The 144,179-nt window shown below is 38.6% G+C and overlaps 3 protein-coding genes and 2 pseudogenes across 11 annotated transcripts; 1 reads left to right on the top strand and 4 right to left on the bottom strand.

Moving 5' to 3' along the window:
- Nucleotides 1-2,169: 2,169 nt before the first annotated feature.
- On the bottom strand, nt 2,170-66,506 carry STX7 (syntaxin 7). 6 transcript variants are annotated; one of them, XR_005985974.1, is made up of 13 exons: nt 66,357-66,506; nt 63,447-63,605; nt 53,965-54,030; nt 39,181-39,250; nt 30,574-30,667; nt 29,756-29,893; nt 28,663-28,715; nt 28,004-28,100; nt 26,883-26,955; nt 23,966-24,048; nt 7,696-7,760; nt 5,378-5,627; nt 2,170-3,267 (listed from the first exon to the last, which is right to left on the bottom strand). XR_005985974.1 is itself a non-coding variant. In XM_041743254.1 (12 exons), the coding sequence occupies exons 2-12, from the start codon at nt 63,529-63,531 to the stop codon at nt 5,519-5,521; spliced, it is 933 nt and encodes a 310-aa protein (XP_041599188.1). In that variant the 5' UTR covers nt 63,532-63,605; nt 65,471-65,671; the 3' UTR covers nt 5,384-5,518. The 6 variants fall into 6 exon arrangements, 5 of the variants coding, with proteins under 5 accessions (XP_041599188.1, XP_041599189.1, XP_041599190.1 ...); XM_041743254.1 differs by lacking the exons at nt 2,170-3,267; nt 66,357-66,506 and adding an exon at nt 65,471-65,671 and having other exon boundaries at nt 5,384-5,627; XM_041743255.1 differs by lacking the exon at nt 2,170-3,267 and having other exon boundaries at nt 5,388-5,577.
- Nucleotides 65,462-94,334, top strand: LOC121477717 (annotated as a pseudogene).
- A 4,087-nt stretch (nt 94,335-98,421) lies between these two features.
- Nucleotides 98,422-99,435, bottom strand: TAAR5 (trace amine associated receptor 5). Its single transcript, XM_041742562.1, has one exon. The coding sequence runs from the start codon at nt 99,433-99,435 to the stop codon at nt 98,422-98,424; it is 1,014 nt and encodes a 337-aa protein (XP_041598496.1).
- A 6,996-nt stretch (nt 99,436-106,431) lies between these two features.
- LOC121485813 (trace amine-associated receptor 4) lies at nt 106,432-118,292 on the bottom strand. 4 transcript variants are annotated; one of them, XM_041746619.1, is made up of 5 exons: nt 118,122-118,292; nt 113,232-113,323; nt 110,197-110,269; nt 108,492-108,548; nt 106,432-107,533 (listed from the first exon to the last, which is right to left on the bottom strand). In XM_041746619.1, exon 5 carries the CDS (start codon nt 107,476-107,478, stop codon nt 106,432-106,434), a length of 1,047 nt encoding a protein of 348 aa, XP_041602553.1. In that variant the 5' UTR covers nt 107,479-107,533; nt 108,492-108,548; nt 110,197-110,269; nt 113,232-113,323; nt 118,122-118,292. The 4 variants fall into 4 exon arrangements, with proteins under 4 accessions (XP_041602553.1, XP_041602551.1, XP_041602554.1 ...); XM_041746617.1 differs by having other exon boundaries at nt 108,492-108,608; XM_041746620.1 differs by lacking the exons at nt 113,232-113,323; nt 118,122-118,292 and adding an exon at nt 110,620-110,744.
- A 5,858-nt stretch (nt 118,293-124,150) lies between these two features.
- Nucleotides 124,151-125,157, bottom strand: LOC121477155 (annotated as a pseudogene).
- Between the last annotated feature and the right edge of the window lie 19,022 nt (nt 125,158-144,179).

Raw genomic sequence — 144,179 nt, forward strand, 5'->3', positions numbered from 1 at the left:
TTTTGAATTCAAGTATAATGTAAAAGAATTGTGATCACTGCCCACTCTGGAAATATGGCTTCATTTAGAGTGTTTATAGTTATTAAACTGTAAGAAAAATATAATTGACAGGAGGTAACGTGAACAGAGAATAAATTTTACTTGTTTATAAATCACTTTAAGTTCGCTAAACACAACCTATGGGTGAATTTTCTCAAATGTAAACAATGTTGATTTTCAAATGTCAAAGCTTCTCATTCAATCATGTTCTTTCTTCCAATGGAGCCAACTGATGTAGTAATCATCAACTGTGAAATATTATTTTCAACAAAATCTGAGACTACAAACAATGTCTTATTACTTTTATTCCCTTTAAAAATTAACCACTAAAAGTTTAGAAAACAAATTTGATATTTTCTAATATTTTATCCTTTGTGCTGTTATTCTAGATATTTGATATTTCTGTTATTTATGGTTTATAATATGCTTTTCAACACTTAGGCTATTGCCTGGAATAGTTAATTGAATTGATTTTTTTTCTGTGAAATCTCTTCTTTATTTGAAACCCAAAAAATGTATTAATTATGTGTCAGGCTTATTCCATTCATCTTGCATAAGCTTGATTCTTTAAACATAGATAGACTGAAGGACTATAATACCACAAAAATATCCTCAAAACTATAAACCAGTTAAAACAAATTTTCTGATCTTTCAATGCTAAGACTATAAATGAATCTCTGTAAGCATGGCCAAATGTATCCACAGTCATGTACCTCTACAGAAGCCAAAAAGCATACCTTGAAGGGATTCAGATATAAGGGTGCCAACATGACATACAAGCTTGATTGAACTGAGATCATCAGGCAGGTCTTTGGATGGAAAGGAGAGTTACTTTGCTCACTGAAGCTTTTCATTGAACCAAGATTCTGTTTAATCCCTTGGAGAACTCTGTTGAAGCTGAGAAGAGAAAGTGACCCTTTCTCTGCTGGATTTATCGCTGAACTCGGCTCAATTCATATTCCATAAAAGAAAGTCCTGTTTTAAGGTCTTGGAGCCCAGTTCATTCAAGTCAAAGTGTTTGATTTTCTTTAAGCTATTATTCTTTAAGTTATTATCACTATTATTATTTTTATTTGAGAGGTGATGGATTCACGAACCCCATGAAGATTCAAACACAATCAAGCACCAACAAACAAGGAGGGCATCGTAAAACAGCACACATCTGGACTTCAACATTCACAAAATGTGTAGCAGAGAGGGGTCCCTGGCTGGCTTAGTTGGTAGGGTATGCAACGCTTGATCTTGGGATCATGAATTCGAGCCCCATGTTGGGCATTGAGTGTACTTAAAAAAAAAAAAATGTGTAGTGGGAGGAATGCTCAGAGAGAATCACCTCCCTTTCTGGGGCCAGAGAAGACTAGCAGCTGCATATTCTGAGGCACTGGGACCACAAAGAAACCCCAGGAATACATGCAGGGGGAACAATCTCAATTCATCCAGGCTTGTTATCATGTCAATTTTCTAAATGTATGAATAGAGATAAGAGAACCTAATCTTTAATTAGTCACTTATTTCTTGGGGTCAGGACTACCTTTTGGTGAAGTGAATAAAAGGCTACACTTGGATTTGGAAGTAGTGTGCATTAGAATATGCCTGTTAACTAATATGTATTTCCTTGTCCAAGTATATAGTGTTATCTTGGTTTTCATGCTATTATTTTTATTTTCTGAAAATGTGGAAGATAAAATGTAGAAAAATCAAAATGAAGGTTTTCTCTCTTTTTATATAGAAAAGATAATTGATGGGTTTTTGTTTGTCTTTTGTTCTTTTTTAGGGAGACTTTAAAAGCAAGGCCAATTTGGAATTTGTAAAACATTATTGGCATTCTCTTTTAAATAAATACTATTGTTGGATGGGTGATTCAATAGAGAATCAGGAAAGACTTTCTTTTTGAGGGTTATATGATTCTTCCTAACACTTTTGGTAAACTAAAATTTTTAAAAAGATAACATTAACATTATTGTCTTATTTGTGTGTTTGTTTTTGCTTTTCTATACCTGGAAGGGTGGGAGGCACCTGGGTGGCTCAGCTGGCTAAGCATCTGCCTTCGGCTCAGATAGGTGATCCTGGGATAGAGCCCCCATGTGGGGCTCCCTGCTTAGTGGGGAATATGCTTCTCCCTCATCCTCTGCCCCTCACCCTGCTCATACTTTCCCTCTCTCCCAAATAAATAAATAAAATCTTCTATACCTGAAAGGGGTTGGGGAGAGATGACATACTTCATGAGAGGAATATGACATAGATAATGGTGATTTTTGGCAAGGAAAGAATTGGTGAATGCTAATGATCCTCTCCAATTCCTTCTGCCTCTTTCAGTGGCAGGTGAGCTGAGGACAAGAGTGAGAGTATTAGAGGGAGAAGGAGCATGGGGTCTAGTAGCTGCACCACATAGCTGTAGAGCTATGGCAGGATGCTTCCTCCAGAAATGCCTCTTCCCCCAAAAGCTCAAGTGGTGATAGAAAGCACGCAGCAGAGCAGAAGTATAAAAAAAGGAAGGCCAAGGTCTCCTAAGGATAATGGGCTTCAGATAGCAAAGCTGAGGTGCAGAACCAGGCAAACCAGGGCCAGGGGGCAGAGGTTGCCAGAGTGCCAGTAAGCAGGAGTCATAGAGGAGGTGAAGGAACAGTGATGGGAGATGATGGCGTAAGGCAGTGCAGTCCTGTGGAATTTCATGAGGAGTTTCTTAAAATGTAGATTGACAGGTCCCACAGGGATTTCTAGTGAGGTAGGTTTTTCATAGGCTCAGAAATCTGTATTTTAACCAGAGAGCTTATTCCAATCCAGGGCTTATCAACTACACTTCGTGAAGCCCTGGTGCAAGGGATCAGAGGTACAGTGTCTTGTCTTTTTGGCAACAAGGCACAGACTGGAATTTTTTCAGCTTTCAGAATGGGAATACGTTTCTGTCCTAGTTCTACTGTATGGTCAATCTCTGTATCTTTTGAGAATTGTACAGGTCCACATATTCCAGAAGTTATGCAGGTGACGCCTTGGACATTTAATGGTGGCTTTAAGCATTCGTTACTATTTGAGGTAAAAACCCCTGACTCAGGGCAGCAGGGCAAGGCAGGAAGAGTAGGAGTCAGAGAAGGTATATTCCTTCTTCCAGAACATATAACTGTGGAATTTAAACTGTTGTGGGCAAAAGAAACATACAATTTTGTACCCTATTTTTTACTTACATCATATCTTTAGCATCATTTCATACTTCTATAAAATCTTCATGTTCTGCAAAACATAAAATCAAGCAGCCTTTCAATAATTCAAACAACTGCTCTGCTATGTAGGGTATAATATATCTCTTCAAAGTTTTTCCTATTACATGGCAATTAACATCTCGGATGATAGAGTGTCTTTTCTTGTTTCCTAGGCTAAATTCCTACAAGTCCCAGGATACAGGTTGGGATCCTGCTCAAATGGCACATGCCTTTTTGTTCAGCTTTGATACATACTGCTAAATTGTGAGAATTGTTTAATGTGGAATAACCCTTGTTTTCAAGGAGATGCTTCCATTTGTAGTCAAAAAGAAGTGTCATAAAATCCTCTTTGGAAGGTATTGGTTCCTAAGTCTCAAAATCCAGTTTCACAGCATCTGTGACATTACAATAGATTTCTCAAGATATTCAAGTATCCGGGATAATATGGAGGAAAGCTAATATCATTCAATCTGGACCCACATTTATATTAATTCGTCTGAAATTAGAAATGCTTCTTATGTCCTGTGAAAGAGGAAAAACCAAATAAGATTTGTCAGATCAGCTACAGGCATCTATCGCACTGGATAATTGCAGCTCTACTAACACTTTATGATAAATGTGCATTTGTGAAAACAAATACCCTGCAACAAAGCTCTAAAGCATTCATGTCCAGATTCTACACTAAGCCAGCTCATTGCACAGACACAGCTCATTGTCAGTAACATTGCCAAAGATGCCTCACACAACAATGAAGTCTTCCGTGTGATATTTCTGTGGCTTCTGGGGTTTTCTCATGCTTTGTATAGATACTAATTTCTAGAGTCCTACTTTTCAGTCTAGAAAACATGAAAAAAGAGGCAACAGAGCTGAGAAAATTGAATATAGACATTGATTTGTCCTCATGCCAAAGTGAGTCTTAAAGTAAAACGAAGGTTCATTCAAGCTCATTCAAGATTAGTTAAGACTAGAATAGCCATTGAAGAAAAGAGGAATTGTTCTGGAGGGAGATTGTAAGAGTAAAACAAAACAAAACCAAAAAAAAAGTTTTGAAAGGTGAAGATAAAGATGTTGGCCACAGGAAAGGCCAGAGCTTCCTGGTAGCTTCCATGCAATCTCAATGAAATGGATTTTTGTGAGAAACAGTAGTAATTACGAGGATGGGCAACATCTTTTATCACTGTGAAGGCGTGGGACCAGAATGGCACAGTAGTTGAGAACGGTTGGCCTAGGTTCAAAACTTCTCCATATGTTAGTTAGCTGTGTGACTGGATAAGCTACCTCCCTAAACCTCAGTTTTCTCTCTGTCAATAATGATGGTGTTAATACCCACCTCCCAGGGTTGCTGTGAAGATAAAAAAGTAATGCATAAATGGTTCTTAGCACAAGAACCATTGTGGGGTCCCCTTTAGGCACTCTGTGAATTTAGCCATTAAAGATGCTGTGGGTCCTAATGACAATTACTAATAACTGCCCATAAATAGCACAGGACCATGAACTATAACCGAGTAGAAGTTAAATGTAAAAGCATATTATGAGCACAAGGTAATTTCTGTATTTTCTCCCAAACTCCAATCCTTCAGTAAAATTTAATGTCACACAAATGTATCTATGTAACCAGGGCCTTGGAAAGTGAGGTGAGACCATGTTCAAGGTTTGAAGAAAAGAAAACCAGAGAAAAGCTGGAGCAGCCGGTAGCAGTAAAGAGGAGCCAATAGAAACCAATAAGCAGTCGATTTCAGAACAAGATCTAGAGGTAACAACCACCCATATATTAGTATCCTCTTCAGGAATGGCTGAAACAACTGAAGAAAATGCCAGATCCCAAAGCTACTTAAGATGGGGACTGAAGTTATCTTATTTGATTATTCATGTAAAAGGTGACCCCAATATCCTGGAAAACTTAGAAAGATTTGAGTTATATACATATAAATGTAGAATATCTATCTACATCTTAAAAATTCTGGAAGGATATAAATGTTTAAACAATATTTCCTGGGAAGGGAGATAACTGGAAGCCTTTGGTTTTCTACTTTCTATATTTTTACATTGTTTAAAAATAAACATGAACTATCTTTATAAACATGAAGATCAGTAAAGATCTTTTCACGACCATTATTTTTATGTACCCAGTGATAACTTACCTGATGGTGTTGTTTAGAAGGTCTGAGCTTTATTATTCCCACACTCTCTGCAGACTAGCCAACAGGACCACCAAGGCATCCTTCAGCCCTGCCATATGTCTGGGAGACTTTTGTGGGAAACAGAACACTAGCATCTCCTCATCAGTCACGAGAGGCTGTTGATTGCAGAAGTAGGGCTATATTGCTGGTCATTTCTTGCTCTGAAAGCAACCAGGTGACTCTCAGTGGATGTGGCTCTTCCTGGAGAATTCTTAATGCGAAGGCGATTCAAAATAGGTCATCTGATGTTCCTCTAAGTCCCACCCACCGTAGTTTCTCATAGCTACTTCTAATCTTACATTTGATAGATGGATAGACAAATAGCTTCAGTTTATCAAGTAACAAAATCCCAGTCCTTTGCCTCTTGGGTTTGTCTAGAATTTTCTAGGAAAGAGAAAGAGTGTGTTGCATGCAGTTGGAGTCGGCTCATTGGTTGCTTCGCACCAGCTGGTGTTCTGCGTTCAGGAAAGCATCTGCCCCTGGACTCCAGCACCTTAAACATATGCCCACAGGCATGCTAAGAGACTCAGCAATTATGGCTTCAGTGTGATCTCCTGGGTGCCCACTTTCTCCCCTCTCCCATCACTGCCAGAGCTCTTCCTTCCTGCCACTAGGTCCTTGGACTCTAAATGATGCTACCTCAGCTAAGGTATGTCCATGGATGTGCTGATCAGGACCTGGCCTGTGTAACCCTGGGAACCTGTTCATGCTCTCATGTCTGCTATCTCTTGTCCAAGACTCTCTCTGTCTGCAGTATGACTCCTGATCTCCAGTACTGACTGTCCTCTCTGCCAGACAGGAAGCATTGTTCTCTCCCTGTGTCCAGCTCTTTCAAAAAAAAGTCCTCATAGCAAAGAAGTAGCTTCTTAGCAATCTGCTCTATTCCCTTTCCTTTATAGTACAGCTTTATGTGGTAAAATAGACCACTTGAGCAATGGTTTATGAACCTAACTGCTAGACAATTTTATTGCTACTAAGGATTGCTACTATCCCTCCTGTCTTCCTTTGCTTCCACACTCACCATTACTCTCACCCTACTCAATCTGTCTACTGGCCTATCTCCATTCAACTAAACCCAAAGTGTGAACCAATTCAATGCCTTTTGTGAGGATGTATGCTAACAAGGGTGAATTGTTTCTAATTGCCTTCTAATATTCTGTTACAGAAAAGCTTTGAAGTCTGTTTGGCCATGTACACAGATACCCTTCAGAGAGATGTTAGCTGCGGTCAGAAGTGGATTTATAGATTTACCATGTTGTTAGCAAAGCTTAATATTTAGAGTCTCTCAATTGCACCTGCTCTAAAGCTTGCGGTATTCTCTGGGTAACAAAGAACGAAGTAGCCCTAGCCATGTGCAGGAGGCAGGAAGTGCCGCCCAGCTTGGTGGTCACCCTCTACATGCTGGAAGTGGTACTAAGACTGTAGTGGGACTTGTAGGCTGCCAGGAATACTTCCATGTCATCCTGGGCCTCCACTTATAACCCCAGGCCCTATTTTTGACTCCAAGGAGAAGGGCCAAGGAGATATTTCCCTATCTGCAGGGCACTAAGACTTTTCTGTCCGCCATCTCAGATACTTCCCCGTGGGAAGAAGGGCAGCAAAGACCTAATCAAAGTGGACTGTCTTCTGTGCCAGGGGTCATCAGCATCCATGCTCAGTGAAAAAACATACTGGAATTTTGCCATGATTTTCCTGATCACTGCCTGAGCAAGAAATCCAGATGTGGTATCACCAGTAATGAATGATGAGCCAAGCAAACTTTCTCCTCTATGTTTCCACCAATCACAATAGAGGAAAGATTGAATTATATTTTTAGTTTCTAGAGGAAATATTACAATTTTTCCTATGAAGAGATAATCAAAGTGTACGTTGCCCCAAAACATGAAGAAAATTGTTATAGAGGTGTTGGGCAGGTCATAGTCAACATTACTACTATTGCCAATAGAAAATTTTATTTTTCTAAATGTTGTGTTTGTACTATTTTTCAGATTTTTTTTTAAATATAAGGTTTAGTGATTCATTTTCTCATTCTACTCACTTTTATAATTTTTATTTTATTTTATTTTCTTAAATTTTTATTTATTTATGATAGTCACACAGAGAGAGAGAGAGACGCGGAGACATAGGCAGAGGGAGAAGCAGGCTCCATGCACCGGGAGCCCGACATGGGATTCGATCCCAGGTCTCCAGGATAGCGCCCTGGGCCAAAGGCAGGCGCTAACACTTTTATAATTTTTATATTCATAATTTTGTGGGTTTCTTAAAAAAGGTCGGCCCACCTGGTATGTCCAACACTAGCTGTTGTCTGGTTCCCATTCAGGCTGTTACTTAGCAAAAGCTGACCCTGCAGGGACAGATGCAGAAGGTACAAAAGTTTAATGTTGATGAACTTCAAAATAATTAAATCAATTTACCACAGCGTAAGGACTTATATATGGTCTCTCAAATCTTTTTAAAAAAATTTTTTTTATTATTCATTTATGAATGATCACACACAGAGAGAGAGGCAGAGACACAGGCAGAGGGAGAAGCAGGCTCCACGCACTGGGAGCCCGACATGGGATTCGATCCCGGGTCTCCAGGATCGAGCCCTGGGCCAAAGGCAGGCGCTAAACTGCTGCGCCACCCAGGGATCCCTCTCAAATCTCTTCTATTGATCTGTGTGCCTATTCTTGTGCCAAACCACATCATCTTGACTACTGTGCCTTTACAATATGTTCTGAAATCAAGTAATATAAATCTACCAATATTATTTTCCTTTTTCAAAATTGTTTGGCAATTCTATAACTTTTGTATTTCCATGTAAATTTTAAGATTGGCTTGCCAATTTCTATAAAAATTCCTATTGGGATTTTGATAGAGATTACACTGAATTTAGAGATCAATTTAAAGATAATTGTCATCTTGCATATTAAGATTTCTATCAATCAACAAAGTACATCACTATTTATTAGATACCTATTTTTCTCAGCAATATTTTCTGGTTTTCAATGTATGAGTCTTGTTCTTCTTTGTTAAATTGTTAAACCTATTCCTAAGTATTTTACTCTTTTTTTATTTTACTCTTTTTGATGCTAATGTGAATAAAATCATACCTTAATTTCATTTGTAGAATGTTCACTGTTACTAAATAGAAATACAATTATTGATTTTTTATATTATCTTGCATCCTCCAACTTTGCATAACTCATTTATTAGTTCTAGGAGCTTTTTTGTAGATTCCATCTGATTTTTTATATAAATGGTCATGTTATCTGTAAGCAATGACAGTTTTACTTCTTAAATTCCCATCTAGATGCTTTTTTTTTCATTATTGCTATGACTATAAACACTAGTACAATGTGATATAGAAGTGATAAGAATGGGCATCTTTGTCTTATTCTCATTCAGAGGCAAAGCATTTAGTCTTTCATCACTGTGGATGGTGTTAGCTTTGTTCTTTTAAAGATGTTTTTATCAGGTTGAAGGAGTTTTATCATGAGGCGTATTGGATTTTGTCAAGCGAATTTTCTGCATCTACTAGGTTGATCATGGGTTTTTTGCTTTGTTCTATTTATATGGTATGTTACACTAATTGCTTTTAGATGTTAAATCCACCTTGCACTCCATTTTTGATGTTTATCTTGTTAAATGTAATCTTTCGTCATCTCCTAATAAGGAGTACTCTTTCTGAGCTAATCAATAGAACAATTGGAGTTTCTCCAAAACTTGAAACTAAGAAGCATATGTTATGGCATTTATAGGCACACCGCAGGGTCCAGATAGGTAAATACTGTGTCGCTATAGTGATAAATGGCAGTGATTCTTCCCAGGATGACTTAACAGTAAATATTTTATTTATTTATTTATTTATTTATTTATTTATTTATTTATTTATTTTCTTACTTACTTATTTGAGAGAGAGAGAGAGCACCTGTACAGTTGGGAAAAGGGCAGAGGGAGAGAGAGAGCAAGAGAATCTCAAGCAGACTCTATGCTGAGCAGGGAGCCTAATGTGGGGCTCAATCTCACAACCCTGAGATCATAACCTGAGCAGAAATCAAGAGTTGGGTGGACACTTAACCAACTGATCTACCCAGGTGCCCCACAAACAGCTCCTCTAGAAGTATTTATCAATGATCTTAGAGTCCCCTACCCTGAAGATTTAATAAAAATACAGATAAAGTCTCTAGTGAAGTACAGAGTTTAGTCTAAACTTTCTGTAGTATGTTTGCCTGTGTATGTCTCTCTCTGTTTGTATCTCCCCAATAATTAGTTGTGTATGTTTCAATAAAAAAAAAAGTCTTCTAAGTAGTAGTGTCATTTTGTAAAAGATTAAACACTATTAAATTTACATAATTTGGAAACACTCAAGCAGAGAAACAAAAATTAAATGAAAGTATTGAAACAAAAGGTAGGTATAAATAAGTATTAGGTAAGTATTGAAAGATTTTTTCATTTCCTTCAATAAGGGTAATATTTACCTTTGCCTTAAGATCTTGATATGACAAATATTTTCCAGTTAATGATTTGTCCAAGAAAAAGAGTCAATTTCTCTTTGCTCTGTTCCATAAAGCTCAAGGAAGTTTTTATATTAAAAACAATGAAGAAGAATACAAATGCCCTATTGGAACCAATAAGTGGGAGCTGTTGGCCTTTTAATTTGTTCTTAATACAATGATTAAATTCCTCTCAGATGACATTCCTCCTCTCCATCTGTATTTTAGAAATACAGAAAAATTAATAGATTTATAATGTAATCAATGTTGAATTAAGACCCATCAAGCTAATTAAGTGCTTCAGATACCAGCAAAGCAGACAAACCATAAATGACTAAGAAAAGTTTAACTGTGGTAAATTTATACAGCACTTCAAAGTAAGAAAATCTACAAGAAAGTAATCTTAATTTCAATATTTTCATGAGTTTATGACCTTATGAAAAAATTAATTCTTTTCAATTACATGTGGGGTTATCATAATCCCTTCTGTATTTGGAGCTTCTAAAATTCTCTATCCGGTTCTGGATACAAAAACTCTCAACACAGAGGGTTAAGGCATCAAAGCTGAAAGCTAGTACACTTACAACTATTTATATTGCAAAACCTTTGCCCTTCTGGGAGAACATGCAGTTTCCCAAACACTAACCTCTCTTTACAAGGTTATGCTTATTAGCTGGGATTTGTAGCTCAATGGCAACACTGTTCATCCTTGGTTCAATTCAGATTGTAATTTCTTTTTAAACTACCTGACCCTTATAATCATATGGTGAGTAGGTCTGATCATTCATCTTCCCGAAGCCAAGTTTTTGGTCTGAACACAGAGTCACTTGTGTTTCTGAAGCCTCTCAGCATTATGATGATTGGGGTAAAAACTGTCAATTGAGAAAAGTTTGAAAGAAACCTTTCATACAATGTTTTCATTGTCTTGTTCTTTTTCTGGAACTAAAGTTCCTGATTGAAAAAACCAAAGTCTTTCTCATTTATATTTTCTCTCTCCTTGTCTGTCTTTGATACAATATGCGTTATTTCCTCAATTTACTAATGATTTCTTCAGCTGTAACTAATGCTCCTAAACTATTCATTGAGTTATATATTTCAATAATAATATTTCACAGTTCTTTAAGGTCTGTTTGGCTTTTTTTATTATCTGCCTTATCTTTTTACATATTGCTTATAATATCTCTTAAATTCAGTTATTTTTTAAAGAATTTCATAGCATTCCATTCCTGCTAATTCTAATATCTGAATTCCTTGAATATAAAATCAGTTTCCCAGTCAAAATGGCTTATTTCTCCATGTGTTTGATTAATTAATCTAGAAGCATTAATTAGGAAGGCCTTCTTTCTGAGAGGATTTTTATTCACTTCTTAGAGAAACCATCAGAGTTTATTGACCTGGGACTACTTTCATGCATTAAAGATTCCTGGTTGTATGCAGGAGTCTTACGTTCAGCTTCTTTATTTACCTGTAATCCTTAACTTATCTCAGAATCACAGCCTTTTTCTCTTTCCCAACTACTTTCGGTTTAACTCACTTTGATTTGTAAGATGATTATCTTGCTTTTTAATGAGCCAAAAAATGTTTTACTTTATCCAATAACTTACTTTATTTTAGTGGAAGGATAATTGAGCATATCTAGCCAACCATACTGCCAAAAGCAGAAATCATCTACTCCTTTCTTAGTCGATTTTGGCAATTTGCACTTTTCATATAACTTACTTATTTTATCTGTTTTGTAATGTGTTTGTATAAAGTTGTTTAAAGTGCCTTCTTATTTTTTAAATCTCTCCTGTGTTTTTCTTGATCTCCATCTTCATTCCTAATAATTTTGTCTCTTCTGTTTTTCCTTAATCAATTTCACCAAAGAAATATATATATATGTATATATGTATATATACATATATATATATACACACAAATATATATACACACACACATTTTTTTTAAAGACCAATTTCTGACTTAGTTTAAGTGGACGCTCTCTACTGTATCAGTTTTATACTCCAGAGGTCAGCAAATTTTTTTCTGTAAAGGGCCAGAAATTTTAAAACTGAAAAATACAGTAATCAGAATAAAACACTTAATTGATGGGATCAATAATAGGATAGAAGAGACAGAGGAATAAGATGGAAGAAACAGAGGAAAGAATCAATAACCTTAAAAATAAAACAATAGAAATTAATCGATCTGAAAAACTGAAAGAAAATTATTTAATATTTGTGTCTTCAGAGTCCTAGAGGAAAGAACAAAAGCAAGATGGAAAAGAACTTGAAGAAATAATGGCTGAAAACTTCCTGTATTTGGCAAAAGATATAAATACATCGATTTAAGAAGCTGACCAAAACTTAAACAAGTTAATCTCCAAAAATCTACACTAAGACCCATCAGAGTCAAAGTTCTAAGACTAAAGGAAGGAAGGGAGGAAGGGAGGGAGGGAGAAGGGAGGAAGGAAGAAAGAAAGGAAGTAGGAGAGAGAGGGGAAAGAAATAGAGAAATGACACTTACCTATAATGGAAAAACAATTTTAAAAAACTGAGTTTCCCATCAGAAACCACAGAGTTCAGAAGGAACTTTTGGGGAAAAAAATCTCAAAAGTTCACCAGTTTGTTAGTGTTGAAATGAAAAAGTAGAATCCTGTATTTAGTGGAAACATCCCTCCAAAATGAAGGAAAAATCAAGAGAATTTCAGGTGAAGGAAAACTAAGAGACTTTAATGCCAATAGACATATAATAAGAACAATAAAAGGCTAACAAAATTTCCCTAAACAGAAAGGAAATGCTACTAAAGGAATTTTAGAAGATCAAGAAGGAGGAATGTACATAGTAAGTAAAAATCTGGGTAAGAACGATGTACTTTCCTTCTCCTCTTGAGTTTTCAAAATTATATTAGATGGTTGAAGCAGAAATTACAACAAATATGGTTCTAAATATATGTAGAGGTACTATTTAAGATGATGACCAATATAGAAGAGTAAAGAGACATGAAGGGAAGTAAGATTTCTACATTTGACTACAACTGGTAAAGGGATGACACCATACATGTTGTGAGCTATGTATTTATAATGTAATGCTTACAGCAAACATTGTTTATAGTTTATAAATGGTTTATAAAAAGATGTGCTAAATACATCATTGAAAAATTAAAATGGAATTCTAAAATCTATTCAACTTATTCCCAGGAAAGCAAGGGAACAAATTAATGAAGATGGCAGAAACCAATAAAATTGAAAACATTAAAACAATATAGCATATTAATGATGCAAAAAGCAGGTTTTTTTAAAAAAAAAGTCAATAAAATTGACAAACTTCTAGCAAGATTTACAAAGAATAAAAGAGATAAGACATGAGTTAACAAAATCTGGAATGAAATAGTGGATATCACTGCAGACACTATAGACATTAAAAGTATAACAAAGGAATATGACAAATAACTTTACGAACATAAACTTGACAAATTGAGGTGAAATAGTCCAATTCTTTGAAAAAACACAAACTACCACAACTCAGTATGAAATAGGTAACTTAAATAGCTGCAGAAATATTATGGAGATTTAATTTATAACTAAAAACCCCCTCTCCAAAATTCCAATGTCTAGATGCTTTCATTGGACAATTCTACCAAGTGTAAAAATAATTAGTATCAATTCTAAACAATCTCTTAGAAAATAGAAGAGGAAGGAACATTTCCCAATTCATTTTGAAGCTATTACCTGATAGTAAAACCAGACAAAACACTACGAAGAAAAGAAAGCAACGATAAGTGCCTCTCATGAATACAATTGCAAACATCCTTAACAAAACATTAGCCAATATAATTCAGTAACATATAAAGAAAATTATACACCATGACCAAGTGGGGTTTATTTCAAGGATGCAAGGCTGGTTTAATATTTAAAACTCAAAACCATATTAACAGGCTAAAGAAAAAAAATCACATGATCATATCATTGGTGTAGAAAAAACACTGGACAAAATTGAACACCAATTCATGAGAAGAAAAACTCTCAGAAGAATAGGAATAAAGGGGAAGTTCTCCAACTTGATGAAGAGCATCTACAAGAGACCTACAGCTAACAATATATTTAATGATGAAACACTAAATCCTTTCCTGAGATTGGGAATAGGGCAAGGATATCTTTCTCCACTCTTGTTCTGAAAGTTCTAGGCACTGTATTAGTGGGGGGAAAAAAAGGAAATAAAAGGCATACAGATCAGAAAGAAAGAAAATATTGCTATTTTCAAATGTCATGATCATCTATGTAAAATATCCCAAGAAATCTACACAAAGCTCCTAGAACTGGGATCCCTGGGTGGCGCAGTGGTTTGGCGCCTGCCTTTGGCCCAGGGCGTGATCCTGGAGACCCGGGATCGAATCCCACGTCGGGCTCCCCGTGCATGGAGCCTGCTTCTCCCTCTGCCTATGTCTCTGCCTCTCTCTCTCTCTCTCTGTGTGTGTGACTATCATAAATAAAAAATAAAAAATAAATAAATAAATAATAAATAAAAATTAAAAAGCTCCTAGAACTAATAAGTGAATTAAGCATGGTATTGGCATACCAGAAAAACATACAAAAAAACAATTGTATATATACTTGCAATAAACACATGAATATGGGAATTAAAAACACAGTATCAGGGATCCCTGGGTGGCGCAGCGGTTTGGCGCCTGCCTTTGGCCCAGGGCGCGATCCTGGAGACCCGGGATCGAATCCCACATCGGGCTCCCGGTGCATGGAGCCTGCTTCTCCCTCCGCCTGTGTCTCTGCCTCTCTCTCTCTCTGTGACTATCATAAAAAAAAAAAAAAAAAAAAAAAAAAAAAAAAAAAAACCACAGTATCATTTACAATCTCTCAAAAAAATGAAATGCTTAGGTGTAAATCTAATAAAAGCATATGTAGAACTTAATATGCTGAAAACTACACAATACTGACTAAAGAAATCAAAGAAGACCTAAATAAATGAAGAGACATCTTGTGATAATGGATTAGAAGACTAACATAGTAAAATGTCAAATTTCCCAAATTGGTATGTAGGTTTAACACAACTTTTATAAAAAAATCTCAGTAAGATATTTCTGTACACATGGGTAAGAGTATTCTAAAATTTATATGGAAAGATAATGGACTAAAGTACCTGAACTGATTTTGAAAAAGGAGAATAAAGTAGAAACAAGCAGTCTATATGATTTCAAGCCTTAGTAAATAGAAAAATCAATATTGTCTAGTATTGGTGGAATTACAGACACATAGATCAATGGAATATAACAGACAATCCAGATACAGACCCACACAAATACACCCAACTGATTTTTGTCCAGCTTGTTTTTGACAGAGGAGCAAAAACCATTCAATAGAGAAAAGAGCCTTTACAACAAAAATGATATTGGAACAACTGAACATCCATAGGAAAGAAAAAAAGAAAGAACCTATATATAGGTCTCACATTTTATGCAAAATTAACTCTAAATGGATCATTGACTTAAAAGTAAAATGTAAGACCACAGAACTTTTAGAAAAGAATGCAAGATAAAAGTGAAAATCTTTGTATCTAAGGATAGGCAAAGAGTCTGTGACACCAAAAAAAGGAAAAATTGACAAACTGGACTTCATCATCAAAATTAAAAACTTTTGCTCTGTGAAAGACCCCACTATGAGGAAGACAAGCTACAGAGTGGAAGGAAATACCCGGAAATCAGTTTAGATGTTGGACAAAGGACTAGTATCTAGAATACATTAAAAAAAAAAAAAAAAAAAAAGCACTCAGAACTCAACAATAAAAAAATAAAAAATAAAAAAACAACTCAATTAGAAAAGGAGGGAAAGACATGAAGAAATACATCACTGAAGAAATACAGGTGCCAAATAAGCACTTGGAAAGGTGTTCAACATCATTAACCACTGAGGTATAAAATAAAACCTTTCACAACAGCTAAAACTAAAATTTGTGATATCACCAAATGCCGATAGGGAAGTGAAGAAACTGGATCATTCAAACTTTGCTGGTGGAAATGCAAACTGGTATAGCCACTCTGGAAAATGATTTGGCAATTTCTAAAAAACTAAACATTCAACTACCCTATGACTCTGCAATTTCACCACTGGGCATTTATTCCAAAGAAGTGAAGACTATGAAAACACAAAAACCTGTACACAAAGGAATATAGCTTTATTCATAATAGCGCAAACTGATCAGACATCCTTCAGCTGGTAAATGTTTAATTGTGATACAGCCAACACTGTGGAACACTACTCAGCCCTAAAAAAGGAAAGAACAACCAGGTACACTTGATACATGCAACAGGTGGTATGACTCTCCAGAGAATTATGCTGAATGCAAATAGCTAATCCCAAAAGAGTACATTCTGTATGATTCTGATGATATAAAATTATTGAAATAATAATTATAAAAATGGAGAACAGATTATGGTTGGAAGGAGGCTGGAGCAAAGGAATTGGAGAGGTTTCTGTGCTTGAATGCGTATATGGAAAGTTCTGCATATTGACTTTGTCAATGTCCTTATCCTAATGGTGATATCGTTGTTGTTTTGGGATATGTTACCATTGGGATAAATTGGGTGAAAAGTACATGAAAGGGTGTTCTGTATTGGTTTTTACAATTGAATGTGAATGTCCTGTTATCTCAAAATGAAAGTTTAATTTAAAATTTTAGCATTAAACACATTTCACATTTTATAAAATGGGCTTTTTATTTGAAGTGCCTGTGCCTTTCCAAAGGTAAGTATTGGTCATTTACCTCCATTTCAGGTTTGAGAAGTTTCATGTAACATAGACAACTTCTAAATTACTAAGAAAAATGAGCGTAGATAAGAAAAGACACAAGGGAAGTCTGAATTCAGAACAAATAATATCCTTTTGCATCCAAAATAGAACTAATTAAAAAAAAAAAAAAGAACTAATTTAAATGATATATGATGGTTACCTTACTGAGTTGGGGTATAAACCCCGCCCCAAAGTAATAATTAAATGTTAAAATATGGTAACCGTTAGGAAGATTAAAACATGAAGCCTGGCATTAGATATAGGTTAGATATGGTCACGTACACTGAAAACACCTTTAAATGAACTTAAAATGACTATAGTACCTGGGTTTAGAAGAATGAAATAAAATACAATATTCTCCACTAAATTATAATCTTTTTTTAATTTCTAGAATCATCACTGACATTAGAATCTGCTTTGATCTGAAAGCTTTTTATGGTTAGGTCTTTAGTATACAGGTTACTAAAAGCTTATATCTCTGTCTTGGGTCTGTCTAGTTTCTAGAGCTATAAACTGGTTGTCTTTATCTGGTCTGACTTCAGTATTTCAGATCTGTCCTTAAATAGTGGTATGAAACTTTCAGAAGGCACTAGAAACTGAAATTAGTGTCGGGAAATCTTCATCGAGGCTAATAACTGCATTTCTAAGTTTTCCACCAAGGCTAATAGGTTTTGGAGTTAGCAACTACTGTCTAACAGTACTTACAGTAAACACTTAAAAATCTGTACTTTGGGTTTGCCAAAGTGGGAATTAGTGTCCTTTCAAGTTTATTTAAAGACACAGTGCAGTTCTAGCAGACTCCCTCTAAAACAGGTAGGGGTGTTATACATGTAACGACTGCACAGGAAATCTGGTTTTGGATTCCACCACTTACGTTTTAAGCAGAAATGCCATCACTACACAAAACCTACAGGAATCCCACTCTGAGTAATTAAGTGACCAACCTCTTAAAAACCTGCCAGGAGCAACAGTGTCTATAAAAATCTATTTAGTGTGTGTGCCAGTTATTTAGTTCTATTTCTGCACTTAAAATTACGATTATTTGGAGAAAAATAAATTATCACATAATTTTCACGCTAACCAAATAGTTGCCAAAACAAAGGATTAAGATGGGCATTCTGACACCTCCGTGTGTCCATTACGAGCACATGAGTTAACAAGAGCTGCTGTCACGCATTGTCAGAGGAGTGGTACAGTGTAGCCCTTTCAGGCTCCTGCTGGTGAAATTTCCCTGCTTGAGACATCGAGCTGTTCAAATATTAGGGTGGATTGAAGAGGCCTGGGATCCACAGGGCACTGCTTCATTTTCTTAAGTCAATCATGAAAATACACAAACTGACTCCCCCGCCCCTACCCCGGGGAAAGCAGGAAGCCTGATGATGTTCTTTACCACTAATGAGAAATTTTCATCATATTTAAATGAACCAAAAACACCATTTAATTCAGAACTTGCCCGAACTCTATCTCCCTCTGAAATTTACTTTGATTGCAGTAATCTGGTCATGTGTAAACAGTCAATTCTGACTTTAAAAACACAAATGCTGAGTATGTTACCCTTGTAAACTGTTCTTTACTATGAAGGTGGACAAGGACTTTTTTCTTTATACAGGTTTTATCTTTCATTGTGTTTTTTTTTTTTCTACACGAAGAAACAAAAATTACACCAATTAGAAACACGATTCTGTACTTTCCTTGCTAAATCAGACTAATTTAGTGGGACAAAAAGTCTTCAAAAATCATTTTTCATAATAAATTCATTGAAAAACATTGATATTCAAAACACTTTTTCTGTACAAAATGTCACCATTTCCTAAAAAAAAAAAAGAAAAAAAAAAGAGCAGTGAGGATGGTGAAGGACCCAGTGGCAACCTCTTCAAGGTTCAGTGTCAGACAACGCTGCCCAATCTGCTGCTGGTGCACTGGGTGCACAGGGTACTCGGAGCCTGACTCCAGATGCTGCCTTCATGCTTTGCTGGCCTGGATCAAGCTCCATTTGTGCTCACATGTATATTATTCTAGAACTGATTCCATGCCTACTAGAAAACAAGCTGAATTATGTTGCAATGGCACCTTTTACCATCAATTGTTGTGCAAAACCAAAATATTTCCATATTTAACGACCAGTACAAGTGTCAAACACATCCTGCCACACTACCACTCAACCTCAGCAGAGGCTGGTTAATTCCAACGTGCGCTATTCTAGAATGTCTTTGGAGCACACTAAAACGAACAGGTGTCATGTGATGAGGAAACTTCTTCAGTCTGAGACTCAGTTGGACCCAAACAGATTCAAATATACTGACTGCCATAAAAACAGCCTCAACTTTATTTTCTATAGTGTAAGCTTCACCTTTCTAAGCGATTCTAAAATTAACTAAAGGAAAACTTTGAGAACTTGAAAACTTCGGCTATTGCGCTGTTTTTCATTTTATTTTTTCAAATCAAGGCTATTCTTTTTGCTCCAAATATTTTGGGGTAAAACTTTCCCTAAAAATCAATGCAAGCTACTAAATTTCTTGTTTTTAATCAGTGATCTGTGTCCCAAGTAAAATAACTGATAAAATATTACACTTTAAAATGAAGATCCTAAAATCATGCAAAAAAAAAAAAAATTAAGTGCTTTTGCTATTACAGGGAACTCATGAAGTGAATAGAATAAATGCATTTACCTATATGAGAATAAACATTTTATCAAGTACAACTGTGGCAAAAATATTGAACTGACTTGTGGGAGCCATTGGGAGCTATGTGCAGCCATAAGATACTGGTTTATCACATGGAACAACACACTTCTTTGTGCTCTTACAGAGAAAGAACATGTTCAAGCAGGCCTAATGGGCTTGCACTGACCTCAGAATTCCACTCCCTGTCTGGCCCATTCTGTTTCACTAAAGCAAACTGATCTGGTAAACACAGTCTCCAAGTTCCCAATCACTCCCAAGAAAATTTTCTACAGTCTCTTGTGGAAAAAAAAAAAAAAAAAACCCAAAAAACCAGAGTTTTGCTGACACGCAGCTTCTACTAGTAGCAGCACTTAAGACTGCCAAAATAAAACACCAAATACACCAGTACTCCAGAAAGACAGAGAGCTGCTGTGTGATCATGTCAAGTGTTGGTCCCACAGAAGCAGAATCCTCATGAAACAGAAATATCCAGACACTTTTAAAGTCATCTTTATTTTGGTTGCGAAGATACAGTTTACTTAATATTTTATTTGTTCCCATTTGAAGTCTCAATAGCTTTGCCATGTAAAACACTGACTTCACTATCAAACTGCTATATAAGAACATTATAAAATACAAACTATAAACTAAGATAATCCCCTTTACAGTATTCAGATTAGTGCATTAAAACAACATTGATTTTAAAAAAGCAAGTGAGTTAATTGGCAAACATCCAAATTGTTTTCTAATGAAGGATGGTACAAAATGGTAGGCAAGGCAAACATTAAATTTTTAAGTGTTGGTGCTCAAAAACAGTGATTCTGGGAAAGTTGCTCACCCAAAGTAATTCTGACCCAAGGATACACATGTAGCCATCATTTTAAAGGACTTAAGGGAAGGAAATTAATTTTCCACAGTGATAGCTGTGGAAGTACACAGCAAAATAACAAGTTGGGATTTTTAGATTTCTAACAATAGGTACTGATTTTTCATACTCTTCCTTCAAATTACATTAAACATTTCTAGTGACTACACATATCCCAGCAAACATCAGACTTTAGCAGGGTCTATGTAAAAACAATCTACCCTTAGTATTTTAAGAGGCAATCTACAGCAAATGCTTAACAGATACACATCAGGAGTATGAGATACTCTAGGAAATTATTCATTGATTTCATTTAGAGTAAACAAGAGTTTTAAGAGAAAACCAATAATAAAAGTTAAATCGGTAATGTGTGCTGCTATGCACCAGAAAAACAAAACAAAACAAAAAACACCACAAACAGGTCTGTTAATTTTTTTTAAGTTATTAAGAATATTTCCTCTGCTGGCCCAAATTGAAATTAAATTTGAGATTTTTTTATTGAAGTAACACAAATCTGGGTGCATGTCACTCTGTGACAGAGGCAGATGCACATGGAAAGCACACACACCTTTACATTTACTCATTCCAAGAGCTAAGTCAACAGGGTAAATAAATTATAAATGAAAGGCATATACAATGTGAACAAAACCTCACAGTTGCCAGATCGAAAAGCATGGAAGTAATGCCAGAGGTCATATGAGAAAAACTTTCAGTGTTAGAAAATATCAGATTGAATCTAAAGGAAACTCCCCTCTCCAATGAAAGTAACAAAGTTTTGGGAGCCATCCTTTACGAAGTACTTTTAAAATAATAATAATAATAATAATAAAAACCATCATTACAGGAATCCTCCTACATAATTTAGAGAATGTAGTGCAATAGTGTGCTCCTTTATAATTTAGCTTTTCACTTTCCATATGATGAGACCAAGAATTACAACTCCGATGACAATGATAAAAATGATGATGCACAGGGTTTTTCTGGATTTGCGCTGCAGATGCAAAAACAAAAAACATGTTTACAGATGTAACAGAGCATCTCTCTAGCAACTGAAAATCACTTGGTTCACTTCTGGAGTAAAATCAACAGTAATTAACCATCCTCAAATTTTTGGCTGTATTTTTTTGCTTTACAAAAATCTCTTCAAATACAAGTGGCACTATTCTTTCAAAGAATAGTCTTCTTGAATTAATGATATAATTCAGGGGCCAGTTATTCAACTTTTGTCGGTAATTTTTCTGGGTGTGGTTAGGCTTAAAAAAGACACAAAAAAATGCAAGTTACTGACTTAGGTGACAGACTGAGCAAACCTACGTGTAATAACTAAGAACAGCTTAAAAGCTTATAGATTTTTAAACTTTCATCAAAGAGTTGCTCTGCAAAATGAGTTCTCTGAAAATATCAGCAAGTACAAATAAATGCTTGGCAATTTTTCCTGAAGTAAGTTATTAGTTTCCAAAATTCCCATTTTTTAATATTAATGGAAATTGCATTTAAAATCTCAGCATACAAATAAAAAACCAAAAAGCTAAAAAATTATAAAGTAGCAATTTAAAATAGAGAGTTAAGAGTTTTGTTCTATTCTTCATTCCTGGTCCAGCTGCAGATTTCTGTATTTCTTTAACAGCCTGCATATCTCACAGCAACATGCAAAAATCCTTTTTTAAAGATTTTATTTATTATACTGACAGAGAGAGAGAGTGCACAAAAGAGAGCACGGGGAATGGGACAGAGGGAGAAGCAAACTCCCCATGAGCAAGGAACCCGATGCTCAATCCCAAGACCCTGGGACCATGATCTGAGCCCAAGGCAGAGGCTCAACCGATTGAGTCAGCCAGGTGCCCCCGAAATCCTTTTTCTTACAAAGTTGAAAAGTTCGTAAATTTTCTTTGTCAACTAGTAGTACCATAAAATTTATGGAAAGATAGGTTTCCAACTCTGAAATTCTCCTGAAAAACTATGATGCCTTTCAGTATACCACATATTCAGTAATTTTTTTTTCAATTGAATACTCCTCCTTATACGAAGCACAACTTCTCTAGAGTTTCAGTCATCTTGCCTACAGATTTTCCCCAGCTCCACTTGAGCATCACAGACACATGTGTGATATACCTGTAAGAACCATCACAGGCTTCCCCCTATGGGGTATCTGTGGCCCAGGGACCCTCCATGGTGTCGTGTGGTGAGGTCCCAAGGTACTGCAACGAGAAAAGTACTAAGCAGCTTCCCTTCCACTCATGGTTCACCCAAACTATTTAGAAGCGCCATATTTTGCAGAGGCAAGAGTCTAATGTCAAGGCTTCCAAGAAGAACTACAGGGAAGTTGCTTTTTTCCTAGCACTTGTGTTGCATGGTTCTTTCCTCATCCTTTCAGGGCCTGTGGGATTCAGTATGGGGCAGCTCCAGACATGGAGGTTTGGCTTGGGAAGATGTATTTCTTTCCCCCAGGGTGGCTGTAGAGTTTTGCCCTTCCCTAAGGAAGGGGAAAAGTAAAACTTAGGAGATATATCTATATCCTTCCAAATACCAAAAGCAAAACAAAATTAACACGTAAACCTAGTTACTAATAAATCCTGTTAAACACTGTATTTGAGCAGTTGGGACTATTAGCATTTACGGATTTTTGTGTGTGTGTTTTTGACATTCATGAATGATACCTACAGTCTATGACATTAATTCTACTGAGCTGCATACCTGAATCACATGCACATAGAAGGTCAAGGTGAGTTAGAGCTACGCCATCATTGAATACAGTTGGCTGTAACTCAGCAATCTCTATAAAGCTTCACTATTCCCTATGTATCACTACGTATGCAGTGATTTGTCTGGTGTAAAATGGCACTGAAATGAAAGGGGACTTCTGAGGTTAGTGAGCAAAGTGAAAAGCAATTGGAAAATATCTAAGACTGTGACAACATCTTAGATATTTTATAAGGTGGCAACATGGTCTAAGAAAAATAATTATGAACGACAACATGAAGTGGAGTTTCAAAAAGGAAATCAAATGCTACGGTGGTATTTAGGGCTTCCCAAAGGGCCTGGCGTCATTTTATATTGTATGATATATTCATAGTTCACAGTCCTAATAGTTGTGTAGTAGTGTCATGTCTTTTGTATTGGTCACATATATGGACTCCTTAATTAATTAATTAATATATGGTCACATATATTAATCTGATCCATCTAAGAAATCAGTTCATTCCTGGTGAAGGATCTGCTGAATGCTGATTATACCTAGTGATCAAGGACACGCCAAGAGAATATAATTTCCATAGGACTTGAAGAGAACTCTCTAGAGCAAAGATCGTTGCCTTTTCTGTGCAGAGTGTCACAGACAAAAAAGAAAGAAAAGGTGGAAAGAAACAGTGAGAGAAACAGAAGAAGGTTATCAAGGAGATTTCTGGGTTGGAAGGTCACAATGGCATCAGAGACCGCCAGCTGTCAGAAACGCCTGGAGGTGTCCATCTATGGCTCCTCTCAGGACTCTATAAACACTGAACTTCCCATCCCTGGGGGCCACAATTCTGGTCTGACCCTGAGAATAAACAGGCCAACATCAGTTTCAAACTAACTGGCAGATTTCTGATCTGTCTTCCATGGGGCTTTTACAATTTAACATCTCCTTTATACCTGATCAGTCTCTCTCTCTCTCTCTCTCTCTCTCTCTCTCTCTCTCTCACACACACACACACACACACACACACACACACACACACATGGTGGAAAACCTAAATTACGAGAGAATTTACTGCAGTTAATATTACCTGATATTCTGCTGCCCTTGACAGCTGCTGGTTTGCTTGCTGAACATGCACGTCTGCACTTTCCACATTGGCTTCTATGCTGTCTTTAAAACAAAACACACACGCGCGTGCGCGCGCGCACACACACACACAGCTGTTAGATGCTCCAATAAGAGAGGTGCATAAATCACAAGATTTCATTCAACATAACACCAAACATGTTCACTATTCAAATGTTACCATCAGTTTACTATAGGGGGAAAGCTGAATTTTTTAAATGGCTCTTAGTCTTCCTTATGCTATTTGTCAAATGATCCAGACAACACACAAATATTTGGAAAGAAACTGGATCATCCTCGTTATAACACAATTCCAGTTCTACCTGGCAACTCCTGAAAAGTACTATTTTGTTTGTGGGCTCTGATGGCCAATGCAACTCTAAACATCTAACAAGTGTTCCTGAGGAAACAGAGTACTGAAAACCATCATCTGCTCCGCGGTCATCACCAACCTACTTCTGTGCTAAAACCTAGTCCTCCCTGAGGGCTCATGCAGCCTCCTGAAGTGGCGCCAGCTTTCCTCTGGCCTAGACATAGAACAAGCGGCACCCTGCAGCCTGAGACCTCTGTGTCTCGCTTCTCCCTGCCAACTCTCACTTATTCCCTGTAGCTGGACCCTTCGATGCTTCTATTACCCAAAACTGGCAATTTCTCAAGCCAACTGCTGACCGAATACCTTGCCTTTTCAAAGCCTCGACCATACTTTTTCAATGACTTTGCCTGTTTCCCTCTCCCAGCCACCCACTTCCAAGACCATATGCCAGCCCTTGTCATTACACTATTGCAACCTCTCTGTAAACTCATTCAAACCTCACTCCCCGAGTATCACCTGCTACCTACAGAGCACACTCCTTCCAACACCCGACTTCACTGACCCTACTACTGTTTCACCATCTCTCAACATACTTCATGCCCTCACGTTCCTCCTTACCCACCTTAGGTCCCCTGGGCCACCAGTGAACCACACTTTCTTGCATTCACCCTCGGCTCCCTTGCCACCTACTTTAGCCAGACTTATGTGACAAAACTCCAATCTGCACCTTTGTAGCTGAATATGGGTACAAAAAACAAAAGACTGATGCTGATTTATTTCCCTTGTAATTTGTGACTGCCTAGCAAGCTAACTTCATTTCAACTGGTACCTCACACTTAACACATCTAAAAATTGTTGATTTCTATCTCTCTAAACCTGCTCTGGTTATAGACTGCTCCATCTCAGAAAATGGCAGCATCATCCTTTCTCTGGCCTTGCCAAAAACCTGAAGAATTGTCCTTGAATTAATTCTATCTCACATTCACATCCAGCTGGTCAGTAAATCTTTTTGCTTCTACATTTTATTTATTTATTTATTTTATTATTTTATTTTTTTATGGTTCTACATTTTAAAGCTATCCACAATTCTGCTTCTCGCTGCTTCGCTGCCTTCCATCCTGATTTGAAGCAACACACTGCTCACTCCGATTCCTGCCATCATCTTCTAAGTGCTCTCTTTGCTTCTGGTCTTGTCCCTTTATGGTCTGTTCTCAAAGCGAGTAGCCAAAGGGAGTCTTTTAAACCTTGTGTCAGATAATAACATCCCTCTGCTCAAATCCTCCTGTGGCTTTCCATTTCCAACCATCAGTAGTAACACAAGTCCTCATGATGGCTCAGGGGCCCTCCACAATGCCAAAGTTTATGACCTCTGACCTCATCTCCATCTCCCTCATTTCACTCACCAAGAACACCAGACATACTTCTGCCTGAAAGGCCTTTGCACTTGCCCTTTGCTCTGCCTGGAAATTGTTCTTTCACTTGTTCCCTTAATGCCATGAAGTCTTCACTAAAATGTCACCTGTCGGTAAGGTCTTGCTTGACCACCCTAGGAAAGCAGAAACATTACCCACTTCTAGCAGCCCCATCTCACTGCTTGCCTTATTTTCCCGACAGCACTTATCAGCATTTACTTACTTTTCTTTCCTTTTAAAAAATCGTCTCTCTCTTCCAATTAGATTGTAAGATTTATGAAGGCAGAGTCTTTCATTTTCATTTACTTTCAGCTAAATCCCCAATGCCTAGACTTGTGCCTGGATATAGTAGGCACTCAATAAATACTTACTGGATGAACAAATTAATTGATGTTTGAAATTTTACCCTGTGATCTATTGTGGCTACAGAGAAGCCGTAAGAATTGGCAAATAACAGTTATAGTAAAGTACAGGTCCAAGTGTCTCATTGAACCAAATTCAGAACATTTATTAAATGTATCTTTAGACACATCCATTGAGATCTTCATATTTCTAAATGATAAAAATGGTCAGGACACTGATCAGCGCCAATGGTTATATCCTAACTGAAGAGCTATCACATTCAAAACTTAGGGGGAGTCTTAGTTGCTGACTTTTTAAAAAAAGAATTTATAAAAGAATGCTTAGCATCTAAGTAACACTACTAAATTAATCTACCAAAAAGATACTCGAATAAATGATTAGGCAAATGGATACCTATTCCCTTTAGTCTAAGAGACAAGATAGCATGCACAATTATAAACAGCACAGGTTTTCCAGAAAGTGCTTGGTGTGCTGAGAATCAGCAGGGGTTAAGAGGGAAACCAGGGATCCGGCAAACAGGCGGCAGTGAGGCTATGTGCTGCCTTCCACAGTCTTAGCACAGGAGGCTCTGATTAGATCTGGGGCTTCCAAGAATAAATGAAGCCAGTTGATTCAATCAGTAGGAGCCAAAAATGAGATCTGCTTTAGATAATGACAAGGGTGATGCTTTGTCTGTTGTAGACACTGTGCTTTTCATTCCAGGGGACCCCCAAGAGACAGGCTACTCTTGCTTAAGAGGTTACCACAGGTAAACTGCGTAAGTAGCCTGTTCCCATCTCAGCAGGGCTTACCTATCACATCTCCTTGCTCATGAATCATCATTCCCAAATCTTTAAATATTTCATTAATATCCATAATATCAGCCTGAGAGAAAAAGGCACATGTTATTATAATCAGAATTCAGCTCCCAATCTACAAAAGAAGAAAATTTAAAAAAACAAAACAAAACAAAACAAAACCCAAACCACCACTTAGACATAAGAGAAAATGACTCTAGGCTTAATACATCAATTTTGGAAATATCAAGAAACTATTAGACAAAAGGAAGCTTAAATAAGATGACCTTGAAAAACTGTAACCAGTTCTTTAAAAGGAAGTTTGTGACATTAAAAATACCAAGTGAGGCAGCATGGAAACCAGGAATCTTTGTAACAGAGAAGGACCCTGGGTCATTGAGTTTATGTTTACATAGTCTGATAATTTTTTTTATTATTAGCAGTATTTCCTCATAAGAGTATAAAATACCATTGATATTACACATCAACTTGACAATATAAAAGTATAAAACATTAGGTCTAAGTCTAAACTCTCATGTTAATAAATTTGATTATGCAGTGGAATAGCAATGAACAAGTTATAAACTCACTTTTCTTTAATATATCATAACTATTACTTTGCCTGATTAAAGAGTAAAGTTTAAATATTCTATATTGGGGGGCAATTTACCTATTCATCCTGTGCCTTAGTTTCCCAATCTATAAAATGGTGATGATGATGATGACAAGGTTAACTAACTACTTCATGGTTTTTATGAGAGCTGAACAAGATAGTGCAAAGAATTTATCAAATGTGGCTTGAAAACCCTCAACAAACTGTAGCCAACCTTCTAAGGAATAGGCAGGTTCCACAAGAACTAAGGCTTTCTCCATGCTAAGGATCTGAGGTGATCTCATAGGATAAAAAAACAAAAGTTGGAGACGAGGGAGGTATGCTTTCATTTTAGCGCAAATTCTAACGAGATTTGTTTAAAAAAAAGAAGAGAACTATTCTCATTTATGAGAAATGCCACCACAATGATATATTTAGTTTTCTTTGTCAGCCCCTCCCCTAGCATCATCTAAGCATCTTGAGGACAGACACGCTGAAGATGCTTGAGGACAGCGCAGCCACCCAGCTGCCACGGCAAACTTACTTCGAGTTGCCTAATGGAAGATTCTCTCTCATGAATAAGGCGGAGGTCATCCTCTGTAATTTCTTCCTCCTGCACCTGTACCTGAGGTTGAGCTTGGCTAACAGAACAAAACATCGGAAAAAAAAGAATGGTATTAAAATAATGGAAGTAATGGGATTTCTTTTCTTATTTAAGAAGCACAAAATAGTGTGTCTTTTCTTCAACGTCAGAGAACTGCTTCAATTTCTCATTTGTATTCTTAAGTTTTAAGATTATAACAGAAATATTAATCAAATTTTATTCATGTTTCATTTCATTGGTATTATTTTTTTAGAGTTATTAATTATTGGACTCTACATTTGGCAACCGGGTATTTCTTCTTGGTTGACCTAAATGTCACATGAGGAAATAAAAAAAATCTCCATCAAATAATAATTAAGTCAATAATATTTACTTGGATAAACATTTACAAATTACTGCCGAATTGGAATATTATATATATATATATATACTTCATAAATGATTACTTTGAAAAATTTTTCCAATTTATTGCTTTGTATTTATAACTTAGGATAGTCATGACATAATAAACTGAAAGCTTTCATTCTGTTCCAGGAACCATAAGGTAGAAAACATATTTGAAAAATCATCTTCTGATCTGTATGGTTTATATTTCTTACCTTTCCCAGGATACGAGATTCCTTTCCTTTGAGCTGTCTTCAGGAAAACCACCCTGGATAATTCAGTAATAGAATGCATTGAGGAGTGGCAAAGAAAAAAACACCATCACAACACTCACATTTTCTCTTATGATATTCTAAATGGGTTTATGTACACATGTGCATGTCTATGTGCAGAAAGAGAAATGTTTTTGTTCTAACTTTTTAGGTCAAGTGCTTCAAATAACAATAAAATTATTTCCCTAAGCTGACAAGGAAGGAATTCATTAAATATTCTCAAGGGCCAAATAATCAATATTATATGATTAAAATGTAATATAGTCCAGGAAACTCTACATTAAGGAACAAGGAAACAACCAGCAATGGTGTCTGAGGAAATTTAAAATGAGATTAACTCAAAATTCCACTAAAAGTTATCCCTTTGTTTATTTTCTTCAGGCTTATATTCATTTTCAGTATTCATGCAATTGATTCACTCTGTTCCTTTCTATCATCTTCATATAACCCAGGAGTAAAGCATTTCCTACATTGGCCAGATGCAAGGTGACAGCCCCTAGTACAAACCAAAGTGGGAATATCATTCAGGATCTGAGCCCTAGTCTTTTCTGACAAAATGTTCCCATATTTTTATATAATAATCTGTAATAGGGATCCCTGGGTGGCGCAGCGGTTTGGCGCCTGCCTTTGGCCCCGGGCGCGATCCTGGAGACCCGGGATCGAATCCCACGTCGGGCTCCCGGTGCATGGAGCCTGCTTCTCCCTCTGCCTGTGTCTCTGCCTCTCTCTCTATCCCTCTCTCTCCCTCTCTCTGTGTGTGTGTGTGTGTGTGTGTGTGTGTGACTATCATAAATAAATAAAAATTAAAAAAAAATAATAATAATCTGTAATATTTGGCTCCCTGACATGGACAAAATAACTACAGCAATACATAACTGTCATCCTTCTTAAAACTGAGCAGAGAAACCTGAAAATAAATATTCAAATATTGACTTCCAAGACAGTCAGTCACAGATCCTTACAACTTAAGAAAACGCTGATGCAGGCCTTCCAGGGAACAGCACATGCGCTTTATTACGCCCTGTTCAATACTCACAGATACTCTGGAGCTGGCTCTCACTCGAGCAACAAACTCTTTCTCTTTTTCAGCGGCTTGCCTCTGGACCTTTTGGAAGTTTGTCAGCGATGTTGTGAATTCAGCTACTAAGCGATCCTTCTGTATTTTCCTTTGACGCTAGAGGAAACGGAAAAACCTACTAGAATCAAGCTATACGGTTCTATAGAATTCACCAAAGTTGTTTCGCCACGAGTTGGCTCTTTATTCTGAAGTTTCCACTCACTCTCCAATTTCCTACTGTTTACATCTCAGCAACATTTTGACAGTATATTAAAGTACTATGTATATGTACTATCTTGAGGCAAAAGGTCCATAAGTTGGATTTCTCACCCAAAATTTTCATCCTAAAAACTGGCCCATGATTTTGAGGTTATTTTGAAGTAGTAGTTCTTTTGTCTTCTTTTTAGGAAAATAAAACCTTGTACTCTTACCTAACTAGTAACTTCCACTAAATGATAAGCAAGGAAATAAACATGCGCCCCTAGGAAACCTCACATCATGAATGTGTGCGTGTCACATGGAGTCAGTCCTGGAAGGCCAGGAAACAATTACTCAGGGGGCATTTTCTGAGCACTTGCTTAATTATGGGTCAGGGCAACTGCATGGAAATAATTTTTGCTTTATTGAACCACAGGATACTACCAGGGCAATTAAATATAGTTTTGTGTTCTGTGAACTAATCTCAAATACAATTTTCCCCCTTCATTTCCTTTCTAGCATAAAAGTTCAAAGACCCTATAATGCATGTAATTTCTTTCACATTCAATACATCAACAACATGTCTTAAGGCTTGATACCTGTTCACTGGGGGTGGTGGGCAGAGATCCAAACTCTTTAATGTACTTATCTGTTTCTTTGGCAAGTTGATTAGTATACTGCTGCTTCTGTTGCCTAAAGTAAAAAAAACACACATTATAGAACCAAAGAACAAAGAGATTTCTTTAAGTTACAACTCTGCCAGTTGAATCAATCCTTATAAATAGTTTGATAAAAATCACTATTTTATAGAGTGGCTCTAAATTTTCTCTATGAAAACAAAAATTTCAGGGCACCTAGCTGGCTGAGTCAGTAGAGCACATGACTCTAAATCTGAGGGTTATGAGTTCAAGCCCCACATTGGGTGTGGAGCCAGTTTAAAAAAAAAAAAAAATCCAGATTCTATTTTTTGATAAATACTGGTCAAATATTACATGGAAAGTTCTTTACTCACACAGGGCAACCAAGCTTTGAGAAATAAATCTCAGCAGCCATTTAGAAAGGAAGATGACTCGAACCAAAGCCAGACTATGGGATGTCCGATGTTTTAGATATGGAGGTGTTAGGTGGTGAGAGCCTTTTGTCTGCATCCCACAGTTGGGAGGTCATTTTAATAAATGAAGAGGATTTGTCGCCAGACTTTGTCCTGTTCTCAGGAGTACATCTAGCCTCTCTTCTTTCTCTATCTGGACATTTATATCCTTATAGATTTAAAAAAAAAGACGGGGGGGGGGAGAGGTAATCAATATACATTTACTATTTTTTTTATTTACTATTTTTAAGTTTGCTTTGGAAAGAATAATAGCATTTCTCTGTAACCAGAAAGAACACAATAAGAAGTAAATCCTATGAGTATCCATAGCTATCTTTTTTAGCTGGCTTATAAAGTAAAAAGTCAGATTTTTAACTCAAGAACTTGACTCTAAAAAAAAAGCTTAATCTAATGTTATGCTTTACAAATTACAACATCAGTACTTTTCAATATATTATCTCTCCTTTTAAACACTTATTTAGTTATCCTTGGAATCCTTTAAAATAATGAGATAGTGAAAAAAAATAAAATAAAATAAAATAAAATAAAATAAAATAAAATAAAATAATGAGATACTGTATAGGAGTATTTTTAGATATAGATACCTGTATTTGACTGATAAGGAAGAATTACAACCTACTTCTATCTATTTTCCAACTCTTCTACCTTTATTATTCCTTTAAAATCTTTAGAAATCGTAATTTAGCTAAATTTCTTAAAAGAAGGCTTACTGATGTCTATCTATGACAATCTCCACTACTAACCTTAGCAAAATATATCTATTAAGAATTACATGTTTCTATTCCATTTTAGTTTTTTTTTTTTTAAGATTTGTTAATTTATTTGAGAAAGAGAGACAGAGACTCTGTTCTGAGTGGGCAGCCTGATGCAAGGCTTGATCTCACAACCCTGAGATCATGACTGGAGTGGAGGGATCCCTGGGTGGCCAGCGGTTTGGAGCCTGCCTTTGGCCCAGGGCACAATCCTGGAGACCCGGGATCGAATCCCATGTCAGGCTCCCGGTGCATGGAGCCTGCTTCTCCCTCTGCCTGTGTCTCTACCTCTCTCTCTCTCTCTCTGTGACTATCATAAATAAAAAAATAAAAAACAAACAAACAAACAAAAACAAAACAAAAAAAATGACTGGAGTGGAAATCAAGAGTCAATCAACTGAGCCACCCAGATGCCCCTCCATTGCATCTTAGTTTAACAAATGGTGGTTTGTTATTTAGACTTGGGGTATTTTTCCCACCCCAACATCTCTCCATGGCAGAAAAAGTCCGTGTAAATTACATATCACTATAAATTCTTCAAACTGTACTTCATAAAAAAACACAAATTCCCATCACCTATCTTTTAATTTAGTCCTTTTTGCAATTTTTCCTTCTATAGCTAACGTTTTTTGGAATATCATTTATGACATACCTATTACTTGAAACATTGCTGTAACAGCACTGAATTAAGACTCAGGTTCACAATGATGTTAGGCAAATCATTACGCTCCTGTGAGACATATTTTCCTTATGAGCAAAATGTAAAGTTATTTGATCTATGTATTTTACCCCAGATGAGAAAGATTCAGATGAGAAAATGTGTAAAAACACTTTAAATATGCAACACCACAAAGTATTATTGTTCTTCTAACAACATATTAATTTACTGAAACATGTACCACTTAACTTCACTAGACCTTTTTTTTTTTTTTTTAACAGAAACTAATGCTTTCTGAAATTCAAGGATTTAGGCATAAGTTTTTGGAGGGATAACAATTCATACTGAATATGTACTGGATCTAAACCAAATAAAAATCTAGTCACTGGAGAGGAGGGGCAAGACGGCGGAAGAGTAGGGTCCCCAGGCCACCTGTCCCCACCAAATTACCTAGATAACCTTCAAATCATCCTGAAAATCTACGAATTCGGCCTGAGATTTAAAGAGAGACCAGCTGGAACGCTACAGTGAGAAGAGTTCGCGCTTCTATCAGGTAGGAAGACGGGGGAAAAGAAATAAAGACACAAAAGGCCTCCAAGGGGGAGGGGCCCCGCGAGGAGCCGGGCTGAGGCCGGGGCGAGTGTCCCCAGGACAGGAGAGCCCCGTCCCGGAGGAGCAGGAGCTGCACCAACCTTCCCGGCGGAAAGGGGCCCGCAGGGAGTTGGAGCAGGACCCAGGAGGGCGGGGAAGCCTTGGGGCTCCCGGGGACACTAACAGGCACCTGCGCCCCGGGAGATGCCCCGAGCTCCCTAAGGGCTGCAGCGCTCGGCGGGACCCGGAGCAGCTCGGAGGGGCTCGGGCGGCGGCTCCGCGGAGGGGGCTGCGGGGCGGGAGCGCGAATCTGACAGCGCAGGCTCCGAACACAGGGCCCCGGGACACAGCCCAGGATCCGGCCTCCCCCGGGACAGGCAGAGGCCGGGAGGGCCCAGGACAGCGAGGACACTCCTGCCCCGAGCTGAGCAGATCAGCGGCCCCGCCCCGGAGCCTCCAGGCCCTGCAGACGGAGAGCCCCGGAGCTACTGCAGGAGCTGACTCCAGGGCTGCAGAGCTGGCCCCGCCACTGCGGTTGTTCCTCCTGGGGCCTCACGGGGTGAACAACCCCCACTGAGCCCTGCACCAGGCAGGGGGCAGAGCAGCTCCCCCAAGTGCTAACACCTGAGAATCAGCACAACAGGCCCCTCCCCCAGAAGACCAGCTGGACAGACCAGTTCCAGAGGAAATCAAGGGACTTAAAGTATACAGAATCAGAAGATACTCCCCCGTGTTTTTTTTTTCTTTTTGATTTCTGATTCCTTACCCCACCCTTTTTTTCCCTTTCTTTCTTTTTCTTTCTCCTTTTCTTCTCTTTTTTCCTTTCTTCTTCCTTTTTTCTTTTTCTCTTTTCTTTCCTTCTTTCTCTCTCTTTTTCTCCTTTTCCCAATACAACTTGTTTTTGGCCACTCTGCACTGAACAAAATGACTAGAAGGAAAACCTCACCTCAAAAGAAAGAATCAGAAACAGTCCTCTCTCCCACAGAGTTACAAAATCTGGATTACAATTCAATGTCAGAAAGCCAATTCAGAAGCACTATTATACAGCTACTGGTGGCTCTAGAAAAAAGCGTAAAGGACTCAAGAGACTTCATGACTGCAGAATTTAGATCTAATCAGGCAGAAATTAAAAACCAATTGAATGAGATGCAATGCAAACTAGAAGTCCTAACGACGAGGGTTAATGAGGTGGAGGAACGAGTGAGTGACATAGAAGACAAGTTGATGGCAAAGAGGGAAATTGAGGAAAAAGAGACAAACAATTAAAAGACCATGAAGATAGATTAAGTGAAATAAACAACAGCCTGAGGAAGAAAAACCTATGTTTAATTCGGGTTCCTGAGGGCACCGAAAGGGCCAGAGGGCCAGAATATGTATTTGAACAAATCATAGCTGAAACCTTTCCTAATCTGGGAAGGGAAACAGGCATTCAGATCCAGGAAATAGAGAGATCCCCCCCTAAAATCAATAAAAACCGTTCAACACCTCGACATTTAATAGTGAAGCTTGCAAATTCCAAAGATAAAGAGAACATCCTTAAAGCAGCAAGAGACAAGAAATCCCTGACTTTTATGGGGAGGAATATTAGGGTAACAGCAGACCTCTCCACAGAGACCTGGCAGGTCAGACAGGGCTGGCAGGATATATTCAGGGTCCTAAATGAGAAGAACATGCAACCAAGAATACTTTATCCAGCAAGGCTCTCATTCAAAATGGAAGGAGAGATAAAGAGCTTCCAAGACAGGCAGGAACTGAAAGAATATATGACCTCCAAACCAGCTCTGCAAGAAATGATAAGGGGGACTCTTAAAATTCCCCTTTAAGAAGAAGTCCAGGGAAACACTCCACAAAAACAAGGACTGAATAGATATGATGACACTAAACTCATATCTGTCAATAGTAACTCTGAACGTGAACGGGCTTAATGACCCCATCAAAAGGCACAGGGTTCCAGACTGGATAAAAAAGCAGGACCCATCTATTTGCTGTCTACAAGAGACTCGTTTTAGACAGAAGGACACCTACAGCATGAAAATGAAAGGGTGGAGAACCATTTACCATTCAAATGGTCCTCAAAAGAAAGCAGGGGTAGCCATCCTTATATCAGATAAACTAAAATTTACCCCGAAGACTGTAGTGAGAGATGAAGAGGGACACTATATCATACTCAAAGGATCTATCCAACAAGAGAACTTAACAATCCTCAAAATATATCAATTAATAACCAAAGTGAAGGAATCCTTAGATAATAATACACTTATACTTGGTGACTTCAATCTAGTGCTTTCTATACTTGATAGGTCTTCTAAACACAACATCTCCAAAGAAACGAGAGCTTTAAATGATACACTGGACCAGATGGATTTCACAGATATCTACAGAACTTTACATCCAAACTCAACTGAATATACATTCTTCTCAAATGCACATGGAACTTTCTCCAGAATAGACCACATACTGGGTCACAAATCAGGTCTGAACAGATACCAAAAGATTGGGATCGTCCCCTGCATATTCTCAGACCATAATGCCTTGAAATTAGAACTAAATCACAACAAGAAGTTTGGGAGAACCTCAAACACGTGGAGGTTAAGGACCATCCTGCTAAAAGATGAAAGGGTCAACCAGGAAATTAAGGAAGAATTAGATTCATGGAAACTAATGAGAATGAAGATACAACTGTTCAATATATTTGGGATGCAGAAAAGCAGTCCTGAGGGGGAAATACATCGCAATACAAGCATCCATTCAAAAACTGGAAAGAACTCAAATACTAAAGCTAACCTTAGACCTAAAGGAGCTATAGAAAAAAACAGCAAATAGATCCTACACCCAGCGGAAGAAGAGAGTTAATAAGGATTCGAGCAGAACTCAACAAAATCGAGACCAGAAGAACTGTGGAACAGATCAACAAAACCAGGTGTTGGTTCTTTGAAAGAATTAATAAGATAGATAACATTAGCCAGACTTATTTAAAGGAAGAGAGAGAAGACTCAAATTAATAAAATCATGAATGAGAAAGGAGAGATCACTACCAACACCAAGGAAATACAAACGATGTTAAAAACAAATTATGAACAGCTGTACGCCAATAAATTAGGCAATCTAGACGAAATGGACGCATTTCTGGAAAGTCACAAACTACCAAAACTGGAACAGGAAGAAACAGAAAACCTGAACAGGCCAATAACCAAGGAGGAAATTGAAGCAGTCATCAAAACCTCCCAAGACACAAAAGACCCCACCAAAAAGGAGAATTACAGACCAATATCCCTGATGAACATGGATGCAAAAATTCTCAACAAGATACTAGCCAATAGGATCCAATAGTACATTAAGAAAATTATTCACCATGACCAAGTAGGATTTATCCCAGGGACACAAGGCTGGTTCAACACTCATAAAACAATCAATGTGATTCATATCAGCAAGAGAAAAACCAAGAACCATATGATCCTCTCATTAGATGCAGAGAAAGCATCTGACAAAATACAGCATCCATTCCTGATCAAAACTCTTCAGAGTGTAGGGATAGAGGGAACATTCCTCAACATCTTAAAAGCCATCTACGAAAAGCCCACAGCAAATATCATTCTCAATGGGGAAGCACTGGGAACCTTTCCCCTAAGATCAGGAACAAGACAGGGGTGTCCACTCTCACCACTGCTATTCAACATAGTACTGGAAGTCCTCGCCTCAGCAATCAGACAACAAAAAGAAATAAAAGGCATTCAAATTGGCAAAGAAGAAGTCAAACTCTCCCTCTTCGCCAATGACATGATACTCTACATAGAAAACCCAAAAGCCTCCCCCCCAAGATTGCTAGAACTCATACAGCAATTTGGTAGCGTGGCAGGATACAAAATTAATGCCCAGAAATCAGTGGCATTTCTATACACTAACAATGAGACTGAAGAAAGAGAAATTAAGGAGTCAATCCCATTTACAATTGCACCCAAAAGCATAAGATACCTAGGAATAAACCTAACCAAAGAGGTAAAGGATCTATACCCTAAAAACTATAGAACACTTCTGAAAGAAATTGAGGAAGACACAAAGAGATGGAAAAATATTCCATGCTCATGGATTGGCAGAATTAATATTGTGAAAATGTCAATGTTACCCAGGGCAATGTACACGTTTAATGCAATCCCTATCAAAATACCATGGACTTTCTTCAGATAGTTAGAAAAAATTATTTTAAGATTTGTGTGGAATCAGAAAAGACCCCGAATAGCCAGGGGAATTTTAAAAAAGAAAACCATAGCTGGGGGCATCACAATGCCAGATTTCAGGTTGTACTACAAAGCTGTCGTCATCAGGACAGTGTGGTATTGGCACAAAAACAGACACATAGATCAATGGAACAGAATAGAGAACCCAGAAGTGGACCCTGAACTTTATGGTCAACTAATATTCGACAAAGGAGGAAAGACTATCCACTGGAAGAAAGACAGTCTCTTCAATAAATGGTGCTGGGAAAACTGGACATCCACATGCAGAAGAATGAAACTGGACCACTCACTTTCACCATACACAAAGATAAACTCAAAATGGATGAAAGATCTAAATGTGAGACAAGAGTCCATCAAAATCCTAGAGGAGAACACAGGCAACACCCTTTTTGAACTTGGCCTCAGTCACTTCTTGCAAGATACATCCATGAAGGCAAAAGAAACAAAAGCAAAAATGAACTTTGGGACTTCATCAAGATAAGAAGCTTTTGCACAGCAAAGGATACAGTCAACAAAACTAAAAGACAACCTACAGAATGGGAGAAGATATTTGCAGATGACGTGTCAGATAAAGGGCTAGTTTCCAAGATCTATAAAGAACTTATCAAACTCAACACCCAAGAAACAAATAATCCGATCATGAAATGGGCAAAAGACATGAAGAGAAATCTCACAGAGGAAGACATAGACATGGCCAATACGCACATGAGAAAATGCTCTGCATCACTTGCCATCAGGGAAATACAAATCAAAAACACAATGAGATCCCACCTCACACCAGTGAGAATGGGGAAAATTAACAAGGCAGGAAACCACAAATGTTGGAGAGGATGCGGAGAAAGGGGAACCCTCTTACTCTGTTGGTGGGAATGTGAACTGGTGCAGCCACTCTGGAAAACTGTGTGCAGGTTCCTCAAAGAGTTAAAAATAAACCTGCCCTATGACCCAGCAATTGCACTGCTGGGGATTTACCCCAAAGATACAGATGCAATGAAACGCCGGGACACCTGCACCCCGATGTTTCTAGCAGCAATGTCCACAATAGCCAAACTGTGGAAGGAGACTCGGTGTCCATCGAAAGATGATGGATAAAGAAGCTGTGGTCTATGTATACAATGGAATATTCCTCAGCCATAGAAACGACAAATACCCACCATTTGCTTCGACGTGGATGGAACTGGAGGGTATTATGCTGAGTGAAATAAGTCAATCTGGAGAAGGACAAACAGTGTATGTTCTCATTCATTTGGGGAATGTAAATAATAGTGAAAGGGAATAGAAGGGAAGGGAGAATAAATGGGTAGGAAATATCAGAAAGGGAGACAGAACATGAAGACTCATAACTCGGGGAAACGAACTAGGGGTGGTGGGAGGGGAGGGGGGCGCGGGGTGGGGTGAATGGGTGACGGGCACTGAGGGGGGCACTTGACGGGTGAGCACTGGGTGTTATTCTGTATGTTGGCAGATTGAACACCAATAAAAAATAAATTTATTATATTAAAAAAAAAACATTGTACACCTCAAACTTAATACAAAAAAATCTAGTCACTGAAGCAACGGTTAGGTATGATAAGTAAATCACATAAACAGAGAAGCTTAGAATGTCATTTTTCAAAAGCCATCAAACAACCTATTTAAAAAAGTATAAGACAACTAACTTTGTTTTGCTAGAGTAAGCCAGCTCTTTAAAATAAAGAAAAACATCTGCCTACCCTGAAAAGGGAAAAACCAATACAAAAACTTGTACAAATAAAGCAACTGAAAAATCTTACTACTTTTCCATTGTTTATCCAGTAAACATAACACTACATCAAAGGAATATAACAGTGGGTTTTTTTTTTTAATTATTAAATACTTACAGCTGTTGCCTCAGTTCAGGTGAATCTTGAGGTGTTCCAAGTTGATTCAGACTCCTCTGTATTTCCACAGCTATTATGATGGAAAGAGAAATGTATAATTGTCACAAATGTTAGAGCAACAGAAATTAAGTTAGAAATCAGTACAGGCAGGGACGCCTGCCTGGGTGGCTCAGTGGTTGAGCGTCTACCTTCAGCTCAGGGCATGATCCTGGAGTCCCGAGGTTGAGTCCTGCACTGGGCTCCCTGCATGGAGCCTGCTCTCCCTCTGCCTAAGTCTCTGCCTCTCTCTCTCTCTGTCATGAATAAATAAATAAAATCTTAAAAAAAAAAAAGGAAATTAATACAGGCAATTGGGCAATTAGAAAAAAAAAACCCAAAGAGATGAAAAGAGAACATTAACTGAGAAAAAAATGAAAAATAAGTGGTATATTGAAATCTAATTAGTTACAATAATGAATTAATTTTCAAGAGGAAACTGTGTGGGACAATAACATGTGAAACTGCACTTATGATCCAAGAATACTATTTTCTGCTCTAGCTCCTCAAAACATTTACAACAATGGCACATGGACTTTCACTTAACTCTACTGGCATAAAAACTATGAGGAAAATAATTGTAATAGTTATGTAATTCAGTGGAATACAAAGTGAATGAATGATTGCTAATAAATGAGGGAGGAATAATAGAGATGAAACAAATATTTTATAATTTTCCGTGTAATAAGGGATCTAGGCAAGTGTCAAAGAATGTAGAAACCATAGGATATTCACAGATTCTGAAATTATTACCATATGGGTGACATTAATTATAAAAGAACTAACTTCATTTTAGATAAATTAGTTGCTTAAAACAAATGATCAGGTGGCTCAGTTGGTTAGCATCTGATTCTTGATTTTTGCTCAGGTCATGATCTCAGGGTCTTGAGATCCAACCCTAGGTTGGGCTCCCCACTCATTGCGGAATCTGCTTCTCTCCTTCTACCCCACCCCCACATTCACGTGTATGTGTGCTTTTTCTCTCTAATAAAATTTTTAAAAATTACAAATGATCAAATTTTTTTGTTTTTAATTTTAGAGAGATGGGGAGAGAAAAATAGTGGAGGGTGGGAGGGCAGAGGGAGAGAGAGAATCTTAAGTAGGTTCCATGCCCAGCATGGAGCTCCACCCAGGGCTCAATCTCATAACCCTGAGATCATTACCTGCCAAAATGAAGAGTCAGGCACTGACTGAGCCACTCAGGGGCCCCAGAACAAATAATCAAATTTAGCAGCACCAGTGAGAGAAAGTGGCATGATAAGCTTTCTGACATGATGCAGTGAGAGTCATAATATGATCTAAGTATTTTTTTTTTTTTTGCCAAAATGTTTAACCTGAATCTAATCATGGGGGGAAAAAAGAGCCCAGACCAATCTAGACTGCAGGATAATCTACAAAACTGGTCTGAGTTTTAAAAGATGTCAATGTCACAAAAAGAGGAAAGAGAAAAAAAAAGAAAAGACAAGGCCGGGAGCTTTCCAAATTAAAGAACTAGGGCAGCCTGGGTGGCTCAGCGGTTTAGTGCCACCTTTGGCCCAGGGCATGATCCTGGAGACCCAGGATCAAGTCCCACGTCGGGCTCCCTGCATGGAGCCTGCTTCTCCCTCTGCCTTTGTCTCTGCCGCCCCCCCCTCTCTCTGTCTCTCATGAATGTTTAAATAAAATCTTAAAAAAAAAATAAAATAAAAACTAAAGTGCCCAAATTACTAAAACACCCAAAAGGCAAAGTAGGATTTTGGAATGGATTCTAATCAGAAGGAAAAAAATGCTATAAAAAATATGGGCAAACTTGATTTGATTTTGAAATTCAAATTCAGAAAGAGATATTAAACAAAAGTGGAAAAATAACTGGTGAACTCAGGTAAAGGATATATGAAAAGTTCACTGCACTATACTTTTCTGTAGGTTTGAAATATTAAAAATTAAAAGTCAAGAGTTTAAATTCAGGCTAAGCACACAGTCCAAAGTCTACAAACACTGCAGTTTTATAAAAAGATTATTATTCACAAACGGGAAGGTCCTATAGCTTTATGCACGTGTGCAAACAAATGTCAAATAGAAGATGAAAATTCATCTCCAAAGTAAAGAATTTGCACATTTCCAAGAACTACAGAAAAATGATCCAACCCACCATTCTTTTTATTTTAAATGAGTGGTTTATTTATATAGCTTAAATGTTTTTAAACAGTCACTACTTATTTATGGGATCAAGGGAATAACTATATCCCAAATTCAGGATAACTTTTGTTCATTGAGGATGATGTAATGACACTGCTTTCAAGTCGAAGCTGAAAAATATAAATTCTGGAAAAGAATCATATAGCATAATACAGCAACTATTAACCATTCACCTAGTTTCAAAAGAATTTTTTTTTGCCTTTTTTTTTTGTGGGGGGGGGTAGTAGATTTTTCTTTTGTAGAGCAGAGAAATTTTGTTTGCTTTGTTTAACTTATGACTGCTTGCTATTAGTTTTATACTTCCTTTGAATCTCAATAGGTTTTCTTGGATTGCCTTATAGGAGTTTAAAGTTTTTATTTTCAAAACTAAGTATGTCAATAAGATAAACTTTAGCATGACCATTTATCTCATCTCTAGAGGGTTCTTGTCATTTAAAAAAGTCGTATTATGTGAGAAAAAAACGGAAATTTGATAAATGATAGCAGGAAAACTGATTACCGTTAGAAAACTACCTTGTGTTAGCAAAATAAATCTGCAATTATTAAGCTGAAACCATTAAACTGCTACATGAAATGATAACATAAATTTATCATATGACTTTTTTATGATCTTGGAGTGAGGAATAAAATATTATTTAAGCATGATATTAAACTAAAAACCATGGAGGAAAATATGTCAAACTTGACAACATAAATAATTTTTAATGTGCTATGCAAATGTGTGTTTGTATTACAGATATACATTTAATTTTTTTTTTTATTTATTTATGATAGTCACAGACAGAGAGAGAGAGAGAGAGAGGCAGAGACACAGGCAGAGGGAGAAGCAGGCTCCATGCACCGGGAGCCCGACGTGGGACTCGATCCCGGGTCTCCAGGATCGCGCCCTGGGCCAAAGGCAGGTGCGAAACCGCTGCGCCACCCAGGGATCCCACAGATATACATTTAAATAACGTGTATGTGTGAAATCATCTGCAGCATATGATGAGCAAAGGGGTTAATGTCCCTATTACAGGGGGGAAAAAAAACACCTCCTATGAATTGATAACAGAAAAATAGTCCAGTGCAAAAAGGATAAAAGACGTAATCATGAAACTTACAACAAGCAAATACACATAGGAAATAATTAAATGTCATGGATAATCAACTTTTCATATATCAGAATGGTACAAGTTAAGAGAAATAAGCAAGTAAAGATACAATCAAAAGCCTTAAAAACAAAATGCAGAGACATATATAAGAAGGAGCAATATCCATAATATATGAAAACTAGAAATAACTAAGGAAAGTGAGACAAGCCAGTAAAAAAAATGGGCCAAAAGCAGGGACTTAAATATTACTCACTGAATAAATGAACAGCAGTCTTGTTAAAAAGGAAGCAATGGTATACCAGGTAACAAAATGACTTGAGTTGTCCACTAGCTGAATTAGGTGTTTTATTATCTTGTTGGTGTATTTCTTTCTGTGTTATGTGACTCAGCCTGTCCCTTGCCCCAAGTCCTACAGTACTTATTCAAAATTATAAACTAGCTATGGTGTAGGAATAAAAGCCATTTATATAGGCTCACCAACATTAACTTCCCCTTACTCAGACTATCAGGATTATTGACAATGCCATGTACCAATTTGTAGCAATAGCAACCAGAAGTAAATATGTGATACGGTACTATTCTTGGGGTTATTAGCCAGCCACCCAGTGACAAGATAATTATGCTTCTTCCATCTTGAATGAAGCGGAATTTAAATTCACTAAAATAATGATTATGGATTTTGTTATGCTTCCTCTACTCCCTTCCTCTGTGCTTCTACCAGCTTCCTAATCTGCGCATTAGTCACAATCGTGGTTCTCCACACATCCGAGTTTCTGATTCAGATATCCACTATACAGAGAAAAGAAAAAGGACAGATCTTCCCAAGATAATGGAGCTCACTGGTTTGCCAGTACTCCATCATCTAGCAGCTGCTGGACTCCTAGAATGTTTACTGGCCTATTTTAGACTCAGTTATGGTATCACTTGGGCGACAGTATCCCAGGAAGGTAAAGCTCTGTCCTATGGAGGATCTTTATGTTCTCAAAGAACCACCACTCCAGGGTGCTGTTTTACTCAGAACCAGGAAGAAAACTTAGATTTGGGAACTCTGTGGTCAAAATGAAGAAAGAGACATTTCACGTTTACATCTCAATCACCCATTTGCAAATTTTCTTCCACACTTGGAGTTTAATTTAGAGACAATATCCAAGCAAGGGATACAACTATGTTTCTACCTAAGCAGAAGCTGAGATTCCATGTAGCCGTTTGGAGCCAGGATAGTATAGTATCCACCGACTTAACTGCTAAGGGGATGTAAGAGTGTGCCCACACCAAAGTGAGAAAGAGGAGTGGAAACACCTCCTGGGAGATTAACTGGGAAGAACCTGCTAATGCTATCATCTTTAATCATCAAGCACATGAGCAGAAGCAACAAGGACGGGGTGACTCCAAACAGACGAGGGGGAAAACGAAGGCAAAAAGAACATGGAATGGCTTTTGGTAGCACCAAAGGAGACAAGATAATTAACGTGAACTGCAGCTTTGTTTCTAGCTGTAGAGCAACAGCTGTAGCACCTGTCAATGTTTTCTTCCTTTTCCGCAATGTACTCTTTAGATGTTGTAACTATTTGTCTTTGCCCTCGCCCATATCCTCAACTGTTTTATAAAGGGTGTGCTGTGGTGCTTACACCTGCTCTCTGGTCCACAGGCTAAAGAGTATGTGATTCGATATTGCTGGAACAGAGTAATGGACAGGAAGTCACCCTTGAGACTTGGTACTGGATGCAGAAACTGAACAGATCTTGGTTTTCCCCTTTTGTGGAGATGGGAGAAGAATTCTTGTGGTAAGAGAGAGCAGCACAATGTCAGGCAGGGGAATTTTTTTTAAGGTAATTTAAAAGAAGGAAGGAAGGAAGGAAGGAAGGAAGGAAGGAAGGAAGGAAGGAAGGAAGGAAGGAGAGAGAAAAGAAAAAAAAAGATGTTTGCTGTAGGAAACAAAAGGGATGAACTATAGTGAGTATTTTTTTTAAAGACTTTATTTATTCATGAGAGATCCAGAGAGAAAGAGGCAAAGACACAGGCAGAGGGAGAAGCAGGCTCCATGCAGAGAGCCTGATGTGAGACCCGATCCAGAGTCTCCAGGATCATGGCCTGGGCTGAAGGCAAGCGATAAACTGCTAAGCCACCCAGGCTGCCCTATGATGGGTATTTATTTTTGGCCACCTAATACCTAGAATTTTTACTTACACCCAGATCTTCTCCGTTATATCATGACCACTGAGAAGGATCGTCACAGATCTGTCTTAGGGGGGAAAAAACCTGGTGGTTAAAGCAGCAAAGCTGTTCTAAGAGGCTCTGCATTTTGCTTACCTCCACTTTGTGTAATACAGGTGATTAATAGTAAGAGACCTACTAGCAATCACAGAGAAAAGGAGACTCTTCAACAAGCCTAAATGGAGGTGGTTTTTGTAGTGATTTCAAACTACAGGGCACTTCAGCTTGGCAATTCAAATCTCTAATACCATATTAGCATATAAATTAAAATAATTAAATTATTTACTGTCTCCCTGACTTGAAAGTAAACTCCTTATAAATGTAAAAACTAGTCATATTCATTTTTGTACCTCTAGAACCCACCACGTTGTTGACAATGAATATTTGAAAAGCTGAACCAAAAGACGGCATTAGAAAGATCGAATCTTATGTAAGAAAGGATATGTATTTCTAAAAGGATATGTATTTCTAAAATAAAAGGCACAGAAGGGAGTAAGATAGGTAAGTGTGCTCAATTATTCATCATTCATACAAACATCTGCTGAGCACCCACTATGCATCTGGCACAGTGGGAGAGGTTTTGTACGTTAACACTGATTCAACTGTGTTCCTTTCATTTCTATAGCTCTAAACTTGAGGCTCATTTAAAAGTTACCTGACAAAGGGCCTATGGAAACATAAATCTGAAATCACTGAATCAAGTTTAGGAGAAATATTATATGGCATTAGTTTGATCTCATTTTATAAACAAAAACATTGAGAACCAGACAGAGTAACTGACTTGACCAAGAAATCAGTTCCTTAATAGAAGAGCTAGGATTAAAAATGTAGGTTTCTGAGTTTACAAAACACTATTTTTCAGTACACTACAAGGGCTAAAAGTAGCAGATTTTTTAAAAGATTATTTCATAATATAGGGGTATGTTTGCCAAAGCAAATAAGAGACAAGTAAGCATATGCTAAACTTGGAATAAAGAACTGAGCTGTAGGTTTCGTGGCCCACCTGCTGATCTCCAGGATCCTTCAGCCTGGCTGAACTGATCAGGAAGTAAATGCCTGTTCTTTCTTCAGGTCTGATGAACTGGCAAGACTCCAGAGAGATCATTTTACGTGACTAGTGTTACCCTTTCATATCCGGGTCAGGAAATTATGGCCTGTCTTGTACAGCCTTCCAGCTAAAAATGGCTGTTACATTTTTAAAGAATTAAGGGGGGAATACAACAATAACAAAGAAGCAGTAGAAGCAAGGGACCAGATGTGGCCACAAAGCCTATTCACTATTTGGCCCTGGCCAACCCCTGTCCTAAATTAGGGAAAATTGCTAAAACTTTATATTTGCAAACTCTGACTCAGTATATTTGAATGTATTAAAAGTACTGTTACTAAGCCTATGTGGTACAGTATTTAAGAGCGTTGCAAATTGTTTTTTACCAACCAGGCATGTACATGGAGTTGAATTTCTGCAATTTTCAGGAAGAATACATAATAAGTATGTCACAGGTCCTGGTTATTTCAACTGCTGCTCTTTTCACATTATTTTAGAAACAGAATTACAGTTACTGTGTCATCTACTGGATGAACAATACTGTAGAGTAAGCACTGTATTGCTACCACTCTATTATTTTACTAATCTCTAGTTTCTCACTATCTCCTAGTTCTTATTCTTTTGGCAAATAAGAACAGTAGGATAGCGGCCTGTAGGATCTTTTGCCATACCCAAGTTGACCATATTAAAAAATGCTTAAGAAAGATGAGCTTATAGAGAGGGAGATAAAATAAAGTCTCTAGAAAGATGACCAGCAGGCTGGTGATGTGAAAAAACTGATTACATTCTTAGTTTCTCCCAAGTCAGGCTCTTTATGGCCTCACTTCATTATCAATAGTCTCGGGTATTGTAAATGTATAGGATAGTCATATTCAATTCTAATCGGCATATGCCCAACTTTGAAGGAAAGAAAAATCTCATCAAACATGAAAATTAAGGAACAAATTCTTTACATAAACATAAACAGTGTCTTGAAGAAAAATTCACCTACTACAGGGAGGTAGGATTAAATCAAGATGTACTTCTACAAGAATATAATGACCAAATTATTTTTGCATTATCTGCAATTTTGAACTATTTGTTCCATTGCATCTCTAGAGAGGTGACTCTAAAGAATACATCACATTTTTCATAACATAAAGAGAACACTATTTCCTACACCTCCAAAAGAAGGGTGCATTATTTCCTTAAAAACAAAGCAGTCCCCTTTCCGGCCGTTCCCTTTCAGTACCACAGACCTACTCTAGTCCACGAGGGTCTGCTGCCATCTAGTGGATTACTTAAGGGAAAAAAATGCTTCATTGCAAAGAGTATTTTTTTTTTGCCATGAAATGGTTGGTCGGTAGGGACCACGGAACTGTTCCAAGCTGTCAGAGCGCGGCTGCCTGTGCAGTGAGGGTGGCTGGCATGCAAGGGTACCTGAGCCAGCCCTGACAGGCACACAGAGCCCTCAAAGAATTATCTCCCAAAACCAGAACACAACACAGCTATGTTCTCTTTTAGCACCAACCATCTCTGTTGCTCAACCCCCAAAACAACTCAGAATTGTGGCCTGACCTGGAAACCCAGCTTCACGTCTTCCCCACCCCAACCTGGGCAGCTTACCCACCCTCCCCAGGCTGTCCCTGCCTCAAGAGCTACACCGCAGAAAATCACCTCTTTCTCAGTTATCATTAATTTCAGCGGGGAACAGCTTGCACTGGATATTGTAAGAAAGAGCTCGATAAATGGGAGCTCATGGTGTGAAGCGGTTTACGTCTTTCTCCTCAAAGTCAGAAATGAACAATAAAATTTTTTTTTAAGAGCGAGTGAGCAGAGGGGAGGAGGGGGAGAGGGAGAGATTCTTTTTTTTTTTTCTTAATATTTTATTTATTTATTCATGAGAGACAGAGACAGAGGGTCAGAGACACAGGCTCCCCGCGGGGACCCTGATGCGGACCCCCAGACTGGGATCAGGCCCCACGCCGGAGGCAGACGCCCCACCGCTGAGCCCCCCCAGGTGCCCCAGGAGAGTGGATCTTAAGCAGGCTCCCCACTCATCATGGAGCCCAACACAGGGCTAGATCTCACGACCTAAGATCATTACCTGGGATGAAATCGAGAGTCGGGCACATAACCAACCCCATGTGCCACCTAGGCGCCCCAAAGAATATTCTTATTAACATATCTTAGCTAACTAATGTTAACTAATGCTTTGGGAGGAAACTTTATAATCTTTGATATAGTCACTGCAGAGATGATGATAAATATCAAACGAACTGATACAGAATAGCTATATCCTTTAATTAGAATGGAAGAGTTAGCTATTGCCTGACAATGACAACTATCTGGCAGTTACGTACAAATGACATAATTGAAACTGAACTAGAAAACAATGAAATGTTAAAAGAAACAAATTCTGTTTTAGCCTCCACTCTTTTCTTATCTATCAACCAATTCCTTTATTTGCTTTAAAGGTTGGTTTGGATTACTACAGCAGATGATATATATGAAAACATTTTGAAATGGCATAGGCTTAAGAATGAAAGATGCTATTACTGGTAGGTTTACTATGATTCAAGTTAGAACCATGTGGTCACTTTCATTACACAGTACAAGGTGCACAGTAGATCATAAAAAAAAAAAAAGTCTTATCGAGTTGAAGAAAAGTATCAACACAAAAAGGTTCTGAGGAAAAAAATGGAGTGAAATGGAGTGTATTTCACAGATAAAAAAAAAAAAAAAAAAAAAAAACAAGAAAAGTATAGTATAATTCTAAAAAGCACAACTGGGAAATCCCCAGAGAATCTGAAAGACAACTACTTGGGCTTTTTTCCAATATGCTTTCTATCTCATGCTCTGTCTTGTGACCTGGATAGGCAGCTTATCTTCTTTGTGGATAAAGAACTGAAGCAAACTGTGGAGAAGAGAGAGAGTAAAAGGAAGATGAAGGATCTTCTAAAGGATGAGTCTTGAGCTGAGACTCCACTATGGAGTCTGTGCCTCCAGAGGCCAAGCCCACTGGTTTGCTGCACTCTCCTTCTGGAATTACCCTAGCACACCTGGAAGCACAGCCTCTTCCACAAAGTAATCTCAAATTCAGAACACACTGGACACATTTAATTTTAAATTTCTCATTGGTTTTCTCCCCAAATATTTCGAAGGTAGAAAGGCATACAGATTAACAAAGTGGAAATGTAGGGTATTTTAAAGCTACTGTAGATTAATAAAGAAGTAAATCTGAGGGCACGGTTCTTAAAGTACAAAATCAAGCCATTTGAAAACTGTATGTAAACAATACTCTGGATTTCTAAGATGGCTGGAACATTATAAACTCTCTTAGCGAAGATATACAGCGTGAACATTTTATAACATGGACCTACTAGTTTACCTACTCTGAAGAAATCTAGAATCAGAAGTCACAAAGGCCCAGAGGTGGATGCAGCCCCTAAAGAAGGTGATTTGTTTGAGCAGGAAGCCCAGGCAAGGACTTGCCAGTGGCCAAGCTCCCAGGCTTCCTGGTCCTCCTTGACGAGCTGCTTTCCTGCCACCCACTGAACGGCCCAGCCCATTCATTCTCCTTCTGCTCCAAAAGCACCTCCAGTTTATATGGCAATGATCTGCTAACTACTACCTCACTCTTCATTTATGATCGGTTCCATGTGCCAAGACACTGCTACTCAGATGTCATTAAAATGGATTGAGAATGGATTTCTGCTCCCTACAGGGACACCGGGTAAGTCTGTTTCTGAATCTTCCTTCTTCTCTTGTCTTGAAGCCACAGAGAACAGAGGGAGGGGGGGATAGAAACAAAACTCATAAAAGTTTTGTTTTCAGAGAAATGAGGACAATAAAAACTTCTAAAATATATATACATGTGGCCAAAAGCAACAGGAAAGAACAGCTCCTGAGTGCGAAGCCATATGGGTCAGGTAGGGAGTAGGGGGCTGCAGGGCAGTGTAAGAGCGGGACAGCTCCAAGGGTCAGAGCAAGCACTCCCTTCCAGAAGAGGACAGCACACCCTGCGTGGGACCAGGAGAGGGCTGAGAAGGGACTGGACACCCTCCAGGGGAGGAGGCGGAAGGAGGCTGGGCCATGCCCCAAGCCGCTGGCCACTGACCTCGGAAAGGACCATCCTTCCCTGGGAGCAGGCAGCCGCCTTACAAAAACGGTAGCTGTGCATCTTGGGGCCCACACAGTGACGGGGGGCGGGGGGGCTATCAGGACATGGGGGAGGGCCCTCCGCACAAGACGAGGTTTCGAGAGACAGAGGGGGAGAGGAACAGGGCCCCGGGGCCAGACACAGAGCCCCTGAGCAGACACTCCGCACTCCTCCACAGGAGGAGGGCTCCCGCCCAGGAAAGCCGCTCATTCCATTCAAGGGCCGAAAAAGAACCGATAGAGCAACCACAAAAAGGACCATAACAATTGTGGAAAAGAACAACAAAATTCCCTTCGAAGAAAACACAGCAGGAAAAAACGTGGCCACAAAATGGACAGGGTGAAGAAAAAAAACCACACACACACACACAAAGTGGATAGGGTGAAAACTGCAGCCCTAAATAGCACCACAATTTTTTGAACTCAATGAGGCAATTAATTGTACTTTTAAAGTGAGAGCACAAAAGAACTCTCACACCAGCCAGCTAGATAAAAGGGACTTGGGAAGTAGGAACCTGGGTAAGTCAGGAAAGAAAGCGAAAGGCAAATTCAGAAGGGAAGACTAAGTGACAAGGAGCACAAAAAAGAACAGACACAGAAGCCTGGACCCGGTCACCACTACCAACTGCAGCTGTGAGCACACTGTGTGCTTCGGCCACACCACCTCGCCTGCTAAGGATTTCAGCTCCGGGCTCAGGGTCACTCTCTATTCCTGCCTCAATTCTCTGTGATTTCAATACACATGTTGATGATCCTTCCACCAACCTGGCCTCAATTCTTTGCACACTCCTCCCCAAAGATCTCGTTCCCCATCCCACCTTAGTCACATACTCAAGATCATATCAAACGTTTGCTCGTTGCCAGTAACCGTAACTCTCCCACCACCTTACTGCCACACATCCTATTTACCACCCACCACCTCCTGTATGTCTTGCTCACTCTCACTGGTACCCTGGCTCCGACAAGGAACCCCAGACTCAACAGGACCTTCCACCCTTTGGTCCCACCACTAGGCCACTGTACCTCACACAGCCTCCCTGTACCCTCATGTCTTCAGTCACCTCCTCCCCAACTTAAACTCTATGGTCAGTCATCCTCTTTACTCTCCAGTACATATATATTATATATATATCCTCCTCCAGCCCCTCTCTTCATTTATCTTAACCACCTAAAAAATCTGGAAATATAGCTGGAGCCCACGAGCCTCCTCTGTCATAACAATGTGTTGCATGGAATTTAACCAAATTTCTGTGTGTTTAAAAGTTGGAGAACTTACCACTATGCTGCCTCCACAAATTAATCCTTCTGAGTTCTATGTAGATCAAATAAAGTGTGAGGCTAGCTGCATGATAAAATTCTCATATCTATGTTTCCACACTGCATTTATGTAAATGCTCAAAACCCCTGTTCTACTTGGAATAAAAGCCCGAGTCCTTACAGTGGCCCACAAAGATTAACCCAACCCCAACCCAGCTCCTACTCTCCCTTCTCTGTGCTCTGTGCACACCGGCCTCCTAACTACATCCCTAAAACCCTAGTTCTGCTGCCACCTCAGGGCCCTTGCACTTGTTAGTCCCCATCTAGAACATACTTTCCCCAGATACAAAATATCTGGCTAAGATAACTAATGAAGGTGGCTAAACTAAACAACAGATTTTCCACGTAGATGAAACAGCCTTATACTGGAAAAAAGATGCCATCTAGGAATTTCAAAGACAGAAGAAGTCCATGCCTGGCTTCAAAGTTCCAAAGGACAGGCTGGTTCTCTTGTTATAGGCTAATGCAGTTGAGGCCAGTGCTCATTTACCAATCCAAAAATCCTAGAGCTTTTAAAAATGATGCTAAATCTACTCTTCTTTTGATTTATAGGTGAACAACGAAGACTGCATGACAGCACATCTGTTTATAATATGGTTAATTGAATATTTTTAAGTCCACTATTGAGACCTACTGTTCAGAAGAAAGATTCCTTCAAAACATCACTGTTCATTGGGGCACCCTAGGTGGGGCAGTCGGTTAGGCAATGGACTGTTGATTTCGGCTCAGGTCATGATCTCACAGTTGTTGAGATCAAGCCCCGTATCTGGCTCTGAGCTCAGCGCAGTCTGCTTATCCATCTCCCTCTACTCCCCTCCCCCCATAATTGCACAGGCTCTCTCTCTCAAATGAATAAAATCTTTAAAAAAATATTCTTGTTCATGACAATGCACCCGGTGACCCAAGAGCTCTGATAGGGATGTGCACTGAGATTAATGCTCTTTTCATGCCTGTTAACACAACACCCATTCTGTAGCCCATGGATCAAGGAGTCATTTCAACTTTGAAGTCCTATTTAAGAAACACACTTCATAAAGCTAGAGCTCTCACAGTGATTCCTCTGATGGATCTGGGAACAGCAAATTTAAAACCTCTGAAAACGATTCACCACTCTAGATGCTATTAAGAACATTCATGATTCATGGGAAGAGACCAAAACATCCACATTCACAGGGGTTTAGAAGAAGTCAATTCCAACCCTTATGGATGACTTGGAGAGGTTCAAGAGTCCTGGGAGGAAGAAACTGCAGATGTGGCACACATACCACGAGAACTAGACTGAAATGTGAAGCCTGAAGATGATATGACTCAATTGCTACAATTTTGTGATAAAACTTCAGTGGCTGAGGAGCTGCTTCTCGTGGGTCACCAAAGAAAGTGGTTTCTTGAAATGGAATCTACTCCTGATAAAGCTGCTGTGAAGACTGTTGAAACGACAACAGAGGACTTAGAATATTACACTTAGTTGGGCAGGGTTTGAGAGGACTGATTCCAATTTTTAAAGAAATTCTATTGTAGGTAAAATGCTGTGAAACAGCATCACATGCTACAGAGAAATTTTTCATGAAGGGAAGAACCAATTGATGCAATTTCACTGTTGTCTTATTTTAAGAAATTGCCACAGCCCCCAACCTTCAGCAGTCACCACCTTGCTCTGTTAGCAGTCATCAACATCCAGGCAAGACCCCCCAGAAGCAAAGAGATTATGACTCCCTGAAAGCTCAGATGATGGTCAGCATGGTTTAGCAATAAAGTATTTTTTAGTTAAACCATGTACATTGTTTCTTTAGATATAAAGCTATTGTACATTTAATAGGCTATAGTATAATATAAATATAACTTTAGATGCACTGGGAAACCAAAAATTTAACTTAATTTATTGGTTTGAAACCAAATCCACAATACTTCCAAGGTATGCCCATTGTTAAAAGATACTAATTTTACACCTTCTAAAGTTTTGTGAATAAAGTAGGGTGTACTGGCAATACTACACAACTAAAATCACTGGATGTATCTGGGCCATCCTGCCCAGCTCTCCTCTCAAGCCCCAACAGCAAGACAGTGCTCTGGGTATTCACAAATAAGAGGGCCTCGGTTGGCTTTTTAGCTAGTCGTTTTCACAGTCCTCAATAAGAAAGTCATAGTCCACAGGCTAGGAGGGAATCTTGTTGATGTTTGTGGGCATTCTCTTGGACTTTTTTTTTTTTTTTAATTATTTATTTTTGATAGTCATACAGAGAGAGAGAGAGAGGCAGAGACACAGGCAGAGGGAGAAGCAGGCTCCATGCACCGGGAGCCCGACGTGGGATTCGATCCCGGGTCTCCAGGATCACGCCCTGGGCCAAAGGCAGGCGCCAAACCGCTGCGCCACCCAGGGATCCCTCTCTTGGACTTTATTTTTATTTTTTTTTTTATTTTTTTAATTTTTATTTATTTATGATAGTCACAGAGAGAGAGAGAGGCAGAGACACAGGCGGAGGGAGAAGCAGGCTCCATGCACCAGGAGCCTGATATGGGATTCGATCCTGGGTCTCCAGGATCGCGCCCTGGGCCAAAGGCAGGCGCCAAACCTCTGCGCCACCCAGGGATCCCCCTCTCTTGGACTTTAAATGGGATAATGACCAAGCTATTCCAGAGAAGTAGATGGCCATACCCAATACCAGTGACACGCTACCACAACAATGGTTTCTTCAAATAATGGTCAAAGATAATGACATTCCAACAAGAAAAAAGACTGGGAAAAATAAATGTACCAAGACTTACAGAATACTATTTTGTATGACGTTAGGTTCTTCCAAATAAATTCACAGGCAAATCCATTAAGAACTGCTTTAAAAAAAAAACAGTCTGGAATGAGCATAAAACGCAGTGACTCTTTAACGGAAAATACTGCTCACTAATTGGTGAAAAACAACAAAAAAAGAGAGAGAGGTGGACAATAATTGTCAAAACCATTATAGGAAACCAAAACTAAAAAACCTAGCCTAATATCTGCTGTCTGGCTCCCACATCAACACTGAGCCAACTAAAATGTACAGATAAGCAGCACCATGGGGCAGTTGAGAAGCCGTTACACAACCAAGCACAAACTTTACTGTAGTAAAAAAGAAGCTACTTTGTGATATACAATTACTGAGCATATTGCATATGTTTATAGTGAAAAAAATCTAATAATAATTATAATGTTTTTACATACGGGTATGGAAACATGCATGAAAAATTTTTATCATATAATCAGCATCACACTTTACCTACACAGAACACACAGGAGGATTCATGTGTGGAGGCAGCATAAATGGTAAATTCCCCAACTTTTATACACCTAATGTGAGGATAAAATGCCCCTGAATAGAGGATTGGTTAAATGATGTGTGACACATTCATATAATAGAAAATTATTCAGCCAACAGAGAAGAAAGAAAAAGTAAGCAGGAAAAAAATGTATGGTATGATATCATTTTCATAAAAAATGAAAGAATATAATAATGTGTAAATACTTTGTAGCATTAGATTCCATTCCATCATAAACAGCACTCATATTAGGTTGTGCAGGAAAAGCCACCAGAAAGAAGAAAAAGTTGTCATACTCTGTCAAAATTCTCTTGGATAAGGCAATAATTCCCATACCTATCTCTGTGCTTTGTCAACAACCTAGGCATGATTTCACAACAATGAAATCAAGGCTACTAAAGTTTTTCTCTTCAAGGGGAAAAAATCCAACCAAGTATTTTCAGATGTGTGATAACAAAAGTAGATACATCAAATCGCGTTTTAGGAGGCAAGGGGAGAAGAGAATAAGTTTTCAACTCCTTTTCCTCCATGAACTGCCTTCCCAACTACCAATATCCACCAACAGACTGCACCTCAGGAAAAAAAAAATCCTCAATTCCAGAGTAAATATACAGTTCTAGTAAATTTATTAACTTCTCGGGACTGCAGTTCTTTTTTAAAGAAAAGTTTGTCCTGGCACCAAAAAAGAGAAGTCGATCATACTGTTTCCCTTTTGTTTAGTCGTGTATTGACTAAAACAAGTGTTCTCTTCACCAGATTCTAATGAACTGTATTCGTTCCCCCTTTTTCTTCTGTATTCATTCTCAAAAGTAACAAAAGGACTCACAAATTTATATAGACCTTATATTTTACCTCAAAGTCCTAAGAACCTTATGAGGGCAAGAGGTAAGCACTGATCCTTTTAAATAAATAAGGAAAGTACCCATATAGAATGAGAGCTAATTACAACACAAAGAAACCAATATTTCTGCAACTCTAAACAAGTCTGTGTCGAACTAATCTAAGGAGATAAATGATAAAAATGAAACAATGAAGATTCAACATTTTCCATAAACATTTTCCAGTCGCCTTCTCTTAAGCTTTACAATATGTTCAAGTTCACATATTTTATGCCTCCCTAGAAGGTTCTGCTTTCCCAAATCTCCTGGAATGAACACACATGCACATAAGACATGCTTATACATATTTTAGCAGAAAACTTCTGCACTCATAAATTTGGCAGAGTATATTTAACATTGCTAATGGATCGAATTTGTTCATTTTCCACAGGCTAACTTTTAGCCACTCTTTCTCTTTCAGATTATTGTTTTTAAAAAATACTCAAATGCCAGCATTCTCCTTAGCTTTGGTGGTAAGACTTACTTTGTGTACATACGGGAAAATTTTATTTCAATGACTATGTTTCACAGTCAGCTGTTGATATTTCTACTCATCAATTTCCTTCAATTCATACCTTAATGCAGACACAATTCACACCAGAATCCTTCGTGACTGCAATTCTCCCTTCTTCTAATACTTAGAAATAATACCTAAGTCTTAGTGGAACTTTAGCTGGTCTTGTGAATTTCAAGTATGGAATTTTAAAAGTATGTGTTATGGATCCAGATATGGCAATTGGTCTCACAATAACACAGAAAATAATGCTGTGTATGTTAGAAGAGCTTTCAACATTCTTTAAAACTCTGGTTACAACTATAGCCTGTTAAAGTCAAGAGACTACAACCTAGCCCACAGGAAATATATATAAGAAAATCACGTCCTAGGAAGTACAAGAGCTTACTTAAGGTCACACTGCTATCAGGATCCAATTTCAGGAAATGTGCAGGCACTCACATAGACCTGGCTTAATTAGAAACCTTTCCTGTTGTCTTATTGATTTTCCTAAATCAGTGATATTCTAAAAAATCTGATTCTGATCAGGGAATTGCAATACAAATCACAGTGAGATAGAACTATGGCTAAAAGGGGTAAAATTTAAGGCTGTAAATGCCAAAAATTGGCAAGGATTTGAAGCAAAAGGAACTCTGATATACTGGCTGGTGGGAGTACAACCCGGTACAGTTACTTTAGGTAACCACTACAGGTAAACATACACACACCCTACATGTTAGCAACCTCTGAAGTACATACATGAGACGAACATGTAAAAATGTTCAGCATTGTTTATAATAGCAAAAAACAAACAAAAGACCCAGAGACACTCCAAATGTCCATAAACAGTAGAAAAAATAAATAGATTGTGGTCTGTTTGAATATAACATACTGCTCAATAATGAAAACAAACGACCTACAGCTATATGCAACAACATGGAATTACACAAAACATAATGCAGAAAGAAGTCTAACATAAAACATGATGCTTGACTCTATTAAAGTTAGGAAAATGGAATATTAATCAGTGATGTTAGATATTTACTTTCAAAGAACGTGGAGTGGGTAAAATATAAGAAGAAATTCAGGGGACTGGTAATTTTCTCTCTCTTCATATGTGTGGTGTTGTAACAGATAATTCATTGAGCTATACACTAATAACCAGTGTACTACTCTCTGTATATATTATACTTCTACTTTTTAAAGATTAAAAAAATCTTTAATTATGTGATGGATTTCAACAGATTTATTGTTTCTTTCAAAAACATGAGTTACTTCTGTGTGATCTGTGTCCTGAATACATTTTTCTATATTTTTCTTTTTGTTTGTACAAGGATGAAGGGCCTCAGGGAAAATATCCTACTCTAGTTCTATAATAGGCTCAACCATTTCAACCCATAAAAGCTTGCTTATCCTTGTACTATACCTCTCAGGTAGAAGGTTGTTTCAAAAATATAGACAGATGATAAAGGGTAAATGGGTGCTTAACTCATTTCCAGGTACTACTAATAAAAATGTTACTTGTAAATATCTCAATTCAAAGCTTGAGCATTAAGTCTACCCCTTCTCTGATGCATGATGATCTTCTAGACCTGGCGTAACAAATGGTTTTATTTACATGCCAACTCCAGTCTACTGGGAGTGGTTGCCTGGAGCGCTGGGTTGAGAAAGACTGGATATTGTGGTGAGGCCATCGACAGAATATTGTCTATGCCACAGGCAACGAATGGAGTAGTTGGGTCACAAATACCTTGCTGATTCTGTGACAGAGTCAACATAACACTTTTTCTCACAGGATAAAAATATCTTCTTAATCAAGATCATATAGGGATCTAAAAACTTTCCTCATTGCTTCCACCACCACCACCACCACCTCACTGTCTGATGTATGATCTGTCAATAAATTCCGTATTTAAGAAAATTTTCAAATAAATAGTTCCATTAAGACAAAAATATATATTTTTTTCTTAATTATTTTAAATGTTCCACAGAGAAATCCCTAATAAAGTTCTAGTCTGTTAAACATATCAGTCATTCTTAAAAAGTTATGGTAAGTTAACCTATTTCTCCCTAATGTAGTTTATATTTAAGTATTTATAACATTTAAGTATTTTATTTAATATGTTATATTACTGTAATATGGTTTAAATAATTCACTGGTAAAGCAAATTGATAAGATTACAGATTATTTTTAACAAAAAGTATCCTAAGACCCAAAAAGAGCTTAAAACATTGTTTCATTTCTTCTGCTCTTTGCAAAACAGAACTGCCAGAATATAATACTATTACAAAAGATTATATTCTGTTATACTCTGAATATTGTTATTCTTTTGTAATCTAGTTACAAAAGATTCTCATCATAATAAATGTTATTCTTGGGTCCCTATGAGAATCAAAAATCCTTTTGATTGTTATTTTCTTTTTTGGTATAAACTAAACCATACAAATGACTGTTTTACAAGTTTTCACTGATCTTACTCAAAACTAGTATCAAATACCCCTTTCCCACTGCAGTACTTAAAGAGGCGGCAGCTCCAGCTGGGCAGATGCACGTATTCTAACAGGGGCATTATCCTTCTCAGAGTATTTTCTCTTTGGGTCTCTTCTGTACAACTAGCTCACTTGCACCGACCCAAATTCAAAGGATGCAAATGCAGTGCACAGAGAAACTCCTGAATGTGGTGCAAGTACCATGTCATTCGATCACAGTCAGTATTATTAGCATTACCAGGTGGGAAAAAATGAACTGAAATTTCACACTTCTGCCTTTTCACTTCCACATTTCTTCACATCCGTATCGGTGATGCTCACGGGAGGTAAGTTAGATCTTTAACAGCAACTACCTCTACCTAATCTAAATTCCCCTTTATTCAGTTGCTCAATCTCAGAATTAGAAAAAAATAGTGATAATTGGTTTCACTAAATAATTGGTGATAAATAAAGTGATAACTGGTTTCATGACCCCAAATTTCCAATGAGTACTCAACCTGCCAAACATCTGTTCATTACTTCTGAGGCACGTCAAACTTCTCCACTGTTAAAACTACAACTAATCACTTTCTCTTCTTTCAGTACACTTCCGACAGCCTCCCCCATTCCTCTGTCCAATGCCCTTGCTTCCTATCTCATTTAAAGCCAGCCCCCTCTGACAGGAATGCCCCCATCTTTGTCTACCACGTTTACTGTCCACACCACACTCCTCCACCTGGCTCTGTCCAGGTACGAAAGGCAAACCGTTCCCCTCTCCCTCTCACCTTCAGAGACCTTTCTTTTGCAATTATACTCTCACTGGACTCTGTCTTTTGTAGTGGAAAAATGCAATCTTTTCTTTGACCCTCTTTCTACTTCAATAGTGGAACCTGTCAGTTGCCTGCCACATACTGATTTTCCCCTTCTTAAATGGAGCAATCCCCAATTTAGGAGCATAGTGCAAGCCAGCCTCCTTAGTAGCTAAGTATAGCCATGTAACTAAATGTAAACTCTGGTCGATAATACAAGCAGGAGTGAGTGGGATTCCAGGAAGTCTCTTTCGTTGTAAAAGGGTCAGTCCTTTTCCCCATCTACACTCAGGACATGAATATTCTTTTCAAAGTCACCAGTTTGCATGATCCAGTTCTCTGCTTTTTAGTCTCTTGGCGGCATCAGACACAAATGATGTCTCACTCAGTCTTGAGACACCTTGTTTTTAATTTCTGGAAATCCAACATATCCTAATTTTCTTCTTACCTTACTGGTCACTCTGACTCTTTATGCTTTCTCCCTGTCTTCCTGACTTCTACATTTTTTAATGCTCCAGCTCTCTGCTCTTATACCTTTGATTATTTTAGACCTATGGTTTCAAATACTATTTACTCTCTGATGACACTCTGAACTCCAAATTTGTTTACTTATTTATTTATTTAAAAGACTTTATTTATTCATGAGAGACAGAGAGAGAGGCAGAGACACAGGCAGAGAGAGAAACAGGCTCCATGCAGGAGCCCAATGCGGGACTCAATGCCAGGACCCCAGGATCACGCTCTGGGCCGAAGGCAGACATTCAACCACTGAGCCACCCAGGTGAACCACCAAATTGGTATATTTAAACCAGATGTTTGACATCTCTACTTAGATGCTTAAAAGACATCTCAAACTTGGCCAAAACAAAATTCTCTCTGCTTCTGAACTATAGTCCTTCCCACTTAAGTATATACTTACCACCATCCACTGGTTGCTCAATGCAACAACCATGGAGTCACCCTGGACTCACCCACATTCATCAGCAAGCCTAGCTGGCTTTGCCTCCAAAGAACATCCGTCATGTACAGACATCACCTGTCCCCACTGCCACTATGCTGGTACAAGCCAACATCTCTCTCATCAGACCCCTACAATGGCCAACATGCCCCCATCTCGAGTTCCCCAAAGTCTACTTTCTAAGCAGTAGCAGCCAAAGCAATCTTTTCAAAGCACCAATCTGATTGTGTATCTTACTTCTTAGAATGAAATCTAAACTCCTTTGATGGCCTCCAAGGCTTGGGGTGGCCTGCTTGGCTTCCTCTCTGATTTCATCTCCATCCACTCTTGCCTCTAAGTGCTGTGTTTCAGCCACACTGGGATTCTCTTTCTTTGCTATTTTCTGAACACCGCACACTTTGGATCGCTTCAGGGTTATAATACTAGCTATTGGCCCCTTCTAAATGCTCTTGTCCTCCATCTTCCACTGCCAGCCCCTTCTCATCCTCACACAGGGGACCATCTCCACTAAGGCAGCTTCCTCCTCAGGCACCTGCTCTCACAGCTCTCTCATTTTCATCATAGGACACGTGTGATTAATTTTTTTCCTTTTTAAAAATTTTTATTTAAATTCAATTAATTAACATATAGTGTATTATTAGTTTCAGAAGTAGAGTTCTGTGATTCATCAATTGCATATCACACCCAGTGCTCTTTACATCATGTGCCTTCCTCAATGTCCATCACCCTGTTACCCCATCCTCTAGCTCCATTTCCTTTTTTTTTTTTAAATCATCTGTTTCTTCTTACATTATAAACTACAGGAGAACAGGGCTGTGGGGATCTTGCTTACTGCTGGATTCCTAAGGTCTGGTACCATGACTAGTAAGTAGCAGGTGCTCAATAAATTATTTGCTAAATGAATAGAGAGAGAATATCATAATTACAAGTCATTCAGTCTGCACCATTACTCCAGTGTTTTAACCTCTTACTAAACAGACCTGAAAAGTAGTATCTGACCATCATATGCTGGTCACTTAGTAACAAGGACTGCACTTCTCTGGGGCATGCCAATTCCATCCTTGAATAACTAGGATTATTCAAAAGCCCAACTCCTTCTGGAGCTGAAGTCCGGCTACTGTTTGCTTCTATTCATTTGTGGAAGCCTTCATGACCACGCAGAACACTTTTCTTGTATTTTATACAGGACAGTGCTTCAAATATCTGAAGGTGGGGACTATGGCTTCTCACAGGTAAATGGTCCTAGTCTTCTTAACCCCTTTTCACAAGGCAGAGTTGTGGGTCTTATCACTACCCTACCCGACAATCCAAAGCTGCCCTGAATCACACAATACAGTCACATACGTAGTTATCAGTTATGCCATGAATGTGCTACTCTGGCCCAAGGTATCACTTCTCATCTAGTTGGATCATATGATCTCTTTCTCAGGGAACATGACTTGAGTTAACTCTTACCTTCTTCCAGTTCAAGCTCACACATCATCTCGAATCTGTGTATCTTTCATACCACTGGATGCTTAAAGCCTCTCTAATCTCAGAGGCTCATTCCTCCTCCTCTTCCCAGAATTCCTAACACATTTACCTTTCCCAATACAAAAGATCTGCCCTGTCCTCTGGAGGAAGGCTTCCTGGCCTCTTCTCTTACCTAAGGATTTTAGGTCCTGATTTTTTCACAAATGTAAAATAAAATTATAACCTCTCTGAATTTTCACACATTAGCCTGAGGCAGACCAGCACTATTTCTTTCCTTTCTTTTCTTTTCTTTTCTTTTCTTTTCTTTTCTTTTCACCAGCACTATTTCTAACAAAGAAAAAAAATTTTTTTTCCTTTGGCTTTTTTATTATATCACTGTGCACAGCAGCACTTTTTTCAGAACCCTCTATAATCCACTTTTACTCCTTTTGCCTCCAAAACATGCTGACATCTCACTGAAATCGTTTGGGTAGAACAGTAACTTCTGGGAAGTTAATGATTAGATAAGAAAACATGGTTTGGCCATCTGAAAACATTCTTTATTTTCACAGTGTTAAATGTGTTAACATTCTGGGAAAGAGAACAGTAGACTTAACAAACTAAGCTAAAGAATAATGCTGTATTAACATAAAATAGAGTTCAGGTAATGCTCAAAGGGCCAAAACACTGATCACCACAAAGTGACTACAATAATACACGTATGTAATTAGCTATGAATCAGAAACAAAATGTAAAACAAAAAACCTATAAGCTCCAATCTACTAGAGTTATCTTCTAAATAATATATATATGTATATATATATATATATATATATATATACATATATATATATATATATCTCCCAAGGAGTAATAAGTTCCAATAAAATACTACTTGGGACTGGTCTACCAGGATTGTTTTTGATAGGTGTAGCACAGGTGGTTTGTGGAACTCTGAGAATTCTCTTCTAGATCTGTCTCAACAGATTAAAATGTTGTTTTGTTAGTTATGCCCTGCTTCTTAATAAAGAACCATGTATTTTCCCTTTACAAAACTTTATTTTTTAATAAATGTAAACTTCCAGTGTTCCCCAGTTCCAATCCTAATGGGATTTGGTCAACAGGTCTCTTTAATCTCATGCAGAATCAGATGGTTTTAAAGCAAATATAAGTATCTATCCTTTTAAATCTTTATTTCATTAATAAAATAGTGTATTGGGGGATCCCTGGGTGGCGCAGCGGTTTGGCGCCTGCCTTTGGCCCAGGGCGCGATCCTGGAGACCCGGGATCGAGTCCCACATCGGGCTCCCGGTGCATGGAGCCTGCTTCTCCCTCTGCCTGTGTCTCTGCCTCTCTCTCTCTCTCTGTGACTATCATAAATTAAAAAATAAAATAAAATAAAATAAAATTTAAAAAAATAAAATAAAATAAAATAAAATAGTGTATTATGTGCCTGGCACTCTACAGAAAAATGCAATAAGTGTTATCTCTTCTAACATAATTATCTTTTATATTCATTCCAAGAGTTCTGGTCTTTTTTTAATTTTTTTTTTTTTTTAATTTTAAGAGTTCTAGCTTTCTAAAATCTGCTTTTAGAGGATTTCTCTTCCTTCTCTTGGTCATTGGAGTTGTCCTACTACAAACCCCTAAGTTCAGTTAAGAATTGAAAACTGGGGGCATCTGGGAGGCTCAGTTGTTGAGCGTCTGCCTTCGGCTCAGGGTGTGATCCTGGGGTCCTATGATTAAGTCCCACATCAGGCTCCCCACAGGGAGCCCACTTCTCCCTCTGCCTATGTCTCTGCCTCTCTCTCTCTTTCTGTGTCTCTCATGAATAAAAAATTAAAAAAAAAAAAAAAGAATTGAAAGCAGTGAAGTCAACTTAAATTTCAACTTACAACATTGTGTGATCTTCTGGATGTTAGAAGAGATACGCTGGGCCAGTAGAGCAGGGTCACCACCAACTCCCACAGTGTAAGACATAGTTGATTTGCTTATTCACTAATTTCATCAGATGTTGGCAGGTTGGGCAGTTTTCTATGCAGTCACCTAAAAAACTGAGGCATAACAAGAATAAGTAACTTGCTTAATCTAAGAGCTAAAATTGGGATCTCTGGGTGGCGCAGCGTTTTGGCGCCTGCCTTTGGCCCAGGGTGCGATCCTGGAGACTCGGGATCGAATCCCACGTCGGGCTCCCGGTGCATGAAGCCTGCTTCTCCCTCTGCCTGTGTCTCTGCCTCTCTCTCTCTCTCTGTGTGTGTGTGTGTGTGTGTGTGACTATCATAAAAAAAAAAAGGGCAATACTCATAACGAGGATATTCTCAAGACTTTCTGTAGAGCACAAATAAAAGAACAAAGAAAACTGAAAAGTTAAGTGTCAAGTACTACTCCCAGGTACTACTACTGTACACACTGCAGAATCCTAAGACTCTCATTAAACATAAATCTCTTGCTCTATAAATCAAGCATGGATAGAGCAAGAGAAATAGTCAGTGTCACCTTCTTAATAGTGTGTACTGGCATAAAACACTGGACTTACCTCTACACCTTACCCCAAAATATAAGTACCCAGAAGAGCAAGGTTTTGTCTGTGTGCTACACTAGTCTAAGTACCGGGTTATATAATAGGTATTTAATAAATATCTGAAGACTGAATGAATAAATGTATCTATTTCCTAAGAACACAAACCTAGTCTGAGAATAAATATTACCAATCCTCAGACACTACATTCCAGTGTCTTCTTTCAGATCCCAAATGTACTGGGCTTATTATTGCCTTAGGGCCTTTGCTGAGTGCCATTTCCGATCCCTGGAAGGCTCTTCCCATGATCTTCACATGACTGGCACCTTTATACCAGCAAAGTCTCATCGCATGCTAGGTAAGTCTCTGGTGACTTCGGGTCTGCAATGAGAAGTCACCACCCCGGCACTCTCTGTTGACCTAACTTCCTTTATCATCACGCTACTCACCACTCTAAAATGATCTAGGTAGTAAATTGCCTTCTATCCCTAGTTTGGTGATATAAACACAAGACAACCTTGTCAACCTTGCAAAATTCACAGTATAAGGTGCATAGAAGATGTTCCATGAGTGGGAAGACGATCATTCCATGATAGACATGAGTCTATCTAAACCAAATTAAATGAATTCTTTAGCTCAGCATCCCCATCTGTTAAATTTTTATACTATTTGGTTTTACTCACAATATCGAGGGTCATTTTTCACCCTTCCATACACTAAACTTTAAAATTAAATGGAATCACAGCAAACTTTACTCAGGCTTACTGCAGATGTCTCATATATCTATTTTTCCATCCTTAGATCTCGGCTGAAGTTCCATACCCTAACTAAAATGAGGACAGAACTCTACCGCTGGGAGCAGCAGAAGTGAGATATCTGAAGAAAAATGGTGCAGACATTAAGAGGTACTACGGTATCATTTAACATCTACGGAAAGTCTGAAACTAGACCATAATTCGTAATTAGTCACCGTCTGAGACCAACGTCCCAAAGCGTTGCCCACAGCAAGGCCGCCCGCAGCGCAGGGCGGGCCGGACCCGGAGCCGAGGCCTCTGCGGGGGCGGGCGGGGCGGGGCTCCCGCGACCGTCCACCTGCTGCGTGGCTGACCACGGAGCCCTTCGTAGGCATTTTCTTCCAGATTCTGTGAAAGTCCTAAATCATATATAGTCATAGTCAAAATACACTGATCTAAATCAAACAAAAATCCATGTACCTATAGGAAAGCCAAGCAAACAGACGAAACTTGAGAGGAAAAAATGCAGCATTTGACCGGAAATGTATTTTTCTTTGTGTCTGAATTTTTAAAAAGCAACAGCCTAGAACACAATAAGGGGGGATAGGCGGACCTTGAAATACTTTATACATTTTTAAAGGTTTTGGGTAAGTCATTAATGACGTACACGGAGATCAAAAAGAGTCAGCGTGTCACCACGAGGAGCCCCGAGCAGACAGTGTCCCCGGCCCCGTTACTGCAGGCTCCGGTGTCATCCTCTGCGTGGGGAAGAGAACTTTAAAACGTGTTTTCTGACTCCGCGAGTCGAAAAGAGGAAGCGACCCCTCGGCGTCCCGCTCCGGGCCGCAGCAGGATTCCCGAGCTCCGCCCCGGCCCGCCCCGGCCCGCCCCGGCCCGCCCCGCCCGGGGCGCGCAACCCGCCGGGGCTCCGGAGCCAGCGCTCCCGCGGGGCCGGGGCGGGATCGGCGGGATCGGAGGGGCGGGATCGGCGGGATCGGAGGGGCGGGATCGGAGGGATCGGAGGGGCGGGATCGGAGGGGCGGGATCGGCGGGATCGGAGGGGCGGGATCGGCGGGATCGGAGGGGCGGGATCGGAGGGGCGGGATCGGCGGGATCGGAGGGGCGGGATCGGAGGGGCGGGATCGGCGGGATCGGAGGGGCGGGATCGGCGGGATCGGAGGGGCGGGATCGGCGGGATCGGCGGGATCGGCGGGGCGGGATCGGCGGGATCGGCGGGGCGGGATCGGCGGGGCGGGATCGGCGGGATCGGCGGGGCGGGATCGGCGGGGCGGGATCGGCGGGATCGGCGGGGCGGGATCGGAGGGATCGGAGGGATCGGCGGGGCGGGATAGGCGGGGCGGGATCGCCGGGATCGGCGGGGCGGGATCGCCGGGATCGCGGCTGTTCCTGGCCTGGCAGCGCCCGCCCCCGGGCTCCCGGCCACAGCCGCAGGGCGTCAGCTGACAACGCGCACAAACAGGGAGGCGCGGCAGCCGCGGGGACTTGGTGCCTCTAGAAGCGGGATCGGCCCCCCGCCCCCGAGCGGCTCTTACCCCGGTCCTCCGCGCCCTCCTCCTCCTCCTCGGGCCAGCCGCACCCACCGGCACCGGGCCCCCAGCCACGGCTCTCAGCTGACGGGCGGTGGCACTGGGACGCCCACTGCGCATGCCCGCACCGCGGCCCTGGGGAGGAGGAGGGGCTCGTCCCCCTCCCGTTGGCCAATGGGGTTGAGTGACAACGCCCTGCCCCGCCCCCTCTGGGTCTGGGCTACGGGATGGGGGCGGGGGACCAAAAAGAACTGCAAAGGAGGTGTTTTTTGAGGCCTAGACCTACAGACGGCAAAACACCGGAGGAGGGCGCGGAGAGCGGCGGTCCTCAGCGGTGACGGCGGTCCCCCAGGCTCAGGTCTGCGGCCTGCCCCATCCGGGCCTGCCCTGACTGCAGCGGGACGTCTTCACAGCTCCATTAAAAACGCTAACGCAAATATGCATGCTCGCAGGAACAAAGACGGCACAAGTGCAGGGTCACCTTCGTGTGCCCACTTAGTAGACCAGCGTTCATAGCACATGCACGTCGTTCCAAGCATCCTTAAGGGTAGAGCGTAGTTTCAGCAGGGTTTGAAAAAAGCAGAGAATGTGCTACTGGTAACTATTAAAACATAATGTAATTGTTAGATAAATGCATCAGTTGCCTTGGGTGAAAGAAATACTCAGCAAATTAATTAGAAGATAGAATGGTTTGGCCTTTGCCTGTATTGAGGCAACACTATTATTCTGAAAGGATCATCAGGACATGAAATGTCCAGATGCACTTAGGTGAAAAAAATCAAAACCAGTTGGTACCATCTGAGCCAACTCTAGGTTGTTTAGTAGTGTACATACATATGTGCCTAAGAGAGTGAGGTCAGACAGGAATAAGAAACACAAGGGTCTCTCACTTTATTTTTAATTGTTCTGTTTTTAACAGAAAAAAGGGAACCAGAAATATTTCCTATTTCACATCTTTCCTGAAGTAAACTGCAGTACAAGTGTTTTAATAGACAGCCACCTTTATTCTGCTTCTAAAAAGGGGGCAATAGAGTGGGTCTGCTGGCCAAGCAAAATAAACTCATCCCTTCTAAAGGAAACATGAGGACAGCCTGGGTGGCTCAGCGGTTTAGCACCACCCAGGGTGTGATCCTGGAGACCTGGGATTGAGTCCTACATCAGGCTCCCTGCATGGAGCCTGCTTCTCCCTCTACCTGTGTCTCTGCCCCTTTCTCTCTGTGTCTCTCCTGAATAAATAAATAAAATCTTAAAAAAATAAAATAAAATAAAGGCAGCATGATTCAGTTAGCACTGATTGCAGACTTTTGGAAATTCAGATTTTTATGTGAAATCCCTTTTTTCAATATTCTTAAACTTTTATAAAGCATTATTTGATCAGATAAAGTATTTCAGCTTCTTTAAGGCAATAGTTTCAACTATAGAGTATAAAAAAAAACAAACGAAAAAAGCTGGAGGAGGCCTTACAGAAAATCTAGCTCTACTTCCTCATTTGGGAAATAGATTAAAGGAACTGAAAGCCAAAGAAACTTCGTCAAAAGGACACGAATAATTATAAGCAGCACCGGTCCAGATGACTTAATTCAGATTCTTTAGTTCTTCCTCTTATCTATCTCATCAACTCAGCAAATGTTCATTGAGAACCTGCCATAAGCCAGGTACTATTTCAAGAGCTGCAGATATCAAGATGGGGTATATAGTATTTTCCCTCAAGGAACTCAAGGCATGAGATCCTTCCCAGGACACTATAAGAAGTGCTGTGATAAAGATTTATACACAGATTGGCATGAGCCTAGGGTTGAGGATGCCTTAGTATCTGGTCAGGGACCATTCCAAAGGGGAAGTGCTACCAGAATCTTGAAAGATGTGTAAGAGTTCACTGGGAAGATAACATGGGAAAAGACATTTTAGGCAAAAGGAAGAGCCCATAAAAATTCACAGGCAAGTGCAAACTCTTAGGGATCTCTATATAAATTTATTTAGACCGGAGGAACATAAGACTGGAAAGGTAAGTCGAGTTTATATAATGAAAAACCTTTTCTGTATCATGTTAATAAATGAATATTTAGGAGTTAAACTATTAAAGGATTTTAAACAAAAGTGTGATGTGTTCATAATACTATGCCATGAAGAAAACTCTGTAGGAATGGGGAATATTCAAAGGAATTACACTGAGACTGGAGAGAGAGAGAGAGAGAGAGAGAGAGAGAGAGAGAGACTATAACCATTTAGAAGGCTATTTTAAATAGTAGCACACACCCAATTTAGAATCTTCCCAATATCAGAGATATTGAAGGACTGTCCTAAGGCAAATGCACCAGGAAAGAAAAGGGAAAACCTGCTCTGAGAAGTACTTGGGAAGACCTAGAAATTAATTGGATATGAAGAATGGAAGAGATGACTACTATTTTCAGGATGTGCACTAAACATGATGTAACTATATCACTAATATAGTAACTTCTGTTTGAGGATGAAGGTGGTGGGATGGGGCGGTGGCAGGGGGTGGGGTGGGAGAGAATGCTACAGTAAGTTTATCTTTGAAAGTATTGTAGTTAAGATTCAGGGAAAGTGATATCCAGTTTGAAATATCCTCCAGGTACTCTGAAAATGTGAGCTGGAATTTAAGGGAGAGCTCTGGCTGGAGTTATGGGAAGAGATGAGGTCATTAACTCTAAGGATGGAATGTTATAGACTCCTGTGTTTCAGGGGAGCTGAGAAAGAAAAATCCTGAAAAAGTAATCAGAGAGCTGGGAAGTAAACCAGGAAAAGGTAGAGGAGAGAGTGAAGGAAAACATTTCAAAAAGAGGAAATGCTCTGTGATGGCACATGTCATAGAAAGTTCAAGTAAATTAAGAACCAAAAGCTGTGCATTGAATTTGGGAACTAGGAAGTGGTTGGTGAACAGGAAAAGGAATTTCAATCATTCAAGAAATTATCATGAAAAGACCTTACCTCTGCATGAGGCCTATTGCATTTTCCAAACATCCTTTCCTTTTTCTTTTGAGAGAACCCAGGGCTGTGGGAGGGAAAGTACAGTGCAACAAGAGTCTGAGCCTAGGTGCCTCTTCAGGTTACCTGCTAATTACTGACTGAACTAGGACCAAAGCTCAGCTCTCTGTCAACTCCTCCTGGGCTCTTTTCAATTTTTTTCATGTTTTAAAATACACTGTGAAGGTATTCCTTTCAGGTCTTTTAAAAATTAGTAAGATGTCACCCCTTTGCATTCAAATGGAAAAAATACAGACTGTAGGGAACCCTGCAAAATTTAGAGACAGAGAGGGCAAATGAATTCCAAAAGTGTTCCTGAAATGTGTAGTATCCCATCTGAGCATCTGCCTGCTGTTTAGGGAAATTCAGTCAGGTGCCTTGAACCCCGTGGGGCTCAAAAATTCTGCTCATTTGACCAATTATCATTTCACTTCTCAAACAAATCCTTTACACTTGCAGGAGTTACTTATATGTGAAGCCTTGTAATTTGGATTTTTTCCAGAGCTAATAATTTTGGGGATCTGAGTCTTCTTAGAAAGATTTTTAAAGTACGACTCAAAGTCCTCAAGTGGGAACTGTATCAGCATATTTGCTGTGTCCTTATTAATGTAAATAACACCTCTGCCATGTTAGGATGGGAGACTCTCCCACTGCTCCAGCCCCAGTGTTTGGGAGAGCAATTCTAGTGAATGGGAGGGAATCATTGCCCATTCATCCAATAGTTCATGAGCTAAAAATAATTTTTAAAAGACCACCATGTGATCTTGTGGGAGGACCAGAGAGGTAAGACACACACACACACACACACACACACACACACACACACACTCACACACAAAAATATAGCAAGACAAGGAGTTTATTGATAAACAAGAAGTACAAGTTGAGTTATAAAAGTATATTTTTGATTTGTAATACACTGGACAGACCACAGTTCTAAGAAATCTGTGCTAGTTAAAAATGCAGCTTAAACGAATATCTAATAAATTATATTGTGCCTTATTTGAAGCATCTCCATCATCCTCTGCTGTTCTCTTGTTTTCTAAAACCGCACAAATGCCTAGTGATATGCCAAGCACAGAACAGATTCTGCTCTGACTTTTCAACACATGTAATAAATAGGCAGCCCATAGAAATCTTACCTGAACAATTATAGTTTGACGATTGGTATGTTCAATGCTAATTTTGCCTTCTACATATTGTTGATATGTCCCTCTGTCTGTGTCTTAATCCACTGTGTCAGCCTCCCCAACAGTATCTCTATATCCAGTTCTACTCAAGCTTAATATCCTCAAAGCCACCTCTGAGTACTGGAAGCATGGATCTGAAAACATCACTCTATCTCCATGCCATCTTCATGATTGCAGCATAACCCCAAATACACTTCTTAGAAATAAATGTGCTGGGGCACCTGGGTGGCTCAGTCCCTTAAGCATGGGCCTTCAGCTCAGGTCATGATCTTAGGGTCTTAGGAATTGAGCCTCACGTTGGGGGGGGGGTGTCCCTGCTCAGCAGGGGGTCTGCACCCCCCCCCCCACCGTGCTCTCTCTCTTTCTCAAATAAAAAAAGAAAAGAAAGTGCTTGGACTGGGCAGCAGTGGGAAGTTGTGTAGGTTGTAGGACAGAATCAGAGAAGGCCGTGGGAAACCATAGTATGATACGTCTTGAAGATTCACAGCACATGTTTGTAAACAGAAGGCTCAAAGATGTGGTTCAACAAAGTGACAAGTATAACTTCCTTTAACTCAGTTTTTTCTGAATGTATTTGATGGTAGAAATTTATATTTAATGGCTGTGAAGACTTCAAAAGACATGAGATGGAAAACATTTCTCTCAAAATCAAGTCCAAACCCCTTCTCATGATATATAAATAGAGGGATTGATCATATGTCCAGTTTGCCTAGGACAGTCCCAATTCATGCTTGTTTTCCCAGTTTCTTGTATACTGAGGACTCCTTTTATTCTCAAAACTGTCCCAGTTCAGATGACATTACATGGTCACCTTATATATAAGGACCTGCATGATCTGAACCCATGCCTTTCCCTGCATTGAAATTTATGCTTCAGAATACGCCGCCTTAGAGAACTTCTCCATCTTTTTCTGCTCCCACCTCCCTCACACCAGTTCTCTAACCACACATCAGGGGTTTTCTTATTTTTGTGCTTTGCTCAGGCAGTTCCCTTTAACTAGAATATGTTCTCTCTTCCTCCTCATTTTCTTTAATGTAAACTCTTTATTTTAGAACAACTGCAGACTTACAGAAGAGTTGCAAAGATAGTCCAGAATTCCCATATATACTCTACCCAGATTGTCCTAACGTGAACATCTTGTATAACGACAGTGCATTTGTCAAAACTAAGAATGTAATGTTGGTACAGTAGTAGCAACCAAAGTATTGATTTGATTTAGACTTCACTAGTTTCTCACTAATGTCCATTGTCTGTTCCAGGATGCAATCCAGCATGCCACATTTTATTTACAGCGTATGTCTCCATGGTCTCCTCCAATTTGTGACAATTTTCTGTCTTTCCTTTTTTTGTCATGACCTTGACACTTTTTAAAAATACTGCTCATTGGGGTTCCAGGGTGGCACAGTCGGTTAAGTGTTCACCTCTTGGTTTCAGCTCAGGTCCTGATCTTAGGGTCATGGGATCAGCCCTGAGTCAGGCTCTGTACTCACTGCTTAGTCTATTGAAGATTCTCCCTCTCCCTCTGCCCCTAAAACCCCCCGCCCTACCGTGCTCTTTTTCTCACTATATATATATTTTTAAAATATACATATTAAAAATACTGGTCAGGCTTTTTGTAGAATGTGCCTCAGTTTAGGTTTGACTAATCAAGATCAGATTGGGCTATAGATTTTTGGAAGGAATACCACAGAGGTGGAGGTTTCTCATCGTATCATTTCCTGGGGTACATGATATCAGCGTGATCTATTACCGGTGATGTTGATCACTTGGTTCAGGTGATGTCTGTGAGTTTTCTTCAAATTGAAGTTACTATTTTTGTAACTTCAAAAGTCACTATTTCCATACTGTATTCATTAGAAAAGAATCACCAAGTCCAGTTCACAATCAAAAGGAGGAGAATTAAGTTGCACCTCCAGAGGGGAGGAATATTAAAAATTTTGGACATATGTTGAATCTACCACAAAAATCAATAAACATTTGGAGAGAGATGCTTTGTGGCTATGCACTGACTTTTCCTTAAATTTTTGCCCACTGATTTTAGCTTTCATCAATATATTTTGCCTACAACAGTTATTATTCTTGTGTTCTGAAGGTGATTTTCTATTTCTCTCCTAAGGAATATTTGTCACTTCTTCCAAGTTTATTTATTGTTTCAAGAATGTATTTATATCAGTACTGATTTATGGATATTTATCGTATTCTTTAGGTTATAATTAAGTTACTTTTTCACCATTAGGAATATTTTTAGGTTAGCACCTGAGTCCATTTTTTTCCTCTTGCACTTCTTTACTTAATACAACAGGGTGCTCCAGGCTCAGTCATTTTACTATGGAGCCCTGTTCTTTTCATGGCAAAATTATATTTAGAAACCAAGATCTGAGTGCTAGCCTTCTCATTATAACTAGGGCATCATTACTTCCATGCCCTCTCAGTGGACAGAGCTAGCAAATCTATGTATACTCATGTATACACTTGTATCTATAATGTTATATGGGTCTATCTATCTATTATCTATCTATCTATCTATCATCTACCTATCTATCCACATGGGTTCATATAGGTATTTTCAACTCTAATCTGACATCACAGGGTTATTTCTACCATTCCCTGTTTCCTTATTGCAAGCATATTTCTCTAACAGTGAGGAACCTGGCTCTTACTAGCTATAATTCAAGGACTTACTTGACAGTGTAGTTTCAGAATTCTTCTTTTTTTATTTTTTAGAGAGGCAAGATAGGGAGGGGCACAGGGAGAAGGAGAGAGAGAATCTTAAGCAGGCTCCATGCCCAGCACAGAGCCCAATTCAGGGCTCAATCTCACAACTCTGAGATTGTGACCTGAGCCAAGATTAAGTGTCAGATGTGTCACTGACTGAGCCACCCAAGCACCCCACAGTTTTAGAATTCTTAATCCATATTTCTGTGAGAGAAAAACTTAAGTACAGTGTTTATAGGAAATTTTTTTGTCTTTAGCATTACAGTATTAAGTCAAAACCATGTTTTCCAAAATTACCAAGATCAGTTCTTTTTTCTCCTACTCCCTCCACTGAAGTTATATTTGTGTTGCGGTGAGATTCATGTGCCACACATCTGCATTCCACTTGGGATTCATCAAACTGGCTGATTTTTTTAAGTTTTAAATTTGAGTCACATTTACTCTCTGTGGTATACAGTTCCATGGATTTTTGACAAATGCATGGATGGAGTCATATATCTGTCACCCCAGTACCAGGCAGAACAGTTTTGTCTCCTTAAAAATTCCCTTTTGCTGTAACTTTAGTCAACTTTTCCCCAACTTTTGTCAACTACTTATGTTTTCTGTCCCTATAGTTGAATGTTTTCCAAAATATAAATTGAATCATACAGTATGTAGTCTTTTGAGTCTGACTCTTTTTCATTTAGCAGAATTCTTTTATTTTTTTTTAATTATTAAAAATTTTTTCTTTTTAGAAAAACAGACTGCCATCTGCAGTGCTTCATTTGGATGTGTCTGGAGTTTTGGAAACTTGACTATCCTACTTTCTCCTACAAATAGACCCTGAGAGCTTATATGGAAATTCTAGTAAGGGAGCGCAGCTACTTAGATACCCTTGTCCAAGACCAATCCTCCTCTGTTCAGGAAGGTCGGATTCTTCAACCCAGCTCACTGCTTCAAGAGGGATGCACATGGAGCACTAGGAGAAGAAGGGGACATGTGCCAAGCCAGCCAGATCAGCAGAACCAGCCCTGGGGATCAGTGGAGTGACAGATGTCTCACAACCTACCAGCCTTCTTTTAAATACATCCACATTGTTATATAAATCAATAGTTTGTTCTTTTCCAGTATTTGGATGCAGTGCTGTTTATTTATTTATTTACTGGTTGTTTCCAACTTTTGGTAATTATTAATAAAGCTTCTACAAAAATTCACATATAGGTGTTGATAAAAGAAATACAAGTTATCAGTTCATGTGGGTAAATATCTAGAAATAGGATTGTTGGTTATATATGTTGAATTTTATAAGAAACTGCCAAGTTGCTGTCCAAAGTGACTGTATCATTTTGCATTCCCACCAGCAATGAATAAGGATTTTTGTAGTTCTAAATCCTTGTCACCATTTGATATGTTAGATTTTCTTTTTAAATTTCTAATTTAATTTTAATTCACATTCTATTAAGTATGTAGTAGCATTTTGTTGTGGCTTAATTTCATTTCCACAATAATATTGAACACCTTTTATATATATAATTGAAATCCATTTTTATTTTTTAGTGAGGTATCTGTTCAGATCTTCTACCCATTTTTTGTTGTTGTTGAGTTGTCTTCCTATTGTTGAGTTTTAAAAGTTCTTCACGTATTTTGGTGCTTTGTCAAATATGTCATTTACAAGCATTACCTCCCATCTTGCAGCTTGTCTTTTAATTTTCCTTACAATACCTTTCATGGAGCAAAAATTTTTAATTTTGATAGTCCAATTTGCCAAATATTTCTTTTATGGATCATGCTCTTAGTGTTCAATATTTCATCACCAAACCTAGAGTTATACAGATTTTTTCTCTTATATTTTCTTCTTGAAGTTTTATACTTTTACATTTCACGTTTTTTTATAGATTTATTTTTTATTGGTGTTCAATTTGTCAAAATATAGAATAACACCCAGTGCTCATCCCATCAAGTGCCCCCCTCAGTGCCCGCCACCCAGTCACCCCCACCCCCCGCCCACCTCCCCTTCCACCACCCCTAGTTCGTTTCCCAGAGTTAGGAGTCTTTCATGATCTGTCTCCCTTTCTGATATTTCCCACTTATTTTTTCTCCTTTCCCCTTTATTCCCTTTCACTATTTTTTATATTCCCCAAATGAATGAGACCATATAATGTTTGTCCTTCTCTGATTGACGTATTTCACTCAGCATAATACCCTCCAGTTCCATCCACGTTGAAGCAAATGGTGGGTATTTGTCGTTTCCAATGGCTGAGTAATATTCCATTGTATACATAAACCACATTACATTTCACATTTAGATCTATAATCCATTTTTAATTAAATTTGTATAATGTATGAGAGTTATACCGAAGTTCTTTTTTTTATTATCTATTTATTTTCTAATGATGCTAATTATTCTAGCACCATTTGTACAAAAAATTATTCTTTCTCCATTGAATTGTCTTTGCATTTTTGTTAAAAATCAGTTGCCTACATTTGTGCACATCTATTTCTGTTGTCTCTATTCTGTTTCATTAGCTATATGTCTGCCTATTTGCCAACATCATGCTGTTTTGGCTACTGAAGCCCTCGAGTAAGTTTTGAAATGTGAGTCTCTGATTTACTATTTTTTCCCAGAGTTGTTTTGGCTATTTCAATTCCTTGGACTTCCTACACAAATTTAAGCAGCAGCTAATCAATATCTACAAAATCTTACTGGACTTTTGGTGGGACTGCACTGAATTTATAGAATGCATTGAAGAGAATTGTTGATATTGAGACTTTCAATTCTTGAATGCAGTGTATCTCTTCATTTATTTATATTTTCTTTTATTTTTTGTCAATGTTTTGTAATTTTCAGTGTACACATCCTACTTATATTTCATGAGTCATGTGTAATTTCATTTGTCTTGATGCTACCATAAACATATATTTTCTTTAATTTCAAATTCCATATTATCTTAACTGATATGTAGAAGTTATTCACATTTGAAGTTATTATTGATATGTTTGAGTTAAAATCTACCAGCTTTCTAATTGTTGTCTATTTGTTTCATTTGTTGTTTATTTTCCTTTTTCTTTCTTCTCTGGATTTAAGGATTTTTAAATAATTCTATTTTATCTTCTCTGTTGACTTATTATATGCATTTTTTTAAAAGAAATAATTTATATCTCTTTTAAAAACTAATCTGAATTTACCTTCAAGTAATGTGTTTCTGAAGACATAAGTGTATTCCCGGGTCCTCCTTCTCATTTCTTATGTTGTCCTTCATTTCATTGAGTCATGTGTAATTTCTTCATTTTTCTTCAATTTCATATGCTATAAAAACATAATATATTTTTCTATTTTTTATATAAAGTCATCCATCTTTTGGAACAGCTTAATATGCAAGGAAAATTACTTTATTTTTATAAATTCTATTTCAGAATCTCTTCATTTCGTTGTGTAGATCCAAGTTTATTACCTATGTCATATTCTTTTCACTTGAATGCTTTTTTCATCTTGAAGTGAAAAAGACAAAGAAAGCAGAAAACTTAGAGAATGATTTATATTTATGACACATATAGGTGGGAGGGGGAGTTTTTTCTCTACTCTCTTAAGTTCAGTATCTCAGGCTTATGAATTAAACCAATAAAAGACAGCTTAGCAGGGCAAAAAGGTTGATTTTCCATACATATAGGAGCCAACAAAGGAAGTAGCTGGCTTGTCAAGGGATTGGAGTGAAGGCTTATATACCTAAGTAAGTAGGGGAAGAGTAGGGAGGAGAAAAGTCTTCTCTAGAGAAGGGCAAGGGGAGAGGGAGGAGGGATATTTACTTTTGATTTCCTTCCTCCTCTTGCTTCTCATGGATCAAAGCTCACCGCACGGATCATTAAGTCCCCCTCCACTTTCAGGTTATGTTACTCAGGTTCTAGAAAGTCAGATCCAAAACTTAGAACTATACTTTGTTTCAAGGAGGAAGTGGAAAACAAGCCATGCCTCCATGGATTGGACTGGTTTGGAGCTCTGTACTGGTGCTGCTGTAGCTCACTCAGGGCATATGATGAAGGTGTTGCAGGAACCACATGCGTGGTAGGCATGTGCAGAGACCTGGCAGTGTGGAACTACCTCCAGTAGCTGGATCTCCTGGAGACAAATGGCTACAGTCACCTGGGACTGAGCACATCTGGAGAGGTTTAGAAACTATATAAGAAGGCACCAAAATAGCCCCAATAATCACATTTGAAAAGCCAACAAAGTTACACAAAGGAAAAAAACAAGCTGTTTTGTTGTCATTGCTTCAACCTGTTAAATAAAAAAACAAATCTGACTTTAGTAAGGAGACACTTAACTTAAAAGTTATTGCAATGGAGGAAAGAGACTCTTGTGATGGGGAGAACCTTCTGACCATAGGATCTACAAATACCTTAGGTGTTAAGCTATTGAGTGTGGATATTTGGTATAGACAGGAATGGCAAGAACAGAAAATGTTTTACCCTTAGGTCAGTTTTCTCTCTTAACAGAGAGGCTGTTAAGGAGGGGCTGGCTGTGTGCTAGCTCAGGTTGAAGGTGGACCAAAGTTCAGGCACCTGGGGAAGGAAGGAGTCTTAAGCAAAGTTTGGTTAACAAGTATTTTGTCTCAATTGATCTGTAGAGTCAGTAGTTCAGCTAATCATTTATGAGGCAAAGAATGGGAATTTGACCTTTTCTTCTGGCCTTGTCATAGGTAAATGGCCGGGGTGGGGGTGGGGAGAAGAGGGCTCATGAACCTTATCTGTGTCATATGCCGAAAGGTGGTTATTGCAATAAGTCATTTCGAGGAACACCAAAAGTGTGGGGACCTTAGCCATCACTGTTTTTCAAGATCACAGAACTCAGGTAAAGTCCAGCAATGTTAGACCTAACAGACTGGCAACATGTCAAAAACAGTGAAGAACTTCCTGCAGCAGTTAGTCAGCTCATGTACAGTTTAGGAGATAACCAGCTAAGCATTGGCTTCGGATATTCCCAGTTACAAGCTCCAATGGCTCTCGTCCTCCAAACTCCCTAAGTCCTTCCCCTTCCAACTTCCTTTTTCCTTCTTGAAGTCATGCCTCACTTTTCACAAGACACTAAACTGAGGAAGATAGAGATAAAAGGGCACTGAAAAGTCCTTATCTTCGGATAGCGTCCAGAAAGAGTAGAAATCAAAGACACAGGTTTATTCTAATCCTGGTTCTGCTACTTCCTCCAACCCTGTACCACAGTTTTCACACGTCAGGTAGAAATGATAATATCACCTTCTAGAGTTGTGATGATGAAATGAGTTAACAATGCAAAGCTGCTTTTGTGAGGGTGCCTAGCCCAGGCTCAGTGCTCAGTGAGTGTTCCCGCTATGACAGGAGTTGTGGGCGAGACAAAGCACTGTGCATGGATGGTGCCCTTGCTTTAGGAAGGACCTCAAGAGGAGGTGGCTGCAGTGCTGAGCTGTGAAGGAGTGAGAATTCCCATCCTTTCCTCTGTCTTCTCATCCTTACCCCACTTCTCTATCTCTGGGTATCCCATTGCCTTTCATGTCACACTGTCTCCTATTTTCCATTTGAACATTTCTTGGGTTTAATTGAAGTTCTGTGATCAATGACAAAGCTAAACAAAAATGCATTACAGCTTTCTGTTTGGTGGATTATTGTCAAGTTATTCAGGAAGTTTAGTGAACATTAGGACCTTAGCTGTTTTAGTTGGAAGAATACTAAGTGGTTCTTTGTAAGACATCTGGATCCTATATATACATGGGACCATAAACCATTAGGGGGATGTACCCATTGGAGTCAATGAACAGCATCTTGGGGTCCTTGATTTTACCTATCACAAACATTGCAACCACTGTAAACTGTAAAGCCCACTACCAAAAGTGAAAAGCACCCGAAACAGCCACACAGTTACAGATCCACATGCATGTAACCTGTCTTTTTCTGACGCAAGTGACCAATGGAAGCTTGGAGAGTTTGGAGATGTGTGCAGGGAAACAGAAATGGGAACCAGAAGTGCCATTGTCCTTACTAACTCAATTCAGAGTCTCTGCCTGGAGAACCTTCTAAAGTGAATGCCTCAAGCTGGCTCTCCCCAGGACCCCAGGGCCCTCCCCTCCGCCCAGGCCTGGTCTCACGGGATTCTCCTCTTACCTCTTTCCAGAGTTCTTATCTCACAGCCCTGTAATTGTTTACTTGGCCTCTCCCAAACTAAACTATGAACTTATTCAGGCTAGGGATGGTGGCTTTCATCTGCATTCTTAGCACCTTGCATGGATAACTGGACCTAGAAGGTGTTCAGCAAGTATAGTGGAATGAACGGACCTGAATATTCTGACCTAAGCTTAGGGTTCTGTCCTTGATAACTTGCAAACTCCCCTGGAGCAGTGTTACTCATAAAGGAGCCTGCAGAAGAATGACAGAATCAAAGTGATGCTTGGTTCAAAAAGCGTATTTCAGGTTTTACTTCTGGGGAGAGAGGTTTGGTCAGCCCAGTAGTATTCAGTGACCACTAGGGAGCAGCAGAGTATGGGCAAAAAACGAGAGGGTCAGAAAACAGAAGAGACATTATCTTTGAAATAGTTCAGGAAGAGGACATGCCAAGAGTTAATGAGATAATATGCCTTGTTCCCCTTCATAGTTTTACATGTTATTTGGGGGATCTTATTTTCATGCATATTGTATTTATTATATTATTATATTATATTATATTATATTATATTATATTATATTATATATTATACTACATTATTAAGTATAGGATTTCTGGATTAGAAATGAAGTTCTCTCAAAATCAAGAAACTAGTGTTTAGAAACAGCCTTTTCTTCAAATCAAACAAACTATCCCAACTGAAGATATGTTCGACACTGGTAAGTCAAGAAATGGAAATTTCTTAAATTGTGAAAAAAAAAAAAAAAAACCCTCTACAACTGTCATTTGAACTATGTGACAGGAAATATTCTATCAATAAGATTTTGATGAAGAAAGACTCTAATAATGGAAATTTCAGAGCCATTATAATACCTGATTAGTTCGATGCTCTATAAAACAAATCCAGAATCTTGGAAAATTTTATTCAGGCCATAACGAGGAATTGTAAAGTCATTCACTGACCTGCAATTTTACTGTGTTATAGTGACACTTAGTAGATGCCTGACACACAGACGATTCGTGATAAATAAATGATCTTTCCCTTAGCACTGTTAGTTCCCACGGTGATTGATTATGACATATATGGTCCCCAATAACACTTTCTAGTCTTTTGTTTCTACACAGATCGATCCATTTGTGCACTGGACAGTTCCCAGTTTATTGTCCATAGGTGCCTCCACTTCAACAGATCCCTCTCACTCTGGAATTCTCATTCTTCCTTACTCATAACATTGAATCCGTTTTTAAATGGTTTTATGCAGAAATTTAGCTCATTAGAAAAGTTTAGGGTGGATCCCCACATCTCCATGAAGGCAGGAGTACCAGGTCCAGAGAAGAACCAAAAGAAGACGCCACCCCAGGAACTTTCATTCTCAGCTGACCTCTGCCACTTCAAACATGGGATGGCACTACCAGTGCTCTTCTCAAGTCGCTGCAGCTGCTGTGAAGACTCTGCCACCCGAGTTCTGAATGGATACATGCATCACCTTTGAGACATTGGTGTAGGGAGAGAGTCTTAACATGGGTCCTAATTTCCCCTTTCTTAGTATATTCACAATAGGAAAAATACTTGAATACTAAGTATTCAAATTAATACATGTCCCCTACAATCAACATTCTCTTTCTCTCATACTTACATGTCAAAATGCTTCTTTTTCTCTTCACATAATATTCCTTACAAAGCCCAACACACATTCACCTCCTACCCAAGTGACAACTCAGTCCTCCCAGTTATTGCTTCCCGCTCTAAGGTCACGGTTTCTGGATGGCCTACAATCCTCTCTCAGTATTCAATAACTTACAGACTAAATCATAAAGGTAAATACCACCAATATACCCTATATAAAGTAGTGAAATAGAGGGAGATAAAACAAATGGAAAAAGTAATTATACAATACATTTTAAAATTAAGAAGCTGAGAAAATTAGTTTAAGTGAAACAATCCCCTTTTCTACAATTGGTCATGAGGTGATAGTTGCCATTTGTCTTTTCTTTCCCACCACCCATTCCATCCTCCTCTGCCTTCAGCCAAGACTTTAGTTGTTAGGTTTCTCTACTCGGTGGGGATGCTTCATTTCTGAGAAAATTGAGCCTTTATAAATCCTACTTTTATCAGAATAAGTTATTCCTTTAATATTTGCCACTGGTCAAGGGTTCCAGCCATCTCCTTTACTGTGCTCACGGCCCAGCACAGCCCAGGGTGATTGCTGCCCCAGCAAGTATCCTACCCTCTTTCTATGCCTGGTCGCATTAGGAGCCCAATATGACCAGATAACAACCTCAGTTCAAATTCAATGAAATGATTGCTCAGTTCATTGAAATTAATATGGAAACATTCTTCTTTTGATTGATACATATCTAAACCCTCAGCCAGAGTTATTATCATGGGAAGAAACAGTTTTCAAGTGGATAGTCATGGGAAGCACCTGTTATATCAGGTGCTTGGTAATAAGATAGATACATAGGCTCAAGTTGACCTAGGCTCTTAGGTAAAACCTAAGAAATTGTTATGATTTTTTAAAATTCCATTTCATGTGCATAACTGACTTTGTTTTTGTAATTTTGTATTCTTTTTCTAAAGGAAGATTCTGTCCATAACTGTTGCATCTAGCTCTCTACATATTTGGGCAGGGGTGGGGGTTGGCTGAAACTATATAGAAACACGAAACTCAAAATAGCAATTTTTACCAGCATGTTACTGAGGGAGCACAAAAATAGATTCACTGTGTATTAAATAGATTTTAGGTATTTGCCTTTCTGTGTCTGGTGAGGTTCTGTTTCCTGGTTCTGTCTTTTCCCTGTGTCCTCACCTGGTAAAAGTCAAGTTTGTTAAAGATTTTATTTAGTTATTTATTCATGAGAGATACAGAGAGAGAGAGAGAGAGGCAGAGACACAGGCAGAGGGAGAAACAGGCTCCCCACAAGGAGCCCAATGTGGGACTTGATCCCAGATCACAGCCTGAGCCAAAGGCAGACGCTCAACTGCTGAGCCACTCAGGTGTCCCACGTTTGTTTATTTGTTTTTAAAGATTTTATTTACCACTGAGAGAGAGAGAGAGAGAGAGCACAAGCAGAGGAGGGACAGAAAGAGAAGCAAACTCCCTGCTGAGCAGGGAGCCTGACTCAGGGCCAATCCCAGGTCCCCAAGGTCATGACCCAAGCTGAAAGCAGACGCTTAACCGACTGAGCCACTCAGGCACCCCGCTCTTTAAATCCTTGAACCTCATTTCTGCCTTCTTCGTGTACTTTTTCCCAGTAGTGTCTCAGTTTTACAGATATTACAACGACATTTGGTTGAATTCTGCAATTGCTAATGACTTTCACTATATGGTCATTGAATGCATCCATGATGCCTGTGTTCCTTACATGAGATTCTGGTTCTGTAGGCATAGGATTATATTCTGGGCACCCCCCAAACTATTTCAGGGTTAATTTTGGGTGGAGGCACAATTACTATTTCTCTTTCTCTGGCTTTCTATGTTCCTCCATGATTCACAGCTCAGCCTCTCAGGGCAAACTATTCTTCCATTTCCAACAACTGTATCCCCTCAGGAAGACTGTAATTTTATGTTCTTTATCATTCCCAGAGAAATCATGAAGTTACCAGAAAGGTAAATGCAGATATGAAGTGTTCTGCGTTGGGGGTGTCAGTCGTAGCATTATATTAACATGACAAGCATCTCAAGGCTTTCTGCATTATGGTGGCAGGAAAGATTGATTAATTCAGACAGGAAATCTGGTCTGCTGCTGGTTGAGAGGTTTTCTGTGGGCCAGGTGGTGGGGTTTGACAGTGGCTTGCATATGATGAGGATTAAAAATGAAGACACTAAAGGTCTACATTTTCAAAATTGCTTTTCGCAAAAGAAAGTTTTTATTTGGAAATCATTTTCTACCCACAGAAACGCTGTGCAAATCGTATGAACCACACTTAGGTACTCTTTACCTGGGTTCTCCTATTTTGCTCTATTTGCTTTGATATATGTTCCCTCTCTCCAACTTTATCAATGTGTGTGTGTATATATATTTTTTCTGAACCATCTAAGAGTAAGTTGTAAACGTCATGGCTCTTTAGCCCTCCACATTTCAGTAACTGAATACTGATGCAATACTGTTACCATCTGCAATTCACACTCCAATTTCGTCAGTTCGCCCAGTAATACATTCCATTCTAGGATCACATATTTTTTTGGTTGTCTTGCCCTTCTGTCTCCTTTATCCTGGAAATGTTCTTCAGTCTTCTATTACATAAATATTTTTGAAGAATATAACCTTCCACCTTTTAAAAATAGACTTTCAACTTGGGTTTGTCTGAAATTTCTTCATGATTAGATTCTGCTTATGTATTCCTGGATAGAATAATATATACATTTATTGCATGCTTCTCAGGGCATCCCTCCAGAGACATACATGGCCATGTCCTCCTCAGGATGATGTTAGTTTTATACCCAGTCAAGGTTTTATTTTTATTTGATTTCTCCATGGGAGAACTGCTATTTCTTTTTCTTTTGTAGCTAATGAGCAATATCTAGATGACATTTTATGCCATATAAATACCTGACTCTCATCAAAATTCCCCTCTCTTGCTATAAGATTTAGCATCAATTGATGATCCCCGCTTTAATCAATATTAATATGATGCTTCCAAAAATTATGATGTTCCAGCTAATACTTTCTCCAAATATAATATCAGTTATAGATTGGTATTCTACTGTAAAGAAGAACCCTCCTCTAGCTAGTTAGCTAGCTAGCTAGCGTCTATCATAAGTATGGACTCATGGATTCGCCTCTCTCCCTCCACCATATAACCTTTTACTCTCTCTTATTGTTTTTGGCACACAATTATCCCACATTTGGCTAATGAGAGTCTATTCAAGTTAGCAACAGCGTCCTTGTAAAATGTCAATGTCAACATTTAACAAAAATCTCTTAGTTTCTGATATAAAAATATATTTCGGTTTCTTCCTGTACCTTTCCGGCCCCATTGCTTGGATGAAACATTTCTTTGAGAAGCATTAGTTCATTTTACTGGTGAAAAGTATTAAACATCAAAATGTGGGTCTTAGGAGTGCTCATTACTTCTCAAGTGCCTTTGTTTCTAAGGTTTTAAGACCTTCTGTTAACACTGAAGTCTGCTATTCTAAAGCCTGAGTATGAAGACTGGAGGAAGGGCTCAGGATTTTTTGTGCAATAGCAGCATTACTTGGGCACCACTGAAGTGAGGCATTCTAAAGGTTGAGGACACAGTGTCCTGTACATAGACACTCAGACTTTCAGGCAGGGCACCATCTATGGTGGCAGTGGTGAGATTCCTTAAGTTAGATTGAGAATAAAATAGGAGATGGGGTAGACTTTCTCAGGAGAGCTGAAGCAGAAGAAGAAAATACAGGGCTTATGAGGGGAATCCCAGGAGCAAACATGAGACATAGATTTATGCCATCAAACCACTGAGGGCTGTGTGAAGCATGAAGCTGGGAAATAAAATTAAAAATGATTTGATTTAAAATTCACAGAATAGCAAAGCGTGAAAATACCATGGGTATATTCACAACCACCACACACACTCACCCACTCACAAACGTTTAATATGTACAGACTAGTGAAATCTACTACCTGGGGAGTATCCACACCTATGTATATACATGCAGGTTTTCTAGGATTCTGCACTTGCAACAGAGGCCAGACCTAGGGTATGGAATAAGTGGCAATACAAGTACCCAGTCTCTAGGTCAAAGATTAAGATGAAGATTAGATGTAAGATTATACTTTTTATGTTTAAATAAAGTAAGAATTAATTGCTCACTATTGTTTGGTGAGATCTGCAAACTGTTTTTAAAATTGTGTGCCTTAGGATAAAAAGAAAAATCCTCAAATGCCTAGAGAAACAAACTTATTCTCTATTTGAAATTTGGGTGATTTAGCATGAATCTATTCCTTTCAGAGACATGATGAATCTAGAAATACGCCTCCAGTGTGTACCCAAGAGGTACCTACTCGTCTGTGCTGGGTTTAAAACGATACTATTTTTTGAGAACGGGACATGAGGGCTTAGGGGAATTATTTCTTATTTTAATCAATCTTATCAATTTTAGATATCTGAAACTGTCCATTAGCCTGGAAAATACTTACAAATTATATTAGTATCACTTTGTAAGAATAGTCCTCCAAGTCATCTCAAGCTCTCCAAACCATGAGTAAATAAAAAAGGAAAAAAAAAAAAGAGCCCAAAATTCTGAAAATGTAAGCAATAGAAGAACTGTATTACCCAAATAAGTTTAGTAAGCTACTATGAGTAAATCCTTGCTCAGTCTTCACAATGCTATACTATAGGGATTTTGAGGTCATAATTTGAAGGGGATGTAATTCATTTTTCCTTCTTGAAAAAACTGAAGTATAGTTTGTCAGTACTGCTGAATAGTCACTCAGGGGAGATAACTTCAAAAATATAACCCAACCTTTGGTTGCCCAATTACTTCTCAACGTAGGTAATAACAGGCAATATTTCTAAAGGTAAAATAACACAAAAAAGGGATTCTCTAATGTTGAGCCAATTACATTATAATAAATATCAATGTAATATAATCTAATATTAATCTACATATATATAATTGGACTAAATGTATTGCCAGTCCTTTATTTTGTACAAAATATGACTATAGTTTTAATAGCTTTGTGCAACAAGTTCCGATTCTAAATATATTAAAAAGTTGGGGAAAGGGCGGGGCAAGACGGCAGAGGAGTAGGGTCCTCACCCACCTGGCCCCACCAACTTACCTAGAAAACTTCCAAAACATCCTAAAACCTATGAATGAGACCTGAGATTTAAAGGGAGAACAGCCGGAAGCCACAGAGAGAAGGGTTTTCGCCTCTAACAAGGTAGGAAGGCAGAAAAAATAATATAAAAGAGAATCCAGTGGGGGAGGGGCCCCGAGGAGCCGGCCAAGGTGGGGGGAGCCTCCAGGACAGCAGAGCCCGGCCCCAGAGAAGCAGGAACTTTAGAAAATCTGCCCCGGATTATTCCCCGAAGGAAAGGCCTCAGCAGGGAGCCCGGGCAGAACCGCAGGAGGGGGCTGGGGCCTCCAGTCTCCCGGGGTCACTGATAGATGAGGGGCCCGGGGGAGGGCGCCCCACACACCGGCCGAGCGCGGTAAGGGCTGGAGCCCCGGGGGCCTCGGGGAGAAGCCGGGGGTGGGGGGCTCCGGGGGCGGGGGGCTCCGGGCCGAGGGGGCTGCGCCTGCTGCCTTCGGGAGCCGCGCCCGGGAGCGATTCCAGCAGCGCAGGCCCCGGATCCCAGGGCGCGGGGACACAGCCCCGGATCCTGAGTTCCCCCGGGACAGGCGGAGGCGGGGAGGGCCCAGGACAGCGAGGATGCTCCTGCCACCGGGGCGCCCAAGCTGTGCAGGTCAGGGCCCCCCACCGCCCCCGGAGCATCCCGGCCAGTGTGGACTGGGAGACTGCGGTACTTACTGGGGGACCTGACTCCAGGGCTGGAGAGCTGGCCCCGCCAGTGTTGTTGTTCCTCCTGGTGTCACCCTGAGCCTGGGAGGGGAGGCGCCTCCAGGGACCGGAGGCATCAAGGGGTAACCAGCTCCCACTGAGTCCGGCACCTGGCAGGGGGCGGGGCAGCTCCCCCAGGTGCACACACCTGAGAGTCAGCACAGCAGCCCCTGCCTCAGAAGACCAGCTGGAAGGACAGGGGAACAGCAAGTTCTGGACCAAGCAGCACTGGAAAGCTCCAGGGATTCACAGTATATAGAACCAGAGGGTACCAATCCTATTTTTTTTTTCTTCCTTTTTCCATTATGACCTTTTTTTAAAAAGATATTTTATTTATTTATTCATGACAGACACAGACAGAGAGGCAGAGAGACAGGTAGAGGGAGAAGCAGGCTCCATGCAGGGAGCCCGATGTGGGACTCGATCCCGGGTCTCCAAGATCACACCCTGGGCTGAAGGCGGAGCTAAACCGCTATGCCACTGGGCCAGTGCCCATTATGACTCGTTTTTATATCAGACTGTAAATTTCCAATTTTTTCCTCTCTTCCCACCTTAACTACAGTATTTTACCACCTCTTCATTTTTAAGATTCTTCACTTTTGACTTTCATATTTCTACAATTAGAGGTCCTAGATATATTTTCCACTTCTAGATTCTCTTCAACATACTCAGCTTAATTTGGGGAGATATACAAGATATGCGGTTTTTTGTTTTGTTTTGTTTTGTTTTGTTTTGTTTTGTCTTCTTTGTTTTCTCTGCCTCATTTTGTTCTACAATGGTGGAAGTTAATACCTTCTAAAACATGACCAGCATGCACCCAGAACCAAGTGGTATACTGTGCCGGTTCATTCTGTGAGATTCCTCATTCCCATTCTGCCTCCCTCTTTTATCTCAAATGTTTTGGTGGTCAATGGTGGGGCCTTCTACAAGTATTTCTGGTTTATATAAATTTGGGACTGAGCATTATTTCTGACATACAGAACTTAATATACTGAGAACCAAGAGGATTACCCTCCAGGAACCCTCAGGTACACTACATTCTCCCTCCACTACAACTTTGTCACCACCACCATCTCCCAGTCCCCCCCCCCCTTTTATTCTTTTCCTTTTTTTGCCTTTTTAAAATTTTTTCTCTTCTTCTTTGGGATTCTTGGCCTTTTATTTTTTACTACTTTAATTTAAAATTTGTTTTTCACTTTAGTGGTTCTTTTGTTTTATTTCATTCTGATCTTTGTTTTCAATTTCAGGTCTCTGACCTCGGCAGAATCATCTAGGGTGAAATTTACTTAGCTCATGGTTGACATTCTTGACTCAGCCCACTCATACAGCCACTCTGCACTGAGCAAAATACGAGAAGGAAGAACACACCACAAAAGAAAGAATCAGTACTCTCTGACACAGAGTTACAGAATTTGGATTACAATTTGATGTCAGAAAGCAAATTCAGAAGCACAATTATAGGGCTACTGGTTGTTCTGGAAAAAAAACCATTAAGGAATCAAGAGACTTTAAGACTGCAGAATTTAGATCTAATCAGGCAGAAATTAAAAATCATTTAAATGAGATACAATCCAAACTGCAGGTCCTAATGACGAGGATTAATGAGGTAGAAGAAAGAGTGAATGACAGAAGACAAGTTGATGGCAAGGAAGGAAGCTGAGGGAAAAAGAGAAAAACAATTAAAAGACCATGAAGAAAGGTTAAGGGAAATAAATGATAGCCTCAGAAGGAAAAATCTACATATAATTGGGGTTCCAGAGAGCACCGAGAGGGACAGAAGGCTAGAAAGCATATTTGAACAAATCATAGCTGAGAACTTCCCTAATTTGGGGAGGGAAACAGGCATTCAGATCCAGGAGATAGAGAGGTTCCCATGCCAAAAAAAAAAAAAAAGAATAAAAAACATTGAACACCTCAACATTTAATGGTGAAACTTGCAAATTCCAAAGATAAAGAGAAAATCTTTAAAGCAGCAAGATACAAGAGATCCCAAACTTATATGGGGAGAAGTATTAGATTAACAGCAGACCTCTCCACAGAGCCCTGGCAGGCCAGAAAGTATTCAGATACTCAATGAGGAGAACATCCAGCCAGGAATATATCAAGCAAGGCTCTCATTTAGAATAGAAGGAGAGATAAAGATCTTCCAAGATAGGCAGAAACTGAAAGAATATGTGACCACCAAACCAGCTCTGCAAGAAATATTAAGGGGAAGGGGGGAAGCCCTGGTGGCTCAGTGGTTTAGCGCCACCTTCAGCCCAGGGCCTGATCCTGGAGACCGGGGATTGAGTCCCACGTCAGGCTCCCTGCATGGAGCCTGCTTCTCCCTCTGCCTGTGTCTCTGCCTCTCTCTCTTTCTCTGTGTCTCTTATGAATAAATAAATAAAATCTTTTTTACAAAAGAGAAATATTAAGGGGGACCCTGTAAAAGAAAGAGAAAGCCCAAAGAAATAATACACAAAAAGCGGGTATGAATAGGTGTTACAATGACTCTAAATTCATATCTTTCAATAGTAACTCGGAATGTGAATGGGCTAAATGATCCCATCAACAGATGCAGGGTTCCAGACTGGATAAAAAAGCAAGACCCATCTATTTGCTGTCTACAAGAGACTCATTTTAGACCTAAGGACACCTACAGCATGAAAATGAAAGGGTGGAGAACCATTTACATCGCTATGCAAGCATCCCTCAAAAAATTGGGAAAAAACCTCAAACATGCAAGCTAACCTCACACCTAAAGGAACTGGAGAAAAAACAGCAAATAAAACCTATACCCAGCAGAAGAAGAGAGTTAATAAATATTTGAGCAGAACTCAATGAAATGGAGACCAGAACTACTGTAGAACATATCAACAAAACCAGGAGTTGGTTCTTTGAAAGCATTCATAAGAGAGAAACCATTAGCCAGCCTTATTAAAAACAAAAGAGAAAAGACTCAAATTAATAAAATCACGAATGAAAGAGAAATCACAACCAATACCAAGGAAATACAATTTTAAAAATGTATTATGAGCAGCTATATGCCAATAAATTAGGCAATATAAAAGAAATGGAGGCATTTCTGGAAACTCAAAAACTACCAAAACTGGAACAGGAAGAAATAGAAAACCTGAACAGGCCAATAACCAGGGAGGAAATGAAGCAGTCATCACATACCTCCCAAGACACAAAAGTCCAGGGCCAGGTGGCTTCCCAGGGGAATTCTATCAAACGTTTAAAGAAGAAATAATATCTATTATACTAAAGCTGTTTCAAAAGATAGAAAGGGATGGAATACTTCCAAACTCATTCTATGAGGCCAGCATCACCTTAATTCCAAACCAGACAAAGACTCCATGAAAAAGGAGAATTATAGACCAATATCCCTGATGAATGCAGAAACAAAAATTCTCAATAGATACTAGCCAATAGGATCCAACAGTACATTAAGATGATTATTCACCATGACCAAGTAGGATTTATCCCTGGGACGCAAGGTTGGTTCAACACTTGTAAAACAATCAACGTGATAGATCATATCAACAAGAGAAAAAATGAGAACCATATGATCCTCTCAATAGATGCAGAGAAAGCATCGTTTCCTGCCTTTTGGCTAAGATCAAGTATAGATGCAGAGAAAGCATATGAGAAAATACAGCATCCATTTCTGATGAAAACTCTTCAGAGTGTAGGGATAGAGGGAACATTCCTCAGCATCTTAAAAGCCATCTCTGAAAAGCCCACAGCAAATATCATTCTCAATGGGGAAACACTGAGAGTCTTTCCTCTAAGATCAGGAACAAGACAGGGGTGTCCACTCTCACCACTGCTATTCAACATAGTACTGGAAGTCCTAGCCTCAGCAATCAGACAACAAAAAGACATTAAAGGCATTCAAATTGGCAAAGAAGAAGTCAAACTCTCCCTCTTTGCCGATGACATGATACTCTACATAGAAAACCCAAAAGCCTCCACCCCAAGATTGCTGGAACTCATAGAGCAATTCGGCAGTGTGGCAGGATACAAAAATCAATGCCCAGAAATCAGTGGCATTTCTATACACTAACAATGAGACTGAAGAAAGAGAAATTAAGGAGTCAATCCCATTTACAAGTGCACCCAAAAGCATAAGATACCTTGGAATAAGCCTAACCAAAGAGGTAAAGAATCTATACCCTAAAAAACAAGAACACTTCTGAAAGAAATTGAGGAAGACAAAGAGATGGGAAAATATTCCATGCTCATGGATTGGAAGAATCAATATTGTGAAAATGGCAATCCTACCTAGAGCAATGTACATGTTCAATGCAATCCCTATCAAAATACCATGGACTTTCTTCAGAGAGTTGCAACAATAATCTTAAGATTTATGTGGAATCAGAAAAGACCCCAAATAGCCAGGGGAATATTGAAAAAGAAAACCAGAGCTGGGGGCATCACAATGCCAGATCTCAGGTTGTACTACAAAGCTGTGGTCATCAAGACAGTGTGGTACTGGCACAAAAACAGACACATAGATCAATGTGACAGAATAGAGAACCCAGAAATGGGCCCTCAACTCTATGGTCAACTCATATTCGATAAAGGAGGAAAGACTATCCACTGGAAAAAAGACAGTCTCTTCAATAAATGGTGCTGGGAAAATTGGACAGCCACGTGCAGAAGAATGAAACTAGACCATTCTCTTATACCAGACACAAAAATAAACTCAAGATGGATGAAAGATCTAAATGTGAGACAAGATTCCATAAAAATCCTAGAGGAGAACACAGGCAACACCCTTTTTGAACTTGGGCACAGCAACTTCTTGCAAGATACATCTATGAAGGCAAGGGAAACAAAAGCAAAAATGAACTATTGGGATTTCACCAAGATAAAAAGAAACAGTCAACAAAACTAAAAGACAACCTACATCATTTGCAAATGATGTATCAGATAAAGGGCTAGTTTCCAAGATCTATAAAGAACTTATTAAACTCAACAGCAAAGAAACAAACAATCCAATCATGAAATGGGCAAAAGACATGAAGAGGAATCTCACAGAGGAAGACATAGACATGGCCAAGACGCACATGAGAAAATGCTCTGCATCACTTGCCATCAGGGAAATACAAATCAAAACCACAATGAGATACCACCTGACACCAGTGAGAATGGGGAAAATGATCAAGACAGGAAACAACAAATGCTGGAGAGGATGTGGAGAAAAGGGAACCCTCTTGCACTGTTGGTGGGAATGTGAACTGGTGCAGCCACTCTGAGAAACTGTCTGGAGGTCCTCAAAGAGTTTAAAATAGAGCTACCCTATGACCCAGCAATTGCACTGCTGGGGATTTACCCCAAAGATACAGGTGCAGTGAAAAGCCGAGACACCTGCACCCCAATGTTTGTAGCAGCAATGTCCACTATAGCCAGACTTGGAAGGAGCCTCGGTGTCCATCGAAAGATGAATGGATAAAGAAGATGTGGTTTATGTATACAATGGAATATTCCTCAGCCATTAGAAACGACAAATACCCACCATTTGCTTCGACGTGGATGGAACTGGAGGGTATTATGCTGAGTGAAGTAAGTCAATCGGAAAAGGACAAAGGTTATGTGGTTTCATACGGGGAATATATGAAATAGTGAAAAGGATTATAGGGGAAAGTAGAGAAAATGAGTGGGAAATATCAGAGAGGGAGACAGAACATGAGAGACTCGTAACTCTGGGAAACGAACAAGGGGTAGTGGAAGGGGAGCCTGGTGGGGGGTGGGGTGACTGGGTGATGGGCATGGAGGGGGGGCACTTGATGGGATGAGCACTGGGTGTTATACTATGTGTTGGCAAATCAAACTTCAATGAAAAATATACCAAAAAAAAAAAAGGAAGGAAGGGAAGGGAAGGGAGGGGAGGGGAGGGGAGGGGAGGGGAGGGTAAGGGAAGGGAAGGGAAGGGAAGGGAAGGGAAGGGAAGGGAAGGGAAGGGAAGGGGGAAGGGGGAAGGGAAGGGAAGGCGGAAGGAAGGAAGGGGGAAGGAAGGAAGGAAGGAAGGAAGGAAGGAAGGAAGGAAGGAAGAAAGGAAGGAAGGAAGGAAGGAAGGAAGGAAGGAAGGAAGGAAGGAAGGAAGGAAGGGGGAAGGAAGGAAGGAAGGAAGGAAGGGGGAAGGAAGGAAGGAAGGGGGAAGGAAGGAAGGGGGAAGGAAGGAAGGAAGGAAGGAAGGAAGGAAGGAAGAAAGAAGGAAAGAAAGAAAGAAAGAAAGAAAGAAAGAAAGAAAGAAAGAAAGAAAGAATTTCCTGCATTAAAATCAGAAAGGATACATTTCTAACTTTGAAATTCTTTTAACTTCTTTTTATGATTAGAATGGAAAAAAGGATAGATTATAAGGCAATACTTAAAAGTAGTTGCTCAAATAGGCAGTTTGATTTTTTTTATAATTCTCAGAATTGGAAAAGTTTATTTTTACCAAAGGAAGGGCAGAAATTGGGACACCTCAAACTGCAGAAACCGCGATCAGCAATCTTTCCCACCCTGCTACTGTGCCGCTTTGTTATGAGGGTGTGAATGGATCTTGTGTGGGAACTGCCTCCTTGCTTGGATCCAGGTTGATTCTGTACTCAGTGTTTGGTTTTGTATCTTTGCTAGCTGTGTTTGGAAACCCCCGGGTGGTGATTTCCATCCTGCATGTCAAACAGCTGCACTCTCCAACCAGTGTTATCCCCTCTCTGGCTTGTGCTGACTTTCTGGTGTGGTGATGGCCATGCCCTTCATCAAGGTCAGGTCTGTGGACAGCTGCCGGTACTTTGGGCCAAGTTTCTGTACCTTCCACACGTGCTGCAATGTGGCATTTTGCTAATCCTCTCTCTTCCACTTGTACTTCATCTCCATTGACAGGTACCTTCCTGTCACTGTCCCTCTGGTCTATCCCACCAGGTTCACGGTGACTGTGTCAGGGATATGCGTCAGCATCTCCTGGATCCTGCTCCTCATATACAGCGGTGCCATGTTCCACACAGGTATCTATGATGACGGGCTGGAGGAATTAGGAAGTACCCTCAGCTGTGTAGGAGGGTGTCAGACAGTTGTAAATCAAGACTGGGTGTTGATAGATTTTCTATTCTTCTTTATACCTACCCTTGTTAATGATAATCCTCTATAGCAATATTTTTCTCGTGGCTAGACAACAGGCTAACAAGACTGAATATACTGGAGGGAAAACAGAATCATCATCAGATAGTTAGAAATCCAGAGTGGCCAAGAGGGAGAGAAAAGCTGCTAAAACCCTGGGTATCACGGTGGTAGCATTTATGATTTCACAGTTACCATATTGTATTGACTTATTAATTGATGCCTAAATGGGCTTCATTACCCCTGCCTATATTTATGAGATTTCCTTTTGGGGTGCTTATTATAACTCATCCATGAACCCTTTGATTTTACCCATGGTTCAGGAAAGCCATAAAAGTCACTGTGAGTGGCTGGGTTTTCAAGGACAGTTCAGCCACCGTGAATTTGTTCTCTGAACAAATGTAAACAATTGGGCTGAAGAAGTTAAAGAAATCTTTACAATTTCTGAATGAAATGAATTTTTGAAAATCAAATAAGACTATTCACGAGGAGTAAACACAATACCCTTCAAGTTTAATTAGGTAGATCAGTGTTTTTCCAGTCATGTTAAATTGTGCACTTCCTTGTCACTTCTCCAAAGGCATGCACTTTCCTAATAAATGTTAAAATTTTATTTGAATTACTTCAGAACTCAGCCTATCCCGTTTCTAAAAACACTTCCTTCCCTCATTTCTTTTAATTCACTGACTCTTCCCTTTGTTCTGGGATGTCACCTGAAAACATCTTTCTTCTTTGATACCCTTTCCTCTTGTCTTACAAAGCTTTTTACTCTCTCACAACCTGCCAAATATTTCACCTGTTAATTGCCTTTGCAAGGTTCCTGCTTTCTGTTGCTTTTCTTAATTTCCCAAGGGAGGCTTTTGGGGGCAATTATTTGTATTGTGCCTAATGTCTGAGGAGAGAAATCTGAAATAATTATCTATAAATTGTGTGTAGAGTAACACAGACACCTTGTCTGATTCACACTCAAGAGAGACCTCTTGGGGGTTGAGGGTCATCTGCAAACATAAACACCATCCTGACCAGGCTGTTATCATTGCCAGACAAACTTCCATCCATGTAATTATGTCCTCCCCCAATGTGGGAAGCAGAAGCCATTGCACTTCCCTAAGTGATGATAGGATGATTATTTGTCTGTTCTTCTTACTACTACTAGTACTACTACTATTCAAAACTGTGTTAATGGTCGGTATGGATAGCACTCGTTGCTATGCTATTCTGTTCAAATACATTGAATATTGATTTTTCATTCAGGAAGATTCTCCTTTGAATGAAGCCTCTAGTTCTTTCTTTTTCTGTGACAAAACTTAACTTCAACAGAAAATTTGCTACTTTTAGGAGACAAGTGGAATATACATCAATAAAAACATTCATGTATTCATCTTTCTTTTTTTTACTTATAAAGCACGAACCACATGCTCACATTGTACCAAATCAGTGCTATATTATATAGAAACAGGTAATAGGCACGTACTTATCTTTAAGAATCTGTAACTCTGGCAAGAAGCAATGTTGTTTAACTGCAGAAAATTTTAAAAGGACAAACACCAGCTCAGCTAGATTAAGGTTAACATCAGCACTGACAAGTCATGTTGATAGCAGAATGCCCTTGTATGATATGATAAAAATGACATGTATTTCTACAGTCTTTTTACCCAAAACTTATAGCCCCAGTGTAATAGTGAGAAAAACATCAAACAAACTAGTCATTGAGGACTATCCTACAAAATATCTGACCAGTGCTTCTCAAAACCATCAAGGTCATCAAAAATAAGGGGAGTAAAAGAAACTGTCAGGGTCTAGAGGAGCCTAAGGAGACATAACAACTAAATGTAATGTAGCATCCTAACTGGGAAGCTGAGACAGAGGAAGGAGATAAGGGGAAATGAGGAAATCTGAATAATGTGTGGAGTTTTTAATGATACATTAATAATAATGTTATAATATCTTTATAATAATAATGTTGGTTCATTAATTTTAAGAAATGTATGACAATAGGAGAAATGGGCTGCAGGGTATAGGAATTTCTGTACTATCTTTGCAAATTTTCTGTAAATTTAAAACTATTCTAAAATAAAAAGTTTATTTTTAAAGATATAGGGTACACAATTATGTGATGACAACAGGCATTGATCCTTATACTGACTCATTCATTGATCCATTTCACAAATATCTCTGAAGACTTGGCATTCTGGGTTCTGGGTTCAGAGTTTCAGGAATACAAAACAAAAAACTTAGAATATCTTGTAGAAAAAAACTGATATATTGACAATTATGGCTTGGGATTCACAGAGGTTTAAATGATAAGAGGTGTGTTTGAGGAGCACAAAAGGGAGGAGATTGGCATCATGTAGGCATACTAGAAGTAGCATTTATGCTGGGCTTTAAGAGATTAAGATTTTTTTGCAGGAGGGAAAGGTATTTTTAGGCCAAAGGAATAGCTGACCAAAGAGACTGAGAAAGTACACAGAGTATTCAGAAAATATGGAGATAAAACAGCTAAACAATTACCAAGGGAATTGTCACCTCTTCCACCTTCCTAAGGTTGACATTCAAGCCTCTCCCTACAGCTTCCCAAGCATTCTCCATTTCAATGTAAAGACTTACCTCCATCCCTCTGCTCAGGTCTTGACTCCTCTAATTCTCATTATCTTCTGAGCCAACATTTCCTAAATGGGGTTTTATCAGTCATCCTATAAAGTACTCTAGGGAAAAGAAGTTTCTGCATCAGCAATGTTCTGGAATTGCTGCATATTATATCCTGCTCTTGGAGAATAACACGAGACATGACATAGTAAAGACTCTTGAGACATCCTGTTTCAACAAAAACCTGTCTGGCAACACTTAAATATGCATTTTTAAAAATTATTTATATGGAGTTCCACCTTGTGATACAGCTGAGTGTTCTTCTAAGACAGATAATGCTATGTTCAGTGGAGTGGGAAGAGGTGTGGATTTTTTTCTAGGAAGAGGAAAGTAAGTTTTTTAGAGTGGTGACTGATTTATACTTTGCAAATTATATTTATTCTTGTATCTAAGGCACAGTGTTCCTTGATGTCTCAAAATTGTATATAGTAGGATGAATCTTAATTTATATTTTTTTTCATTTAACTATGTGATAATACTTGAGTTAAGTGAAAAAGAAAGAATAATTACTCCCAAAGAAAAATTAAGCATTAAAAATACATTGAAAAATGTTTACAATAAATATTTTTTTAATTAAGAAAAACAGTAAAGCCAATTTATCTCTCTAGCCAGAAAGAAAGAATGAAATGAAATAAATTTGCTTCAGCAAACTTCAATGACAAAATAAAACATTACTTTTTTGGATTGATTGGTTTATGTTTGTATCTATAGTACATTTATTTGTACTTCAGAGACCTCAAATTAATTTACAAATAAGTTTTCCAAATAAGCAATTATCAATTTGAAAAATATTCAGTGAGAAATGTGGGAGTTTCTAGAGACCTGTAGGAAAAGATTTAGGAAGAAGACAGAACCAAAATGTACATAGAAGATGTCAGTACCTTTACTGGTAATAGCCTATAAGAAATACTTGGTTCAAAGTGGAACAAGAATGTGGCATGGGTACTTGTTTTTCCAAAGAAAATCATATACTAGTGTCCCGGGAAAGACAGTAGGTCTAATTTATGTGATTTTTTTTAAAAGGAAGAAATATTATAATGGAATGATGTGGATCATTACCACTTTACAAAATATTCCACTATTTCCAAGTTTCAATTATTAAAGAAAAGGAATAAAGCAATCACAAAAAATTCTTAAAGAAAAGGGAGAAAATATTCCTTCAAGAATATAGTACATTTACTCAGTAATCATTGAAATGGATGAAGCCAGCTTAAAATCCTGTTTAGTGGTGGGGTTCCAAGGAGACGGGCATTCTAAAGGGAACATTTTGAAAAAGAAATAGTCTAAACACTTGACTATGATTATCAAAAGTGATGTGAAATTAAGATTCAAACAACATTTCCCAAAGTTAAATTGTACAATATTTGAGCTTCAGGATACCTTAGAGAACAAACATTGTGAAATCCTGATTTTCTAGCTGGAACTCTGTTAGATGGGGAGGAATTCAAAGACTGCCAAAATAGCGTCACCCAACACTGCCAGTTGGCGGAACAAGGAGGAGCATTCAGAAATCCCAACCTCATGCTCTTTTCTCTCCACCTCTGTATCTCCTCCGTCTCAAGGAAGTTATAAACAAGGAACAGAATATTTTCACAGAATTTTAACTTATCCAACAAATATTTGGTTGATTTCATTTTCTCCTTGTCCTAAATTCTACTATAGAAACATTCAATAAAAAGAGTGCTGTATTTCTTTCTGAATTAATAAATTGTTTTTTTCTCCACCACTTAAGCCATGGTGCCTAAAAAGCATGCCCACAAACTCATGACACAACACAGCCCACTACCACAGCACGACTCATCCTTCCTGCAAAGACCTACCCCTTGCCTGTATTCAGTTGAAGAAGTCATTCTTGGTACAAATCAATAGTGGGTGTCCGAGGTGAGAAGATCTCCTGACTCAGGCAGAGTTTCAGTGCCTTTCTGAACCACCGGTAGGAAAAGACATAGATGATAGGGTTGCAGGCTGAGTTGAAATAAGCAAACCAGATAAAGATGTCAAAAACCAGTGGTGGTGTGATGAAGTTAAGGAGGCTGTCAACCAGAGTGTCAATGGTGAAGGGAAGCCAGCACAAGAGGTATATGCCCACAGCGATGCCCAGGGTCTTGGCAGCTTTTCTTTCACGTTTGGCAGCCCCAGCCAGGTTTTTGCTCAAGGTGCTGATCTGCTGAGCCTGCTTGGTAGCAACCACAAAAATCTTCACATACAAGCTGATCATGATGAGGCAGGGGAAAAAGAACATAGGAAAATTTAACCAGCCCCAAAACTTATTGAATAGCAGCTGGCAACTGCCCACACAAGGCATCTCTTCCAGCCACTGACTGAGCCCATTTTCTACCACATCTGTGTAGAGGAAGAAGGCAGTGTAAGCCGCTGGAATCCCCCACCCTGCCAGGATGTACCTGACAGCCACCCTGACTGTGAACTTGGAAGGATAGAGCAGGGGCTCACAGATGGCACAGTGGCGGTCAATGGAAATGAAACAGAGATGAAAGATGGAGGTGAGACAGAAGAGGGTGTCCAGGTAGGTATGCAGGTGGCAGAGGAAGTCTCCAAAGAACCAGCAGCTCTCCACTGAGCGAATGGTACTGAGGGGCAGCACCAGCAGACCCAGAAACATGTCAGCCAGGGCCAGGGAAAGCAGCAAGAAGTTGGTGGGAGTGTGAAGCACTTTGAAGTAGGACACAGCAAACACCACAAACAAATTTCCCAGGACTGTAATCAGCATGCCTACTGCACAGGCCATGTAGATGGCCAACTGGATGTCCAGAGGATGGACGGTCCTGGGGCAAGACCCATTCACCTGGTAGCAGAGAGTGGTGGGGCGTTCTTCAGAACCTTGGCTGAGGACAGTGTCCATTTACGGTTTCTACTCTTCCTCTCTCTCTCTGGGAACTGACCACCTGTCTCACTGGGGGCGGGGTGGGGGGAGATAAAGAGGAGAAACTGAAGGACAGTTTGGAACCAAGTACAATTTCCTTGGCTACTGAATCAAATGTGCTTTGAAAATCAGTGCAGCATGAGACTTATGGTCTCATAAGAGTCACTTCTCTACTACCTCTGGTTTGTCTGATTGGGCATTTCTGAAATTAGCATAGACTGTATCTTTAAGGAAAAAGAAGAGCACAGGCTAAATGTTCCCTCAAAAACAAAGCAGGCGATGTTACAGCAGGTACTGCACAATTTATTGAGAGGACGTCTCTTCTATTTTGTTAAGTTCACCTATGGTCAAACGTAAAGTGAGCTTTCAAGTTATGATCTGAACCAAGGGAAGAATTAGCTCTTTGCAACAAATCATTACTTGGAGAAGGAGTAACTTCTGATTCCTCCCTTCAAAAATTAAATAATTTTTTTTAAAAAAATTAAATAAATTGACAGTGAATAAATAGATTAAGCATTTTAATTTCATGTCAACTCTTCTAAAGAAAATAATTCAAAATATAAATAATTAAAAGAGTAGAGAATGACCCAATTTCAGTTTTGCATGTTACACAATTTTTTTTTTCATGTTACACAATTTTTAAGGAGAACACACATTGTTTATACATTTCGAAAGAACTATCTGATATAATATGAAAAAGTATTCTATATATCTTAACAGTCACCTGTGACATTTTAAACAGGTTCTAATGAATTGAATTCAACATTTCTAAGCTACTTACAGAGACAAGAATCAGAGTCACTTCATCAGAAGAAGCCGTTCCTATAGCCAGTGAGCATAGATATGTAGAATTCTCTCCCATCAGCAAAGATGACAGATGTGCAATCAGTTAACGATCTTACACTCCAAATAGAAACTAGTCCTCAGTGTGGTATCCGTATGAGGGCTGGAGGAGCACCTAGGGACCTAGTTTGCACTATTCACAAATCTCAGTAGTTTGAGGCTCCTACTCAGGACAGGATCATTTATCCTGCCAATTAATTAAAGATGAAAATTGAAGACACTGGTTTTATATATCCTTTTGTTTAATTTTATTTTCAATAAGTTCCATATATTCCTTCTGTTTTGGGATTATTCATGTACATTTCTTTCAAGAAAATAGTTGAGAATAATTAATTAATTATAAGCTCTTTGGTTTGTGCCCCCCCCCACACTGAATTAATCATGGTGTTTTTTGTTTTGTTTTGTTTTTAAGTTCTATGCTTTGTGTTGGTTAAAGAAATCCCAGTAGATGGGGATCCCTGGGTGGCTCAGTGGTTTGGCACCTGCCTTCGGCTCAGGGCATGATCCTGGAGTCCCAGGATGGAATCCTACATCAGGCTCCCTGCATGGAGCCTGCTTCTTCCTCTGCCTGAGTCTCTGCCTCTCTCTCTCTCTCTCTCTCTGTCTCTCATGAATAAATAAAATCTTAAAAAAAAAAAAAAAAGAAACCCCAGTAGATGAAACAGTGCCCTGAACACAGCAGAGTTAGATTCTGGTTCTGTTACTGCCTAGGTCATCACTTATCCTCTTCATCCCTCTGTCTCCCCATTGGTGAGAGTACCTACAATTAGACTTATATGTCCATGTTTTACATGGATATTATCAAGGAAAATAACATATTCAATCATATTCTGCTCTCTCTAATTTTTGGTACCAAACCTCTAGAGGATTGAACGCCTCTTTATGGCCTTGAAGAGATCATTGTATAATGTAAGTCAAACTGATGTTGCAAAAATAACATAATTCTAAAGGTGACAAGAGATTATATCTGCCAGTGTGGCCTTTAGTAGATGGTGTAAAGGCCAAAAAAAAAAAAAAAAAAAAAAGAATGGAAAAAAATGAAGGAGGTTGGCAGGCATTTCCACCTTCTCTACAATGTCTGGGCTAAATCCAATGGTGACTGCTAGAAACATGCCTTGTATCAAGTCCATGTGCATGGAAATAGATTTCTGACTCCAGAGCTTAATAATCAGACCAGAAAGTATCCTGGATTGTCACATACCATGACACCCTTTAGTTTATAAGTCATAATCCATCCACAATCAGCCAGGGAGTCCTATGGCTCTAAATTTAATCTGACCAAGAGTCTATGAAGAATAGGGACAAATGTCTTACAAGTACAATAAGGCCTAAAGAAGGAAACTCTTTAAAAAGGTTTTGTGTTTTGTTGGGGGGGCCGGATATAGTACAACAAACCCGAAATGCAATATACAATCACAAATCTATTTAGAGATGTAGAATGTATTATAAAGACTGTTTCTGGTTGTGGGATCTCTAGGTCAGAGATTACCTAACCCTCTGTGCCTGGTTTTCTTATCTATTAAGTGAATATGATGCAATACCTACACCAAAATTTTGTCATGAAATTGAATGAGTGTTAAGAATGGTTCCTGTCAAAGAGTAAGCAGAGTTGGACAAACAGGAGTGTGAGTAGATATTAGTTCAGATCCTGAGTCAATACCCTCACCCCCTCTACCACTCACATTCAGAAATATATTCCAGTTACATAACAACTAGGAGCAAAAGTCATTGCAGTTTGGATTCTCCAGGTTTTCTTGCTTGTCTTGGGATTTATTGATTTTCCTTTTCCAAAGCTTTTCCCAAAGTGGCGATATATTTTAGAAACAGGAAATTAGAGTAAGTAGAATATTTATAAGATAGTCAAAAGTGTTGTTTAGATTTAGGATTTTAACAATTAGTCTTGCTATTTAATAACACTAAAGCCACTAGCCTAGGCTATAAGGCAGAAATATTAATGTTTTCCCCCCAAAGCAATGTCAGACTACTTTGAAATAAACTATTAGTGTCGGTTCAGGAGATAAAAAAGCTATTAGGAGATATTCTCAGAAAAGAAAAAATCTAGTCGATGATCCCCAAGGAACCCTCAAATGCTCATCAATATTTAGGACAGGCAGTCAGTAAGTTTTTAAGAATTGGCTCTATTCATATTTGTAGTCTGAAACAGCCATCACACTGATCACTAAGGTCTAAGGAAGTGAGGGCTTTTTTTTTTTTTTTTTTTTTTTTTGCAGAAAGAATAGTAAAAACAATTCCCTTGAAGATACAAGTAAAGAAGCATTTCAGATCTTGATTAGGGAATATAAGATTTCTAGTTTTTAGTAGCTCCTCTGCAATCCAAAGATCAACTAAATGCATACGAAAGGGAAAACCTAGGTTAGCAGTAGATGAGGTAAAAAGCATGGACTTTACCAAGAGTTAGACCTGGTTTTGAATCTTGTAATATTGGAAAATTTCATGATCTCTTAAAGAAACAAGGATTTATGCTAGAGATTAGAGGGAGTGCTAAAATCAGATATTTCAATGGTTGGAAGTAGCTCAATCTAATCACATTCCTTTGACCTAAAATGAGGACAGTCTTCTTTACATCCCAAGCTGGGCAAAATATTCCTCCTCCACATTCCTATTGCTTATTGTGCCTGGCTCTATCACAGGACAAATTACCATGTACTGTAATTGATTGGCTATGTCTCTCCTGTTAGACTATATGCCCCTTGAAGCCAGAATTTCAATTTTATTCATCTCTAAACCAAAAACACTCAGAAGTAGCACTTGGCACATAGTAGATGCTCAGCAGTGAATATTTATTGAACTGAGTGGTTTTCAATACAGAGCAAAGTGTCTATGGCAGCCACCATCCTCTTGAGATAATGGCTGCTCTATTCAACCTAGATATGTTCTGGAAAGAAGAGCACTGGATTTGGAACAATGATGGAATGATTCACTTTTCCTCAGACTAGCTACAATTGAGCTGATATTCACAGGTATCCTTCATAAATTACTAAAGTCCTTTATTAAGGTAAGGAATGACTGTGACTAAAGTAGAAGCTTCCACTTGCTTTTCATTTCTCCCTTATTTAACTATGCTCTTAGTGGGCAAAAGAAAATGCTGGCCTACAAAAAGGACCACTCTGTGGCCTCAGATCTGAACTCCTTGATATTAAGTCATACATTTTATGCTATTCTGAGGATCAACTGATAAATGAGTATGTACTGAGTGAATGGCTGCCCTTCCTGTTCAGTCCCTAGGCTCAAGCAGTTCAAATAGCCTTGCTGAATCCTTAAAGAGAGAGGAAGACCCATTATGGAAAGCCGATTGCAAAACGCTCCTGCCATCATGCACTGCTTTATCTACTGCCCCATCAGACCCAGAGAGGAGGTCTATCTTTGCCTAAATCCTCAGAAACTCCTCCTGCTTCTTTGGTTCTTCAAAAGGAAGCAGTATCTTAGCCTCTGGAATTTTACCTTCAGGATTAGGAGCAGAGGAAATCTCCCCCTAAAGGACTGAATTACTGTAATCATTAAAGAATAAACCAATACTCTACTAAGCATCTCAAAACCTAATTTCAATTTCAATTCCTGTTCTTTGACAACAATAATTTGGTGAAACATCTCAAGACCAAATTTGCTATATTCAAATGACTAAATTACAAGCAGAAGCCCCAGGAAGCTCTTGATATTCAATAGAACACAGGCATACAGAGAGTATTGGGGATTCTCAATCTAATAGAGATGTTATTAAATGTGTTTGGAGTAATGTGTCATTCCTAATAGTTAGTCCACAGTGAGAATAGAGTCAAAAAAAACAAAAAGGTTCACAACAGCATTTAGGATATACATATAATAAACTTTAGAAACTTCAACCATATACATATATATGTATGTATGTATATGAACATTAGAAACCTTAAAGAGTAAGATGTCCTGCCTGGAAGTTAATGTCTCTTGGCCAGGTCAAAGAATGAAGACGGTATGGCTAACCACACATTCTGATATTATTATAAGAATTACTGTAATAAAATGCACTTATCATTAAAACCTATGCTGATGGTAACAAGTTTTCTCCTTGAAACCTACCAGTGTCTGAAAGTTACATTTTGCAAAGTAACCTTACCTCCTACAAAAGTAGGCAAAGGTTATAAATAAATTGCATTGGCCACATATGAACAGTTATAAGTTTGTAGATATATTCTATTTGGCTGGAAAAGTTCTTTCATTGAATATCTCCATTTAAGAAATTTCCAACCTGTCAATCGATGAGATAGTTAACAATATTTTTACATGACCAAACCTTTCTATAAAACACTTCCACTATTGAGGTATTAGGAAAGGGAAGGGAAAATCTGATTTCTATTCTCTCAGGAAGCTCACTATATGAGCATGAAAGCTGTATTTTGAATATTGCAAATGTTTCTGAGTCAATAAGCCATTTTCCACTATATGCCTTTGCTAGTGAGCTGTGCATAGAGGGACGATGCTAGATACGTTGAGTTTGAGATCTTAATGGAACATTCAAAAAAATATTTCACTGGTAGTAAGAAATGAGGGACTCAAGGTTGGAAGAAATGATACAGCTGAAAAGAAATATATTTAAAAGAAATCTATATAGACGTAGACATGGATATTGAAGCTGTGAGCTTAGCTAAGGTTAAAACAAGTTTCTCAACCATGGACTCTGTTGAAGTTTGGGGCCAGATAATCCTTTAATGTTGGAGCTGTCTGTGCAGCTCCAACTGTGCAGCAGTTGGAGACTGTTTAGCAGCATTCCTTACCTCTACCCTCTCAATGTCAGTAGTCCTCCCTCCCTGGTTGTGAAAACCAAAAATGTCTCCAAACATTGCCACATGTCCACAAGGGGCAAAACTGTCCCTGGTTGAAAACTAGGTTAGAGAGATGAAGAGATGGTGTGAAGGATGAAAAGAAGATTGTAACAAAACAAGTTTATGGGATAGAAGGAAGAAAAAGACATGAAGAGAGATTTGAGGCATTAAGTATTATCCTAAAACTCTGGGATAGGGCAGGAACTTAAGTTTGTGAATGAAGCTCGGTGAATAATTACTATGTACACACAGACACCCAAAGATGTGTAAATACCACCTATATGTATATACACAGGCCATATATACACACACACACACTCATATACATATATACATACACACATACATATATATGTATATATACACATACATACATATAGATATACATATACACACACACAGTTACATATTGGGAGAAAGAAAGAATATATTCCCAAACTCTTTCTTTATTTATTCTTCTTATTCAATAAGACATTTCAATTTTATCAAAATATTACAAAACTCACATCAATTCTTTTTGCAAGAGGTTAAAGTCAGAACACAAAAAAATGAAAGTAGTTGCGCTTGTCTGCTTTCTTCTCCCCTTCCACATCACTCACATGCTCAATAATCCAGGTTCCCAGTGTTCTCAAGTTCTCTCCCACACTCTTCTAAGATACAATAACAATAATCTTTTTTTAAAAGATTTTATTTATTTATTTATTTATTTATTTATTTATTTATTTGACAGAAAGAGAGAAAAAGAGCACAAGCAGGTGTGGCAGACAGAGGCAGAGGGAGAAGCAGGCTCTCTGCTGAGCAAAGAGCCTGATGCAGGTCTGGGCTTGATCCCAGGACCCTGGGATCATGACCTGAACTAAAGGCAGATGCTTAACCAACTGAGCCACCCAGGTGCCCCAGATATAACAATAATCTTCAGAAAGATTTAGATAAACTTGGTGTGGCTGTAAATGAGTATGACAACCAACTGTGTCTCTTCTTCTGATGTGTATAAGAAAAAAAAAAAAAAGAGGATCCTCCATTGGGTTTAAGCCAAAAGAATGGAATTCTAAATCCCTGATTTTGTAAATTCAGGAATTAGCAGGCCATGGGACAGAGTTTCTTTTTATTGGAGGTGCCTTCCCCAGAACTCCAGAAACCAACCACTTTGGTAGCTCTGGTACACCCAGAAGGTTAGATCTATTGCTCCTACTTAAGTGTCCATAACACCAACTGGAGGAATCTCCTTACCCAGTAAGTTCATGGCCCTACTTTTGGGAAAAGATCATCCAAGATTCCCTACTAGGAAAGAATCTTGGAGAATGGAGAACATTGCCTAAGTATCTGCAGGATATAGGTTTAGGGTAGAAGAGTCAGGGTGGAAGATTGTTCCAGTGACAATCATCCTCAATGCTTTTCGAAACCAGGGATAAAACATGCCATATATAATGGGATTGAAAGTGGAATTGAAATAACCCAGCCAGAGGAAGACATTGTACAAATCTTCAGGAGTTGTAAAATTAATGAAAGGGTCTATGATTGTCAAGACAAAAAAGGGCAGCCAGCACAACACAAACACTCCCATGACTATGCTTAATGTCTTGGTGGCCTTGCTTTCTGTTTTGGATGATACTTTCATTTTGCTTTCTGACCCACCTTGTCTCTTGATAGGACCCATGCCAATTTGCCTAGCATGCTTCCTAGCTACTGTGAAAATGTGTACATAAATCCCCACCATTACAGTTCCAGGGAGAAAGAAGGCTATAAAGGAAGCCAGCACCCCCCAGAGTTTATTAAATATCAATATACACAAACCTGTGCAGTCAATGGCTGCAACAAAGTCCTCTGTACCGATTAGGTTTAACTCTGAGAATACCAGGCTAAAGGCAAAAAAGATGGGAATAGACCAACTGATGAGCAGAAAGACCTGTATTACAGGGATGGTAATTTTGATGACATAATGCAAAGGGTCACAGACAGCATAGTAGCGATCCACTGAGATGAAGCAGAGGTGAAAAATAGAGGTGGTACAGAGCATGATGTCACAGCAGCTGTGGACTTTGCAGAAGAGGTCTCCAAAATACCAGCAAGACTCAATGGACCTGACCATACTGAAAGGCATGACCACACAGCTCAACAAAAAGTCAGTGGTGGCCATGGATAGGATCAGAAAGTTGGTAGGATACTGAAGCTGTTTGAAGTGGGCAATGGAAATTATCACAACCAGGTTGCCCAACATGGTCATCACTATAGCACCAATCATGACAATATACATGGTACACACACTCAGCATAGACCTCATATTTCTAGGGCATGAATTGTTGACCAAGGCAAAGCAAAACTGTAGTTCTGGAGGGTTGTAAATGTCAGGTGAATTCATCATCTTTGTCCTGTGGATACTATTAGTCTTTTGCAAAAGTACTATGCTTCTCTCCTTTCTGTGAAAGAAAGAGGAAAAACAATAAAAAATTGTTGGTGGGCAATTTTCCAGAAAGGCCCAGCTAGCTGCATATCCAATCCCAAATCAAACTCCCTATCTACCAGAAGCATTGCTTCTCAAATATTAATGTACATAGGAATCACCTAGGGATCTTTTTAAAACACAGATTCTGATTCTGGAATGGAGGTTGAGAGTCTGCATTTCTTATTGGCTCTTGGGAGATGCCAATACTATCAATCTAAGGAATGCCTCTTAACTAGGAAGAGATTAAAAGCAACTAAATGAATATTGTCACCCAATGTCTGAGTAACCCAGTTAAAACCACCTAAGTGACCCAGGAAAGTGCCCATGTTCTGATTGCACTAATATGTAGTCCTTACTCAGGATTCCAGATCTATAGACACATCAAGACTTTTGTCTGTTCTACTTACATTAACCAGTTTGCTGATAAAAGCCCCTCAAGAGTAACCAGGATTTATGAAACCATCATTTAGTGTTTAGCTCAAACAATAATAACAATCTAAAAATTGTGTTTTTTCTCCCCCTTAATTTCTCTTGTGGGTATTTGCAAATGCTCTGGATCCCATTGCATGACACATCTACTCAATTTAAGAAACATTTCTCTTTCCAATGTGAACAATATAGTTTTTAGAATTTAGAGCAATTTATGGTAAACTAAAAATGTGCTAAAGCCTACAAAATTATATACATGAGTAATCTAAAAAATAGGGAAGGGGATGCCGAAATGATAGATTCTGTAAATCTCATAGGTTATCTCCTTCCATTTAGCAACTACATCCATGAATTTGAATTTAAGTTGAGGTCTCCTTGTCCATAGATTCCAAGGCTAATATTGGTAACAAATTTGACACACAGACGTGCTCACTGTTTAAACTGTCACTTTACATAATTTATGCTGTTGACCTAAAAATGGGAAAATAATGAGACTGACTCACCCAGAGTATGACTGAGGTTTGATTTGTTTTTCCAATGCCAGAATTGGATGTGTGACTCTGATGACCAAGAACAAACGTTACTGAGCTATAAGGCCAGGTTGAAGAAGTGGACTTTGGCTTGAGAAGAATACATTAAATAAGAATACAATAACTTTGAAAATTTTGACAGTACTTGCTACTATAGCTCAATAATTTTTTCCAATGTGTATTATTTGAAATGTTAACATTATGACACATTTTATTTGCTCTAGATATAATAATTTAATGTCTCAGATTACCATTTTTCTTTAGATATGTTTTATCTAATCATACATTTATCCAATCAAATATTATGCAATGGAGTTGAACTTGAGAAACCAAAACATAGGGAGAAGTAAGAGGTAAAAAGGACAAAAACTTATTCAAGTCCCATTTAAACTGGATTATTGATTTTGGAACACACGGTACAAATAATTTCACTACTTAATCACTTTAGCCATAAAATACTGGATATAATGAAATCTTAAACACCAAATTAACTTCCTTAATAAATTAACTTTATTCTGATTTTTATTTTCTTTATTTTTGTGACTTTAAATTTTTTCTTTAATTCTTTAAAAAATTATCTTTAAAGGTGGATAACAGGTATCACAAAATTACTTAAGCATTTGTCACTGTACATCCACAGACACAGCATTCCTTGTAAAAAAAATATACACCCTTCACTAGTTCATGGTATAATTTGGAGAGTCTGAAGTTTCATTTTCGAAAACTTAATGCCTGAAAGAATTGGTATAACTTTCTAGGTTTGCAAAGTGAGTATCGTTGATTTCATCTTATTTATTTATTTTGTGTGGGAGGAAACAAAGTGTAAAACAGCTGCCTGAATGAAATAGCATCATCTAAAGATTGTGTTGCAAGGTGACATATATCAGGTAAGTGTTTAAACATTTAAGTGTTATAATAAGACTAAAAGAGTAATGCATGCATTTACTTAAAAAGTTATTACAGAGGTGAATTGTGAAAGTAATGTCAAAGGTAATAATACTCTTAAGTTCTTGGCCACAAATCACAAAAGCAAGTAAGCAAAGCCTACATGGCTGCTGGTCTACTGCTTCCTTAAACAAGAAAAATTGTCATGAAATCAAGCACAGTTGGGTTTTGTCTGTTATTTAAAACTATAACAGAATAGATTCCTTTACTTTGAAGATTCACCTTCAAAAAATATACAATCATTTTTAATAAGATTAAACAAAGTTAAATCTACTATGACATCTCACTTTTACTAGAGAATATTATCATATGTATATGATATATATATATTTCTTGATTTTTACCAATAACATTTCCAGATGCCAAATGAATGACAACATTGTAAACAATCACCAGATATAGGCATAGGAAATTGCTAGTTATTTTTGCTAAGAAGTAATAAGAAACAGTTGCAAACAACTCTGGAGAATTCCTTAAGGGAAAAGATAACCTAATAAGGAAAAGATAACCTAATAAGGAAATAGACACAAGGACTCTGAAAGAATGATTTCCCCAGCACTGCAAAGAAAAAATGGAAAAGGACAAAGTGAGTATCATAATAATTTTCCCTAGTCATTAAATACTAATTAAATATTAATATATTTGCATTTCCCTCAAATAAGAGGGAAAATATCCATCAAGGTCAATAATGTATTGTAAATAAAGTGGAAATTTTAGGAAGGACATAACATACCTGCTTTACCAGGCATGATTTTTCTTCTCTTAGCTGGTGACATACCTCAGCTGTTTTACCTCTGAGACTATTTCTGCGAGAAAAAAAAAAAAAAAGTTTTTATCTTACTTTGATGTATCTCACTCACACAGTAGTTTCTCCCATAAGGGTGCTTACTTGTGAAGTAGATTCAAGAAAGAACAGCTGTGGGTCCTCCTATCATTGCCTCTTTAGAATCTCTGTTTTTTTTTAACTATCGAGATATATTTTTTAGATCAGTATTTTAAGTTTGGTTCCTTTCAATGTGCAATCAATCAATAAATAAATCTAATTTTTTCCTTCTTTTACTATATTTTTCTCTGGCTCACCAGAATTTGTACCATTAGGTAATTTGGAGCTAAAATCATTGAGAGATGAATTATCTGTTGTACTAAGGTTTCTTACTGTGCAACTGGGCATTGTGCCTCATGGCTCTCTTCTTTGCTGATACCTGACCAGGAAAGGCACGTAGGCCCAAGCTCTTCTGGGTAGACTCTCAGCAGGCTAAGCTGTCACCAGTACATATCCACAGAATATGCCTCCTGAGACTGCATTACCTACTTTTGTCCTACTTTGGATGGGTGTGCCCTTTAACAAGATTCAATGTGCTACCAGCAAAACGATTACAGCAGGTCACCAGAGAATTGGCTCTTGGGGAGTGAGTCAGTTTGTGCGGTTTCCCCTTTGACTTCAAAGAAACAGCATGGACTAGCTTCACAGAAGGCCAAAGCAGAGAAAAATGAAAGGGAAGGAGAGACAAGGAAGGAAGAAGGAAGAGTAAGGAAGGAAAAATAATTAGTTAAAATCCAAAAAAAAATGCTCACTCCACTTATTACCAAATGATAGACGTTTTTAAAAAGTTTAATCCCTAGTGAAAATTTGACTCATTTATACCCTTTCCTTTTACTGCCATCCACAGTTCAGTGATATTCACACTGCAATCAAGTCCATAATTTTCCATATGAAGGTCTCAGCCAAACAAAAGTAAGAAGAACCATGTTTCAAACCAACCAAATGAAAAGTGAAAACTCCCAGCACCATGTAGGTGTCATGTGATCCCTGGGGGAAAATGTTTCTATTAGGCTACCTCAGTTCTGAACACTAAGCTTCAGGTTGTTTACATTGATAATTTTGTCATCCATCAGGGACACAGAACTGTTATATCTAAATACTCAATGCTTTAGACAGCATCAGAGCTTAAGTATTTATATTAAAAAAAAAGAATAAAATTATTTGTATTTAAATTAACTAGTAAAAACTAACTTTATTTCATCCTCTGAGGATTTTTCTTTATAAAATGAAAAGCCTCAGCAAATAGGGATGGTTAAAAGAGGTTGGGTTTTCTTTTTATGCTTATCTGGGTTTATAAAACTTCTCTTTCTAAGCTTCTTCCTAGACGGACCACCAGTAACTATAGTATATTTTTATAAATTTTCATTGTATCAGGCCGGATCCTGTCAGGAGAGTAGAAAGGAAAATTGTTATTTTAACCAAAAGAAATTAATCATGAAATTTTCTTAAGAGATATTGGAGGATGTGTGACCTCTTAATGGCTGTAAGAGTTTGTCCAGTCTCAAGCTGAGGCTCCAAGGCTTCAATGGTGTTTGACTCAACAAAATTATTTAGCACGAAGATAACTCCTCAGTGAGCTTCCGAGCTGATAAAGCATTAAGTACAGACTTGGCTGCTGCAGTCAGATTCTGAGCTGTCTGACCAATGGTCACAGCTCTTCTGGGGCTCTACAGAGGGTAAAAGGACTTTTAGAGCACCAGGACTTAATTATTACTAAAAGAACTTAGTTTGCAAAAGGAAAAACAATGACCTTAGGAAGATTTTTTTCTTTCCTTGGCATTAATTTACCAGTAAACCACTCTCAGCTATTCATCCCCGAAGATGTATAGGACAAAGCATAAATAAGAATAAATTAAAATAAAAGAAATAAGAATGAATAAAGAATAAAATAAAGATCAAAGATTAAAGCAAAAAAAAAAAAAAAAGGAGGGAAGGAAAGAAGGAGAGAAGGAGGGAAGGGCAGACAATTAATAGATACAAACAGCACACTTGAATTTTCAACAGGATTCTCTTCATACACTAAATAAGTAACATATCTAAATTAAACACAAAATTTAAATGGATCAGGTTAGGTATATTATACCTGAGAAGCTTTGCGAAATATGTGTTCATTTGCCTTTATGCTTTCTTCTCTTTCTTCTTCTTATGTTTCTTTTCTAGGATTCAAATTTCTAGAGCACAGGATTTGATTCCAGTTTATCACTGTGTCTGTTCTGGATCCCTCTGGTTAGGCATCAATAACTATGCATTGTGCTCAGTCACAGAAGGAGGAGTGATATAATGTAATCGTTGAAATGCGATAAAACAAATATCACAAAGCTAACAACTAAGGTATTTACTGATATCCAATGATGAATATACATGTGCTTACATGGATATTTACTGCAGCATGACTTGTTACAACAGAAATCAGAAACAGTAGGGATCCAGTTAAATAAATTATGATATTTCCAAATAATGGAATATTTTACAGACTTTCTGAACAATTAGGCAAAACTGTTCCCCAGTATAGAATGACTCCCTAAGATGTGTACTAAGTGAAAGAACTAAGTGGTAGAACAGCATGTATAGATATTTTGCCATTTTTTTTAAATTGTGAGAGAACAATATGTACATATATGATTATTTGTGGAGATGCCTGTGTATGTCCAGAAAGATATGTAGGAAAGAGATTGCCTCTAAAAAAGAGGTCTATAAGATGAAAGGACAAAGACTAGAGGGAAATTTATTTTTTTTAATGTACAGACCTAGCAAACTTGCAGTTATGCTAGATTAAGAAATTCTAGAGCCCTGCTGTACAACATAGTACCTCTAATTAACAATATGGTATTGTGTACTTCAAAATTTGTTAAGAGGCTAAATCTCATATAAGTGTTCTCAAAACGCACACACAAACAACTAAAACTAAAAAGGGATGGGCAGAAGGTGTTGGCAATGTCCATTACCTTGATTATGGAGATAGTATCACAGGTGTTTGTGTATGTCCAAACTAATCCAATTGTGCAGTTCTTTGTATACCAATTATACCTCAGTAAAGCTGTTAAAAAAAAAAAAAGAATTTGTGGTCAACTTTTACCTTGAACAATGACTTTTCTAGAAACTCCTTTGAACTACAAGTTAACATCTCTCCTAAAAATACTTAATACATGAAAACTAAGTGAGTTCACAGTGTTTTTCTTTATGCTTTCTTTCAATATTTCAAAGTCTTCTTTTTAAAGAGTCTGTAGATGTTGTAAGAGTTTTAAATGGATATGACTGTTGAAATATATGGAAAACTCTGGCATTTTCTCCTCCTGCTTGTGCACTATCTCTCAAATAAATAAATAAATAAATAAATAAATAAATAAATAAAATTTTTTTAAAAAAGAAATATAAGGAAAATCATGTACCTATGGGTCAAACCATGAACCTGGGTCAATGCTTCATAGCTTCTCTCTCTCTATTCCCTTCCTGTCCTCTCCTCTGTCCTTCTCTTTTTCCCTATCCTCCTTGTTTCTCTTCCCTGTGTTGCTTGAATTTTATTACTCATCTGAAATTCTAACTACTGGAGCCATGTCATATATGCCATCCCTGAGTGACTCATAGGGACCACCAATTTTACGTTCACAGACTTGAGCCAGTAAATCTCACATGATTCCCCTTATTGATCACAGTGGGCTAAATGAAAAATAATGGACAAATTGGCATAATTCCAAACTCTTAGTAAGTTATTGCACCTGCTTTGCTATTTACTTTGGGGACATACACCTTACCATGAAAAATAAGCTCACTGGCTGGTTCTGGAGACACTTGACAGTGTACCTCTCACAGTGTATCATATCTACTTAGTGGGCTACAGAAAAACAAGTCCAGTTTTGACTGAGTCAGACATAAGAGACTCTAGACCTACATCAGATTCTCCCAAGCCATAGAGATTTAACCAGAGTGCACCTTGGTTCAGGCAAGCATTTTGGCAAGCTCCTTTCATTCCTTCTGATTCTATCATTCTTTCCTGACTAACCCAGAGAGAAAAAGAATTTGTCATGACAGAGGAACCTGTGTCATGTTAGATGGAGAAGCTCCTTTCCCAAGACTCAGGAAGATTTCTCTTTAGAAAGTCTTAGAGGATCTCTCTTTTGAGCTGGCTTCCACGTGGCTCTCCTGTTTGCTCTAGTTTAGGGTTTATTTCCAAAGGAGAGGGAACTAGAACTTTGGACTCAGGGTTTTTCTTCTAGTCTGAACTTCACCTCTCCCTACCTGTGAGCTTCTGGTCAAAGGAGGTATGCTAGACTAGATGGACCTTACAGGCTCTTCCAGCTCTGAAAGTCTGTGAATGATAGGTAGCCGAAAGGTCATCAGTTTTAAATCATCTTTCTGTAAACAAATAGAAAGAAGAAAAACAGAAATAAGATGAAAGAAAGACAAGGAATAAAGGATGTGGCCCAATGTAGGAATTCACTGAATAGTACTTTCATTCTGAGGTACATCTGACCAAGTCTCTACCTCTGTAGATACTCCTCCACTCCTTTCTTCTTTTTCACCAAGGAAAGGCTATGAGCATTTAACCTGGACCCCACTTTAGCATACAAGTGATAGCACTGGATAAACAATTGTTGAATGTAATCTGTGTTAAAATATACACCAACTCACATCTTGTATTCTCTTGACTTTACCTCCTAAAATAAACTCTAAGTAACAGCTACATCTTATCAGGCACAACTTTTTAATATATTATCATGAGGCAAGGAAGCTGTATATCTTATTAGCCTCCGGCTTCTCAGCAACTTGGTTGGTGCTTATGACAGACACTTTTTGAATTAATAAAAATATAAGTTTTTGAATGAATAAAATATAAATAAATGATAAGTTATGGTTTGTTTAAAAAAAATCTGCATTCTTCCAATAAAAGCAGTTGCTTCAATATGCTTGAAACCTTGCTATAAACAAATAGACTAGATCCAAGAGCACAGTTCATGAGCTTATCTTCCAGGACTAAATTGCTTCTATGGTGCTATAAAATAATCTCTTGTTATTTAGGCAACATTTAGACAAGTAGAAAGATTACTGTAGACATATTTTACTGATCCCTTAGGCTACTGAGAAGAGGATTCAAGATACTGAGTTTAGATAAATACAAAAGAGTCAGTGGGGGGCGGGGGGAGGGGAGAGCTCCTGACTGCTTCAGCTAAATGCATCTGGGAGGTGGTGACAGTGATGGCACATGACTCCTTGGTGTTTCATGAATGCATTAAGATGGGGTTATACTGGCTCTTTCCAGTCATTTATGCAATGTTTTAGCACCTTACCTAATCACTTCGCAGAGTTGGAGATTTTCTTCCAGCTGAAACTCACATACTCTCATAAATTAAATAGTGTATGGAAAGCACAGACTCACAATTAAACTTGCACAGTATGTAAGTCCTTGAAGATTTATGTACTTCAAGTATATTATTGCCCAAGAAACTCCCTGTCACATCTCAATTGCCCATATGACCTTAATGATGACAATTATGACCCTGAAACAACATCATGGGAGTACTGCATATAAATAACTGCTCCACTTTAAGGATTGAGAGGATTCTAGGAGGCGTTTTGACATGAGGTCAAATTTTCCACCTTGCACATTACTATTTTATACAAGGGAAACTTCACTTTCAGTACTTCGGTACTTTCAGAACTGGAGAAGACCTCAAATGAATGTTTACAAAGATGTATTGTGTGATGCAGTTTCCAGTCTCCTAGCTGTCTTACATCCTACAGTAGGGCTTTGAAATCAGGCTGACCTGGTTTGATGATTGGCTGAACCACTTATTAACCATATTACTTTGGACAAGTTTTTCAGTGTCCCAGAGCCTCAGTTTCCTCTATGAAATGGAGAAGTTGTCTCTGAAAATATTTAAGACCATTAGCATTATTTTTACCTTCCTCCCTGCTTTTCCTCCTAAGAATTATGGCATCTCCTCCAAGTTTGTCTTATTTTGAATCTTCCATGTAATTTACTATGTTGAACTACATGCCTCTATGAAATTGCCATTTTTGTAAGTTTAAAATGTTCAAATATTGATAATTTGAGGAACTTACTCTGGGGATCTTTTTCTTTTTCTCCCTTAAGTTTCACTTTCAAGCACCGACTGATAAAAAGTTTGGCGTATCTCCAATCACATACATGTGTAAGAAGTCAGATTTTCAATGCAAGATTATATCATGGAGCTAAAGCTCATTGAAGAGAATCTTCAGTGAGCACATTGATTTTAGTAGGAGGAAAAGGTAGCCCAACAGCAAATTTTAGGTTCAGAATCAAATTTCCATAACCTTAAAGTGCTAGTATTACATAAGATGTAGTAGAAAATGGGAAATTTGTGATCCATGGTTCTAACAGAAGGAGGCAGATATTTGTACATGCTATCTGTAAGGCACCAACTAATACAAGTATCACCACTGCTAGAAAACACATTCTCCTGTTCTGGATCCTATTTGGTAAAGAACTTAAAATCGCCATTGCCATCTATGTATGTATGTACGTACATACACTGTAATCCAAATTAAGATTTTTCTCATTTTTAACTGTTGAGAAATATCAAGTAGGAAGGATCAGCAAAGGGAGATATGAATAATTAGTACTGTTGTTCTTTAATACACTGACTCAAATTAAATGTAATAAGAAGGAAATTTTAAAGTTTTTTTTTTAAATTTGAACACAAATTTGGATGACATTAATAAATAATGTGCTTTCTTTTTTTTTTTTTTTTTTTCTCCTTTGAATCCTGATTGTCCTGGAATTTAAGGCTGAAGCCTTGCATATTTCAACTGATTGCCCAACTGCTTAAGAAAACCACATAAAATTTCAAACTAGCCTCTGAAACCATGCACTCTTCTGAAAGTCTGCTCATGGTGTGCCAGTGAGAAAGAGTCTCTTATCAAAACCGGCACTGATTCAAAGGCCTAGGACTAACGCTAACAGTGTTTCATTTCTCTTACCACAAGTCAAAAAATGATGTCAATTTTAATATAATCTTCTAAGAAATTTATCTTAAGCTACAAAGTCTCAAATATGAATTCTATTTTAAAGCTCTATCATCATGCTTATCCTGATAGTAAATCTTACCCAAAGAGCAGATTTGTATTAATTTTCTATTGAATTTGTTAAACCAAGACAGCAGGGTGACAGTACAAGGTGTAAATAGTATAGGTAGTATAATAAAAACAAACAAAAAGCAAAAGTTTGAGATTTATGAAAATTCATATATTGGATCTTTTCTGCTTAATTCCTTAATACCTAATATAGTCTATAAGGACTGTTTAAAGACTACAATTACAAAGACTCTTTGGAAGACATTTCAAGGATGACAGGTAGACTATATTCAAATATAACACTGAAAACTAAAAAACAGAAGGAAAAGAGTTCTTTCTGTAAGGCTACTTTATAACTATAGTAGTTTACATGTGATGACACCAAAAAGTAAAAGTAGCATCTGGCACGTAAATGACTGATTCCAAATGGCTCACAGTTCGTGAGTCAGCCTTGTCTAATCACATAGCAGCTGGCCACGGGTAGAGGTGACCTCTTGAGCATGTTGCCTTCTCAAAAGCAGCTGGCATCAGGAAACACATTTAAAGTGACAGTAAAAATGCACGGAGAACAGGCAGAGCAACCTGCATTTCGGAAAGCGAGGGCAGAAAGAAGAGCAAAAACAAAAAGCAAAGCCAAACATCTTTCTTATAATTAGCTATAAAAATGGCATTTTTGAAAACCAGCAGAACAGAAGAATCTCTGCTAAAATCATTATGCATCAGAGAAAGTGTTAGAGGGCCCAAGAGGAACTGTTCTAAGTATACGTTTTATCAAGATCACATACACGTTTTCCGTTGGACACAAGGGAAGGAGCCTGAGAAAGCACACCCTGGCTAGAACAGCAGAGCACGCTTCTGCACGCTGCAAGTATATGTTACCAGCATCTGTCTGCTGCCTTTTCTTCCTGCAGTTGGCAATAGCACAGCCACTCTGCCCACAGCAGTCTCCATACTGCCCTGCAAATGCTCACTCCATGGCTTAGCCAATCCCTTTTCCTGCACCTGATTGCCCTTTTCATCTCTGACCACTTCAAGGCTCAGCAGAAGTATCATTTCCTTCCAGGATCTTTTTTTGACTCTCCCATTTGGAGTTAACCTCATGAAATTATACAGTAGTAGGGTGGCCAAAGATCACAGAGATAGGTGATTCCACTTCCTCATGTTACAGGGACTTTGATTTCAAATACCTTTGTTTCCTTTTGGCACAATTGTTTTCTAACATAGCCTTATCTTAACTGTAAATCTCTTTTTTAAAAAAAATATACGATTTTATTTATTTATTTGAGAGAGACAGAGAGCACAAGGCGGGTGAGGGGAACAGAGAGAGGGAGAAGCAGGCTCCTACTGAGCAGGGAGCCCAAAGCAGGGCTCTATCCCAGGACCCTGGGATCATGACCTGAGCCAAAGGCAGACACTTAACCTGCTGAGCCACCCAGGTGCCCCTTCACTGTAAGTTTCTTGAAAAAATTTTCTGTCTATCCCCATTACCCTTCCAACTCTTGCAACACTTTCTACAGAGCTGTGTACGTGGCAGGTATGTAGTAACAGCTTGTTGAGTTAAATGCAAGGACACTAATCCCAACAACTAATCCCAACACCCGAAATCTGGTTAATAAGCATCTTCTCTCATGGTAGTAGAGACATCTGGTTTAGGAATGATTAAAATATCAGGAAAACAGTTAAGTGCTGCTCAGAACGTAGGTAATAAACTTCCTCCCAAAATAAACAGTATTCTAAATGAAACCCAGTCCACAATTAAAATTTTTTATGTCTTAAAGTTTCTAAATTACTTGAAAGGCACATTCCCACTATAACTAAAGGCTTGAAGTAACTATTGCCATTAAAGGCTGGAACCAACATTATAACCTAGGTCTTTTGGCTCCTGTTCAGTGACCCTCCCACCATGTCTTTCTTTCTCTAATTATGATAACAATTCACATCTGAGCTATTTGGACAGCAGAAAGTCTATGGATTCATCTGCTTATCATTTCTCCCACTAGGCCTTGCTCATCAAAGCATGTTCCATAGAACAGCCACATTATCATCTCCCAGGAATGTTTTGGGAAATGAAAAATCTTAAGCCATCTCAAAGTGCACTTCTTAGCAAGATACCTATGTTATTTGTATGTTCAATGAATTCCAGAAGAACAATTCTAGACAATAAAGAAACTGCATTTTTTGTTTGGACACTCTTTGTATCTGAAGTGAGTAAATAATTTTGAGCAGCAAAGAACAGCTGAATACCTTAAGTCAATGCCGCTGGCAAGAGAAAAATACCAAAATTGAAATATGTAGTGAATTAAGTAGTATATAACAAGAATTGTTTATTAAATTATAATATTAAAGAGGAGAGTACAATTTAGCATTATTGAGACATGTAAGTACCTTATATTTATTAAATCGTGTTTGGCATAGTTCTTGAATTTTATAAAAACATGTTTTATATGCCACCACATAGAAATTTACAAACCTTGCCAAACAAAGTTTGATGGAAAATTTACAAAGTTTCTTTCACTTAAATTTCATAATAATCATTTTCCAGTTAGGGAAAAAATCCTACATCCTCTACTGCAACAATTTCTGGTTTTCTATGAAATTTAGTGATCTGGTCCAACTATTTTGTAAAAGAGAGTAAATTGGCTTTTTTTTTTTTTTTTTAAAGGGATAGTACATTTCCAATTTTTTAAATTGACCCAATACCTTCCCTCTTCTGAAAAGTTAGTTGGGAACCATTGAGTCTCTTATGGTGGCTTTACAGGTGTGATGTCAGGAAGTTCTAGGAAGTGCAGTGTTAAGGATTGATCTGATTCATATAAGTTTGCCTCTGCTCTCAAGAGACCTGAAGTGGGGAACTCAGATCCAGGAGCTCCAACAGAGGAGTAAAGTGCAGAGCCCCAGTGTAATTGCCCTTCTCTCTTTCCTGGAGGATATTGAAATATTCTGTGTATTTTTAATGTCCCAAGTACTTCTCAGTTTGTTTGTTTGTTTTTTTCCCAAATGAAGGACAATTTTATATCAGTTTCATGGGAATTTTGGCTTCATTCTGGGAGGATAAGGTACCAAAGATAAGGTATCCTTCTATATATTAAAAATACACAGATATGTGTAGGTTAAATTAAACATTGGCTGATATCCAAAGGAGGGACAATTGTCTGATTTAGAAAAGATTGCTGTTTAGACCTTGACTCCTGAATGTAATAAGATATTGGTGGAAGAGGGAAGTATTTATTTTTGCTTTAGTGATTTATATCAATTTGACTAAAATCCTTAGTAAGAAAAACCAATTAAAGTGTCACAAATCTTGAAAAAAATCAGTTCAGTGGACAAAGAACACTGCATAAGAAGAGCCAGGTTCTAGTTCCGTTTTTATAATGGTCTGTATAATCCAGGACAGATCATTTAATATGTCTGGGCTCAGTTTTCTCATTTGCAAATTCCTTAAAAATCCTGGTTGTGGAAGGGAGACTACTTTACTAAATCTGGGAAATGATGAAAGCCAGACAGTATATAGGAAGATGTATTACTTCCTTCACTAGCAAACAAGTCAGGATGACTATATTCTGAAACCAAAAAGTGCCATGAAAACCTATAGAAAAAATGATCTGTTTCAATGGAAGGGGACTAACTGAGCAGAACTTTACGGAGGGACTATTTGATGTTTTTAAAATATGGATAGGATATCTGACAAAAAGAAAAGAAGCATTGTAAAAAACTTTATGGTGCACATAGAGCTAACAGTTTTTTTAAAGACTTTATTTATGAGAGACACACAGAGAGAGGCAGAGACACAGGCAGAGGGAGAAGCAGGCTCCATGCAGGGAACCCAATGAGGGACTCGATCCCAGCACCCTGGGATCACGCCCTGGGCGAAAAGCAGACGCTCAACCACTGAGCCACCCAGGCATCCCTGGGCTGCCAAATTTTTATCGCATCTGTAGGCACCAGCATAAACATCAACCACCATCACAAACATCCTTCTGTTAAAAAAAAAAAAAAAAAAAAAAAAGGAAAGAAAGAAAAGAATGTCTAAACCTCTTCAACAAATGTCAACAAACTTACACCAAGATATTTAGTTTTATTTTCTAAAGTCATATGTCAAAGAATTGGGAGAAAATTTAATAAATATTAATTCAAAATGATTCTACTTTGGGCAGCCCAGGTGTCTCAGTGGTTTGGTGCCGCCTTCGGCCCAGGGCCTGATCCTGGAGACCCGGGATCGAGTCCCACGTCGGGCTCCCTGCATGGAGCCTGCTTCTCCCTTTGCCTGTGTCTCTGCCTCTCTGTGTGTGTCTCTCATGAATAAATAAATAAAAATCTTAAAAAAAAAAAAAAAGATTCTACTTTACAATAAAACTAAAATCTATTTTACTTATTTTTTTAGCAATTGGTCTTTTAAAATAAAAAGAAAAAATAAAGATAGGGACATCTGTGTGCATGTGTGTGTTCAAACACCAAACAGCATAAACATCAGTATTTCATTAAAAAGAATCACCAAATAGACTCAATAGCATCCAACACACCATATTAGCTTTCATAACTGCATCTGGCTTTAATTACTCTCTTCTTGAAAAATTATTGTTTCCATTTATTTTGTACTTGCAATTTCTTTCACCATCTCAAAGGATCTCTGCCATTTTTCCTCCAGTTAAGGCTATAGGGAGGGACCAACCTATCGGCAGGCTAGCAAGGATGGAAGGTCTAGACCATAAGTGGCAGGGCTATCTTTGGGCAGGTGGGCAAAACTAATATTTCAGCTGATTGCTGAATGGTCACTGTTTGTGATTTGTGCAATTAAGTAAGATCAAAGCAGACTTACAGGCAGTTATGTAAACTTCCACAAAGAGGAAAAATTGCTAATCTGTTCATTGATATAGTGTAAAGAAATTAACCAAAAAAATTTTAGTGGAATGCAGTTAACACACACACTAACTAAAATTAAAATGTTGTAAGGTAATATTTACCCTTAATATAAGTGACATATTCTGAGATCTATTTTCTTCTGTTCTTTGCTTTTCATGAAAAATGTCATTTACAGCCAGTGGTGTACTGGCACCACTCATATCCACTGACAAAAACAGGTTAAATTTTCAGGAATTCTGAAAGCCAGGTGATCTTACAATCATAACTTAAAACCAGCTAAATGTATTTAGCTAAATCAGCTAAATTTATATATATATATATATATATATATATGAATCAGTTTCATGGAATAATGTAAATATATACACAATATATATACAATATATTTATATATTTGTATGTATATATATACATATATATATTTGACATATATATATATTTGACAATTTTCTTGATATATATATATATATATATATATATATATATATATGAAGAAAGAAAGAAAAATTGTCAAATTCTACAAATCAAAGCTTTCTCTTTCTTTGTTTTTCTTTCTTTCTTTTCAGGGCCAGGTGTTAAATACTTAGCAGCACACCATCAGTTGCAGACCACTAACTTCATTTCACAAGTTATTTATGGATCTTAGTTTACAGTTAAAAGGACACTGAATTAACAAATATATAGTTTCCAGTACCTAGAGCCCCCCACACCATAAATATTAGTTTTCTTTTTAGCTTTCTCCTCCTACCACTCTATGATTCAAACATGTATGCATAAATATTAAGGCAAACAAACAAAACACAACTTTTTGGTATATATTTACATTTATTAAAAATCAGAATACAGGAGCACCCAGATGGCTTAGTCCTTTGGTGTCTGACTCTTGGTTTCAGCTCAGGTCATGATCTCAGAGTTGTGAGATCCAGACATGAGTGGGGCTCCACACTGAGCATGGAGTCTGCCTGGCACTCTCTCTCTCTCTCCCTCTACCCTAACCCCCACTTGCACGTGTGTTCTCTCTCTTAAAATAAATAAATAAATCAGAACACCAATCCACAAAATGTGGATGAGTCTCAGGGAGGAAGGAAACACAGAGTAGAAGTCTCCTGCAAATAAACAGAAAACTGCCAGCGGCTGTGGTTAAGATGATACATGCGTGAAATCTGTGGTCTTTTTTTTTTTTTTTTTTTACAATTTTTTAAATTTATTTATGATAGGCACACAGTGAGAGAGAGAGGCAGAGACACAGGCAGAGGGAGAAGCAGGCTCCATGCACCGGGAGCCCGACGTGGGATTCGATCCCGGGTCTCCAGGATCGCGCCCTGGGCCAAAGGCAGGCGCCAAACCGCTGCGCCACCCAGGGATCCCAAATCTGTGGTCTTTAATGTGTGGCTGCCCTTATTTTTTTTTAAAGAAAACTTTAATCTCACCACAGTAAAATCTAGTAAAGCTTTAACTCTGCTAACCAATGATTGGTTTCTGACAGATTATGCAATTTTTAAATTATTTCTATATTCATTTATCTGTGATTATTAGTTGATGTTTCAAAATATATCTGGTCAGGTGCCAAGGAACAAAAAGCGAATAGAAATATCACACAAAGTGCTGGTGCTGGTAGGAGGGGGCAGCAGTCATTAAGCTCAGCTTGTGCCCTGATCCCTTCCAACTGGCATAAAAGTCCTGTGTGTTCTCTTAACACCATTCCAGACTTTTCTTCATCTTCTCTTTATCTTTCTTTCTTCCTTTTTATTATACCTAAAAGTAGTGGGTGTATCATGTATTCTGAATAAGAGGGATTTGGAGTTCAAAGAGAAAATTCCTATTTTTTCCTCAAGTCTTAGAAATGAAAAGCTTGCCATGGTAGCCAAAAGCAGACACACACACACACATACACACACTTTAAGTGACTTTCTAAATTCTAGGTTTTTTTTCTTCAATTCATTCATACAGTAGCCTATTTGGTTTCTTTTTGAGTAAACAAATTAGTATTATGGAAATGTGAGCTGAAAATTTTACCTGGTAAAATGTACTTCAGTTCTCTTCAAAACTAGGGATAGAAGAAACGACATATTAAGGGATTACATGTGGAGTTGAAATAGCCAAACCGTATCAAAGCATCAAACAAAACCACGGGAGTAGAGAAGTCCAGAAATGGATCCAATAAAATTGTGAAGAAACAGGGAAACCAACATAATAAGAAAACACCCATCCCTATTCCTAAAGTTTTGGCCACTTTTTTGTCTTTCCTCATTTGATTATTTTGATTTTCTGGCAAGTTATTGATTGCATGAGCATGTTTTCTTGATACTGCAAAAATCTTGCCATAAATCCCCACCATCACAGACCCAGGAGTGAAGAAACCTGCCATCAACAAAGTGGTTCCCCATAGCTTGTTGAACATCACTGGGCAGGAACTGGAACAAGCCACCAAGATATCATAGCCTTCTATACCATCGGCGTAGGCCTCTGAGAAGACCACCCAGAAAGCAAATGCTTGGGGGACGGACCAGCAGAGAAGTAGCAACCGCTTAGTGAGGGAAATCGTCATTTTTGTAGAATAACATAAAGGGTAACAGATAGCATAAAATCTATCAATGGCCACAGAGCAAAGATAAAAAATGGATGGTATGCCAAGCATCAGGTCAAAACTGTAATGAATCTTGCAAAATGTAAGCCTGAAATACCAGCAAGTCTCCACCGATCTGACAATACTATAGGGCATGATTGGTGAGTCCCAGGAGGAAATCAGTGACTACCATGGAGAGGATGAGGAAGGTGGTTGGTGTGTGAAGCATCCTGAAGTAGGAAATGGAAATGATTATGGCAAGATTGCCAAACACCATGATGAATATGGCTCCTGCCATAAATGAAAACATAGCAGCTTGGACACCCAGTGGTTGTCCAAGATCCATTTTGATATCCTGGGCAAGATCCATTTCCATATGAAGAGCAATCCCATATTTCCTTCAGAAAAAGCAAGGACACATGAAACTTTGTCAGATATATAATATAGGGGGCACCTGGGTGGCTCAGCAGTTGAGCATCTGCCTTTGCCTCAGGGAGTGATCCCAGGGTCCTGGGATCGAGTCCCGCCTGCTTCTCCCTCTGCCTGTGTCTCTCATGCATAAATAAATAAAATCTTTTTTAAAAAGATACGTAATGCAGTACATAATACATCAAATAGTCTATATTTTATATAAATTTTCATAGAAAAATATAGAAGACTCAAGGAAGAGATTTAATTATGCTAAAATATTAGTTATGATCTTTCTCATTTATTTACCTTAAACTTTATTTTCAAGTTCATAGAATGTTAACCTGAGTTTAAATGGTCGTTATTTACTGTATACTTTCCTGGTTACAAATTATATCACTCACATTTAGCAAGCTCTTACCTTATGCCAGGGCCAGAAATTTTTAAAAAGAAGAGAGGAGAAAAAGAAAGAGAAGACTGGAAGGGAGGTGAAGGAGAAGAGAAGCAACCAATTAATTATCTAATTTATTGTAACTGATGTTCCTTATGTTCATAGAAAGACTGAATATGTATTAGAAAATACAGTCACTTCTTTCTCACATAAGTCTGGAACAAATAATCAGATTTTATTTAATTGAAGTCTACTGCCTTGTGGGACCAGGAAATTATTTTCACTTGAAAATTGTTTCATTATGTGTTGTGTTCTTTTCATGGTGTCTTTTATTTTGAAAGGGGGAATCACTTAAGGATGTATAATGATTGGAGACATTCGTCTTCAGCCAGGTGTGGAGCTTTGACTAGCATCTCACTAACCAGAGCACCTGAATCAGACACAGGTAGAGGCCAAAGGTGGGCCACCCTTGCTTCTGTGTGAGGGGCAAGCACACCTCTGTGGTACTTCTCAGAGCTCTGGTCAGTACAGAACGAGCAAAAATGAAAGCCTGATGTTTTAGTACAGGGGTCACATAGAGAGCTAGCAGCAGACACTAAGTGAGCTTTAGGATGACAGGCTGTCTCCACTCCCTCCCCTTGTTGGCCCAGTATCTTCATTCTGCATACAAATTTGCAAGATACCATTTACATGTATATTTCTTAAATTTAAATTCAATTTGCCAACATGTAGTATATTAGTTTCAGATGTAGTGTTCAACAATTTATCAGTTGTGTATCACATCACATCACATGCTCAGTGCTCATCACATCATGTGCCCTCCTTAATGCCCGTCACCCAGTTACCCCATTCTCCCACCCACCTCCCCTCTAACAACCCTGTTTGTTTCCTATAGTTAAGAATCTCTCATGGATTTTCTCCCTCTCTGAGGACTTCCCAGTCAGTTTTCTCTCCCTTTCCCTGTGATCCTCTGCCCTGTTTCTTATATTCTCTGTATGAGTGGAACCATATGACAATTGTCCTTCTCTGATTGGCTTACTTCACTCAGCATAATACCCTCCAGTTCCATCCACATCGAAGCAAATGGTGGGCATTCGTCCTTTCTGATGGCTCCATTGTATATGTAGACCACAGCTTCTTTCATCTTTCATCTTTCCATTCATCTTTCAATGGACACCAAGGCTCCTTCCACAGTGTGGCTATTGTGGACATTGCTGCTATAAACATTGGGGTGCAGGTGTCCCAGCATTTCACTGCATTTGTATCTTTGGATTAAATCCCCAGCAGTGCAATTGCTGGGTCGTAGGGCAGGTCTATTTTTAACTCTTTGAGGAACCTCCAGACAGTTTTCCAGAGTGGTTGTACCAGTTCACATTCCCACCAACAGTGCAAGAGGGTTCCCCTTTCTCCTCATCCTCTCCAACATTTGTCGTTTCCCATCTTGTTAATTTTCCCCATTCTCACTGGTATGAAGTGGTATCTCATTGTGGTTTTGATTTGTATTTCTATGATGACAAGTAATGTGGAACCTTTTTTCATGTGTCTGCTGGCCATTTTTATGTCTTCTTTAGAGAAATGTCTATTCATTTCTTCTGCCCGTTTCTTGACAGGATTATTTGTTTTTGGGGTGGTAGATTTTGATAAGTTCTTTTGGAAGGCAACATGCTCATGAATTAGCATAACTTTCCTTTTTAAAGTACATTGGAGAAAAAAACACTATCTACTACAAAGCATAACATTTAATACTGTAGAGAGTCTTTGGCCATTAAAGATTTCACAAATATCAGACATGACCAGTTACTAATAGACCAAGTGATAGATCCTCAGCACCCATGAGCACCATCACGCATTGAGCAATAACTGTTTACTGAGTGCCCACAACACACAAGACATAGTGAAAGAACAAGAAAGCATGAACTAGTCCCTGGCTGCAGAGATTCTACAAATCAGCTGATAAGGCAAAACACACCAACACTTAAAACCTAAATGATTCTGCACCACAGATAAAAAACAACTAGGTCTAGGCAAAATATGTAAAACAAAATATGGACAAGAGAATTTCAGGCTGAAGTAGACAAGAATGATCTGGTGGGGGCAAGACTTTCCATCTGGTTCTCAATAGATGAGTGAAATTTAAACAGAAGAGAGAAAGCTGGTTCCAAGCAGAAGAAAAGCTGAAGAAAAAGCATGAGGTTGTTCAGAAACCTTCATTCTCAGGGTCTCTAAAACAGAGAAAATAAAGGTTGAGGAGAGAATAGAATGGGAGGAGAGAGGGTTTCTAGTTTCATTGTTGCCCCCTAAACCAGTGGTCTTAGCCAGTAGTCAAGGAGTTTCCCATTTTGTTCTTAAATTTAAGTAATGATTTAAAAAAAGAAAAATGATTTTAAAAAATACATAAAACAATTAAGATAGCTGCAGGATGATGAATGCAGATTTGAAATTTAAAACTTTCTTCAACTGATTCTTTTTTATTGAAGAATAATTGACACACAAGATTGTATTCATTTCAGGTGTACAAAGTACTGATTTGGTATTTATAAACATCACAAAATGATCCTAACACAAGTCTAGTTATCATCTGTCATCATGCAAAGTTGTTACAATACTGTTGACTATATTTCCTATGCTGTACATTACATCCCCATGTCTTACTTATTTTTTAACTGGGATATGTACCTCTTAATTCTATTTACTTATTTTGTCCATCCCCACCCTTGTCCCTTCTGATAACCACCAGTTTGTTCTCTGTATCTATGAGTCTGTTTCTATTTTGTTCATATGTTCATTTGTTTTGGTTTTTATGTTTCACATATAAATGAAATCATTTGGTATTTGTCTTTCTCTGTCTGACTTATTTCACTTAGCATAATACCATCAAGGTCTATCCATGTTTGCAAATGGCAAAGATTCATTTTTTTATGAATGAATAATATTTCAATGTAAATATATATACCACATCTCCTTTGCCCATTAATCTAATGCTGCAGTAAACATAAGAGTGCATATATCTTTATGATTTTTTTTTGTTTTCTTCGAATAAATAGAAGTGTAATTACTGGATCACATGGTAGTTTTTTGAGGAATTTCCATATGTTTTCTATAGTGGCTACACCAATTTACATTCCTACCAACAGTGCACAAGGACTCCCTTTTTTCCACATCCTTCCAACACTTGTAATTTCTTATATTTTTGATAATAGCCATTCTGACAAGTGTGAGATGGTATCTCATTGTGGCTTTGATTCATATTTCCATGGTGGCTAATTATGTTGAGAGCATCTTTTCATGTGCCTATTGGCTATCTGTACGTCTTCTTTGGAGAAAAATAAAAATATCTATTCAAGTCCTCTGTCCATTTTTTAATTGGATTGGGGTTTTTTCTTTTTCTTTTTTCTTTTATTTCTTTCCTCTTTTTCTTCTTCTGCTTCTTCTGCTTCTCCTCCTTCTTCTTTTTGATTTTGAATTATGAGTTGGATTTTGGCCCTCCAACTGATATTTTTGGATGCTAATTCTCCAACTAATTTTAACTGTTGAATCCAAGGCAGTTCTATCCTACTTATCCTTCCTGCTCTGGCGTCTTATCCCCCCTGTGGAGAAGTAATAGGCTAACTATTTTATGGGACACATTTTAGCAATGGAATTAAAGATAGAGAAGGAGGAACATGGCTGTTTACAACCATATAGGGATGCTACCAAACTGCATTTGGGATCTCTGCCAGCTAATCCCCCAACTACTGTTTATAGAAATGACAGATTTATTCCTGAAAGATAGATTTATCAAACATTTTCACCTAAAAATTTCTAAAGTATGTACCACTAATTCTCAAGTTACATTCTTTTTAAGCAATTACTATAGGGGTTTCTAATATGCATATAACATTCATCTGCTCCTCCTACATCCTCATAGGAAAAAAAGGAAGAGGAAAAAAAACTGAAGGTGAGGAATTTCATTCCCTTTCTTTTACCAAAGTTTTTTGGGTTTTTTTGTTTTTTTCTTTTTTTAGCTAATTACCATTCTTGTTAGCCACCTGTTTACCAGTTAAGCATCAGCATGGAAGAAAATACTGGGAGAAAATGTAGTAGTCAACCCTTGAACAACACAAGGTCAAACTGCATGGGTTTACTTATATGTGGATGTTTTTCAATAATCATTACTCTATTGTAAATGTAGTCTCTCCTCCTAATGATGTTCTTCAGAGCATTTTCTTTCTTCTAGCTTACTTTGTTGTGAGAATACAGTACATATAACATATAAAACATGTGTTAATCAACTCTTCATGTTCCTGGTAAGGCTTCCAGTCAATTGCAGGCTACTAGTAGTTAAGTTTGGGGGAACCAGAAGTGTATTTTCAACTTTGTGGGGTGGGGGGTTGGTGCCCCTAACTCCCAAGTTGTTCAAGAGTCAACTGTACTATAAAATAGAAAGGAAGTTTCTAATAACCTTCAGTATACTCATCAAAAAGCATAGGAAAGCCAAAGAAAACCTTGTAGGTTTATATTTAAGTCACTTTACTTTTTTTTTTCTTTTAAGACAGGAAAGGAGGGGGGTGGGTCAGAGGGGAAGGGAGAGAGAATCTCAAGCAGGCTCCGTGCAGAGTAGAATGCTGACAGTGGGTTCCAGGCAGGGCTCTATCTCACAATTCTGAGATCATGACCTGAGTTGAAATCAGGAGTCAGATGCTTAACCAACTGAGCCACCTGGACACCCCTTAAGTCACTTTACTTCTTAGAAAGTAAAGCTGGGACGCCTGTGTGGCTCAGTGGTTGGACTCCTGTCTTCAGCTCAGATTGTGGTCCCAGGATCCAGGATTGAGTTCCAAATAGGGCTCCCTATGAGGAGCGTGCTTCTACCTCTGCCTGTGTCTCTGCCTGTCTCTCTGTGTCTCTCATGAATGAATAAACAAATCTTTAAAAAAAAGGAAGTAAAGCTAAAAGAAACAAATAATTTCATTTTAATGAAAATGGCACACACATAGTATTCTCATGCTAAAGACAACTCTGTGACAACATATTTTAAGATTTAATTGCAAATTTTGTGATCATGGTTTACTGACTTTGATATTATGATCATCCAACTGCCCATTTTTGGAAAGTCATACTCAATCCTTCTAAGCTTCAAATCATAGGATATGAGCTGACCTCCCTTTTGTCTAGAATTCAGGAACCTTAATTAGCAAATCAACTCTAAGAACTCTAAGAAAGTTCTTTGAAACACATAGCATCATGCATACATTAGTATATGTCTTCCTCGTACCCTCACCATAGAGCAGGGAGGGGTACAGCAGATGACTATTTGGTGACTTCATCAAACAAAACTTTGAAGTAACTTCCCTCTGAGAATCATTGTCTTCTATGGTGTATTTGGCATGTTTCTTGAATGTGACATCCATCATCAATTTAAACCCTTTGATGGCCGTATCTTTCATATCTTTCACAGTCATTGTCTGTGGATGCTAAACGCGTAAAATACTTTCAAGGCTATATTCTTCAAGTGTCAATATAAGCATATATAGATACATGAATGGCAAGAAAATTAAAGTCTAGTCTTTTCTCTATTATTGTTCTATCTATAAGAAGCACAAAATTAGACTCAGAACATAACAAATTGCTTGCCTGTTCATGAATAATAAGTAAATACCATATCTAAAGTGTATTCTATTAAATTGCTAAAAATAAAAGTATTTTCTACATTCCCTGGGAAAGTAATTAAATCGCAGGACCATGACCACAATAATAAGGAATTTTCTGATTTTTCTAATGCAATCTCATTTCTCTTTATCTTTTTAAATTTGGTAAGTGCTGCCATAGTAAATATTTCTTTGCTTTAGCAACCACTTTTTAAACTTTTAACAGATTTTACAAAGTCCTTCTTCCTATTAATCATTCTTTTGACCTTTCTGGAATTATTCTACCTTAATTCAAGCTATTGATTTCTTTCAGTTTTTCAGCTCCTATCAAATATTCCATGTCAATGAATCATAGCATATTAAATAACACACATGAACAGCCTTAGCTCTGTATCAGGCATATACAAAGAACACTATCAAGATGACTTTCTTCTCATCTTTCTTCCTTCCTTGTTGGGATGAACACCACATTCAAGAATACATTTGACTAAAAAATACTGTTCCTAAGCAAGTAAAGGAATAAGATTGCATGTAAAATCCTAGGTCTCCATCAACTCTCTCTACACTAATTAGGTGAACACCAGTGATAATGTACTCAGTCACTTGTGAAGAGGTAACCCTTTCCAGGATTCCATATCTCCTTCCCAAGAAACTTGTTGCACTGCCAAAAGGCAACGTATTACCCTGTTCACATAACAGAAAGACTCTGCCTTTTATTACAAATTCATATTAAATCCAGCACCTACCATCTTTCATGTTCCTCCATTCTCTTTGTACATGACAAAAATGCAGAAAAGAAGAATCAAGTAACGAGTAATGCTATCACATAGAGTGACAATCTAGTTCTTAAACAAAACCTCAAGAGAGAGAAAAGACAGGTCTGTCCTTAATCCCTCTCCACAAACCTGTTGTACTGCAGAAGATGCCATTGTTATTTCAATTCCTTCTGGAAGGAACTTCACTGCCTTTTTTCTTTTATATGCAACTAGAAGATCTGAACTATGTGAATTATGCTTTTCAGAACTTATCAATTAGTCTCGAGGGAACTGGGACTGAAAATTTTAAGGGGGAAAGAAAGTAAAAACAAACCCTCGCTGTTCTAAAGTTGAACAGCTTAATAAACCTAAAGCACTCCCCCATCCTCTCAGGAATTTCTGCTTACCTAAATTGTCGTCACCTGACGTGAGGTCTCTAAGTCTGCCATTACGTAATGGTTGTAAAAGCAAATCTGAACTGTTGCATTACAGGTGGCCTTAAGAGGTGGTGGTGGTGGATCCCAACCACACAGGGGTGGGATCAGTGGTTCCAGTAGAAAAATGCATATGTGTCCTCCATCTCTTTAGGAAAATCTGAGAACGTGGGGATCCCTGGGTGGCTCAGTGGTTTGGTGCCTGCCTTCCCCCCAGGGCGTGATCCTGGAGTCCCGGGATCAAGACCCACAACAGACTCCCTGCATGGAGCCTGCTTCTTCCTCTGCCTGTGTCTCTGCCTCTCTCTCTCTCTCTCTCTGTCTCTCATGAATAAATAAATAAAATCTTTAAAAAATTTTTTAAAAAAAGGAAAATCTGAGAATGTCACAGTCCACATTTGTTTCATATCCTAGTCACTGAGAAGAAGCTGTACTATCCATTGTTTTTTTTTCTTTCTTTTTTTTTGCCCCCACATAAATGTGACTAAAAGAATAAATATCATCAACTCTCTTAGATCTGGAAGAATGGAGCAAGTTGCTGAATTCTCTTATTACTTAGAAAAAAATTTTTTTGGATTTTCTTCGCAATTAATAATACTATCTATAAATAATTACGGCTTTATTTCCTCCTTTCCAAGGCTTTTGGTTTCTTATTCTTAATATATTGTGCTAAGACCTCTAGAACAATGTTGATTAAGGCACAATTACGAAATGATGAAGTTGCTTTTAGAACAAAACTCATACGTCTTATGACACTCAGAAAGTCTTTTAGAGATAATATGATTCAAAGCCTTCTGGAAACTCCTTTCCACTAGTCTTAGATTCATACACAAAAAGCTAGCCATTTTAGGGTAGTTCATGTTCCTTTCTAGAAAATAAATACCACAGCTTATTACCCAGCCAAATCACTTCGGCTTAAAGTGTTTCTTACTGTTTCTGAAAATCCAACTCACATTAAAGATTTTTTAAAAGTGTATAGTAGCTATTCACAGAGATCCCTGGGTGGCTCAGTGGTTTGGCACCTGCCTTCCGCCCGGGGTGTGATCCTGGAGTCCCAGGATCGAGGAGTGCGTTGGGCCCCTTGCGTGGAGCCTGCTTCTCCCTCTGCCTGTGTCTCTGCCTCTCTCTCTTTCTCTCTCTCTCTGTGTCTCTCATGAATAAATTATAGAATAAAATCTTTGGGGAAAAAAGTGTGTATTAGCTATTTTAATCTGCAAAAAACAGAAGTACTTTTACTTTAGTCTGATAACGACTGCTCTGAATTAAAAAAATACTTACTGTGGCAACTTTCCTTGTCACTCAAATACTTTGTACTGAGATTTTCAGTTTACACTGCATGACTGTACTCTGTTTCCATTTTATTTTTATCCTTATCCTTTCCCACCCCAAACACATACTAACAAAGTAGATTTTAAACAAAAAATTTTTATACTATGAAAAAGAAAAGAATTAAGGAAAGGAAGGAAGGGAGGGAAGGGGGGAGAAAAGAAATGAGAGAGGCATGAAAGGAGAAAGATATGTGTGACATGATCATGCTCAAAACTCTCCAATGGCTTCCCTTCTTGAAGTAACATTCAAAGCTCCAATTTTGGCTTAAAAGTTCAGCTATTCTGGCTATCTATTTGAACTTATCTTCTACAACTCCCCTTCTTAAAAGAAAGCATCAGATTCAATAGAAAATAATCCAGCTGTTTTAAAGAGATGCATCTAAAACATAGGGATGGGGATCCCTGGGTGGCGCAGCGGTTTGGCGCCTGCCTTTGGCCCAGGGCGCGATACTGGAGACCCGGGATCGAATCCCATGTCGGGCTTCCGGTGCATGGAGCCTGCTTCTCCCTCTGCCTGTGTCTCTGCTTCTCTCTCTCACTGTGTGCCTATCATAAATAAATAAAATTAAAAAAAAAAATTTAAAAAAAAAATAAAAAATAAATAAAACATAGGGATGGTTACAGACATTTTGAAAATGAAAAAAGAGAAAAATATTCCAAAAAATATATATCAAAAGAAAGCTTGTGTAGTCATGTTAATATCAGATAATATGTATGTTAAGGCAAAAGGTATTACTAGTGAAAAGGATACATGACAAAAAGAATTCCATTTGCCAAGATGATGAAATGTATCTAAATTTAATCACAGTCTATAAATCTATAAAGGAAAAAACTGACCAAACTACAAGGAAAAATAGACAAAATCCACAATCCTTGTGGGAGATTTTAGCATATATCTATCAATAATTGAAGGAATAAGTACAAAACATCAGTAAGATTTTAAATAAGCTAGACCTAATGAAAATAATAGAACACAACAAAACAACTGCAGAACAATCTTCTCAGATATTCGCAAAACATTTACAAAAACTGATAAAATATTGGGATATAAAGTAAAATCTCAACTAATTTCAAGGGACTGATATTATATGTATCAGGTTGTCTAAGTGCAGAGCAATTAAGTAAGAAATAAATAAAAAGATAACTAAAAAATACCCCCTTGGGATATTAAAAATATACTTCTAAATCACTTACTACCTTAAAAGAGAATCAAAGAGTAAAACTGGGACTTATTTTGAACCAGGCAATGATAAAATATATTAAGGCTTGAAAGAATCATCTAAAAATAAAACTGAAAAAAAAATTTTCCCTTAATTGCTTATATTAGAAAAGAAGAAAGACTGAATATTAGCTAAATAAACATTCAAATTAAGAAGTTAGAAAAAGACCAATGGAATACCCAAAGAAAAGGAAGGAAAAAATAATAAAATAAGAGCAGTACTTGATACAGGAAACCAACATACAAAAGAAAGTCTAAGTAAAGTCTAGATATTTTTGAGAAAGAAAATAATATTAGAAATTAAAAACGCTTATGGCTATGTGTAACTACATATTCAGCAAATATTGAAAAGGTAATAGGATACTATCAACAATTTTATACCAGGGGCACCTGGGTGGCTCAGTCTGTTAAGCAGCTACCTCTAGCTCAGGTTATGATCCCAGGGTTCTGGGATCCAGTCCCATAGCAGGGTCCCCACTGAGGGGCAAGTCTGCTTCTCTCTTCTTCTGCCCCTCTCTCCCCTACCCCCGACTCCTGCTTGTGCTCTCTCTCTCTCTCTCAAATAAATACTATCTTAAAAAAACAAAAACAAAAACAACTTTATACCAAAGAAATGGAAAACCCTAGAAATACCTAGAAAAATATACTTCATAGAAACTGACTCAAGGAGAAATGGGAGATAGTCTGTTGGACAGTGTGTGTTTCCATACTATAAATTTGCTCATATCCAGTTGATCCATAGCAGGATGATGTCAGTTGATGTCCTTGTAATTCAGAACTATATGTTGATTCTCATGTGATCTTTCCCAACACATTAATGTTTTGAAGTAATTATGACAAGCTTCCTCACAACTGAAAAAAGAACCCTAGCGAGATATATATAGGTCTTAGGGATCTTCCTGAAGCATAAGTAGTATAGCTGCTTTGGTGGTTTTGAAGAGTGGCTTTCCTTGCAGCAGCATGAATCTTTCTGGGGAAGCCGAGAGTATATGTAAAAAGGTAACAGAGGGTGCAGCCCCGGTGGCTCAGCGGTTTAGCGCCATCCTCAGCCCAGGGCCTGATCCTGGAGACCTGGGATTGAGTCCCACGTCAGGCTCCCTGCGTGGAGCCTGCTTGTCCCTCTGCCTGTGTCTCTACTTCTCTCTCTCTGTCTCTCATGAATAAATAAATAAAATCTTTAAAAAAAAAAGGTGACAGAGGTATTTCCTCCAATGTTAACTTTTTTTTATTGATAATTAATGGCATGCCTGAGGTTATATTTTTAATTTAGATTTTGTTATTAAACTGATCTCTATTGGAAGCAAATGTGTTAATGAATCCAGAACTCAAAGGCACAAGCAGAAGACCCATCAAAGAAATTCACTATGAAACTGAGTACAAATTCCAGGGGAAATTTACTCTATTAATGCTTTTGTTAAAATTATTATTGCTTTTGTTAGGGCCCCAGTTACAGTGCTACATGGGGCTTGGGTGGTCTGCCAGTAATCCTATTACCCCATAAGCTCTATTATTCATTCATAGAGCACAATTTTAATAGCATTGGTTTCTCTGGTACCCACATATTACATTAAAGCAGAAACACCTGTGACTAGTCTAGGACCATTAAAATAAATAGTTTGAAATGTTCTCATAAGGAAAATTTCATGTACAGATCATTTTAATAGCAAGCCCTACTGAACATTCCAGAACCAAATAAATGCCTGTCTTACACAAACCATCTAGGACACAGAAAATGGTCAGTCTGTCAGCTGATTTTATGAGGTTAGAATAAACATATGAGGTTACCAAATCTACACAAGGATATATAGGATAGAAAAATTAAAGTTTATTCTTACCCCCAAACAGAAATGTAATAGACTACTGATTTTTTTTATTTAAAGAAAAGATAGGGATCCCTGGGTGGCGCAGCGGTTTGGTGCCTGCCTTTGGCCCAGGGCGCAATCCTGGAGACCTGGGATCGAATCCCACGTCAGGCTCCCAGTGCATGGAGCCTTCTTCTCTCTCTGCCTGTGTCTCTGCCTCTCTTTCGCTCTGTGTGACTATCATAAATAAAATTTTAAAAAAAAATTTAAAGAAAAGATAAATTATGTGTACATTTTAATCCAGGTATGTAACCATGGTTTGACATTTTGACTTAGGACATGACTTGCAGTCATGCAAATTCACAAGAATGTCAGAATAAGAGCAGAGATAATCATTCAATTATCTCACTTGACACATGGTAAAAATCAGATCTATTTATGACTTTAAAGAATAACTTTCAGCAAACTATGGGGAAAAATTATTTCTGTAAACCCAATTAAGAGTATCTCTGCAAAAACGAAAACTTTACAACATAAATCTTAATGAGGAAACATTATTCTCTTAAGAATGAGGAGAACACTCTGAAGCCCTCTAAAACCACTTAATTTCCTCCTTTTGCTGAAGGCTTTTGCCAGTGCTGAAAACCAGAAGAAAAATGTATAAGGATTGGTAATGGGGGAAAAAATGTTATTATTGACAACCGATACAAATATCTATGTAAAATATTCAAAATATATATTTACATTTTCAGAATTAATGAGATTAATAAGGTTGCTACTAAAAATCAGTGTACAGAAATATATTGCTTTTCTAACGAAAAAGGATTAGGAAATCATACCTTTAAAAAGTTTATCTTTACAACATAATCAAAAAATACATAAAGGACCTTAAAAAATAGTTGTGAACATTCTTTTTGGATAAGGTTTAAAATTTTATTTAAAGGAGGGGGCGGGGCAAGACGGCAGAGGAGCAGGGTCCTCACCCACCTGGCCCCACCAACTTACCTAGAAAACTTCCAAAACATCCTAAAACCTATGAATGAGACCTGAGATTTAAAGGGAGAACAGCCGGAAGCCACAGAGAGAAGGGTTTTCGCCTCTAACAAGGTAGGAAGGCAGAAAAAATAATATAAAAGAGAATCCAGTGGGGGAGGGGCCCCGAGGAGCCGGCCAAGGTGGGGGGAGCCTCCAGGACAGCAGAGCCCGGCCCCAGAGAAGCAGGAACTTTAGAAAATCTGCCCCGGATTATTCCCCGAAGGAAAGGCCTCAGCAGGGAGCCCGGGCAGAACCGCAGGAGGGGGCTGGGGCCTCCAGTCTCCCGGGGTCACTGATAGATGAGGGGCCCGGGGGAGGGCGCCCCACACACCGGCCGAGCGCGGTAAGGGCTGGAGCCCCGGGGGCCTCGGGGAGAAGCCGGGGGTGGGGGGCTCCGGGGGCGGGGGGCTCCGGGCCGAGGGGGCTGCGCCTGCTGCCTTCGGGAGCCGCGCCCGGGAGCGATTCCAGCAGCGCAGGCCCCGGATCCCAGGGCGCCGGGGACACAGCCCCGGATCCTGAGTTCCCCCGGGACAGGCGGAGGCGGGGAGGGCCCAGGACAGCGAGGATGCTCCTGCCACCGGGGCGCCCAAGCTGTGCAGGTCAGGGCCCCCCACCGCCCCCGGAGCATCCCGGCCAGTGTGGACTGGGAGACTGCGGTACTTACTGGGGGACCTGACTCCAGGGCTGGAGAGCTGGCCCCGCCAGTGTTGTTGTTCCTCCTGGTGTCACCCTGAGCCTGGGAGGGGAGGCGCCTCCAGGGACCGGAGGCATCAAGGGGTAACCAGCTCCCACTGAGTCCGGCACCTGGCAGGGGGCGGGGCAGCTCCCCCAGGTGCACACACCTGAGAGTCAGCACAGCAGCCCCTGCCTCAGAAGACCAGCTGGAAGGACAGGGGAACAGCAAGTTCTGGACCAAGCAGCACTGGAAAGCTCCAGGGATTCACAGTATATAGAACCAGAGGGTACCAATCCTATTTTTTTTTTCTTCCTTTTTCCATTATGACCTTTTTTTAAAAAGATATTTTATTTATTTATTCATGACAGACACAGACAGAGAGGCAGAGAGACAGGTAGAGGGAGAAGCAGGCTCCATGCAGGGAGCCCGATGTGGGACTCGATCCCGGGTCTCCAAGATCACACCCTGGGCTGAAGGCGGAGCTAAACCGCTATGCCACTGGGCCAGTGCCCATTATGACTCGTTTTTATATCAGACTGTAAATTTCCAATTTTTTCCTCTCTTCCCACCTTAACTACAGTATTTTACCACCTCTTCATTTTTAAGATTCTTCACTTTTGACTTTCATATTTCTACAATTAGAGGTCCTAGATATATTTTCCACTTCTAGATTCTCTTCAACATACTCAGCTTAATTTGGGGAGATATACAAGATATGCGGTTTTTTGTTTTGTTTTGTTTTGTTTTGTCTTCTTTGTTTTCTCTGCCTCATTTTGTTCTACAATGGTGGAAGTTAATACCTTCTAAAACATGACCAGCATGCACCCAGAACCAAGTGGTATACTGTGCCGGTTCATTCTGTGAGATTCCTCATTCCCATTCTGCCTCCCTCTTTTATCTCAAATGTTTTGGTGGTCAATGGTGGGGCCTTCTACAAGTATTTCTGGTTTATATAAATTTGGGACTGAGCATTATTTCTGACATACAGAACTTAATATACTGAGAACCAAGAGGATTACCCTCCAGGAACCCTCAGGTACACTACATTCTCCCTCCACTACAACTTTGTCACCACCACCATCTCCCAGTCCCCTCCCCCTTTTATTCTTCTCCTTTTTTTTTTTGCCTTTTTAAAATTTTTTCTCTTCTTCTTTGGGATTCTTGGCCTTTTATTTTTTACTACTTTAATTTAAAATTTGTTTTTCACTTTAGTGGTTCTTTTGTTTTATTTCATTCTGATCTTTGTTTTCAATTTCAGGTCTCTGACCTCGGCAGAATCATCTAGGGTGAAATTTACTTAGCTCATGGTTGACATTCTTGACTCAGCCCACTCATACAGCCACTCTGCACTGAGCAAAATAGGAGAAGGAAGAACATACCACAAAAGAAAGAATCAGAAACAGTACTCTCTGTCACAGAGTTACAGAATTTGGATTACAATTTGATGTCAGAAAGCCAATTCAGAAGCTCAATTATAGGGCTACTGGTAGTTCTGGAAAAAAAAATGAAGGAATCAAGAGACTTTAAGACTGCAGAATTTAGATCTAATCAGGCCGAAATTAAAAATCAATTAAACGAGATGCAATCCAAACTGGAGGTCTTAACAATGAGGGTTAATGAGGTAGAAGAAACAGTGAGCAACATAGAAGACAAGATGATGGCAAGGAAGAAAGCTGAGGAAAAAAAGAGAGAAACAGTTAAAAGACCATGAAGAAAGGTTAAAGGAAATAAATGACAGCCTCAGAAGGAAAAATCTGCATATAATTGGGGTTCCAGAGAGCACCGAGAGGGCCAGAGGGCCAGAAAGCATATTTGAACAAATCATAGCTGAGAACTTTCCTAATTTGGGGAGGGAAACAGGCATTCAGATCCAGGAGATACAGAGGTACCCACACCCCCCGCCGCCTCCCGCACAAAAAAAAAATCAATAAAAACCGTTCAACTCCTCAACATTTAATAGTGAAACTTGCAAATTCCAAACCTAAGGAAAATCCTTAAGGCAGCAATTGACAAAAGATCCCTAACTTATATGGGGAGAAATATTAGATTAACAGCAGACCTCTCCACAGAGACCTGGCAGGCCAGAAAGGGCTGGCAGGATATATTCAGGGTCCTAAATGACAAGAACATGCAGCCAAGAATACTTTATCCAGCAAGGCTGTCATTCAGAATAGAAGGAGAGATAAAGAGCTTCCAGTATAGGCAGAAACTGAAAGAATATGTGACCACCAAACTAGCTCTGCAAGAAATATTAAGGGGACCCTGTAAAAGAAAGAGGGAGCCCAAAAAATAATTCACAAAAACAGAAACTGAATAGGTATTATGATGACACTAAATTCATATCTTTCAATAGTAACTCTGAATATGAATGGGCTACATGATCCCATCAAAAGATGCAGACTGGATAAAAAGCAAGACCCATCTATTTGCTGTCTACAAGAGACACATTTTAGACATAAGGACACCTACAGCCTGAAAATGAAAGGGTGAAAGGGTGGAGAACCATTTACCATTTAAATGGTCCTCAAAAGAAAGCTGGGGTAGCAATCCTCATATCAGATAAATTAAAGTTTATCGCAAAGACTAAAGAGATGAAGAGGGACAATATATCATACCTAAAGGCTCTATCCAGCAAGAGGACCTAACAATCATAAATATATATGCCCCTAAAGTGGGAGCTGCTAAGTACATCAATCAATTAATAACCAAAGTAAAGACATACTTAGATAACAATACATTAATAGTAAGAGACTTCAACACAGCACTTTCTGCAAATGACAGATCTTCTAAATACAACATCTCCAAAGAAACAAGAGCTTTAAAGGATACACTGGACCAGATGGATTTCACAGATATTTACAGAACTTTGCATCCAAACATAACTGAATACACATTTTCTCAGGTGCACATGGAACTTTCTCCAGAATGGACTACATACTGGGTCAAAAATCAGGTCTCAACAGATACTAAAGACTGGGATTGTCCCCTGCATATTTTCAGACCACAATGCTTTGAAACTTGAACTCAATCACAAGAAGAAATTTGGAAGAAACTCAAACACGTGGAAGTTAAAGAGCATCCTGCTAAAAGATGAATGGATCAACCAGGAAATTAGAAAATAATTAAAAAGATTCATAGAAACTCGTGAAAATGTAGATGCAACCATTCAAAATCTTTGGGATACAGCAAAAACAGTCATAAGAGGGAAATACATTGCAATGCATGCATCCATCAAAATATTGGGAAAAAAAACCTCAAATATAGAAGCTAACCTCGCACCTAAAGGAACTGGAGAAAGAACAGCAAATAAAACCTACACCAAGCAGAAGAAGAGATTTAATAAAGACTTGAGCAGAACTCAATGAAATAGAGACTAGAAGAACTATAGAACAGAGCAACAAAACCAGGAGTTGGTTCTTTGAAAGAATTCATAAGATAGATAAACCATTAGCCAGCCTTATTAAAGAGAAAGGAAAGAAGACTCAAATTAATAAAATCACGAAGAGGAGAGATCACAACCATTACCACAGAAATACAAATGATTTTTAAAACGTATTATAAGCAGTTATATGCCAACAAATCAGGCAATCTAGAAGAAATGGACGCATTTCTGGAGACCCACAAACTACCAAAACTGGAACAGGAAGAAATAGAAAACCGGAACAGGCCAATAACCAGGGAGGAAATTGAAGCAGTCATCAAATACCTCCCAAAACACAGAAGTCCAGGGCCAGATGGCTTCCCAGGGGAATTCTATCAAACGTTTAAAGAAGAAATAAAATCTATTCTACTAAAGCTGTTTCGAAAGGTAGAAAGAGACAGAACACTACCAAACTTGTTTTATGAGGCCGGCATCACCTTAATTCCAAAACCAGACACAGACCCCCCAAAAAGGAGAATTATAGACCAATATCCCTAATGAACAGAGATGCAAAAATTCTCAACAGATACTAACCAATAGGATCCAACAGTACATCAAGATGATTATTCATCATGACCAAGTGGGATTTATCCCCAGGATACAAGGTTGGTTCAACACTTGTAAAAAAATCAATGTGATAGATCATATCAACAAGAGAAAAAAGAGAACCATATGATCCTCTCATTAGATGCAGAGAAAGCATCATTTCCCACCTTTTGGCTAAGATCAAGTGTAGATGCAGAGAAAGCATTTGACAAAATACACATCCATTTCTGATGAAAACTCTTCAGAGTGTAGGGATAGAGGAAACATTCCTCAGCATCTTAAAAGCCATCTATGAAAATCCCACAGCAAATATCATTCTCAATGGGGAAGCACTGGGAGCCTTTCCCCTAAGATCAGGAACAAGACAGAGGTGTCCACTCTCACCACTGCTATTCAACATAGTACTAGAAGTCCTAGCCTCAGCAATCAGACAATAAAAAGAAATAAAAGGCATTCAAATTGGCAAAGAAGAAGTCAAACTCTCCCTCTTCGCAGATGACATGATACTGTACATAGAAAACCCAAAAGACTCCACCCCAAGATTGCTAGAACTCATTCAGCAATTCGGCAATGTGGCAAGATACAAAAATCAATGCCCAGAAATCAGTGGCATTTCTATACACTAACAATGAGACTGAAGAAAGAGAAATTAAGGAGTCAATCCCATTTACAATTGCACCCAAAAGCATAAGATACCTAGGAATAAACCGAACCAAAGATGTAAAGGATCTATACCCTAAAAAACAAAAACACTTCTGAAAGAAATTGAGAAAGACACAAAGAGATGGGAAAATATTCCATGCTCATGGATTGGAAGAATCAATATTGTGAAAATGGCAATTCTACCTAGAGCAATGTACATGTTCAATGCAATCCCTATCAAAACACCATGGACTTTCTTCAGAGAGTTAGAACAAATCATCTTAAGATTTATGTGGAATCAGAAAAGACCCCGAATAGCCAGGGGAATTTTAAAAAAGAAAACCATATCTGGGGGCATCACAATGCCAGATTTCAGGTTGTACTACAAAGCTGTGGTCATCAAGACAGTGTGGTACTGGCACAAAAACAGACACATAGATCAATGTGACAGAAGGAGAACCCAGAAATGGGCCTTCAACTCTATGGCCAACAAATATTCAACAAAGTGGGAAGACTATCCACTGGAAAATGGACAGTCTCATCAATAAATGGTGCTGGGAAAATTGGACAGCCACGTGCAGAAGAATGAAACTAGACCATTCTCTTATACCAGACACAAAGATAAACTCAAGATGGATGAAAGATCTAAATGTAAGACAAGAATCCATCAAAATACAAAAGGAGAACACAGGCAACACCCTTTTTGAACTTGGGTACAGCAACTTCTTGCAAGATACATCTATAAAGGCAAGGGAAACAAAAGCAAAATGAACTATTGGGACTTCATCAAGATCAAAAGCTTGTGAACTGCAAATGAAACAGTCAACAAAACTAAAAGACAACCTACAGAATGGGAGAAGATATTTGCAAATATCTTTATCAGATAAAGGCCTAGATTCCAAGATCTATAAAGAACTTATTAAACTCCACAGCAAAGAAACAAACAACTCAATCATGAATTGGGCAAAAGACATGAACAGAAATTTCACCAAAGAAGACACACAGATGGCCAACAAGCACATGGGAAAATGCCCCACATCACTGGCCATCAGGGAAATACAAATCAAAACCACAATGAGATACCACCTCACACCAGTGAAAATGGGGAAAATTAACAAGGCAGGAAACAACAA

Source organism: Vulpes lagopus, chromosome 2, assembly GCF_018345385.1.
Source record: "Vulpes lagopus strain Blue_001 chromosome 2, ASM1834538v1, whole genome shotgun sequence".
Lineage (NCBI taxonomy): Eukaryota > Metazoa > Chordata > Mammalia > Carnivora > Canidae > Vulpes > Vulpes lagopus.

Coding starts and splice junctions, on each gene's coding strand:
- STX7 (XM_041743254.1), bottom strand. CDS start 63,531: ATGTCTTACACTGTGGGAGTTGGTGGTGACCCTGCTCTACTGGCCCAG. Junction 30,668..39,180: donor CCTGAACTGAGGCAACAGCT/GTAAGTATTTAA, acceptor TTTTTACTTTAG/GCAACAGAAGCAGCAGTATA. Junction 29,894..30,573: donor CCACCACCCCCAGTGAACAG/GTATCAAGCCTT, acceptor CGTTTCCTCTAG/CGTCAAAGGAAAATACAGAA.
- TAAR5 (XM_041742562.1), bottom strand. CDS start 99,435: ATGGACACTGTCCTCAGCCAAGGTTCTGAAGAACGCCCCACCACTCTC.
- LOC121485813 (XM_041746619.1), bottom strand. CDS start 107,478: ATGATGAATTCACCTGACATTTACAACCCTCCAGAACTACAGTTTTGC.